Here is a 132,318-nt window from a genome sequence, read left to right on the forward strand (position 1 = left end):
GCTCGGCCGGGATTTGAACCGTGGACCTCTCGCATTGTCAGCTAACTGGAAAGAAGCACAATCTTAATTCACTATATATGTTAACGGTTTTTGACACAGGCTTTATGCAGCTGGGGAACTGGCTAAAGAAAAAGAAAAACTGGCGTCAGCTCCGTTGTTAACTGTTGTTAGTTCACCTTTTCAAGCAAAATTATATATATACAAATATATATACACACACACACACACACATATATATATATATATATATATATATATATATATATATATATATATATATATATATATGTATGTATATATATGTATATATACACATCAGTTGGGATGTTAAACAACTTCATTCCGGCTGACGACACATTCGGAATAATCTAACCCTAACTTTTATCCCTAACCCTTACCACATGCCATGTGTTATGTTCTGTTACATAACTTCAGTAACCCAACAACAAGTGTTGTTCTGCTTCAGTAAGAGTGAATGGAGATACAGTTTAAAAGGCCCAGTTCCCATAAACAGTATACTGCATGTTCTCCTTTTTCACAATTGAGAATGACTTCCGGATGGGAGCCGAAACGTCTTGATTCTGAAAACAGTGTCCAGATGACTACGACTGAAACCTTTTCTACGATTCTCCTAGCAAGCTTTAAGTTTGATATACAGTACATATGTAGCTTGGATGTGCTGTAAAATAATCTCTGAACACACACAAAGACATACAGACATGTTGCTGCTGTTTGTGCTGATCCAAAGCATGATACATACTGTACTGTACAAAGAAACAATGAATACAATGAAGGCACTAATTATTGAACAATTAATTGGAGCATGTTTTGAGTAAACAAAAAAGGAGTAAAAACACACGTGTTGCAACATGCTCTTCCAATGCCTTTGTCTCTCACACACACACACACAGTTGCAAAGGGCATACTCACTCACTTGCCTGTTGCAGCTTAATAAAAGTCATTTATAAAATGAAACCTAAATACAATAATTAAAATGGTTAATTCATGATTAAAGAGGGTAAAAAAAATCCTGTGAATACTAGTGTTTAATTGGCAGAAATGGAATATAATATTTATAGGTATGTTTTCATTAGTGTAGGATCACCTGAAAATAAGAATCATTGTGTTTTCGTTATCTTTGAATAAGCCGTTTTCATCTACAGCGTCCGCCATGTTGAACCACCATGTTTCTACAGTAGCCCAGAACGTTTTGAGGCCACCGTAGTTTATCCTACATGCTGGGAAGGCGAGCGGTGATCAGTTTGTTGCAATCTTCAGCGTCACCACTCGATGCCACTAAATCCTATACACTGGTCCTTTAATGATTAGTCCATTAATCCATTAGTTGATTGACATAAAACCAGCCAGCTGGCTACAATTGTGATAATTGATAAATCATTGATAATCAATCATTGGTTCCAGCTTCTTAAATGTGAGGATTTGCTGCTTTTTTTTCTGTTTTTATCACTGTAAAATTTAATAATACAACAACAACTGAAAAAGAGAGGAATCACAAAATAATCATTTGTTGCAGCCATACACCTTGTTAGGATGGAGTATGTCCACAGTATTAATAACATGTCTCTCTGTGTTGGCTTAAATGGAATTCACATTAAGATGTTTAAAAGGTTTAAAGACTTAGAATAATATTTAAGTGTTATACATCAGCCTTAATTATATAATACACTGTATATTAGCAATTTAACTGCAGTAGAGGTTTATAAAGCAGAGAGAGAGCCGTTTAGTGCTGCAGACTCAAACTTCTTAGTGGCTGCTTTTAAAACTGTTGTTTACATGGAGATTTCGATATGCTTGATTTAAAAGCTAATGGTGTGGTAAGGATGTCAGTGTACTAGAATCACTGGACACAACTTGGTTGGTGGTCAGAAGGTTGAACCTATCCAAGCACACACTCATAAAAATACAGACACACACAGAACAACACAGGTTTGTATACAACAGGGCTGTACCAAGCCCTTCTCCCTGTAAGGAAATAGTTTTAGTCAACTTTTAGCATCCAATCTTGTTTTGATTTCAATTTGGGTAATGAGATTCTTAGAATATCAGCATGAAACCATGCAAGAGCAATCTGAGCATTAAAAAGCGTACTCCACCAGTTCAGCATTTCACTCCTATAACGTTGTCGGACTCACAATGTTTAATTTTTAAAAAACGATCAAAATCGATGCATCTTCCTTGTTAAAACCTGGTACGTACATTACCCACAATGCAACTCGACCGCCAACAGTTCAGTCAGAGATTTGGGTGTGTTATGCTAGTAACAGCTAATGTAGCCTCAAGCCGCTTGTCATGGTACAGCTGTACCATTCCTAGTGTTTCTGTCTGTCTGTCCCCTGTTGGTTCTCCTCCTGTGTGTATGTGTGTGTGTGTGTGTGTGTGTGTATGCTGCGGGGCGTGGCCTCCAAGGAACTGCCAATCAGCAGCTGACACACCTGCTACCCATCTGCTGCTGCTCAGCTGTTCTCCATCCACAATCACACCTGACAGTACATCTACCCGGCTCTTCTTACCAGTCTTTGCCAGATCGTCCGTTTACCTCCGTGGTATAACCCCTCGGCTCTTGGCCACCTTTGTGAGTTATTACATGCATGTTATCAGAACACCTGATTAACCCTTTGGCTCCTTGTGCCCAGGTTCGCTCATGTCACCTGCCTCCAAGTTGCCCACCGGCTTTCCAGGAGGACTTCACCACAGCTCTCCTCTGACTTGCCTCGGACCGCTGTTCCTGCCTCAGCCTGCCTCCTCTCCTCAGTCTCGTGTCGGTCCGCTGTCTGCTTCCAGTCTACAGGCTTCCAGCATTACCTCCACACTCCTGGTTCCTCATTGTGTCTCCTCTTAATAAAAGGAACCTACTACTGCACTTCCAGTATCCTAGTCGTGCTTGAAAGTTGTGAAACTGTAGAAGGTACAATAGAAGAGATGAGTTGTGTTAAGAGACATGGAATGTTGTTGCTTAGTAAAGATAAGATGCAGTTTTTACTGCTCGAATCCTCAACACCAGTCATATTTTAGTTGCTATTTTGTGTAAATCTAACATTTTCTCAATAAGAAAATGCTGATAAATCCCCACAGAAGGTCTTAATTTGTTTTTACATAAAGGTAAAGAGAAACCGCTTCCATACAAGCACTTAATTAATGAGGCCTGTTAGTTTAGGAATAGCTTTAGATCTAAACATGACAGAGTAAGGACTTCTTGTACACACACGTCTCATAGCAGCCTATATGATACTATAGGAAGCCCAGGCTAAAAAGCCCCCCTTTCACCATGAGGCCAGGTTTCCTTATTCAAAAACCTTGGCTTTTCCCTCAGAAAATACTGGAGTGGATAAGGGTCAGGACAGTCTCGACCCAAAACAAGCTCTCCTGACACCTCTGACATGAGAAACGGTCATGAGACACCTCTGATGCACTCCCATGACTCTTGTTCAACCGCTGTTTCGTTAATTAGCATCAATTTCGTAACAGCTTACCTTTGGCTCATAAAGCTGTGATCAACCAGGGAAATCTGGAGGAGGGGGAAAGACAACTTTGGTTTCATAACACTCCATAAACCAATTTATATGAATATGACAATTTATAAATCTTTTCACTCATTTGCATTGTGAACACTGGAGATCGTTCAAAGAATTCTAAAATCCTTCAACTATTAAAATTATGATGACCCCTGTTTAATTGTGCAGCCAGTAATGACCTGCAAACATTTTGCAGCAGATTATACTCCATAGTATTACTCGCCCTCTTCGTCTCCCTCTTTTCTTTTCTTTTTTTTTTCTTCTCGCTCTCTGTCTGTTCGGCTTGTAAAAAATGTCGTTTCACAGTAACCAACATCTACAAGACCCGATACTTTCCCCTCGAGCCAGAATCGCTGCTGCTTGTTGTTTTTGTCTTCGCAGGCATGCCCAGCTTTATCGGCACATTCGACTTCATTTGGAAGCTTCAGCATGTCAGGTCTAATCAAGTCAAGTAGATTTTTACTGTCCCATGTATACAATGTACAAGTACAGTGTGTCTGATTTACATGTTGTGCTCTATGAATAGAGCTGTGTGTATACTTGTGTTGTCATATTGTGATGAAATTATATCATGAATACACATTATTCAAGATATGGGTATTCATCTCCCAGTTGGAGACAAATCTGGTCTTCACAAGTTAAAATATCAAGGTCAAATTATTTCTAGAGCACTTTAAAAACAAACCAGGTTTGTACCAAAGTGCTTTACAACAAACATAATTGAGCAGTAAAACATTATCACAAGACATAGGTACTAATACATGCATAAATACATACGTACACACGCATATAGACATTCATGTATATCAATGTAGATTGCAATAAATTGTAGAGTTAAGACCTTTTTGGTAAAGATTAGGTTGGGGCATATAGTCAAGGTGAGGATGGGTCTCTGGGGAATTAATGTAAGTCAATGCAATGTCCTCCTAAGTCTGTGTGATGAAATGCATGTTGACAACATTTAAACTCAGTAACCCTGTGTTGTGTGCCCTTACGCATGCACACAACACAGACAGACAGGGTGAGTGTGGTAACATACAGTATGATCCCTTCATCTTCTTCTTATCTATCTATCTATCTATCTATCTATCTATCTATCTATCTATCTATCTATCTAGTTGGGTTGTTAATAAATCTTGATCACTCATTGATTAGTTTACCCAGTGCTCTGATTTATGGCTTTCAAAAATCAGTATCCAGCCAACAAATGACAATAATAAACTGTGTTTATATAGCAATTTTCAAATACATGCTTACAATGCACTTTACAGATGTAAAACTAAAAATATATATAATTAATAAAATAAATAATTATACAATATTCACTTCAGTTTCAAGAACCCCCCCCCCCCGATTTAATGAATATGTCTGAAAACTGGCTTAGTGTCAATTTTATTAAATTTAAGCTGCAGTTAATTCCAATATACAAACATTGTGTTTTTGTGCACAAACATGCTCAAACAAACACCTACACACAACTTAATCTCTCATACACCCCTTTTGTTGATAAAGTTCTGCTCACACTTTTTAGTTTTTCATGCATTTTCCTTCTCTTTCATCACTGCTTTATGCCACACATATAAACACACACACACAAACCTCTTCCGTTCTGCTATCTTGAATCTTCATTCCTTCATTCATCCCCTCCCTTACTCTAAGTCTTTCCCTTATCCACTGTCATTTTTCTCTTTCCGATGCATGTCTTTATGCACCTTCACACAGGTTTTACTGTTGTTGGCAGTACAATAACAGACTAGATCAGTGATTACATACATCTGTCTGCAAACAGGGCTGCTTCAGGTGAGCTTTGCATGCCTCTTCTCACTCACCTCCAAAAGGGTTGATTTGGTCAGACTTGACAAAGAGGCTGGTGGGCAGGAAATAAAGCATTTTTTCCCCCTTCATTTAACTGAAACAGTTGGCATTTATTACAGGGATATATTTCATAGTTTGACCTAAATTATATGGTAAACTGTGAGGCTACATGTCATGTTTTGACCTAACTTTTGCAGGTAATTATAGGTATATATTTCACAGTTTAACCTAAATACTCCAGTTAATTACAGGGATGCATTTTACAATTTGCTATAACAAGCAGAATATCCATTCAGTGGTCCTCAAATGGCCTCTTGGGCATGCATGTTACAACTATTACAAGAGGGAGAAAATGCCAGTGTTTTATTGTAAAGCCCTGGAGGCAACAAGTAGCTAGATTTTAAATTTTCAAAGGCTTGAAAGTGAGAAAAATGTCAGGGGAAAAATAAATGTTATGACCCTAATAGACTGGCAATGCCTCGTGTCTCAGATTCTGGTTAGAGCAGCAGAAACTTCTGTGAAGTGACTTTTCTACCTCACACAGACATGTTTCAGATTGATTTAATTATCGTGCCGTGGTCTCCCTTGTCCAACAAGATTTTATATCTACATGCAGTATATAATTATCAGATGTAGTTAGATGTATTTGTGCTGGAATGAAGTGAAGGCAGTGCCTGTAATCAATTCGACAAAAGAATAAAGAAAAAAAGACATTTGTCTTGTTGTTTTTGTCTTGCTTTGTTTTAAAGCCCCTGAAAACTTGGCTTCAAATCTAAAGTATTTCTCTAAAACATTAAATATCCATGATTAAGCAGCAATCAAAGTTAAACATCTTTCGGTATTAGAGTTTAACACTCATAAACATATTTAATACTTCATAAGGACTATGTGGGTGTGGATCAGATTCCTTCAAACAAGTTTAATAACATAATGCAGGAGTAAAACACTGTGTAACTTCTTTGCAGAATATTTATTTTACTGTTAGATACAAAACAGCTTCTTAACCTTTCTTTATGTTTTCATTAAGCATGTGTACATTCTTCTTTTTCACCAAGGATGGACAGTTTGAGCAGAAACTACACTATTCCCAGTTTACTTTCTCTGTATAGATTTTCCCAGCCAGTCTGGGGATTTGGAGTGCTCAGAGGGCCGTTTCTGTAACCTCTTGGACTACTGTTTCCCAACTGGGTATGAGGACTCCCAGGGGTCCCTGAGAGCTCTTCATGGAGGAGCATGACTTTAATTTAACTACTAATTAATACAAGAAATTGTAGGTCTCATTTCCAGAACTGGTGCAACTGTATTCCTGTTTACCTGCCTGCACCCACCGTGACACTACCTACAGGAGAGACTCACACCATTCTGTACATTACTTAAATGTTCACAGATGAGAATTTTAGGGGATCTACCAGACAGAAATGTTGGCTAGAAAACATTTGGAAATCTCTGCTGTAGGCTCCACATTACCATGCATGCAGTTGGCAGCCCAGTGGCTCAGTGCTCTAGTAACAGATGGACTTTAGTGTGTTGACTGCTCAGCCAGGAGAGCTTTTTGGCTGTCATCTCCAATACACTCCTGTCATGTGCTGGCAACAACTCTACACTAGCCTATAACCAGAAAATTAAAGCCACAGCAAGGCAGCTTTGTAAATATCTCTACATGTCTCTGCACTGTGTCAACAATCAGTAAAAGTAAGAGAGTAAATACTTTGAAAAAGGCTGTTGCACTCTGGCTTCATTTCCAAGAATATTTCTGTGGAAAGTTCAAAGACACCAGAACATGGCATCTTGTGATATAAAAGAAATACAAATTGTTAGTAAATAATCATATCACAGGGTTTGAATTTAAGTTGTCTCCAGCTGCAGCCCATCGCCGGATTAACCTGTAAGAGGTCCCCAGGGCAAAAGTTTACTGTTGGTCCGCTACTAACTCCTGACCCTATGTGTGCATTTTGTAAATGTACCTTTTATTCTCCAAGTTCCCACTGAATACAATGTACGCAGCTACACTATTCAGAGACCAACCAGTACTGCAGTGGCTGGAATACTACTACCTGGTAACAGGTTTCCTGTGTGTCAATTAGTTTATGGTAATTTGATTTAAGACAACATTATTTAGGAGTATGCACCAAGTGAAGACAATTTATATGTAAATAATTAAGGTCTTATAATCAGATTTTTACACAGGATCCCTCTACAAAATAGTGCCACAAAGTTAGCCAATAATACAGGACCCACCATAGTTAATATTATACTTTAGTGGTGCAAATTCCCAAACACAATGAAATTGGTCAAGTTACCAAAACCTACTGATATGAAGTGAACCTGGGACATTTAGGGCTTTTCACAGCTACTTTTCAACGCTGCGGCATGAGTATTTGATCCTCAAAAGATAGGCTTTCCATGGAGTATTCCTTTAATTATGGCCACTGTCTAGAGGATGACGATAGATTTCAACATTAAGATGTCAACTTGCTCAATGCAGCATTTCCTGTCTTTCCCCACTGGACTGAAAACAAAGCTTCAAAAACTGCCCCAGAATTCTGCTGCATGGATGTACATCCAACCTGTTTTGTTCGAAAGCATCAGGGTGTGTTGTCCAAGTCTTTGTCCAGGCAGGAAGATGAAAGACGATGTGGAGCTGTAGCACATCCTTTTCCAATGAGCTCATTCAGTGACTACAGAGGGGCTGGGCGAACGGAGGGGGAGAGTGTGAGAGGATGGAGAGAATGGTTGTTTTTGGACAACAGGATTGGAGCATCTACTAAAAGGGAGGGAGGTTGAAAATGGCAGCAGGGCCTGAACATTCAGCACCTGTGTGGTTTTCTTGGCCATGCTGATGTCCGGTGGTGAGCAGGGATTTTGTTTGTGTATAAGGATTCATGAGAAGCAGCCAACCACATCATAATTAGTCAAGGAGAGAAATTACAACCAGACACATTATAAAACATTTTTATGTGATGTCTTATTCATCACTTGCATTGAAATTTTTATTTTGCTCTGCTCACACTGCCAAGATGGACACCAGATATGAGACAACCCAAATGCCAACATTTGTCCTCAGTGTGTTGTCAAAAAAGGAATGCCATTACTAATTACTCATTACTTTCCTAAAATTGCAATATTACTTTACCCATTTCTTAAGAAGGAAGGTGTTATACTTTAACACTGATAAACTAATAAAACAGACAAATGCATTCTACAGGCAATTTAGAGTCTCCATTTCACTTAAAGCCAAACAGAAGGACATATAAATTTCACACAGAAAGATTTCAAGAGGTTGATTGATTTGAGCCAGCAACCTTTTTGCCTGCTTTGAGGTAACAAAACTAATCACTGAGCTTCTGACCGACTGGTGAGGATGATGAAGGTTATTTTCGTTTTTAATAATTTTACTATGAAGAGAAAACAATCTTCAACAATCCATCTTACCTGAAGTGAAATCGAGGCCAAGGAGCCCTGCCAAGCGAAACACATTTTTAAGAAAAACAGTTTTGTCTGCCAACTGACCATGCCAGACAGCCACCCATGCATTTATCCGTGTGGTTTGTGTACTGATCAGATACTTTTTAGACATTTAGTCGTCTTTTTTCATTCTCTTATTATTTCATACGTAAAAATCAAGCATATAAAAATATCAGTTGGAAGTAATGCAGAGGAAGAGGAGATAATCTATTACCTCTACCTACATAATATAAAACAATATTCACAATGTCAAAGATATATGCAGATTATCTATTATTTAAAAACAATAATCGAACAGAGATACCCAACCATCAACTGGTGTTCCTGTCCTGCTCTATGGGTGTTAGATAAGTATTATGTAACTCTGGGTGCTGGGGAGTTAGATAACCATTTATAAAACTTTGTGCGTGTTGACAGCACACACAGGCAATCACTGTGTTTATCAAACATGGGACTCCCCCTAAAAAGGATGTCTGTTCCTTGGAGATTCTACACATTACCTAACTGCAGGTGTTTTTACAAAACTTTCCTTGAAGGTAACAACATGACCCTTTCAAGCTAGATCAGTATAAATTAACCTAATGATGACTTCTACTCCAAAATATCCAGCTGCATTTATATTCATTTTGAAAATAATACCTTGAATTCATAATTCATATATTCATATTTCAAGAGATGGCACAGTGTACACTCCTTTAGACCTTAGTGTTTGCCTATAAATGTCTCTAAAGCTGTATAATCACACAGAATACACCTTTGGTCCCCTCTGACCAACAACACTCAATCTCAGGTTTGGTCCTGTGCCCGTGAATATCCCTGAGCCTTGTTTTCCCCTCAGGAGCATGACAGAGACAGGTATGCATCATCATTAATCAGAAGGGGCTGGCATATGGATATGCAATGCTGCACAGATCTCAAAACAAGATTGAGTCTACAGCCAAGCAAGCGGCTCTGTGAGGCTGTACTTTGGCACAGCGGTGCTTTGAGCTAAATGCAAACATTGACAAGTTAATATGGTCACAGTGACAATTCCAGCATGCTAACCTTAAGCAAGTATAATGTTTACCATGTTCGCCATCTTAGGTTAGTATGTTAGCATGCTAACATTAGCTAATTAGAACATGGCACAAAGTGCAGCTTTTGGTTTAGGTATTTTGTCATAAACCAAAGTACTAGACAAGTCAAAATGTTTACCTGATGGTGGCGCTAGCTGAAATGTCAGAGAGAAAGTAACCAAAGTTATTACAATTCATCCTGAGGGGTGCATGAATGTCTACAAATTTCATGGCAGTCCCTCCAATAGTTGTTACGGGATTTCACTCAAAACCATAAATGTCAACCTCATGGTGGCGCTACAGGAAAAGTCAGATGATCACCAAAGTCAGTAGGATTCATCATCTGGTCACCAAAATTTCATGGTAATCCATCCAGTAGTTGTTAAGATATTTCAGGCTGGACCAAAGTGGTGCCAAAGTTGTCCAAACCCATAGAACTTTATTTTACATTCTGGAGATCCCAAATTTTTCAAAGACAGCAAATATGTCAGGCTGAATTTTGGGGAAATGGGTATAAAATACTGCACAAGACATCTAGAATATTTTAATTTGATGGATGCAACCATAAAAAAAGAGTCTTGGGTTTGACTATTTCACTCAGTGTAAACATAGTTTCAACAAAGAGCTAGAACAAGCTGATAGAGAATATGATACTCTCAGACACAGTGGAAGGTGTTTTTACTTACTGAACAACCTTAAAGGTACTAAAAAAAATTGTTTGTTTTTTAAACATGACATTTTCTTGACCTTTTCTCTGTTTTGCCTGCCATTTTACCAATTCCAGGTCATTTGTCGGATCTGTTGTTGCTATCTTACTGTCTTATGTACAGTAAAGCACTTTGAATTACCCTGCATGAAATGTGCTATACAAATAAAGTTGGCTTGCTTCGTTGCATGCTGGGCTCACACACTCAGAGGATTTTTGAACAGGACAATGCCAGCGGTCAGAGCAGACCACGTGAGGGTAACAGAACAGGGACACACTGGGAATTGTCATGTTTGGTTTTAAATTGGAAGTCATGCACAGCAGCAGTGGCTTGGTGGTTGGTTTATATGGGAGAAGGGGGTCTGTGTCTTTCTAAGAAACATAGAAAGAGAGGCTTGTGGATAGGAAAAGAAAAAAGGAGAGCATGTGGGTGGTAAAAAGGTGCAAAAGACAACAGAGAGGGAAAAAAGTGAAAGAAGACAGAAGGAAGTGAGGGAAGGAGAGGGGAAGAAAGGAACAAGAGAATAAGCAAGCAAGCAATGCAAGGAGGTAGAGGAAGGAAGGTAGAATTTTTTTTTTAAAGGCAGAAGGAAAGGGAAAGAGGAACGTGAAAATGATGAAGGTGGGTCGGAATGAAGGCGAAGGGAAGGAGCAGGCCTGGAAAGAGGAAGGGAGTTAAAGGAGGAGGGAGGAAGAAGAAAAGAGCAGAGGCAGGTTTGGAGGGAAGGTAAGACCAAGGGAGGTAGAGAAGGGAGAAAGAGGAGAGACTTGAATGGAAAAGGTAGTCAGGTTCTATTTTGGACAAGACCTGATTTGATCTCAGGTTAATCATCTTCCGTCTGGACGCTGGCCCTCAGAAAGGCCCGGAAGCAATCTGTGCCAGTCCACTGATCCGTCCACCCACAACTCCCCATCTTCTCCCCCCAAAATCTAGGCAGCCGTACCATCCAACCCTCCAGGATGAGTTCATGTCAGAAATATATTTCCACCTCATCTCGAGGTCTACCTCCTGTGGCGTTTGCTATGCCGTCGACTCGCCTTAACATCACAAGGCTCTACTGTTGCTCCGACATGGTGTGATGATTCAGCGGAATCCCCTTTCAGACCGATCTATATCTTTCTATTTACAGCAGAGTTAAGCATTAAACACACATGGGGCTCAGCTCAGGCATGCCTATTGGGTCAGCTCAGGCATGCCTTTTGTCTTCCTGTTGATCAGGTGTGTTGTAATCCCATGCTATCAACAGTCAATTGACCCAGTTCTTGACGGCTGTTATCAACAGAGCTTAAAGCCAAAGTCAACTCCTTTTGTGTGTAAAATTTCTCAATATACAGCATGCATGCAGTCATGGTTGCGTTACTGTACACACACAACAAATATCTTCCAAACAATGAAGTGTGAAAGAAGAAGTCATGTACCATTTCGTCTTTATTTTAAAAGGCATGTAAAATATGCCGAGCATGCATGGGTAAATTACAGTCTGGGGTTTTATTGTCATCTTGAGGTTGAAATGGAGGATTACAGGATCGTGAGGGCTCTGGCATCGAGGAATGTGGTCGCGCAGGCACCGATTGGGGCAAAGTGTTTATAGTACACTCTGAGAATTTGGCAGCCCCCTGACCTAGATTTAGCGAGACGGTACGAAAATCTGACGTTACGTTATACAGGCAGGACTCTCATGTGGCTCCTTGTTCCACACAGTAAAGAAAAGTAAAGACACACCAAGAAAAACCCACACTTTGCTCAAATATTTACAGTCTGATTCTCACAGCGATAGTCTTAGCGCTGGGGAAATTTTATGATAGCAACCACGCAGTGTTTTTTCAAGACTATTCTTTTTTTATGCCTGTTGTCTTTTGTTGGGTAAACATACTTAGCCAGTCCAGTGATGCTGCAATGTTAGTTTGACAGGATCGAGCCTATGGAGCCTTAATATGCATTAATACCTTAGGCTCATTAAATCTTTCTCTAAACAGTTTTCCTGACATGTGCAAGATGATATCTGCAGCATCGCACATTTTGACACAAACAATTACATATAGGCTGGCCAAGACAAACACAATGACTCTATTTCTAGATCATGTGCACATGTGGACACTGATGTCATCCTTACTGTGTTTCTCCAAAGCTCTCCTTGGCCCATACACTCTCTCTGCAGTGATTGGCCACTTATAATCAACTCCTGCTCCTGGTTAAATTATGGATGTCTCCAACACCACCTGTTGCCTTAGTAACAGATTGTTTTACAGGATGATGCTGGTGAAGAGATCCGGCAGGCGGTCTTGGTGTTGTGCACAGATAGAATTAGTTCCATGTGTGGATGGCTGTGGCGGAGCTGGAGTGAGGGACAAGTCATTAGTGTCAGTGTAAACAGGGAGGGTGTGGGCCCGATCTGACTGCCTCATGCTTATTCTCAGACTAATAGACAATGAAGGTTCTGGAAGAAAATGAAGGAGAATTCATAATGGATTAACTAATGCAAGAATTCCAGCTGATTCTGCATGCTGGATTCCATTAATCCAAAAACAACACAACGCTTCTATCAAGGCTCCCTATTGTGTGCAAATTCAACAACTGTATTCATCAAGAATCAAGTGGTTTTTAAGTAAACAGTGTTTAACTGCAACTTCATGGCAAACCATGGTGCTCAATGACTCACAGATGACTTTCTAAGGAACAATATCATCTCTTAAAAGCTGTCTTTGATTGTAGCATTAGGCCTGTGTAACATGACAGGAATCATTCTGATGCAATGGAGGTTTTTACAGTAGGCGATGGATTGCCTTATCATTAGGCCTTATCATTAGTGTCAGATTATAATAAAGGAATGGAAGTGGCTTTCATCACCTTCTGAATGATGCCATTAATTTTAATTTACAAGAACAAGAAAATGTGTATTGGAGTCACAAGAAAAAGAGAAATCTCTTCACTGTTTTATTCTTATTGATATTCTACCTCTGTTCAACTAATTTGTGTTGCCCTTCATTCCTGCCATTGTTTTGTTATTATTGCAACGTATATTTTGTTTGTACACCATGTAACCGTGGACTTGAGTCAATGAGTCAAAAAAATGTGAAATGCAGTCTCTAAATATGTCAACAGAATAAACATGTGGGGCTTTTCTTAGAAATTAAAAATCCAACAATCCAACTTTCTTTTAGGACTACTGTGTTGGACTATCAAACTCACCAATGTTAAATTGTGCCTGTGAATGAAAAATACAAATGGTCACTTTGGTCAGTAGGAAACACTATCACTAACACAAACCATTACAGCAGTACAATCCACTTGTCTGCTGTGTATTTTTATTCTCGGTGGGTTCCAAACATTCATATTCATGATTCACTATTTTGATCAAAATATGGCTGAATGCACATCTTGCATTTGTGGCTTGAATGGTTAGCTGTTTATCTTTGTTACATGCAACTAAATTTGCTTATATTGGTCTTGAAAAAAATATGATAGTCTAGAACATACTGAGCATATTGCAGAGCCCCCTAAAGGTCACAACAAGAATTTTTTGAGAACTACTTTTGCATTCCCTAGCAATATGTTTTGCGTTACCTCGCAATACTTTTTTTCTTCCATTCCTTCAGAGCCATATGTCTATTTCCACTCAACAGTATATTAGCTCATTGAATTTTACTTTGAACTTAGCATTAAATATGCTGATATAGTAATATGGCTCAATAGGCATGCATAGTTATGTAATTAGTTAAACGACTTCTTGGATAAAGAGGTCTCTCCAGAAGAAAAAAAAAGCACGGTAACCTGCAGGATGCTGTCGGTTTCATTCGTGATCAGTTACTGTACTCTGTACTGTATTGTACTGTACTGTACTGTACTGTATCCCAGAGGGGTTTCACTGAGGAAAAGGAGACGTCTCCAGAGGCAAAATTACAGATGTGCAGTTGAATCTACCTCATAAAGCTACAGGGTCCTTTGCACAAAACAAATTAAAGTAATTTTCAATGGTAACGCAAAACATAATGCGAGGGAATGCAAAAGTAGTCCTCAAAACAATTCTCCCCGTGAACTTTAGGGGGCTCCGTAGCATAGAGATGGATAGTGGAGTAGTTTTTTGCCAAAATATTGCTAAATACACAGCTTCCATATGTGACAGTTAGCTGTTCGGTTGTCATCCGCGGCCGACATAAGCAAGTGTCCAGTAGTTGTGTGTGAGACAGACACATACTAGATAACTGTGCTAGTGACAAACTGAAGCTGTTCACTTCACTTATTTGAGGAGAAATATGAGTATTTGGAACATACTTTGGAGCACACAGGCAGTGGAGAAGTTGATAATGCAACAGGACTTGTTTTAAGAGGTTTCTATGGACGTTTTGATGCATGTGTTTGATGCTCAAAATATGGAATTTCAGTGGAGTATTCCTTTAAGTGTTCATTTTAGAGGTCACACGTTTTTCCAGATCCACCTCTTTTCATGCAGCGCTGTCCTGTGAAGCAACACGCTCTCAGCATGATGTCAGTGATATATGAATGGCTGTGTCCTGACAGGCATTTTATCAAACAGACAGCAGCGTCTGTTTACCTCGTCAAGTATCCTGGTGTCGATCATTAGACTGGCATCCATTCCTCTGAGTCAAATATACAAGTACACACACGCTTGATTATGTGTGTGTGTGCACGTGTGCATCAGTGCTTGCATTTTTGTCACACAGCAAAGCAATGTGCCTCCTCGCCTGTGTGCTTTAGCACTAATGTAGCTAACGTAGGAAACAAGTGTAGAGCCAGAAGCTGGCAACCTAAGAACTGTACACTGAAATTAACATGAGGGGACGTCTAGTGGAGTCATGTTAGCCATGTTAGCGATTACACCAGTGCCAGTGGGTGATGAAGGCCATTTTATGGGAACATATGAAACGTGACTGGCAGAGAGCAGCTCTAGGAGAGGAGAGACAGACAGAGGGGGCAGCAAGGTCAACTGAGAGCCTGGAGAAATCAGAGGCAAAGGAAAAAAAGATGGAAAAGAACAGAAAAAGATGCAGAGACGTCTTGAGAAAGAAATGTGAGTGCCAATGTGAGGGCTGGTAAGCAGGCACAGGGAAGATAGAGGAAGGTGAGGGAAGGTGAGAGAAACAGAGAGAAAAATACCTAGATGATAAAAAAAGTACCATTAAAGTATACATTAAATCCTATCTATGTTAAATACTATACTATCTACATTGAATAATGGTGATATCCTGTATGCTCAGCTGCTGCTATCACCCATAAACCACTGTTTATTTGGAGTCATATGATGTTATATGAATAACGTCACAGGGTCATCACTGACATAGAAGACGTACCTGTGTTTTTCATTTATAAGGCCTATCCAAGCTGACAAGATATTTAACTTACTCATTTGCATTTAAGCTAAGCTAACCATGATACCAGATTACAGCACAGGTTTGTTTTTAAAGTTCCTTGTACCATTTCTGAACTGGGGAAATTTGAAGTCTAATATTTGTGATTATTTTAATAAGTGTGTCTGTGTGTGCTGATTGTTTTAGGTGACTGACTTGTCTTGCTTGGATTTTGTGTTTATGTATGTAATTTGTTCTCAGGTCTCTCTTCCAAATAGATCTTTATCTCAGTGAGACTTGCTGAATAAAGTAGGTTTTAAGGAAAACTATGGTTTAGGGTTTTATTTTTGTTGCTTGAGCCATCAGTTCCATCCGTTATGATAGCATTGTACTGATCAAAGTAATTGCTGAGATCTGGGAAGGCAGCAACATTGCTAAAAATAACACGAGGAGTGAGTCAATCAGGCAGGTTTTAAACCTCCAGGTTAGTTAAAGTTATTTGGAAGAGAAAAACAATGGTAAAATTATCACCCAAATTGTCAGTGGTAAACAACCACCACAGTTTACAGACCCTCTTCCTGGTTCAGCTTTGACCAGTTGTGCTTGCAATAGTTGTGTAAACTTACTGTTTGCTTGTGCAATTCGGGATTATTAAATAATCCAGTTAAAAGGTTGGCTTGTTTAAAACCAAAAACCACAGGTTAAGGACAAAAAAATAAAATGGGAAAGAACAGAAAAATAAAGAAAAACAAGCTGACATGTTTAACTCTGATGACTGATCCAAGCTTGTGACATCTACAGTATGCTACACTACAAATTGCCCCATGATGCTTTACAGCTCCTCTGGTGTTATGGTACACTGGAAAGAGTTCATTTATTGAAAAGAAGAGAATGAGTCAGGCTGTAAGATCAGTGCAAATATTTTAACAAATGTGGTCAATCTTATTTGCTATATAATTCTGAGTTCTGAATGGAGATTTGTCAAAAATCATACATGGAAGTATGCCATGTTGCTATTCCAAAAAGCAATACAGTTGGACTTCAAATAAGCAACCTTATGAATAGTCATTGTGCATATTTCTCACCACAGTATAGCTACATTGTATTATTCAAGGCCTTTTAAAATAATTAAATCACCAATGTTTTAGAAACATTCACATCCAAAATAATTTTCTCTGAATATGTTCGTACTGTCCGGACTGTAACTGCTGTCTAACGCAGTTTGGCCTTTTAGAGAGGAGACAACACTATTTGTGATTGTGCAACTGCAAATCTAACATTTCAGGAAGTCATTCTGTCAGCCATTTCCTCCAGCTTCCCCAGATTACAAGGCCATGAGTGCGCTCATGGCGCGGCGCCACACTTCAACACCACATTAGCCTTTCGTCACCTCCAAGACATTCACCCAGGTGTTTCTCTACGGTCACTGTCATGGTTTATTGTGGCTCTGACTGACAAGAAGGCGGTCCAGCTCTCTGTTAAGGGTGTAATTATGGCTGTGGGTTTGGCAGCTGATGGCATTGCTGTCATTGTCTGTCTACAGTGACATAGAGCAAGAGAGAGAGAGACACACAGAGAGAGAAGGGTAATAATAGAGACTCACTGTCTGCTGAAGTGAAGAGGGGAGAAAAGAAGGAGAGCTGACAAACAAAAGGATGTTTGAGATGACAACGGAGAACAACAGAATTCCACTTAAATATATGTGCAGATTGTGTGTGTGTGTGTGTCTCTGGGAACACCTCTGTTAGTTCTGTTTTCATAATTTTGTTTTCATAATCTTTTTCAACCCTGCTTCATTCTTTAACAGGTGGCCGTGTTGCTGAAGACCAGACCAGTAGTTGCTGAGCAAGGATGGTCAATTTCCTTATTCACAGTTTCACAGCCAGAGCCAGGTCACATTTTGTGTCAGTCTGTACAATAGCAATTTTGAGCCATATCAGATTGTACTATGTACTCCTGGTGATATACAACAAAATGTTAGCAGACACATGGATTCGTATCACTCATCTGCACCACTCTCATGTTATAAAAATGCAGTGAAACAAAACAAAAAACAAGCTTTGTACAGTTAGTTAGTACAGTTTTTCACAGATTTTTGGTTAAAGAATGGCACTTCCAATGTTGCATCGACCAATGTCGATCAGGGTTGTAGCAGCAGTCACACTGTGAGAATTTGATCCTAAATATCTGACTGTCAGAATGCTGATGCATGCTGCCTCAGCTATGTAGAATAAACTTGTAACACAGCTTTGAAGAAAAAATGTTGAAATGCTGAGTCACTTTATATGGTCAGCATTCAGAGACATGAAAACTTGCAACCTAAAAACTGACTTGGACTGTCCCAGAATGATTTAAAAACAATTCTGACATACATAACATAAATTTTCTAATATACTAGACCACAAGGAACCCCCCCCCAAAAAAAAAACCACAAGCTGTCTAAAAAAAATAAAGCGGCTCATTGTTGCTTCTCACATAACTTCTGGAAATAACCACCCACCACTGAATCACAGATAGTCCAGTAAAAAAAATGATTGATGAATAAGTGGTTGGACAGGGTGTACAATGTGTGTGTGTGTGTGTGTGTGTGTGTGTGTGTGTGTGAGTGTGTGTGTGGTTTAGTTTAATGGACGCACACAACATTCGTTTCTGGACTTAATTAGCCTAACGACTGGAACTCAGAAAAGTCACTCTCATGTAGTCTCCATGTCTTGAACTGCACTGGGGGACACGGGGGGAGGCCCTGACTCTAGAGCATTCACACTCAGGTTAAAGATCTACTTATTGTTTAAAACATTTTCTCTGCCATTATTAACATTATCATCTCCCAAATCAAAAAGGTCTGCTTTCAATGCTTTGTGAAATGGACTCAATGCTGTTAAATGTTTTGGATAAAAGTCTCCACCAAACAGTATTTGCATGTGTCACCATGAAGTTATGACACTGTAGAAAACTCTCTAATGTCATTGGGGAAAAACCAAGTTATTATTAATGTATGAACATGAAAGATCAGTACCGGGAAGCCTGCTTCACAATTCCAACCCAACCGTACAATATATTTCACGTTGCCTACATGGAAGCCAGAAGATAATCAGCTTTAATATCCCTCTTGAGCCTTTGGACTTGCTGCTCATATACGACTCCAACTTTCCTTTCATTTGTCTCCTCAGTCCTGGCTAAAACTGTCACACTCTTGCCCGTGGACCAGGTGTGTGTGTGTCACTGTAAAGTATGTGTGAGTGTTTGCTGTAAATCCAAGGCTATTTAAAACAACTGTTTGATGATTAACAGGGTTTTCGTTCACAGCAAAGCAGAGTGTGAGAGACAAATAGTTAACAGCCTCTTCTACTGAATCTGTCAAGCTTTTGAAATTTCCAGGCAGTGCTTTGAAGCAGCCCACCACTTACCAGGGAAAGAAATAGTAACTGCTGATTCCTGCCAACAAGCCCAGGTGTAGGTCCTATGCCCCAGTTCCCAAGAAAGGCAGGTGAACTTGTGGTTGATTCAGGATTATGATGTGTGAGACTGTTCATAACTCTGGCTGTGGTGAAAGTGCTGGACTTGTCCCCTGTTGTTGGTTTGAAGTGCTGTACTTTGTCACATTTTTGAATTCCAGCAATCAAAGGCCAACAGCACAAATTGGATGGGGTTGAGTTGCTTCTTCATTTTAACTTCACTTAAAATAAATAAAATTTTCACCTCCTTGAAATAAATATTTGGAACAATATTTTGACAGTTGAGGGCTGAGCTTGAAAATCTGTCCACAGTTTGAAAACTAAATAGATTCCAGTACAAGTACAAGTACTTGTACAGCCCCAAAATGTACAGCACCAAATGAAAACGCTTGCGTAGGAATTAAACAATAACTTAATATCTTATTTTTTTATATATATCTTGTTGAGAATATTCATTCTGAATACCTCTTCTCTGTAGTACTGCTGTATTCAGTTATTTTGTCTCGTTTAAAATTATTTCAGAATCAGAATCCGAAATACTTTATTGATCCCAGAGGGGAAACTCTTTTGTTACAGCTGCTCACTATCACGTCAGTGCACACAGGGATAGAAGTACTAAGCAAATCAAAATATAATACACTATAATACAGGCAAGATAAATTAAGTACAAAGTGGATATAAGTATAAAAGCTAAAATAAGTGTAAATACCAATGTGGATTTAGAGGTTGATAAGTATGTATGGTATAATACAATGTAATAATATAAGTACTAAGTAATAGTGCAATAATTATTTAATAAATAATTTAAATATGCTTTAATTAGGCTACATTTATATGAAAGACGAACACAAACATGAAGAACATGATTCCTGAGCCATTGGACTTTTATTTGGATCCCCATTAGCTTCCACAAAGTGGTCGCTGGCTAGATTTTAGTCTTCCGGGGCTCCAGGAAGACTAAAATCAGACATGTGCATAAACCAAAGTCATGTTTCAGCTAAACAACACAGTGATACTTTATCACATGGTGCAAGAAGACCTGAGTCTTGCTCTTTCTTTTTCCAAGGTGTTTTGGTTAGAAATTCCAGTTGAGTCACCCGAGCAGCTGTTCCTCAATCTGATTCATGCAGGAATAATGAAGGTGGGAGAGTGGTTCCTCAGTGTATGCCAAAAACCTGATGGTGGAATGCGTCCAAGCCGAATCATGTCTCCCTCTGGAGTCGCTCCTGGAGTCCCTCTGACATCTCTCACAGATGTCACCTCCTGACAAACAGAAAGCAGCAGTACGTTTTACCATCAGTTAGATGGCAAAGCCTGGGTGGAAATAGACATTCTCCACAGAGCAGAGAGAAGAGAGGAGAGATCTTTTTTCTTTTGTGTCTGCGTCTATCAGTCTTTAGTGCTGCTGGAATATTTGTCTTGTTATTTTCTTTTGAAATTATTGCTGTGTTTAACACCTTAGTTTTGCATTGCTGTCAGGAGTGCTAATATTTAGAATGCAGAGAAGAAAGTTGGAAAAAATTTAAAGGTTAAATGACGGAAGTTAAAATGTCAAATATGGCCAAAAGAGCTGCTCCGCAAGTGGTATCTCTGTATTCTCATTAAAACAAAAGCCATGACCAGCAGCTCCAACAAATTTCTTTTCCCAGTGACAAATAATAGCCCAGTGGACTTGGAGGCTGAATTCTATCTGCACTGCAAACCAGAGGATCTTTGAAAGACCCACAAAATTGTTCTGTTGCTCTTGCATTAAATAGTCAGTTCACCCAAATTCCAATTTTTTTTCACTTACCCCTAGTGTTTTCTAGCTATGCAGGTGGTTTGGGTTTTATTGGTTTTATGATATCTCTGAGAAAGACTGACGTCTCAAAATCTGGACAAATAATACCAAAACTATCTAAATAGATACCACTATATACCACTGGATGTAAGTGAGAAAATATGTTTTTGTTTGTTTGTTTTTAAGGTTTTTTTTTACTATAGCTATAGAAAGCATACCTGACTAAATTTTTGTCATATGGTGTCATCAAAACATTTACCCCAGCAATTGTTTCTGTAAGACAAACTCATGACAAAGGAAATATATTCTTATAAAGTACAAATTAAAGTTCCCATACCAATTCAGCATCTTATATATGTTTCTTAGCAATATCCTGTATGTATTCTTAAAGTATGAGTGTGTATTTTGTCCTACCTCTAAAAGAATGGAGTGTTGTTTTTTTTTTTTGTATTTGGGTCTTGTGATAAGGTAAATCAGCCAACACTAACTTTGCCTTCTTTCCAACCTCTTTACCCCTGACATTGCCCACCCAGGAAGACCGAGGCTCTCACGGCCTCAGTCCCACCACAGGGCAGCTGACAGGTAAAAAAAAAACACACACACACACACATAAACACACTATCACACTTATACATGTTCTTTCTCACACACACGGTCAAAAATATCTCTCTTTCACACACGCACTCCCACGTAGATCGAACCCTCTGTGCCGACCCCCACCTCGCCCTGAGAAATGTGCCATATCGATGCTGAGAAGCAGGTCAAGCATTCTGTAAGTGCAGCAAAGTGAGATAATTGCAACATAGACTGCTCTGGGCTTACTATTAAAACACCCTCCCCCCTCACCCCCCAAAATCAGCCAGTCTCCGCCTCCTTTAGACCCAACCCTTCACACAACATTCAAAACAACCTGCTTTTCCAAAAGCAGCGGCCTCTGGTGTGAAATGCCGAGTGGCAGTGGTGGTAAGCTGATCGTGTTTAGGATGGACAGGTCATGAAATGCTCAGCAACAGATCGATTAGTGAGCCGGGATAACGAGCTGCCTGATTGGTCTGATCTCTCGCTCTCTCCCACCCTCTCCCAATCGTTCTCCTTGATATGGATCCATGTAATGTTCGACGGGTATTAGGTCACAGAGGGGGCAAGACTGGTCTTAAAAATGCACCGGCTTTTCGAGTTAGGCTACTCCCAACGACTGGTACTTCGTCCTCCACCACCCCGCTACCTCCGCCTTCTAACTATGCCTTTGAACCTAAGGGATGAAGGGTTGAGGGTGCAAGGAAGCATGACCAAGTATATGAGTGAATGAGTGCGAGTGATCAAGTACATGTGAATGTATGTGTAGGTATGGGTGGATGTGGGAAAGGTGGGGAGGCAGCAGCAGGGAGGGAGGGTAACTGAGAGCACCAAGAGTTCACAGGCAGTATCCCTGACTTTCGGTTGTATTTAATGAGGGCTTGTTACGGTGGCCTGGTGCCCTCTTTTAAGGTGCGATGTATTCCGCTGGCCCCGGTTTGTTGTAGGATTAACACCACAGACTTTGATGTGCACAGAGTGACCAAAGAAACTGTAGAACAACTGTACACTGTAAAGCAATCCAATACAACAGTCCTGTAATAAATACAACCTGTGTGATGCACCATTTCACACAATTTCCATGTATGTACATAAGGTACACAATATCTTAGAAACATGTTTGATTATAAATATAGTTGGCAAATTGAAGGAAAAGTCTTCAAGTGCCCTAGTAAGGTGTTGGGCCTCCACAAGCCTCTAGAGCAGCTTCAGTGCTCCTTGGCATCATATTCTCCAAGTCTAAGGATCTCTGCTGGAAGGATGAACCCCATTCTTCTAAAAGAGTGTTTTGAAGAAGGTGGTGGAGAGCGCTCTTGGTCAGCTGTCAAATACATTATTCAAAATCTCCTGTTCAGTTGAGGTGAAATCTGGTGAGTGCAAAGCCCATATGATTCATATTATTTTCATACCCATATGCTCACCACATGCTCACCACAACCCCCACTTGTGAATGAAACAACGTAAATATGGCGACCACATGAATCAGTGAAAGAATGTAAACACAGTTACTGTGTGGAATGTAATTAAAGCATGATACAGCCTGATTACGTATCATACACCGTCTAGTGCTGAGGTGGTACCATCAATGTGAGAAACCACTGAACTACAGATTAAAACCTACACTGCACATATCTGTGGCGGGACTCCCGTTAACCCCTTGCATCTGGCTTTAGTAATGACAAGGACTGCTGTACATAGGAAAAAGGGCAAGACCTCAAAAGGCTGCTATTGAAAAGGCCCCCAGCCTTAAAAATCACTCGAGTCTGTCAATTGGAAATCTTTAACCTACTGTATGGATATAATGGGTCCATTTTGAGCATACTGTGAACAAATATGAAACATCCCCCACCCCCAATATGAACATCATTGTGCGCCATGTGTATTAATGTGGTCACTTCACATAAAAAAGAGCAGTTCTGTGTTTGTTTGTGTCACCTGACCTGGATCTAATTATAACCACTACTCTCAGGCAGATATCCGCCAATCAAAAACAAAATTTGACCTCAGAGACGTAAAGCAGACAAAAACAAAGCAAATGTGTGAAACAATGTGTATCAAATTAAATGAACTAGATTGACTTGCCTTACAGCCAGCTGTTACACTGTTTTTCATTGGGCTGAAAGCAATTCCCTCACTCTTGGAGTATGATTCTTCTTTGTGAGATGGCAGGTCTTTCTTTGACCAGACAAAGAGATTAGGGAAGGTATAAAGCGACTGTCATCTGCCATCGCCCCTGCTCTCTTCATGCTGAGACCAAGTGCCCTGCGGGGGGCAACTACTTAAAGCCAATGCATGAGTCTCCTGGGCCTTGCATGTCTGCTGACCTTTATTTGGGGTTTTTTTATTCAGATGGTCAGGACCAACCCAGGACCCAACCTGAAAAGAGGGAAGAGGTTGTTACCACACCATGCTCGCAAAGCTAATGGGTCAATGGGGCTTTTTCAAAGATTCAAAGGAAGATAAAAGAAAGAAAATCCATGATGCTTCCTTGGGGAAGAAATCTCTATATTAGAGGTTTGCTTAATTACCATCAAGGTTAACAAACTTATTTTAAATGGTCTTGTTAATATACCTTATATATTTCATCTGATTTTAATCTGAAGGTTCCCAGAAGACACTTCTAGAGCACATGCTGTCAATGCAATAAATTCAGTACTCCTATACTCCTACTCTGTGACCTGTAGGAGGGAATCAAAGGAATAGGAGGGAGGTTGTTGTTTTTAATAAGACCTTTGAGGTACACACAAATAGACGGCTTCCTATAGACGTCATCTCCTGTCACAAGAGATGACCCACAATAATTGATTCAGGAAATAGCTGGATAATAACAATTAATGTATGGATGGTTGTACAAGGCCTATGTGAGACATCAGGAGAGAGCTAATGAGACAACACAGCTTAATTAAGAGCATCATTAATGATTAAGTGGTTTGATAAGGGTTTTGGGGGGTGCAGGAGGGTTATTGTTCCTACGGAAACACAAGGGAAATCACCCAAGGATGGGAAGTGACCCACATTCGGGAAGAGGAAAGATGGGGGACAACCCCCATTCCCCTAACTGGCCCCCCTGGGCGGCCCGCTGATTGGTTCATTACCCATAGTAAACATATCTACTACCCCCCTCCCTGGTACACACACACACACACACATATACACCCTGCCCCCCTTCCAGTCTGTCTATGATCATCCTGCCTTGGTGAAGACCAATGGCCAGATTCCTTCAGTGCCCTAATCAGATTCATATAACGCCACACTCTCCCCATCTGCAGGAGTCCAGGATGGAGAAAATATTCTTTTGTTTGACAGAAAGTTTACAAAACCTGTTCACAGACAAGGAAAAAACATATCTCTAGAGGCAATGTATCTATCTAAAACAAGTTTTACAGATTGTTTTACATTGATTAGATTATTTTACACATGCTGTAAAATTGCCCCCATTAAAAAGAAACGGGTTAAAAAGGGATTTCGTTTTTTCTTCAGCCTGTCTTATCAAATAAAAGAAAAGCCAGAGGTGAAGTACAAATGATTACATAGGAAAACCTAAATTATTGCAAATACCATCCACAAAATACACTACACAACTTACACCATTATATGAAAATCCATAACTGAACATACATAACTCCACGATTTCTATCTTACCCATCCAATTGGACTGCAACTGGAAGCCTCTCAAACACCCAGTTACACAAAGTAGCCAATTAATGAAGATGGAAATTTGGATGTGAACTTAATTTAGCAGGGTTTTTGGCTCCATAGGTTTCTTTTTGCAGACTTCTATATGAGAGTTATTGGTAACATTAGTAATTGTTTGTGTTGTATATACCGAGGGTATGTCCGATACAGTGTTGAACATCCTTGGGCCAATTTGTTAGCTGATCTTGGATTTTTTCCTGCCTCCTGTTAGCAGACAGGTGTACTTTATACCTGCAGGCGTTTTGACACCCAACACCAAGGTGGTCTCCTTTCACTTCAGATCAACGCCAGGAGCTGTATTCATTTGGACATTTATGCAGAGGTGGAAGCTGTACTGTTAAAACACATGTATTTCAAGTTGTTCTTTGGGGCTGCATCCTGCCATCTTTAAACGGAAAGACCCTGTCGATGCGCTGCACTTTCATTCCCCCCTCCAGGGATTTGGCTGAACGCTCTCTGAAGGTTAAAGTTTTGGCCATGTTGCATACTAGATGATTTACCTTTACCATCTGATGTCTGTGCCTCTCTGCTCTCCATTGGCTGTCACTCCACGTTACTGCTGCTTCGCTGGGTGGCTGGCCATTGTCCTCAGGCAGCAGTGCTGCTAGCAGCTGCGCTCAGATGGAAGAGAGGACCGACATGCTGACGTTAGGTCTGCTGTGGAGCCTTGCAGTTGGTTCAAAAGGAAACAAAAGAATATATCACACAACGCAACATACAAGAGGAACGTATATTGTGAAAGATGATAAAACAATAAAGAACTACAAAAAGTAAAAACACAACAGGTTAAAAACATAGTTAAAATGATGCGAGCTCATACTGTTTCAGCCTATAGCTACAGTTTATACAGTCAGACACCATCACCTGTAATGCTCAACCCAGAGATCCAAAGACAAAGGGATGTCAAACTGGATATAAGTGGAGATGTTCAGTTGGGTGAAATGTGATGCCAGAGATGTATATTTACTCTTTTCAGACTGTCTTGCATAGTATCTATCAAACTTTAAAGTGAATATGTGCACATTTGAAGAGCTCTAGGGTATATTTTTCCACCTGGCTGGCCTTTGTGAACCCACACCACCTGTGTGTCTGCCTTAGTCTTTGGCGCCCCCAAGTGTCCACAGAAAGGAGTACATAATTAGGACTGAAATGATTAACTGTTTTTACTCACTGATCTTAAACTTCATAACAGGTGCTGATGAAATAAGTGTATGATTGGTGTTTTTAATTTGTATTTGATATTTAAATATGGGACAGCTGCCATGGCTGAGAATACTTTCACTGAGTGTTCAGCAGATTATGTCTTAGCTACAGTTTTTTATTAGAGTATTAGACAAAATTATATCATTGTTGTTGTTTTTTTCACTGAACAGGTTTTTTGGGTGGTTGTGCTACACATTATTTATATATATATTTATGAATTTGAACAGTGTTCAGTATTATGTGAGCTGATCATGGCTGAGCAACATGAGGGTCAAGTAGGTTATATTTTTCTACACATGGTCAATATTTTTATTACAATAAACACATTCAAACATGTGTACCTGTTTCTCAATTTATTCATTAATCATTTAACAATGTCTGTAAGAATACTGGTTCTTGCAGGCCGAGCTTACTGATAGCTCTGAAAGTTTGTGGATACTTAACAAGGTATTAAGATGTACACTAGTTAATGATATTGTCTATTGCTGTGGTTCCCAACCTTTTTTGTCTGACATTTCCCCACAGCCCTGTCGGATGAGCTCAAGCAACCCTTCATCAACACCACTGATCATGCTCCAAATGTCTTTTGAATGGATTTTAAACTGGATATCATTTAACACCATCAATTATATAAAAGTGGATGTTGTTACTATAAGCTTTTCACACAAGGCACAGTAAATGTGCAATTGTCAAAGTTTAGCTTGGTGTCTTTTATCAGTAGGTTTTTGTAAAGTTTGTATTTATTCTACTATCACTTAAGAGTGGCAGGAGATGGAGGTTTCAACTAATTATCCATTACTTTTATCTATTCATTTCACCTTTTTCTGCCCGCTTTCTGACTAGTTCTCGCCCACTCTCAATCACTTTTTTCATATATTTTTTTCTCAGTAACTCCACAACCTTTCCACGGCAACTGCAGAAGCAAACTGGTTGGAAATCACTGGTCTACTGTGTCCAGATCTGGTTTTAAATAATGTAAACACATCAGGGCTTAGTGGTTAAAAAACCCACAATGTTTAGAGTTTCGTGGGCAGACCTACAAAAACCTAAGATCTATTGGCACAATGCATGCCCATTCTCATGAACACATCAGCACTTCAATCAAGCTACAAGACTGTCTACAGGGGAAATATCACCTGAAGCAATATGGCAAGACACATTAAAGCGCAGAGTAAACGACGGAGCTATCAAAGGCAACGTAAAAGCGAATTAATAAGAGTTTGGTAGTTAAAACACATTGTTCTTCATTGTTTAAAGATAACTCCTTGGGCATGTGTACGTCCCTACGTGGTCACGTGACAAAGAAAACCGACCGCACTTTCTCGTTCGTGAAGAAAAAGGGGCATTTTCATAAAGATTAACATTAATGATGGACAGAGGCGACAACCCCAGCGCTGCAATTTGCAAATTATGTGGAGAGGCATCCACTCTGCCTGGTAGGATATTTACATCCCCTTTCTTGCAGTTTAACCATCCGTTATACCGTGTTTTATGGTAAATTAAGTTATCGTTAGCTACAATAAGTTCGTCTGCTAGCTAGCAAGGCAGTGGCCGTAGCTAGCTAATGTACAGGTGTGCTAGCAGGTTCTTGAAAGTCTTAAAATTGGTATAATTATCTATACGCAAGACTTAAACATGTTAAATACAACTAATCATATAATCCATTGATTTTTTTTCCCCAGGGTCTCTTAGGGGTGGTTGTTTCTTCTGGGAAGCTAACGTTAGCTAACCTAAATCGATTGCACTGATCAGAAGGGGCTCAAAATGTCGCGCCAACTCGATGGCAGAAATGTTTTGCTGATAAATATTTTAGTTAACCACATAAACGCTCAGTCCAACAAGAAACCAGGTGTTTAAGCACTGATTTAAATATGTTGACTCCTTTATTATTTTTAAGCAGAACTAGGGGGCGAAAGTTTCTCAAAAGTTTAATTAATTAGCTGTCAGACAGGGTCAAGGGGCTACTAATAATAAAGTTGTTAAAAAAACAATATGTATTTTTATTGTCTTGTTTGTAACGAGAAGTGATTGTTTTGTCACTATTAAGTTTGCTGTCAGACCAACACATTACATGTGGTTTATTTTAATACATTGAGGAAATCAGCAGTATGGTAAAAAATATATATATATATTTACAAAACAAAAACATGTAATTCACTTGTAAAACTACTTTTGTAAACATTGAAAGAGGTATGTAACCATCAACATCTTGAGTTAATGCCTTTTAGCCTATGGGATATTTCACATGACTGTTTGTTGAGAAAGATAAAAGTAAGAGCTGGTTCAGGGATAAGACACTGAGTTAGCAGAGCAGCTGAATCAAATTGTATAGAGTCAGGTTTGAAGATAGAAATGGGCATACAGCTAAAAACAAGGACAACAAAGCAGAACAAATGTAGGTTAAACTAAACTCTAAACACATATCAAATCGTCACAGATACACACCACTACAATGCAGCACTAATAATAACTGGCAACTTGTCACGTATACTGTTATTATACTGAATTCAAAAATCTTTTCTTGCATCTGCGATCAGTGACCACACAGCTGAATTTAAATACAAACATGCTTGGAGTTGCAACTGATGGTTCCCAACCACCAACTGATATAATTGATCATTATTGATTATTCATTGTAAACAAAAAAACTTTTACTTAACTTATTAGCTTATAATCAGAATCAGAAATACTTTAAACTTTTATAAACAAAATTGATCAAGAAGGAGTTGCTGTAGTAATTACAAATGGCAAAACACGTGATGCATTGATAGAAAAAAACACACCAGCATTTTGATTACACAACTTTAAGTGAAACAATATTAATAATTAGCAAACAGTTTGTTTGAAAATGAGTAAACCTAATATTTTAATTAAATCAGACTATTTGTGTACCACCTGTGACAAAATGGCAGCAAAGTAAATCTTACATTTTTTAAAAACCCTTGTCATTTAACTAGGGCTGCAGCTATCGATCATTTTAGTAATTGAGTATTCTACCGATTAATCCTTCAATTAATCGAGTAATCGGATAAGAAATACTTTTGCTTTATTAAAGAGCAATAGTATATGGAAAAGAGAAAAAAAAGACAGGTCTCTTAAAATGAACAACTGATTGGTTTCCTTTTTAGAAAAATCTACTTTTTTATTGCTAAAATTACATACAATAATATCATCTGTCAAAACTAAACCCATTTAGTGTATTTAAGTGCTGAATTACATTCTGGGTTTTAAAGAAAAATGCAAAACCAAACACCTTCTGCTTTAAAAAAAAAGGTATATATACTTAAGTTTCAGAACTACAAGTTTCAGCCTAACCAGTGATGTTGAGCACAGGACACAGTAAACTCACTGTTGATTATATAGTTTTTTCCCTGATAATGCTACATTGTGAACAACAAATTCGTGTTGAAATCACAGAAATAAACAAAAGAAACCTCGCTGTCAAAAAACCTCTTTCTTACCATCTGCGCATATACTGTATCTCTCCAGCACTAAACGGGAAGCAGTAAACCAGGTAGCTACTTTGGTAATGCCCGAAAACACTCCTCAAATACTGTCTCTCACACACACTATAGACGGTTAATTAACAGTGTTATGAGCAAATTTTTGGGGGGACCCACTCATGACTACCTGTGGGTACTGGGGACTCACTACATTGAAAACTTATCAACATCACTGCCTAACTACAGCTCAGGCATAATGTAAGCCTTTACTGTCTTCTTTGTGGCATTTGTAGGAGGCAGAAATGAGTGGTTAATATCTTGAACAAAACCTAGCATATCATATATCTATCATAACTAGCCACCACACGCTCTGAACCATCTCTGATCACACACAGCGACAGCGCGTTGTGCAACAGTAATAATTATCTATGCAAAACACAGTGCGCTGTAAATAGTTATATGGATTAGATTAAGCTTTGATGCAAATAATTTGAATCGATGATTTTTAGTAAGGTCGTTGCAGCCCTACATTTAACAGTTGATGCTGTGCAGGGATCCTTAATGTGGGATTGCACTGTTCTTTTTAAATACATGGGGAGAAGCAGTGACCATTCACTTTGATAACAGAAATGTACAAGACATCCTCTTGCATTCATCATTTGCACTGACATTGCATTATTCCTGCTTGTCTTTGTATTTTTGTTTATTTTCTTTTTCAGAGGATGAAGTTGACGGCAACCTCCCTCGTGTGCTTTTATGTGGCCACATCTACTGCACATGTTGTCTGCTGTCCATTCAATGTGACAGTGTCATCAAATGTCCAGAGTGTGAGGTAAAATTACCAGTGAACTTAATCTTGCAACTAGAGAGTGGCATAACTCAAGAAGAAAGTACATTTAACAGGTTGCCACTGAGGGTTTAGTTCATTCAGGGTCATTCCCCTTTTCTCATAATTTGGAAAAAATTTGTCACACAAAGCTATATTGTGAATTATGGCATGTTCTCCTAATAATCTGGCTATTGTAACTGGATGATATTCATCAGAAATCATTTGATTGATGAGTGAAAGTGTTAAAGTCCCCCTCCAGTCAATATGTTTTTCTTCTCATTCCTACAGTTGGATGTTTGAGCTTCACTGTGCAGAACGATGTGTGTGCAGAGTTTGACACTAGAAAGCTGTTTTCACATTAATCCACTGAAAGTGGAAGGTTTCTCTGTGCTCATTGAAAATCTGGTTTTAAGGGGTGGAGCCAGCGAGCATGATATGTGACATCACAAATAGTTTGGAAGCCAATCCTGGTCCGATTTGCAACTTATACAAGTGTGATGTAGAAACTTGAACCCACCAGTACACATACACTGAGAACGGACTTTACAGTGAAGTAGGAGACATCTTGTGTCCGGCAGGAAAACTTAACAAATGAGCAAAATTTGCATATTTGTAGATTTGGAATTTTTAATGAGCAAGACGGAATAGATGTCTTTAAGGATTTTAATGTGCAAATTTTATACTTTTTTGTGGAAAAAACATACCAGACACACATTATTGTTGCAAGCAGACTAGTGTATAGGTTTTAATACATGTCTGGAGGGGATCTTTAAACTCAAACTTGAGAAGCAGCCTCTTGCTGCATGGCATTTTATCCAGTTTTGTGATTGCAGTAGGAACAGATCACAGCGGGGCAAGAGATACAACATGCTGCATGGGCTGTGGTACTGTCATAAGGCTGCTGAAGCATTGTCCCAATGCTTAAGTGGCTTTATGTATCAGACGTGAGCCTATTCCTTTGTGTGATGCCTTGGTTGGTAACCAGCCAGCCATTTGTTTAATCTGTTGATTTTGTGATCTGCATCAAGTTCAAGGCTGCAAATGTTCAAGTGGTAGGATGACAATGAAAAAACAAAGCTCACTCTCTGCAGGTTGAGTCGTCTCTTCCTGAAGGTGGGGTGAATGGGCTGCCGGAAGATAGCAGAATCATTGGCCTCATCTACACTGCTAAAATGAACAGGATGAAAAGGTAAAATGTTGTTCTGAATGTTAAACTGAACCACAATACTGACAGATGTGTAGTTTAACAAATCTTTTGAACAACATTTGCCTCCTTGTTGTGAAATCCAATTGTATAATACATTTTTAATAATTTTGACAATTACTTTGGTGTTGCAATCTCCTGAAGCCTCTGTTGTGACAGATCAAAGAATCGCAGAAGGAACAAATTATCAACGTTCACAGATATTAACGCCAATACCGAGGATATGGAGCAGGTATGTTTGGGTGATCACAGGGGAATGAAAGCTGTCATGTCAGCCCCTACTTTTAATGTTTAAACTGCCCGTCTAAATGAATTTGATAGTTTGCAAACTTCAAATTACACAACACTATGGCTGCTTCTGATCGCCTAGTAGTTCCCTGCTAAGTGGACTGCACAGGGTGTTCAGCCATGTTAAGTAAGATTCCAAACCGTAGGGAGCAAAAAATGCTCAGTTCTAAGGGAACTGTGAACTGTGTAGGGATGAAGTGTACAACGGTTCATCAGTTTGCCAAAAGTTGAGAAGCAAGGAGTTTATGTATGTCTGCAAGCATTGTCATTGTAACTATGTAACTATGCTCAAATAATCTATAAATCAAATATTCCAATATCTCTAGGGAAATGAGCTGTTGTTGACCTTAAAACTGCTTGCAAGTTAAACTTTCATTGGTGGCTAGCATAGCTGTGTTAATATTACACCAAACGTTTAGTACTAATGTTAGCTGCCGTTAGACACATAAGTAACCTAACCAACAGCTGAGTATTCAGTCATTATGCATTCCGCAGCTGATGTTGTGCTCTGGAGACATCGCTGGCATTTTTGCTAGTTTTACCTTAGAAGTATAAGGTTGACAACAACAGAGTGCACGAGACCTGGCATTAATTCTGAGCACCATTCATGATTATCAAGGACGACATAATATACATATTACATAATAATAATCTGTAAATAATCAACACATAATATTACATAATAATCTATAAATAATTTGCAAAATATTAATCTCCTTGGGAATGACACCGTATATCTTGTAAATGAATCAAATCACATTTATTCACAAGTTACATACATTTCAATAGAATAAGTTTTGTAATGGTATCAGTTTTTGTTTCAATGTTTTATTTCAGTAGTGTAAAATTTCCACAGTAGCAGCAGGTATCCGAGGTGTTTACGTTACCAGGGTAACACTCGGAGGAAGTGATGTCTGCGGTAGTGACGTTGCAGGGTGTTTTGTCGAGAGAAGTTCCCTTAACCGACATTCCCTGAGCAGGGAGTACTGTTTATGTACACTGTGGAACAGAACGCAGCCTATGCTGTTACCCCTATTCCCGATGATATGGATTTTTATCGTAGTCTTGAGATGGTATTAAAGTACAGTACTACAAGTGTCAAGCGATTGGGATAAAAAAAACAGTGCTTGCAATTCTAAGAGAAAAGGGCAAATTGCCCCCCGCCCTCCTCTTGAGTGACTTCCTTTTGAAATATTGTGGACATGTCCAGCTGGGAAGCCACCCTTGGGACAGACCTAGTACACCCTGAAAGATTTATATATATCCTGGCTCTTTTGGGAATGCCTTGGGTTCACTAGAGGAGCCAGATATGTAGCTGGGGAACAGGTTGCCTGGGATACCAAGGTGTATTAGTGTTCAATGTCTTGTCTGATCAGAGTTCAAGCTGCTTCTAAAGCTCAAATTATACTTTGAGCATCCACGTTGCTACACGGTGACAGAAATTTGTCATCAGTCCTTAACTTAAACTCAATTAATTGAAAGGGAGGGTGTAGTGGCTTAAAGGTTACAATGAACATAAGTGATTCAGATTAAAATGGTTAAAATTCTGTTTGTTTCATTCAGCCAGCTGATATCGAGAAGATTGAGAAGGTGGTGGATGAGGCGTTGGTCCGGGCAGCAGAAAATCTTGCCCTTTTGGAACACATCCATGAGGTGAAAGCTGCACTAGATCCAAAAAACTGTACACACCTTATAGAACATGATTGTTGACATTATTTATTTACTAAGAGGGGACAAAATCATCGGTTTTACACATCAGAAAGAAAAAGGCAAATCATAAAACTTTGTTCAGTTTGTGTGTTGCTCATGAGTGTGTCTCATCTGTGCAGACTCTGACAACTGGTCTGACAGAACAGGTGAAGAGAGAGAGAGCTCGGCTGGAGATGGAGCTCAAGCAAGCTGCAGACAAGGCTTTACATGCTATTCAAAAGTGGTATGAATATAAACTGCAAAAATGTACTTAAATAGTAAAAGCTGTATAATGAGATCCCGTGTTCTCTTTAGGAAAAATGTCTTATCTATTGATATGAAACCAGTGATTGCACACAGATCTTTCTTTTCAGAATGTTTTATTTTCTTGAAAATCAAACAGGGGCAAGGGTAAGGTTTTCTGAAGAAAGTCTGTAAAGCGACATTTATCTGATGCATGTAAATTCTTGTCTTCGTGTCAACAGGAAGGATGTGCAGTTGAGTCAGCTGACAAAACTGGAGACACGATTCTCCGCCAGCCAAGCAGAGGTGTGCTGTGTCCAGGAGAGGATAAAGGCCCTGGGGATTGCAATGCAGATGGCCAGAGAAGTACGCCGTGTCCCCTTTTTGGAGCAGTACTGCACCTTGGATAAGGTATGAAACTATATGCTTATATACACCCCAACAGATACTTCTTAGTGAGCACACAATGCACGGCCAGATACTATAAAACTCACACTAAGTATGTGCTGGTAAACTCTGGCTGCAGCTGTTACATTTATTTTCCAACAATTTCCCCATTAAAAGAATTTGGTCAGACAAAACGGTTTAATATACAGTGGCTGCAGAATTATGCTGTGTGTGTGTGTGTGATAGGTTCTGGAGACGTTGCAGGCTCCTGTGGATAACCAGTCCTTCGATATGAAATGCATTACTATGGGCTCTGGAATGAGGTTTGTCACTTTAAGACTGATGTTTGCTTGCAGTGTTTTATGTTAGACCTTGTGTTCTATTCTGACAAGTGTTATTTCACCACTGCAAAAGTATTAGCATGACACAAATAAACAACAATAAAAAGTAGAATATTCTGTATACAACCGTTTTCCTGCTGTATCAGCTGCTGTAGCAGGTAACCAAATTGTGTTAAATATCAAAGTAACTGCCAGAATAGAAGAGACATTTTAAATATTCATGTACTTGCCACTGTTCATTTTCCCTGCACTGTAATTACATTTGTGCTGTAGTTGCATGAAGCATGGGAGCCTGACAAACATTAGTGACGGGCTTTGACTTATACTATTGATTTTGAATTTGGTTATATATGCTTGTGTGTGTGTGTGTGTGTGTGTGTGTGTGTGTGTATGTTTGTGTTCTAGCTGTGTTTTCCAGTCAGAAGGCCTGAACCAGAGTCTGTCATTGTCTCTGACGATGGAAGTCAGCAACCCAAAGCAGTGAGTCCTTAAATATCTTCCAATATGTTATTTGGATTGATTTGGGCCTGAGGATGAAAACTGCTACTTCTACTTCTTTGTTTTCCTTTTTTTTTTCCAGCAAAGGAATTTTAAACCTCAACAAAGAACATCATTACACAACAAATTTGATGTTTTTTGCAACTCCACTTATGACTACTGTATGAGGAGAGTTTCTTTCATCTGTGCCATTTCAGATATCTCTAGGTTTTGTACTATATCTGTTACTATTAGGTTTAAGTATATTTAAAGTTAATGTTGTTGTGCCAAAACATTATTGATGAGCAGGAAAATACTACACCAAAATACAAGTGATACCATCCTCTGTAATTGCCTCAAATCTTTTAATTTTGCATCTGCTGCCCTTAGCGTTTGTCAAGTAAATTCATGTCATGTTTTGAGTATATTACATACATATTGTGTGTTAATAATTTTAAATTACATTCTGCTTCTTTTATATGGCTCCTAACTCATGTGGCATCTGTGTTTTGAAACCAAGTCCTCTCGCGTTTAATTTTTAGCTTGTCTGAGTCTCCACCCAAAGGCCACCAACTGGGCAACTCAAACAGAAAGTCCCCCTGGGAACATGTAGAGGGCAGGAACAGCAGCATGCTTTCCACCCCACAAAAACAGGACCAGGAGAGCCCAGGAGCTAACAGGTCATCATCACGAGGCTCCTCTCCAAGCCCAAGACCTCGTCGCAGGTCTAACCTTTCTCGCCACAGCTCAGCCTCAGACCTTGAAACTCCAGACGTAATTATTGAAGAACTTTTTGACGAGGGACCGGAACACAGTGAGTGTGTGGCTTTGTCACATGTTCCTGTTTGACTTTAATTTCACTTAGATAATGTCAGATCCAGTCAGAACACTAAATTGCTTATGAAGGAGGCAGAAGAGACGCCTTAATCTGTTTTTGTTAAATGCTTTGTATCTTTCTGCAGCTCCCCCACCCACTGGCCCTGAGCTGGCTAATGACAAATGGAGAATCCACAGGAGAAGGAAAAATCTTGACAATAAGAGAAATGGTAGGGAGAGGCAACTGTATAATCGTGTAGTTATATTGACGTTATATATAAGACTTTTTGAAGATAAACATCTTTGATAAACCAATGTAGGCAGATACACTCTCTTTGAAATCTTCAAAATGTGTTGTCACATTTAATTAGAAATTAAAAAATTATACAAAAAATATAGTCATCACATTTTTAAATGGACTTATTTACTGGTAGATAAAATTAACTAATGAACTTAAACTGGTCTTTGTAGCTCATTCGTACGTTTGTTGATTTCCAAAGTTTTCAGCTTCAAATCTTCTCACCTGACATTTTGTGACACTGTTTATCTCGACAACTCGACAGATTAATTTGTCTGGTCTGTTTCTACTGTAAAAAAGTCAGCGTACACCTTCAACTAGTAAATGTAATGTACTTTATCCATGGCGGCAAAGTGAGCAGAAAACACTTACTTGTTGCACACTAAACACTAACACATTATAGACAGATGGGTGGAAAAATGCTGGCCTAGCTACTATACAGCCAGGCAACAACCCATAATACAACACTCTAGGCTCACTCTGTAACACAAATGACATTACTGCCCTATCCTCCATCCTCTCCATCTGTCCTCCCCCTCCCTTCCACACTGTCTACTTTCAAAACTTTTGTCTCCTTGTCCTTATTTTCCTCTTCATCTTCTCTCACTCTTCCTTCTTTCCTCCTTACTCTTCCTCTGCTCCTCCCCTGCTTCTTCCCTCCTTCCTTTTGTCTGTCATCCAACTTGGAAACCTTGCTATATTCTTTTCTCTTGCCTTGCCTACGTTATTAACCCTTGCCTCCTTTCTCCCTTCATCCCCTCTCTCCTCCCTTCTCCTGGTTCCTTTCCCCCTCATTTTCTTTCTTATTCCCTTCCACCTTCCCTGCCATCGCTCCTCACTCCCTTGTGACACAATTTTCCTATTTTCTCATCCTCTTTCTCTCTTATCTCTCTCCTCCATTAATTCCTCTTGCCCCTACTACCACCATTCCTCCCGCTCTCATTCTCCTTGCTCCTCTCTCCTAGTCACCCAGTGGGTGGTGGTAACCCATGTTGTGAATCCAAGTCACTTCTACGTCCGCTACGTGGCAGAGAAGAGGGAAAGCGAGATCCTATCTAAGAAGATCAACTACTTCTGCAGCAGAGATAGTTGTCGCTTCACTTCCAGTGACACAGTGGAGACCGGTGTGTGCATGTGTGTGTGTCCTCAAAATGATGGAGAAATAAGGAGAATTTTAGTTTTCAACTTTGAGTTTAAGTGCATTCTATGTAGCAATGAATGTTAATGTTATTGTTAGTTTATGGCAAAGTTTTCACCAAATTAATGTTGAGCAAATTAGACAAAAAGTTTATTAGTTTTGTTAGTGCTGCACCTGCCGACGGTGGTCAGGACCAATTAGTTGGTCAGTGTGTACTTATTTGATTAAGAATTCTGTTATTGGTTGACTAATTGCTGCTGGCTTTATGTTGTAATAGAATTTTAAAAAATGGTTTGATATATTACAAAAATGATTTAATTTTCTTCTCAATGATAATGAAATTATCTGTTGATCTATTATGTGTTTATTAAGTTTGCCACCAAATAATATTGAGAATGCATTACACACCACTCATCCTCTGAGTGGTGTGAAACATTCTTGGCCTGTGATTCAGCCATTTTTCTCTGCTCCTCTCCAGGCTCCATGATCTTTGTTACGTTGAAGGAAGGACTCTGGTGCCGGGGTAGTGTGGTTGAAATCTTGCAGAAAGGATGTGTGGAGGCTGTGAAATCCTGCCCAGTCACCCAGCTGGCCAGTATCCGAGTCTTCTTTGTTGACTATGGCCTCATCAAAAGCCTCACCATAGAGAGGTACGCACTCACAAATGGACAGAAGGTATACATATCAGTGTCCCATACCATCCAGCACCAGATTGTTTAACTTTCTGTACTGAATGACTGAAAGATGCAAATCATTATATCATGTTATTAGAATATATCAACAAAATATCTCAGTCTCTGGCTTCAGAAATGCTTAACTGACCCATTTTAAATGTCTTGATTGTGAAGCATTTTTCTCAGTTATTCAGTAGAATGCTGTACAAAGTTATATTATTACATCCTCCACTCTTCTCTGACACCTTTTTCAGTGAGGAAGGGACCACTGAGTCTTCACTGAAAGCTGTGAACAACCACCTGAGGAAGGTGGGTGAAGCAGTGAATGCGGCACTGGGTCATTTTGCTCGTCAGGCCATCAGATGTTCACTCAAGGACCTTGTCCCCTATGACCTGGTAAGACCACTGAGATTTAAATAGATACAATATCTGTTTTTACCAAAATAATTACATTTTCCTTCTCTGGGACATAAAAGAAAAGCTATCATATGGTGGCCCTCAAGTTTCAGAAAACACATTAACAAAAGTAGAACTTGGGACTTGCCCACGTTCTGCCATTTGTGGTGATAAGCATGGAGGCCTAGCCTTTCCCTGCTGATCGAAAAGGGTTGCCATTTAATCAAACGAAAGAGTTTCCCCTCGGGGATCAATAAAGTATTTCTGATTCTGAAACATTTGCAGCAAGATACACAAAATTCTGCCTGCACTCGGTTGGACAACAGGTAATCCACTAAAAGAGAATGCTGAATTATTGATGTTGGGAGAAAGACATGACCAGCGTGAGCTTGTTTTCCTCACCAGGCTGTGCAACACTGTAAAGGCTGCACAGAAATGTCCACCTTCATCTAGCTACAGTATCAGAGAGTGATGTTGTAGACAAACAATCAGAAGTAAGACTGAGAAAGACGGAAGGTACCTAGAGTACCTTTTTGAAGTGGAAATGTTTTTTGTTTTTGTTGTTTCTTCAAATTTTGGATTTTTGTTTTTATGTTGCAGTGTTTTTGCTTTGTTTTGTGAAATGTAGTTATTTTTAATCTGTTTTTTGCAAACAGCAGCAATAGTAGGAGGTGTGTTTACTGTGTGTGTGTTTGTTCAGACAAAGGGCTGGAGTAAAGAGGCGCAGGTTGAGTTCTGCAGTGTGGTTGGCTCTGCTGCAGTGGAGATGCGGCCTTTGGGTCAGGACAGAGACTCTTTATTGGTGGACCTGAGGAAAGCTCCCATGGACCAGTCCAGTGATGTGCCCATCTCTGTCAGAGAGTACCTTGTTTTCATTGAAGTGGCCAGGTACACATGTGCAAGTTACCAGGAAAAATTCTAATGAGCAAATTATTTATCTGATGTAATTGAACAATTGAGTCATATCAAATTAAATTGATTCAAAATTAAATTTGGACTTTCTGAATATCAAGCCCTACAACTGAAGTGGCCCTAACTTTGGATGTGCTCTTCCAAAAAAAGGTTTTATTCTCCAGTGACATTGGGCACGAGTCCCCTGCTGTACTACCCTCCTGTCTATCCCAAGATCAACACAGAGCTCAATGCTGTGGTGTCCCACATCAACAACCCTGCTGACTTCTACATCCAACTGGTAATAAATAAACACATGCACTATATATTTATATTATGCCAAATGAGGCTTAGATGCTGACTACCTTTTTTATTGGTCTCTTTATTCTTTTTCATTTCCCCATCTTTCTCTTGCACTCCACCCCCCCACCAGGTTGATAACATGGAGTCCTTGTTGCTCTCAGCCAAGCTCCAGGAATGTTACAATGAGACTGCAGTGACTGCAGCAGATGACCTCAACGTCTACTGCCCTGTGATAGGACAGGCCTGTGTTGCCCGCTATGATGACAAGTTGTGGTACAGAGCTCAAGTCATAGGTGAGGGTGTGCATGTCACAGTTTGAATAAATGTTTGTTTTACCAGCAGGTACTGCTTGTTAGTGTAATGTAATAATGATTCAACCTATATTCAGTTCATCAAAGTTTTATCAGAATGTCCAATGGATATGGCGGAAATCAGAGGTGGTGTGTATCTCTCTCACTCTGTCTGTCTCTTTAATATATATGGAAAGACACTTAAGGTATGTTGCCTTGTGTCATTTACACAAATTTGGCTGCAGGACCATCTTTATTCACACCAAACGTCCAATGTACCAGCTGCACGTTAGCTGTTAGCTAGCCAGCAACGGATGCAGCAACTGTTTGTGTAATAGTGTGCCTGTGTGTCAGATCTCACCAGAAACACTAGTTCTTTCTGTTATTATCCTCTTATCTCTGTACATTTATGAAGCGGATTCATAAAGCCCTAGGATATGCACACATTTTTTGCTGAAGTTGAAAGATCAAATAGCACGGATGCCAAAATTAATTTGCACTACACGTTATAACTATTAGTTTTGTTAGAGACTGGAACCAAAATTTCAGTGGTGTGAATGACTGCCACTGCAGCCCAGAAATAGAGTACACTAAAGTGACCCTGGTGTGTGTGTGTGTAGGTCATCCAGGGGCCAGAAAAGTGGAAGTGCGGTATGTAGACTTTGGCAATAAGAACATCTTGTCAGTCAGCGACTTGAGGAAGATCAAGGATGAGTTCTTTGCCCTTCCTTCTATGGTGAGAAAACAGCATTTGATTGATCAACTGATATTAATTTTGTTTAAGTTGGCCCTGAAGAGTAATATCAGACTTTGACCATCCTGGCTAATAATCCTTAAGGAAAAATTTTGTTTTCTCCCTTCTAATCTAATATCTCAGCTTACACTTTGGACATAATTACACTACACTAATTTTCCATTAGCAGATAATATAAATGATATGTACATTCTATTTACACTCTTGCTAGTGCTGGGTTAATTAAGTCAACAGGAAGTGTCTCTTCTGCTGCCCAGGCAATCCGCTGCTGTTTGTCCGGTGTGATTCCTCTGGATGGAGGAACCTGGAGTGAGGCCTGCACCAACAGATTCATCAGCCTGGCTCACCAGAAACTGGTCACTATTGTGGTTACAGGTAGGGCTGTCACGATCATGAAATTTTAGTTGACGATTAATTGTCATACAAATAATTGTGATTGACCATTTAATTGTCTTTTTCTGTTCATTTTATGCCACTATTATAGTATAAGCCTAGTAATAGTTTAATAATCCATATAAAAAAAATACATAAAAATAAATTGGGCGGGGCAGTATATTTGTCTATTGAAAATATTATATAATATTTGAAAGAATACATTAATACATTACCCTATTTCTTATTTCACCTTTTTAATTCTACATAATTGTCCACCTTATTTTAGTGTTTACTCACAAACTACTTGAATCTGCTCACCTTGCTTTTCCCTTCAGTTCTCTTTTCCACACACGCACACACCTACACCTCTGTCTCTTACTGCACACACACACCAGCTTGCCCCACCTCTTTCTGTTTCTCTCTCCCTGTATGTGTCTGCTCTGTTGACTTTCTTCGCAGTACGTTTTATGTAGTCGCTCAAAAAACACAGCTTTTACTAAACAGTGGAACAAGTAGGCCTACATTAAACAGGAGACTTTCTCTGTAGAGCATATGCAGTTGTCAGTAGACCGCACAGAAGGGGTAGAGCGAGGGTAGATTGTCAACTAGTTAATCGATCGTGGATGGCGTCGTTCCCTAACGGATACAAAAATGTACATTTAAAATGCTAAAATGGGTCGCCAAATATAATGATGTATGTAATGTAATATATGTAATAATTGAGACAGCCATAGCTACATAGCTGCATGGGTGTGTGTGGATTAGTTTTTTTCTTCTTCCTGATTTCTTTGTGTGTGTGTCAGATACTAAGCTTGTGTTTTTAATATTGCACTCTTTTGTCAACAAAACCCATTTTTTGGTCTGTGCATTTTCTCACCATTTTTATTTCCTTCACTGTGCCCCTCCAGCAACAGTCCCTAAGACTGAGCCTCTGCCAGTCAAACTGTTTGAGAGCGGCCTCAACGGGCCACTAGCCAACATTGCTGAGCTGCTGGTCAAAGAGGAGCAGGCCTGCTTCAAAACGGGGTGAGACTTGTCTGGAGTGTCTTCCACAACCTGTATTTCTAAGGGTGAATGAGAAAATGCCAACTTAAGTTATTTAATCTAAGAATTTAAAATAGATTTTTCTACACCATTAAAGAAATAGTTGTTGCACTCTAATGTTGTATATGTACAACACCACTGTTGTTGCAGTAAGATGTGAGGAACCGCATCTAAGGGCCAGTACTTTAAATGGTGTAGTAAGAGCTTAATAGTTATTAAAGAGGGAGAAAAATGAATATCTGATTGGTAATGTAATCTGCAGATAGTGATGGGGCAAAGGTATCAAAATGGATAAAATGGTATCAAGTCTTCCCTAACTTATTTTAGTATTTTTCAGTTCATCTTTCAGTTTGTGTACTTCTGTACTATTATATTTTCATCTTTATTCTTATCTTTATTCTTTGTTGTACACTATCTCCATCGCTTTTTCTTCTCTCACTGCCCTCGACTATTTTCTCCTCCAATTCCTCCGTCCCTCCTGCAGACTTAAGTCCAAGGATGTCAGTCCCCCTTATGATGAGTCTGCCACATGGGACCCTCCACTAGATCTTGATTTGGCCATGGACCAAAAAATCCCCGGAGAGCAGAATGAGGAGCCGCTGGAGTTTCAGCCTCACCTGAAGCTCCCTGCCCAACTCAAAGACTTGAAAGTCAGAGTCAGCCACGTGAATTCACCGAGTAGCTTCTACGTCCATCTCACCCAGTACGACTCTCAGCTCAAAAGGTCAGCAGCAAAACCATTATTTAAAAATCCTTTAATAAACCAAATATTGGTACAGAAAAAATATTTTTCTTCCAGTCAACGGCCAGATTTGTCTGTACTGTACTGTAGAATACCCCATATTTACTATGAATACTACTTTCACAAATGCAATCCCAACATGAAGCAACCAAGGAAAGGTCCTGCTGGCCATATGATGTTGGAAGCATATAGTGTTAGTTCTATTATATCTTGCCGTGTTTTTCAGAATGTGTGAACTGGTGAAGCAGGAGTGTGCAACTATGGAGCCCGAAGATGTGGCGTGGAAGGCAGACATGTACTGTGCTGCTCACATTAACGGGGTTTGGGAGAGAGGACGGATCTGTTCTGACGTCTCATCCGACAACATTGCAGAGGTATAAAAACTGTTGCTCCAAAAGAGCAGCCTGAAAGTGTCTTGTCTTCTATCACATCTTTTTACAGCCATTTTATTGTAACACAAGAAATTTTGAGTCAATAAGTCAGGGTCCTTGTTTAATTATGATATGCTTGATCATGACTGCATTGTGCAAAGCGCAGTCTGATTGGCTGGATTATTTACAGTTATGTACCATCGAACTGTGGAGGAAATTAGTTTAAAGCATTCATTAAACATTATTATGGCTTAAAGCTTGTTTGAATTGATAACGGTGACTGTTTCTCTCTGCTGGCTGGTACATTATCAGGTGATGCGCTGTGACCATGGCAACACAGTGAAGCTCCACGTCAGCAACTTGCGGCCACTACCATCCTCCTTGATGGGCTCTCTGGCACTGGAGTGCACTCTCACTAACATCAGGTTACACACACACTGTATTTAGTCAGTATTTAGACACATACAGTATGTCTTCATCCATAAAAAAACACACACCCTCAGAGTATGGTTGGGTGGTTTCACTGTGTGTTTTTGAATTTTGGACAGCAATGATGTACTGTATATCACAATGTCTAACTGTTCTCATCATCTCAAAAGAATGTGATTTTAAATGCAGCACATGGTGCTGGAATAGTAGCTATTTATTGTCTGAAATTAAAAAAGTTTTGAGTCAGTTAATGTGCTTCACAGCAGTTGTGGAGACAGAGTTTCATACATGGAGTGTGTGCCTGCTTTCTTATGACCGCTGCTTTACAATTTTCTGTATTTTGTTTTGGGTGAAATTTGTTTTTATGTGTATCTTAATTGGTCACTTTTACTCCTTTCTCTCTTTCAGGCCAGCAGGAGGCCGATCCACCTGGACGGCTACAGCCTGCGACCTATTCTCCTACTATCTGACCGGAGCCTCGGCTGTTATGACCATCAAGGTCTTTCTCTCCTCTCCTCTCCTCTCCTCATGCCCCCATTTCTTTCTCCTTTTCCTTTTGCACAAGGTTTTTGCTCAAGTTTCCTTTATCTACATAGAGTAGTTGATAAAGATAAATAATTTCCTCAAGTCAATGGCTTCAGAAGTGCTCTGCGTTTTTTTTAATTTATTATTAGTTACTTCACTCATTATACTCTTTGCTTTTTGGCATTTAAGGAACCTCTTTTCTTTGTTGCTGTAATGACCTAGTTTCAATGTGTATCTCCCTCTCCTCTGTTGTCCAGGAGTTGACAGATGAGCGTCCAATACCCGTCACTCTGTTCTGCTCCAACAAGATGGGACAGTTTGTCAGCATTGCAGACTTTCTGGCCAGCGAGGGCCTCGCCCTCAGGGACAGAAAACCAAGGTCTGTGTGTGTATGTGTCCCACATGCATGGAAGTGTGTGTGTGTGTGTGTGTGTGTGATTATTATGATTTACAGGTCTTAAATAACTAAGCAACCTTTCTTTTCTCTTCTCCATATATGTCTTTCTGACTATCTCTCTTTCCGGTAGACAGATGCAACAATTTCTTAAATTCTTTACATGTTATTTACTTTTCACTGTCATTATAATCTTCAATTATACTGTTTTTGCTAACTGCTTCTGCAGTCACAGGGGTCTGATTTATATGACATTTTCTAACCTTATTACTGTATTTTTAATGGCCAGTACTTTGTGCCGGTAGTCAGTGGCTAATATTCAGTTTTTAATTTTAAGCCAGTGTCTGTCTAATGTTAGAGGGCACCTGTTTTTTTCCTAAGTGTGTGTTTCTGTTGTCTTACAGAGATGCTGTCGTTCAAAAACCCAAAGAAACTGATGCACAGTCTCCAGTGAGCGAGACACAAGCGGATGGCGAGAAGAAAAACACTCACCCAGCTTCTTCACCCATTTCTTCTCTTTCCCCCTTATCTGCTGTGTCCACTCCCACCATTCCAAAACCAGCCCCCCGCACCATTATGTCTGCTGAGAAGGTGATCTCACACACAAACAAGAAACCATTTCTATCCACCTGGATTCCGTGGAAATACAATAATACATAAAATAATCAGCCACTTAGGCAAACTTGGTGACAACGTATAGCAGTATCGGCATTTAGCTAAGTTCAGAACAATATTTAGTGTGTGCAATAGCTTAAAATATGCCAATGCCTATATCACAAATACTGTAATACCTTATGAACTGTCCAGACCTCTTATATCATCTTGGACAGGTCTGCTTACTGTCCCCAGAGTCAAAACTAAACATGGAGTATTTCAGTTTTTATGTAGCACATAACTGGAACAAACTCCCAGAAAACTTGAGGTCTTAAGACTTTTCTGTTTGCCACTGTCTTTTATTTAACAAAAATTGGGACTATTTATTCATATCCTGCACTGTAAATGCGCTGTAATTTGTATTCTCCTGTTTTATCTGTCTTGTTCTGTTTTAGCTCATTTTTATCTCATATTTTATTTTAAATCCTATTTATCTGTGTCTTTATATTTACTTGGGTGTCTTTTTATAACTCATCCTAATGCCTTTTATGTCTTATGTAAAGCACTTTGAATTGACTTGTTGTTCAAAGGTTGCCTTGCCTTGTAAAAGATGAGCATTTGAGGGGCATCGTAAAGAGATTGTTTTTCAGAATCTACTGTATATAACTAAAACATCTGGAAAAGTGTGTGTGAATAAATGTGGTTTATAAAAAAACAACTGCCCAAGCTATTATAATCCATAGTTCTGGTTATATTCTGTGTGTTGTTTTTTGTGTGTGTGTACAGGTGAAGACTCAGTTGTACCACCCCCCAGAGCTGCCATGCCTTGGTCACATCCAGATAAGTGTTTCTGCCATTGGAGAGGACGGACTCATTTACGCCAGAACACAGAATGCAGGTGCACGTAAGAGCACATTGTCACTGAGCTAATGCTGAGATTAACTGTTTGTTTGTTTTTTTATAGTACATACTTTTATTTATACTATTCATACTTTTTATTATAGAAACATAAATTTGACTAAAAACATAATCTGTCCATCATGCAATCCTTGTAATAATTGCACTTTACACAGCAGCTGTTTAAAAACGGATATAAAACATGAGGAGCAGTTAAGTTAGTGTGTAAAACAAAAGCAACAACCACAGAAAATGAGGTGTGCAAGATAATGTGTCTTCACAACACTTATTGTATTCATTTGGACTGCAAATGTATTAAACCAACAACTGAGAAATCAGACAGTGTCAGACAAAGTTTCAACTGAAACTGAACTCCCCCAGGATTGAGCACCAAGTTCTGTTATTGATACAAGTTTATGTATTAGATTGAAAGGGGCCAAACAGCCTTGTATCTGCTCTAAAATCATAGTCGTCATAGTCATAGTTTCTTTTTTTGGCTCTGGTGTTTCAATTCAGAGAGGAAAATTGCAGATGAAATTAGGATCTAAATAAATGTTTGCTAAATATACAGTATATCTGTGTGTGTGTGTGTGTGTCAGAGTGTCAGCTGGAGCAGCTTAGGGAGAGGATTCAGCAGAGCATGAAGACATTGCCCAGACAGAAGCCTTACACCTGGAAGTCAGTCCTGGGCTGTGCCGTCATCGGACCTGACATGTTGTGGTATCGAGGACAGCTGCTGGAGGTGCTGGGAGGACACGTTAAGGTCAGAAAGACACACACAAAAATCCTTTCCTTGTAATTTGGGAGAGACCTTTCAAGAACCATTTAAAGTAGATTCAACAACCAATGACAATTTCTCACACTCATCTATTAATATTTTTCGGTTTTATAAACTCAACATTATTACTGATGTCTTTTCTTCATTACACCTAACCTTCAAATATGAAAAATATACCATTCACTCCCCTGCCCAGTTAGTGTCAGTTCAGCGCACCTGCAGAGCAGCCGCTACAGCCTAAACTTCTATATCAGCCTATATATCATTTTTAAAACTGCTGGCTAAGGATAAGCAGTAAGTAAATACAGTAAGATTGTTATTCACGTTGGCGGTCACGACTCCCGATTACGCCAATCAGAGGTCATTAAAATTAATGTCGGTGTGTGCATATGCAAAGACAATGTCGTACTCCGTAGTTTTCTCTGGGCCCCTGCCAAACCTGACCAGTGACATGTTTAGCCACGTCTTCATTCCGCTGCTGGCTGTCGAGGTGGTGTCCAGCAAACGATGTGGGCTTTGTAGATAATTGGCGGACTTTCTAGGGAAAACCTGGTCTGATTGGGAGAGATGGCATTCATTCCACTTTGGATGAAGCAGTTTATTAGTGGACCTAAACCATGATAAGACCAGAGTTGCAGTCCTACACGCTTCTCTGCGCTTCCAGAGCAGTTACCCACCCAAAACTCCTTAGTGACGGTGTCTGCCCCCCGACCACTTAAATTAGTTAAATCAAAAGTTAACAGAAGAGGAGTTATACATAAAAATCTAAACAAAATTACCACAGCTGAAATAGCACAACAAAATAGGAGAATCTCTGTCATCTAAAGCTGTACTAGTGAACGATTTAATATCAGAGTATCATATTGACTTCTTTTGTCTTACTCAAACCTGGCTGGGTCATGAAGAACATGTTAGCCTAAATTAATCCACTCCGCCCTGTCATATTAATACTCTCATTCCTCGAAGCACCGGCCAAGGAGGTGGAGTTGCAGCCTTCTTCAACTCAAGCATGTTAATCACCCCTAAACCTCGCGTCTTTCACACCCAACCTGGAAAACACTACAGCTAATTCTATTTGTTATAGTGTTCCGCGCCCCTGGTCCCCCATGGGTGCCAAAATGAAAAGGGGGGTGTTTTTCTGCTCTGTGTCTGGTGTAAACCCGGCGTCATGAGGGTGACCATCTGCTCTCAGAATGCGTACCCGTCCTCTGACCTTTGACATTGTGCATTCATGCACATTGAAGGTTGCTGGCTAACAATTGTACCTGCTCATCAGCTACTAGAGAACAGGTGGATTTTGTTATCGCTTTAGCAACATGACAGGCTGTCGACTTAATGATAACTTGCTGGCTAACGAAAAATATAAAAAATTGCTTCGGAGAGGAGCCAAATTCATTCATAGCTAGATAAGTCCGCTGTTGATCCCTTGCTCTGGAAATCAGCAAGCATTAAATAATCATGATTTAAAACATACAATCAAAGAATATGAACAGCTGGTAAAATTAACAAAGTGACAATACATTGATTACTGTGGATATAAAGGAATTCTATAAAGTTTATTTTTTTAAGATTTTTGGTTTAGGTACCTTGAAAGTGCTTTAATTTTGAATCCTGTGATGTTAAAGTAATATATAACTTTTATTGAGTAGTAACACCAATCAACTTAAAGTGCAAAAACCAAGATGTAATTATCTTCAATATGGTACAACTTAGAGATGTTGTTACCTAACACAGTACATGCTAAACTACAGATGCATGAAGCAAATTAAAAGCTTTTCCTTGCTGGTACAGTAATACATCACTAATATGTCTTTTTGGTAATGTTCGTGTGTGTGTTTGTGTGTTACCAGGTACAATATGTAGACTATGGCCTGGTGGAGAACATCCCAGTGGTCCATGTGTACCCCATGCTGTTGTGTGACGATGTTCCTCAGCTTTGTCTGCCCTGCCAGCTGCACAATATTAACCCTGTAAGAGTTTTGTGTGTGTGGTGGTATATCTATGAGTTCTTAAGAAATCTTTAAACAAAACCTACATTCAGAGGTCCACTTAATATCTTTTCAGAGCTGTCTGCTTCAGCGAATGGAGCTGAAGCTCTAAGAAAACGTTTGATATTCTCTTAATATAGATCTTACAAAATGTTTATAAAAATACTTATTTTTGTTTTATTGCACTGTGCATTGTATGCATTGTAATTCATTAATATTTTAAAATCCATAATTATTAAAATGATCAGAATCAACCACTAATAAGGTCTATTATTGTTCCAGACTCCACACTCTGTGTCATAATTACGTATGTAATTTCAGAAAAATACTACATTGGGCGTCTGCATAAAAAGATGTGTTTGCACATAGTAAACCTCTTCACATGTTCACCTCATCTTTTTTCTCATTTATTCTTTCTCTGTCTCTTCAGGTTGGTGGTAAGTGGCAGCGAGATGCGGTGGCCTTGCTGAGGGAGATGTTGCTGAACCGCTGTGTGGACATGCAAGTCATGGTATAATTACACCCAATACCTTGTTATGGAATCACACCTGAATGAATGTGAATGGCATTGGTGTTTTGTGGATGTTGACTATAATCATATTGTCCATGGTCGACTCCTGTCCACAGCACTGAATAGTGGTTTTAGTGGTCAACTACTACGACTAGTAAAGTAGTTGGTGACCCTTGTGTATATTTGTGTGTGTGTGTGGTAGGAGCTGCCAACTGACCCGAGGGGACCCCTCACAGTTGAGCTCTTCCTGGACGGGCTGAGCCTCAGCAGGATCCTGTGTCACCACGAACACGCCTCCATGGACCAGACTGTCGCAGCACAGAAGGTCTGTGTGTGTGTGTGTGTGTGTGTGTGTGTTGTTTTCTGTTACCCAAGATGACGCAGTGCTGCCATAATTTACTCAGGAATGTCTGTGTTTCTCTGCAGGGACACTCAGTGATGTCTCCTGCCCCCTTCCTGGATGATTGGGACATCGACATTGAGGTATTGCAGTTAGAATGAAGATTGGCCGACTATCCCATATACTTGTGTTGCTACCTGCCCAGTGTAAAATGGCAGAGAACTGAAGTAAACAAGTAGCTGGTGAAGGAAGTGGAATATCTAGCAGCTCAAGACACAGATATTTTTCTCAGGCGCTGGAGACCAAACCAGAGCTAAAAGTAGAATTGCTAACACATTGGCAATAGCCACCTTGGTAGTTAGGCTGTTTATGTTGGTGTCCTTCTGCCTTAATAGCCAAAAATCACTTTTTTCCAAAAATCGTTTTGGTTTTCTTTTTTGTAGAACATCACACTGGTAGGTAAACATGAGCAAGCTATGTGCAGATTATTGCTTGAAGCACTTTACAGGATTCCTGGGTACGTCTAAAAACAGTTGCCCTTTGGGCGTTGGTTTTGCTAAAAGGAGATTTAAGCAGTTAAAGCATTTCCAAGATAACAAAATGATCATCACAAATTCAAAAGTCAATGAAGTACAACATAAAAGTCACTTGACGCGCATCATATGCCGCACCACGGCGCTGCAGCGGCAGTGTGTTTTCCACTTAAGACCTCAGTTACTTTTTATGGCTACGGTTTTAAATAGTTTGCATGACTTTGCTGCAGGTGACAGTAATTTAAAGTCCCCAGGCTGAAACATTTCAGGCTGTGAGTCTTGTCTTTGCCAGACATGCACACATCACAGGGTGAGTAAATCTAAGACTGATGCAGATGCTGTGTCTCCAGGATCTGAAGGGCCCAGAGGAGCCGATGCTGGGGCCCTATATCTACCCAAAACTACCCAAGGAGGGAGAGCAGTTTCAAGTCAGGGTCAAGCACCTGTGGACCCCCAACGAGGTAACTACTAACCACAAGAAAACATCTATTTAAAAATTTCGGATGTACATGCAGTTGTACCATTGAACTAACCAAGTAAGTACTGATAACAGGATACTGTTTAAATGATTTGAGGTGAACTTGATCCTTGAAAAGAAAACTCAGTTTAGTAAATGATATATGTGTATTGGAAAAAGTACTCAGGCATGAATGAGAAAAGGTCCAAAAACACTGTCATCTTCTTTTAAACTGTAACTGTAGTTCCTTTTGAGCCTGCCAGGATACTTTTGGACTCTATAATGGAGTAAAGAGTGAATTTCACCAGGTTTAGTCAAAATCAGATCATCTGAGAACAAATTGCACACTGCCCTTTCATTATTCATTATTGTTGATGTTTTCTATAGTCAGTCATTAATCTTAAGAGATCAGAGATAAGTGATCTATCTTTATCTGCTGTCTGTCCTGCAGCTGTTCCTGTGGCCTTTGGAGGGAACAGCTGATGCGGAGGTGGATGGAGAGAGTCTGGATGAGGCTCTGACCAGAATCAATGCAAACATCAACAGTCTGCCACGACTCACCAACTTCCCTCATGGTAACATTTCACTGCCTATATTTCCAGGCACAGATGGGGCTTTTAACAAAATTAAGGCTTAGTTAGCATCATGTCTTCACATTTTATTTTTAAAAAAGGAACAAGTGACAAATTTTTAATTTATTGGAAATGCGGGATCTCTGATGATCCTACTGTGATTGAAACATTGCCTAGTATTAAATACATTTCTGGATTGGCGCACTACTTGAGTGCACTGGTGTTAAGCTTTCCGTCTTTTTGTTCCAGCGGCCTTGCACTTTTTAAGTGATCCTTTCTCTGCACATATTGAAATATCTGTTGCAGGGAAAAAAACATTCCCCTTCCTCAGGATTACTCTTCACAAGTGCATGAATACATTTCAAACCTGAGCAGCTGCTGCTACTGTGTCGCAGACATTTCTGTGCAGAGTTCATTAAATTGAACATTGAGCTGGAATTGGACTTGTGGTTTCCAGGTGGTCCGTGTCTGGCAGAGTACAGTGATGGAAAGTACTACCGGGCCAAGCTGATCAAGTTCAGCAGCGTGGAGCCCGTCATGATCCTGGTCCAACACGTCGACTTTGGCTCTGATGACACTCTGCCCCCCAGCAAGTATGAACTTCACACACTGCAGGAGTTCAGTTTTATCTACACTTAACACACAACACTCAGTCTACAGCCATGCTAGCAGCTCTGTGAGGCTGTACTTAGGCACAGCTTGTGCTTGTGAGACACAAACCAAACAGAGGGTTAAAGAGATGCAGTGGTTTTCAGAAAGTTTACAGTATTCTCACACATGGGATCCATCATGAGATCCTGCAAGGTGCCTTCTGAGTGTGCCGAATAGTAGGCAGTCAGACGAGGTTGTACACTTGATGTTACTCCGCTCGTCTGTTGTGCCTCCGCTGCCTCACTTGGGTGGCAAGCTATCAGGTGAGTCCGCAGACCTTAGTCGTTGTAGAGTAAGACAGCTGTTAGCCTTATCTTTGTTAGTTACTTTGACATCTGCGGTGTAGACTCCAAAATACTTCCACACGCTGCTTCTCAGATGCTTTGGTGTCGTGATATTCCGCTCAGGACGGTTTTGCTCACTAGTGTCCTCCATTTTCGTAGCAAATGACATAACATTACTAGCTTAGTTTACTATTAGGTCAAGCTGATTGAATTTTTAGAGCACCCTCTGCTGGATCACAAGGCAAACTACTTCAAATGGTCTGTCCGCTTATAGACTAAATTCTGAATTCAAACAGGTCATTACAGTTTGAATATTAACTTTTTCCCACGTTTGAACGAATGTTCGAATTTCAAATAAAAAGGGACAGCCCTAAATGCTATATCCACAGTATGATAGAAGCAAAAACTTACTCCACTCTCTTGAACCTGCAGTAACTCATTTTTTAGCCACTTGGGGGCAGCGGAAACAAGTTGCGAACGCAAGACTGATATATGACCTTTTTAAATTGGTTAGATTAGATTTTTTTATCATTGCACACAGTACAAGTACTGAGACAACGACATGCAGTTGATATGGTGAACTTTTTAGCAAACAGTTGCTTATTTGCACATCCAGCAGTTATGGAGCAACATTATCATTCATTTGGAGTCGTATTTCTTAGTATAAAAATATATTATAGTTGCTTTAACTTGTTATCTGTAACCTTGCTTCCGTCACTTCTTGTCAGGTTGCGTCAGATGCCGGCCGAGCTGCTGCGGTTTCAGTCACGGGCGCTCAAGGTCAAAGTCGCCGGCTTCAAGGCTCCGAGTGCCGACAAGAAGGAAGACGTGCTGCCCTACAGCCCCAGGTGGAGTGTGAAGGCTGCAATGAAAATGATCGACCTGTTACACAGCAACATCACAGCCTCTGTTGTGGTAAGAAACTGACAACGCATTTAAAATAAAGAAACAAATATAAAGAGCCATCATTATGTTTAACTGATTTTTCATTTGGATTGGACCTAGAGCGATAGTTATTTAAAAGGTACCCTGTGGAATAAATAAACAAAAGTTATATTTACATTTAGTGTTACTCACCAAAACGCATTATATGTATCTTTGAGGTCTAAGAAATGTGACCAAATTATTTCCTTCCTCATAAACATGAGGGTTTGAAACCTGTATTGGTTACGTCCCTGTTTACTAGCTTGGAGTCTTCTTCTTTCCTGCCTTTTCTGGTGCATTGCTGCGTTTCTTGGCGCATTATTGCCACCTGCAGATTAGTGGAATAGTGTGAAACAATTGGCAGGATTGTGAATCACGTCACCCACAAGACAAGCAAAACAATCTGCACCATAGCGCTACTAGAGGTCAAAAACTCTACAGGATACCTTTAATAAAGTGTTAATATAAAAATGTTATAATGGCACCATCAGTTTTATTGTTATTAGTACTATTATTAGTACTTTTATTATCAGGTGCATACACTTTCTTTGCTGAGCCTCTAGTTCATTTGAAGGATCCACAACTGTGACCAAAACAATACCAGTTATTTAACTACTATATGATGTGGCTTTTAATTATATTTACACTTGTACTTTTTTACTTTTAATTATATTATTTAATTAGAGCTCTCAATGTGATTGTGAAGTTAAACAAGACTCAACATGAAGAAAACTCAACTTCAGTCTAAATTTTTTACATTTAAAGAGCTACAGCATATCTCTATTGCGAACACAGTTCATCGTCTAACCTTTGGCCTCACAGACGTTTGTCAGAGCACAAGACATGACTTCTTTCCAGTCAGTATCTTACCGCCTGTCTGTTCAGGCCCGGGAACCAGAGCTCACAGTGCTGCTGTACAACGAGGACGGAGAGTTGGTCCATCTGCCTCTGGTGAGCAGTGGACTGGCTGAGCTCGAGTGACACAGAGCGGAGACAGCCTCCTCAACAAACAGGGTACAGTTCGTGTAAGTTTTCATTTCAAACGCGATAAAACAAATTTAGACAGAGTGCTTTTTGAAATTTGGATATCTCTTTTGTTATTTTACCGAGTCTGATTTGTAAAGCTCAGGTTTTAACATCACATTACTTTGTCCTCAGATTTGTCACTTCTCATATATACTGCATGCGCTCTTACTGTTTGGATGGCATCATGATTATATATAGTTGCTGAGAAATAATTATTATAATTTGTTGAAAAAAGCTATTTGTAGAACTCACCTTGGATTCTGGGTAATTGTGATGGACTTTTTTCACTACTTTCTGAATATTTATACTCAACAATTTATCAGTTAACAAAATATAAACAGAATTAAGATTAATTCATAATGTTGTAGCCCTAGAGCCAAATTGGATCAGATACTAAATGTTGCAAAGAAACAGGTGTAACCAGCTGAATCTTAAAGACATTATTTGAGCTGCTGTTATTAAATCCCCCATCTCGTCTTTCCCCAGGTTTACTCCCGGACGTGCTAACATCTTGATTTCATTCTGTTGTGCTGTTTGACTGCTGTTCTTAATTTTTACATGTTGCAGAAAATTTGCAGTAGTTTTTACTTTGACAGTAACCCTAAAGAGCAGTTATTTATTTTATGTTTGGCTGTTGTGTTTGAGTAAGCTGTGTTGACTTAGCACTTTGTTTTCTAGTCATTTGACTCATGTGAGACAGACTTGTCCGTATGAAGGTACAAATTAAAATCTTAATGCTGTCTAACTTTTCTGCAGTGTTTTCTTTGTGATTAAATACTTAAAGCTCTTGAGATGTCCACACCAGTCCTGCTGCAGAGTTACACCTCGACAGCAATTATCAAAACAAATACTCAAGAATCTAAAAACAACAAAAAAAGATCAAATTTATTTTACAAAAGAATAGTCAGCTAAGAAAATAAATATGTATTTAACAGTTTTACAAATTAAAATAGTTGTAAACAAACACTTAAAACCACTTCACTCACACCACACTGAGGCAGTTCTGCTTGAATCTGCTGCACAGGCGACATTTTGTTTCTGTATTTATTTCATTACTCCCAGGCTTTACCAAAAATGTAAACAACATGAGTTATTAAAATATTCAGATTTATAAAAGACTGTGAATGAAGTAGATCATAAGCCAAAAAATATCCTGGCACAAACAAACGATGGTCTTGCAAGACCCAAAACATATTCTTTGCATCACTGAAGATGCCCTGTGGAGTTTGCAAACAAAGTTTCTGTTTAAAAAAAAAAAAAACTGTATTGTGTGTATCCTTGAGGTCAATATGTTGAATGCATAAATAAATTAAAATAATGATAATTAAAATGCTATTAAAAAGGCTTATGACTTCCTCAAACTCACTGTGGACTATCAGCTGTAGCTTTGCCTCAGATTTTGGCAGCACCTGGAGGTCAAATAAGTCTGATTTGTTGGAGACTTATTGCAATTTGTCTCTGGGAATCATAGTTGTATGAATAAAGCCTTGGGACCCAAAAACGTTTAGTGTTTTCTTTGAGACACCGTGTTTCTACGCCTTGTTGTCCAGGATGACGTTGCCATCTTTGTCTTTGATCCTGAGCCTTCCGGTGGGGTAGCGGGTTTCCTGCCTGCCGTCAGTGTAGACCGTCTTCACGGTGCCGTCTGGATACTCCCTCCTCTTGTAGTCGGCCGTGTGAATCTCCTTCTGGCCTGTGTTGAAATGGATCTCTTTGGTGCCGTCCCTGAGAGAGGCAGCACGCATTCACACAGTTAGTGTTCATTTAAAGATGGAAGCAGGTGAGAGTTAAACTAAAATGGAAACAAACTCATGTCAATCAGCCTGTATTAGAAACTACAGCTCAAACAGAGTATCAAGAGTGGAAGAAATACTCCAGTCCTTTATAGAGCTGCAATGATTAATTGATTATTCAATTGACAGAAAAATAATCGTCAAATATTTCGTATAATAATCGTTTGTTGTTTTTTGAGCAAAAATACCAAACATTTGCTGGTTCCACTTTCTCCATTGTGCACATTTAATGTTTGTCTGTCAGACATGACCGTAAACTGAATATCATTGGGTTTTTGACCATTGGTCGGACAAAACAAGACATTTGAGGATGTCAACTTGGGCTGTGAGAAATTGTAACAGGCATTTTTCTATTTTCTGACATTTTATAGACAAAATGATTAGTTTCCTCAGCACTTGGTGTACAGTTTTCACCACAGACGTTTGGTTGAATTAGAACTCGTCACAATAGAAGCAGTAAGACAAGCTGTGGTCTTTGCTTACGGGTTGACTTGTATGATGGTCCCGTCTGTCAGCACGCTCTCCTCCCTGCCGTTGGGGAACAGGTTCTTGACCGTCTGGTCTGGGAAGGTGATTTCCTTACGACCATCTGGGAAATGCTTTTCTGGAAATAGAACAACGTATAATGTGTAGTGTAATCATAACCATGCTGGTTTCAGTCTCTGATTTTTTTTTTTATCTGCCAGCTGGATTAAAATTATTTTAATAAATACAGATAAATTGTTTTGAGTCATTTTTTAAGAAAAAGTGAGTGAATGAGGGAGTGATTTCAGACACAGTCCTAGTTATGCATCTTCCAGTATCATCAGCACAACCAAATGTACCAGAAGGACATTTATAAAAATGGACTCCAGTTAAACTGATCCTATGTAGACAAAATTGAGCAGCTTTTGTCAGTCTGCTCTCACCAGTCTGGTTGTTGGGGAAGTGCAGGACCTCCATGCCATCTGGGTAGGTGATGTGTGTAGTCTGGGCGTCAGCGTAGTAGTAGATCTGAGCACAAGGAGCAGAGCCGTGATAAGAGAGTTACCAGTAGATGAATTCAGATGGGTAACAGGGCAATGGTGCTTCTTATGTTTAGCTTATTTCACTCCTCAAGTTTTGAACTGTGAGCTCTCAAGGTACACAAAGAAAAATCTATTTTCACATAACTTTTTGAGCTTAGGGGATAAAAACTGAATTTACTGTTCATCAGACCACAAATGAGACAAGAATTAGCCAGCTAGCATGTATGTATATGTAAGACAATATAATCTCCTTTCCAAAACATAAGATACCTGCTATCATTTACAAAGTACAACAGTTTATTTTAATGAGGTGCCTTCAATCACTTAACAAGAACAGATTTACCCTCTTTTGCTAAAGACGACTACAAAGAACTTTTTTAACTAAACTGGTATGAAAAATAACTAATGATTTGCTTAGTTTAAGTATTTTACATAAGGAACATATGTGTTCAAATCTCCACAAAGAAGGTAGATGGTGTGCACATTTAACCCCAGCTGGGTACAGGTGCAGGAGAAAACAACAAAGACCTTTGAAGGAGGTTGAATCATTACATCATACATTTTTATGAGCTTGCAATTTACAGTGTGTGCAGACTGCCTCTTGTTTTCCTGCGTTCAAATCTCAACCAGGAAAATCTGACTCCTTCAACAGTTACTGCCCTTGAGCAAGGAGCATAATGTCCAGCAGCTCTCACAGCATGGCTTAGCATCCAGGAGGTCAGAGTGAATGTTTTTACTGTAACAAAACTGGCTTAGCAAACTTTCCATGGCTTACTGTAGCACTTAACACACAATCTATCTCTTTCCTATGGAGGTTGAATCCGGTTATTGCAAGTCGCTTTGGACAAAACCGTCTGCCACATTATAAATTTAATGTAATGTAAGGTAAACGTCTCACCACTCTCTGGTCGGCTGTGATCTGTTTGGTGTCTCCGTTGAAAAAGGTGACTTTGACCGTTTGTCCGTCTGCTGAAACCTCCTTCCTGGTCCCGTTGGGGAAGGAAATAAGGCGATCGCCTCCGGCCAGAACCTTCTCTATCTGAAAGGATCACAACCAGAGCTTGTCAGGGCATACAAAGAAACAAGTACAAACCACATTTTTTACATTGGTCATATTGAACTAATACAATTTTGTAAATATCTATATCTAGCAAATATTTCTGATTTTATTAACTGTGGCAGGACACAGTTTTACTTTTTTTTTTCCTTCATACACTCAACTACAGTAGCTGTTCTGTATCTTAAGTCTTTGCAGTGTGCAACAAAACAATGTCATTTTTATTATCCAAGTACTTTGGTTTGAGATTACTTGTTAGTGGAAACGTTACATCCAAACTTATTCTCTATTTTTTCATTGTCAACAAATCCCATGAAAAGACCAAAACCAACACTGAACTGATCCGACTAAAGAGTTTTGTCTGTGTAGCCAGCAAAAACTATTAAAAACACATTAATGAGCCACACTTGCACTGGGTGACATGTTCCTTCATTACAATGAACACACACTAGTTTATTTTGAATCATTCCACATACACCGTCCTGCTGCTGTAAATACTCACTAGCACACCAAATTCTCAGCTGAAAATACAGATTTATTTCTGTTTGAGTAACGTTTGCTAAAAACTTCAGGGCCCAGCTGTTTCAAGAAATTATTCTGCTTTTTTTTTCTTTCTTTTTTAAGAAACTATACATTTGTGAGCCATATTGAAAGATTTACATCTTTCAATGTAGGAACATATGGTCTTGGGGCTAAGAGCAACAGACAGGCTGGGGAAGTCAGACAACACATTGTTGTTTTTGGTCTTTTCATGGGATTTGTTGACAAGAAAAACTATAAAATATTGGCAGCCTTATCCTTTACCATCCAAATTAAGGTCAACTGATTAAACCAGCCATTTCCTGCAATTTTCCTCTTTGGAGTCTCTGAATGCCTGGTGGCTCCCATCAAGACACGAGATTTCTGTTGTGTTGTACAAAATGAAACATCTTTCCACTTTCTCACCTTCCCATCAGGGTGTGTGATAACCTCCTGAGTTGATTCTGGCTCTTCGGCCTCACTGCACTCTGGTTCTATTGGCAGAGAATCTCCTTTCTACAATGAGAAGATGTCAAAAACCAAATTATTAAACATGGGCGTAGTGTCTGAGCCCTGAGGGACAGCAGCATGTCCAGATAGGCGCCAACAGCCCACGACCCTGAACAGGATAAGAAGATTAAAAAAATAAATTAAACAATAAATAAATGGACGAGTGGATGGATTTGTGAATGAACTTGATTTATGGAATAAAAAAACAAGAGTTTGTTGTTGCTATTGTGCTGACCTGAATCTTTTCTTTTATTTCAATCGAATTCAACTTTGCTCCTTTTTTATTTGTTGCTCCCCCAGTATTGTTAATGATAAGAATTAAATCCGTTTACGTGTGGTGGGGGGGCATGACATTTTTTCGGCTTCTGAAGGGGGGCATGACAGAAAAGGTTTGAACCACTGGACTACACTATCAACAGTCTCTCAACAGGGTCAGAGGCTATAAAGTAGCTTTAGCTAGACGCCCAATATACACTACATTTGTTTCCAGTCCTTTAAAACCAGTAATACGTTCTCTTCTTCTGGTATTTGTCATTAACGTGCCGCAGCATTTTGAAGAACCTGCGGTGTTTGTATAGATTTGTTATACCAGAGACTAGAGAACAGCACTACTGCCGTGTCTTACCGGAGAGCAGTTGTGCGAGTGTTCTTGGTTTGGTGGTTTGTCCTGGCTCTTGCTGGCGGGTGTTGACCTCTGCTCTGTCCTCCTGCCAGGCAATGAGGAGGTAGAGGAAGAGGAGGATGGGGACGAGGAGCCTGGCCCTGATGGCCTCCTCAGGCTGCTCTTTATCCCTGCTGACAAAGAAAAATTTAAAACAAATCTTGACCATTCTTAACTATTAAAACTGGTTCAGTCATCAAACCTTTATATATTGATTGTTGATTAAATTAATTGTGGAGACTAAAATTGGGGATGTAGGATTACCACCAGTTAATTTTGCAGCCTGCAGGGTTCAGGGTTTTTGTGAGTATATCTGTCAGTATATCTGATTAAACGTCCATTCTGCAATGGAAGATAAACTGTAATAAAGGAAACCCAATCTTTCTGACTGGCTTGTCGGACAAATTTAAACCTGCAGTAACTGATTTTTTTTGGCTACTTGGGGGCAGTGGAAACATGCAGTGAACACAACACTGGCATATTATATCACCATTTAAGTTGATGTATTTACATTTCCATCAATTACAGTGTAACATTATTATTCATTTGGATTCTGATTCTGAGTTGTGTTTATGTCCACCTGGCGAATGTAAGTCCAATCACTCTCCTTTTACTTCTTTTCTGGTCTCAAACCAACTCCAGAGGGAAATATCTGGCTCTTTGGCTGTCAGATGCTCCACTATGTTCACCAGCTAGTCATTCACTTTGTCTGCCGTTTGGTGCTGAGCAGCAGTGTACAGTGAGTTTATAAAGCTCCATCAAGCTGAGGGGAACTGCAACAAGTAGCCATGTGATACCTTAAATATTGATTAAAGCTGCTATAAAGTCAAACCCTGGGTGCAAAACAACCAAATGTGAGTCTGGTTATGTATCTGGTGGATTGAAGAGCCCCACAGTAACAACACTTTGATGAATTTAATCCAAGGCAAAGTACTGTGTATCAGTTTTGAAAAAACATTGCTGCTTGAAATACATCCATTATACAGTATATTTCCATTAATACTTAATTTCATCCTCAAAACGAAGCGCCCTTATGAAGCTACAGGTCTGCAAAAACCTGTAACTCCAAAACCCATGTGCCAGAAATCTTTGTCTAGAAACAGTTGATGATTTTTTTCCAGTGGTAGAAATCTCCCTGTGAATGGGAACAATTCACTGTACCTGTAGCACCCTGACTGCTCTCCCTGGGGCTCCTTCTAGTGGCTGCAGCTGTGCAGCTCAGTGGAGGGCTGCTGCTTCCTCTGGAGTCAAGAGGACTCTGAAAACAAAGAGAGAGAACCACTTATGCCAACATGAGAAAAAATCTGAAGCGATCATCAGAGCTCCTAGACAGGTCTGGAAATTGAAATGGAAATGGAATTTGGTCAATTAAAGATTTGGGGACCTGATGCCAACCACGTAAGGTTGTTAACTGTCTGTCACTATGTGTGAAGATAACAAAAATCATAAATCCGTATTATGGACCCATAATTTCTACAGCATTGTTCTAGTCACACATTTAAAATATTTAATTCAATATCAGTCAAATCAAGAAGACAGACTTGTATTGACACAGCATTCCAGAGAACATGAATATAACTAATAACAAATAGTACAAACACGCTTACAGCAAATTTCACTCCTTTGGTCACAGATAACACATTGTTTTCAAATATTTTGGGACCGTCTTTTGTTCCTTTGTCCTTCCAGGCACAGAGGCGCAGCTTTTCCAACATACGGATCTTAAATAAAAGAGAAAGAGTACTTAAAACAAACAAGAAAGAAAAAAAACACAACATGGCTGCAACTATAACAAAATCACGATGTGTATATTTATTTATTTATTTATTTATACACACACACACACACACACACACACACAGTTTATAATAAAAGATCACATCGGAGTTTTATTATACTTAAAATGATTATTAAACTATTCAGGAGGACTACCACTTTAGCCACAAGCATTCAGCAAAGATAAACAACTTTTTAAAAAACAAAAATTCATAGGTGTTTTTCTCACTGATACACTAAGGCCCCATTCACACCTGGTATTGTGATCGGATCTCAATATGCAAATTAGTTAGGGGGGACTGGTGGACTTGTCATGGCATGTCCCAGGTCAAGAGAAGCAATGCCATGAAAGGATATTCATTTCTAAAATAAATAAATCATCTAATAAGCTACACTTAACTTGACAGTACTTGATCCCCGAGAGTTTCCTCTCGGGGATCAATAAAGTATTTCTGATTCTGATTTAAATCACTTTTGCAAGGGAAGACTCTGGGCTTGCCTAAGCTAGCAGGAAGAGGCAAAATTTAGGTGACCTTTCAACTTGCTGGGCGGATTTTTTTCTTAAGAATGTGGTCATGTCGCTGATTACATTTACACCTGGCTGATGTGGTCTGGCTGATCCGATCGCATTCCAATCCCAATGCGTTCTGCATGCATTCACACCTGGCATTGACATGTGTTTTTCCTTTTGCGGATAACGTATCCAGGTGCAGGTCACATTTTAATGCCAGGTGTAAATGGGGTAAAAGGGTCAGAGGTCAGGTGGGTACCTCGTCCTGGAGAGAACTGTTCTCCTGGCTGAGGGAGTCGATCTGTTGCCGCAGCCGGCCGTGTGTGGAGGCCCAGCGACTCTCCCGCCGCCTCAGCTCCTCCTGCAGGGAGCTTAGCTGCTGCTTCAACACCTGGCAGCGAGGAAAAGGACAGATTTAAGGGGAGTTTCACCTATTTCTTCTTGTGCTGCTGAGGCAGGTCAGTTACTTTTTATGTGATCATTGTTTTTCATTGCTTTTGATTTTGAAACACAACATGGACACGCATATAATAAAGTACGTTCTTAAAAAAAAAACTTGAATCACTGAGAACACTGAATCAACTTATCATCAAATGGCTCCACACTGCATGTGTACATGAAAATTTAAAAAAAAAAAAGAAATCACTGATTTGATTCTTCCAGTCTGTCTTAAACCCGAAATAACTAATTTTTTGGCCACTTGGGGGCAGCAGAAAGAAGCTGTTAACACAACATCACCTTTTAAGTTGTTTACCAAACAGTTGCTTATTTACACATCAAGCAGATACGTAGCAACATTAGTATGTATTTGAAGTAACGTCTTAAGGAATGTGCATGTAAAGTATACACAAGTCAATTTAACTATCCTGGGGCCAGAAATTATTATCATGTGAATCTGGTACAAGTTATCACCTGGATTTCCTCTCGTTCCTTCTTGTCGGGTATGGCTCTGGCAGCCGCTGCATGCTTCTCAAACAATTTGCGCTCCTTCTGCAATTTCCTGTTCTCCTCTTTCTTGTGCTCCTCAAACTTGGCCACCTCCTCTGCTTTCATCTGCTCAAACTCCAAACGCTCTTTCCTACAAAAACAACAACAAAGCAGACATAAATCACACAGGCAAGGAGAGACAAACCCATCATTCATCTAAATATTTCCACCATGATTGCCACGACAAGAACTTGACAACATTTTGACTTTGATCTGTAAGTCATCATTCATCCACAAGTAAAATTAATAAAACAGCATGACAGGAAGATACAGATTAGAACAGGAAATCAAAAAACTAACTCTGACTAGGAACTTCTGTTTTGGAAGGTTAATTTAAACGGTATTAAAACAACATTATGTACAGACAGATTTAGCACCTGAGATTTTCCTGGTTTTTCTCATTCTCCTGTCTGAGTTTGGTGAGGGCAGCATTCTCCTTCTTAAATCTCTCGATCTCAATCTCCAGCTCAACCAGTCTCTCCCTCAGCAGTCTAGACTGGACCTGTTGGCCTGGGGATGAGGACACACAGACACGGGGACACACAAAACTGAAAATAATACCCACTGCACACCAACTGAATATCTGATCCTTTGTGATCAAAATCAGGTTTAAAACTAGGACTGCTGATCTGTGACCATTTTTATTAGAGATGCGCCAATATGGAATTTCAGGACTCATAACCAATAAGTTGCTGTGGCTGATACAGGTACAATGACCAATAATATTAATCTTACAAATGCAAAAATGTGAAGAGGACAATATATATATATATTTTTATGTTTATTTTTCTAATACAACACCAATATTTAGAGAGCCTTCAACATCCCTAGAATAAAGAGTACGTTGCAAAACTTAATTGTAATAACCTTAGTTTTTTTTTTATATGTAGACTAATTAATACCAGACCTTATCTCCTTTTTGACAAGCATGTATAGGCTACATAAACTATTAGAATAACTTTACTGCTTTTACATAATTACATAATAATAAAGTCGTTGACTCCACTGTTTAGAAGGCTGCAAACCTTTTACAATAAACTGACTAACAGTCCTCTGTCATCTTCCCTCTGCTGCTGATGTAAAGAGAGTAACTAACTGCAGACAGGTATAGCTGACAGAGAGGAGAGGCTAGTTGGTTTCAGCCTCAAAGTCTAAAAGAATTCAACACATTTTCAAGCTCAATCGTTACAGAATTACTGTGGGCATAGTGGTCGAAAACGTCGCATTTCTGCAAGTTTGTGTTCTGCTTGTTCACCAAGTGTTTGATAAATTGCTCGTACTGTCTCCCTTACTGTATTGGCCACCAATATATCATGCATACCTAATTTTTATGTTTTGATTTTATGACCAAATTAAATCAAACTATCCGTCACAGAAAAGTGGTTATTATTATAATCCTTTGAGGTTTTACAGATGTGACCTCTGGGCTCAAAACGCCTCTCTACAATTGTTTCATGGAATTTAATTTTTTTTACATGACGCAATAAAGTGACAGCCAATCAGCCAAAATAAAAATACTGATAACAGGTTATGTTGTTTAAAAGACTACACGTGTTTGTCTCACCTGTCTCCTCTGGCTTTTTGGACTCAGGAGCAACAGAAGCAGCAGGAGGAGGAGGAGGGAGAGGTGCATTCTGGGCCTTTGGCTTCAGCGAGGGGAACAACCTCGTCATGAGCTGGGAGGCAGGAGGAGGAGGAGGAGGAGGAGGAGGATCTGGCTCCTGATTAGAACCAATGACCGTGCCCTTATCCAGCTCCATAACTTTGCTCACTGCCACCTTCCTCAACAGAGTCCGCTCCGGTGGTGAGATTCCATTGGCTGTTGCCTTGGAAACTGGACAAACTCCTCTACTGTCGTTGGCTGTGCAGACTGCAGTGTCCTCCAGGTCGTTCCACGTGTCATTGTCGTCAAACACAACTCTACCCTGCTGCCGGTCTTTGTCCTCTATCAGAGTGGACTCGTCAGCATTGCTTAAGACGCTGTCACTGTCCCCATCATCAACTTGTGTCACATCTGAATCCCTGCAACTGTCCTCGTCCTGATACGACCGCTTGTCATATGGCGGGTTAGACTGTGCAGGAAAGCAAAGGGTGCTGGGAAACAAAGGTGGTTTGACCGCCACTTCCTGGTCTTCAAATTCAGAGCCGCCACAGGATGAAACATCAGAGTTCTCGTGCTTGTCTTCTCTCCCACTGTCCAGTTCCTCCTTATCCTCAATGCTCACTTTGTCCTGGAGTGTATCGTCTCTTATCTTCAACACAAATGCATCGGAGTTCATGGAACTGCTTTTACGTGCCAAACCACCACTTTTACCCACACTATTGCACCTCTGAAGTGCACCTTGGGGGGGTGACTTGATGGGGGTGGAAGAAAGCCGTCGTGGGTGGAGCCCCCTAGCAGCCTGCAGCTGATCCAGCTGAAGAACCTGCAAGTACAGAACAGAGTCAGAGAATCATACAGCTTACAGTCAACGAGTTTAGTATAATAGGATGACATAGGGAAGAAATCCACACAATCAAGTCTGTAACTACTGAAAAATGTATTACATTTGCATTAATTCCTGCAGTGTTCTTTACACTATCATAGTCCAAGTGGTTGTTTTCTGCCATCATATGAGGTAGCTGCTGTATTAAATGGCATGCTATTACATTTTAGTTTAAACGGTCATTTCATTTTTTTTTTTTTTTTAGGAGGGATTTTTTTATGCCTATATTGGACAGCCGACAGTAGAAGGATAACAGGAAATGAGGGGGGAATAGAGATGGGGAATGACATGCAACAAAGTTCCCCAGCCGGACACAAACCGGGGACATTACGGCTCATGGTCAGCACCTTAACCTTAAGGCCACACGGGCGACCCACCGTGGTGATTTCTTAAACTACAATAATGGACGTTTGGCCACTTGGGCAGCGGAAACGAGCTGCAAACACAGCTGAAAACAGCTGCCTACTGTGACCATAAAGAATGCTGATGAGAGCGGTGAGAGTGAATCAAAACAGTAAAGTTGCGAGCCTGAACACCAAAACAAGCAGCTGAAAGATGCTATCAAGCTCAGTAGACTACCAGTAACCCCATTCACATACAAATAGTCCATTGATCCATTGTCATTAACAAAATATTGATCATAGCCGCTTTAAAAGCATGGATCAGGCATCCAAGACATTTCATGCAATCAGGCACAGAAAAAAAAGTCAAATGAAGCTTCAGGCTACATCGTAGTGTAGTGCAAGCGTAAGAGCAGAAATTCACAAATAATCTAACTTAAAACACAGCAATCACTAGTGAGTTGAATAAAGCACCTTCATGACAAAGGAGGAGTTGGACGAAAATGACAGCTCCTCGGCCGCTTGCTCCAGCAGCTCAAACTCTCCCAGCTCCATGCTTTCCAACTGCCGGTCACACTCCCAGCGCTGGAGCTTCTCCTGGAACGACAACTCAAACGAATCCTGTGGAACTCCGTCTCCTCCTCCTTCTGCTGCTGATTCCACTCTTGAACCACAAGTGCCATCATTTTCAGCTTTCTCTGGCCCTCTTAACATGCCCACCTGTTTGGTAACAGGGTTTGGCTGCGTGTTGTGACCAGGGTTCCTCACGGCCTGAGCTGACAGACCCGCTTTCCTATTATTCTGCTCCATTACTTGCCCCAGTTGACGTTGTTTGGTTTGTCTACCCGCTGGATCAGTTTGAATAGACTCTGATCCTTCTGTGTTTTGTCTTTGATGACTAACCAAAACCTTCGTCCGTGCTGCCTTACTCTCAACTCTGATGTCCAACTGTGGCGAACTGACATCTCTAAGTCGGTTTTCCTTGTTGAGTGTGGCGGTTTTACGCTGGACAGGAAGCCGCTGGATGCCATTTGTGCCACCTCTCTGGATAGCTGCAGGCTCTGAGTTGCTGCGAGAGATTACTCTGGCCTGGAGTTGTGGTTTGGGGTTCTTCTTCACCTCCATATTTGGTAAAGAGGCTTTGCGATTGTTGGTAAATCTTGAGAGGCCCTCGCCTCGCTTCAGAAAGGTCCTCTTCGGAGGGGCTTGTACAGCTTCAGCTCCATCTTGGCTCTGTTAAGGTGAGAAGACACAGTGTGAATGTAATGTGAATTTGGATGTTTGTTGCATTTAAATACACTAACTCTAAAGCCTAAGATGTCAGAGCTTCCTTGAATGCACCAATACGGAGAGGCTCTGCTTGTAACAATATTACCATGTGACAATAACACAGTCAGTCTAGACTGAGATTGTCACCAACTTTGCGCTATAAATCAAATGTATGGCTCATAATTAAATGATTACCGATCTTAAGAGCTTTGCGAACAAACCTCTCCTGCTTTTAAGAACATGGTCTATTGTGTTTTAGTACTGACTGATGATTTACTTTTAACTGTTTGTAAGGAGACCCTTGTTATATTCTCTGACCTGCTGTTGCCGGGCAGACTTCAGCCTCTGCTCCTCCAGCCTCAGTTGCTCCTCCAACAACTCCTCAAACTTCTTCTGACCCCCGATACCCGGCTTTATAGGTCTGGAAAAGGGCACATACAGGCACACACAAGGCAAATGTATGCATTAAGACAAGTTTGTCAACAAATACAATCATACAGAACAGTAAACATAAGACTGACTGACTGGTTTATCTCTTCATGAGAGTCTCATTTTGACACTGAGCACAATATTGGAATATAGTATTTACCTGTCAGGGAAGACTTTATCTTCTTTTCTGCTGTTGTCTTCAGTCAAAGCCACACCATCACTTGGTATCAACATGTCATTGTGCTTATTATCATGGCTAGTATCCACACTCTGTTCCTGATCGTCTTCTCTGGAGTTCCACGTGCCTGTGGGAAACACACACTGTTAGAATTTCACACTGAAGTGATTTATCTCCACAATCATGTCAACAATCTCATGAAAGTAAGGGTAGGCTTGTGCCGGCTGCTGTATTCCAAATGCAAATACAAAAACTTCTGTTGTCACCTTATGCTTAAAAAAATTTTTTGTTACCCTCTTCGTCCTTGTCCACCTCCTCATAATCTTGACCTCTTGGTAGCGGCTCCTTTCTCCCCGCTGGTGAGAGGTCGTGTTCCTGTCGGAGGCCACAGGTGGAGCCCTGTGGGACCCCATGACAGTTTATAGAGGGGCTGTATAGGGTCTCTCTGTAATGATAGGCTCCCTGGAGTGAGTTCTCACCCCATCCTGCTCCTGACAGCCCTGAATCGGCAAGATACATTACAGTCACTTCACACAGTATGTAAAGGAAAATACACACAAAAAGAAGCTACGACTAAGTGGGAGGAAGCAGGGCAAATACATTCACATTACTTACCAACCTACATATATCTTAAGTGAAACAAATGACAACATTTGCAGTTATTCTGGTCATTTCTCTTTTTTTTTTTTACCTCCTGTGCAGTCCTCGGATCCATTCATCATTCCCAGCAGCCTCTGCTGCTCCTCCTGGAGGCGAACCAGCTCCTCCAACTGATGGGCTTTTAGCTGCTCCTGCATGTGCTGCTGCCATTTCCTCAACTGCACAAACACACATTATTATATTTTAATTAGCCATGTAGCTAATGCTCTTATCCAAAGTGTCTCACGTTGTTTTTCAGTAGGTTTAAAGACATTTCAACTAGACACTTGGCTTTTGATTACCACACTGGTCACAGTGTGTATTGAACCTGTGACATCATACTGCCACTAATTCCACCTCAGTGTTTTCCAACATGCAAATATATTTGTGGCTGGCCACTACAATTGTACACTGCACATACTGATAAGTTAACAAACTAAAAGTGCTAACTGACTTGCAGACACCTCCGTCACTATTTGAGTCTTTGCTGACATAAATAGCCTTAGGGGGAAAATACTTATAATACCAGGGAGAGGTAAAGAGTGTGTGTGGGAGTGTGTGTGATGGAGGTGGGGGTATTAACTAAACAGGAAGCAGTGACATAATCAACACTGAAGTCCACACAAAGTGCCAGAAATTCCCATTTTCAGGACATCAACAGATTACAGATAACATTAGTAATGAATATGTAGTTGCAGGCCTATTTCCATTTGGTTTGATATGATGAACTGTGTATGCACCAAAATAAGGTGTTCATTCAGCCTCAGTCTTGTCACTGAAGACCACTATAACTAAAGGACTTTCTCCCAGTATCAATAGAATATAGCACATCAGTTTAGGTATGAAAAATCAATAGTTAAATTGTCACGCTCAATTTCAGCTGGCATGGTCAGGTATTCCAGATATTATTCTGGGAGAAGTCTGACTAACTGACTGAATTAGAAAAATCTTTGTCGTGTTAATTTTGACAACCACCAGATTGTGTATTCTGATTCAGAATATATATAAAAAATAAAAAAAAACTCATGATATTATTACAATGACAATTATTATTTGTCCCCGCCCTGGCAATAACACTATCAGTTGTAAGAGACACCAGATCCTGAAACGCAATGATGTCCTTACCTGGTCTAGCTTCATCATTAGGGGCAGATCCTGTGATTTTCTTGCCATCTCATCCAAACTGTCCAACTCTCCATCTGAATTTCTCGGAGGCACAGAGGACAGACCGTTCACTGGCCTGTCGGTCCCAGCCCTCTCTCCTCCAGGTGACCGGGCAAATCCATGCACACCGAGGCAGCTGCTGTCTGCGGAGGCGGGCAGAGGGGCGAAGTCGGAGGCAAAGGAGTCGTCTGGCTCCAGGGGCGGGGATCCCACGGCAGAGATGTGGCTCAAGGAGCCAGCCAAGTCCGGGCACGGGTTGAGGATCACCCCGGCTCTGGTGCTACTTGGCATCCACCGGGCTAAGAAGTCTGCCTGGGAGTACTGAAGCCCGGCTGGAGATGACATGATGACCGCGTTGTCTCAGGTACGGCTCGCTAATCCGGGATTTGAACGGCAGATTATGGTGACAAGTTAAGGGTTAATCACACCATGAATAAACACTGTCCAGATGATGCCCAGATCCAAGGAAACTATATATAGTAACCGATTTACGTTGAAATAACATTAAGTATCTGGCTTCGGCCTGTTAACTTAAACGTTAGACACACAAGCATGTCATGACAGCAGAGTGTCGGTTTTAAATGAGCGTTTGTTTGGTTAGCAACAGCGAACGAACAAATCACAGCTGTTTATGAAAACGGAACGGTTGAATCATTGACAGGGTGACACCATTCATGACATGTAGCTCGTAATTCAGCTAATAGTTTGATGGTGCTCTTACTACGTGTTCATTTTCGGTGCATTTAAAAGGCTTGGCTTCCTTGGTGATACTTGCCTGTTGTTAGCAGGCAACGTTTTACTTGAGATCCAAAAAGTTGTTTTTTTTTACTGGTGTTACATTGTAGTGACAAGGCAAAGGAATTCGCAACATTAATAAAAGTGTCAAAACATATGTGATTTACCTGTAACATAGGCGAAAAGCGGTGTTACTGGATGGGAAATCGTGCGTTATAAAAACATAACAAATAGAAGTTTCGAAACCTGCCGCCATCTCAAAACAAAGCCCGCGAGAGAAAAAAAAAAAAAAAAAAAAAAAAAACGACGACAAACCAGTTGTTGCATTGTGGGTAATGTAGTTCAGCTGCAGCTTTAAACCGTCGGTTTCGCTATTTAAATTTGGCTTTTTGTTTCATATAAACTACTATTATAGTTAAATACGCATAATATATACGTTTTTAGAATTTTAAAATTTGTGTCGAATAACATTTTTGGAAAAACTAACTTCGAATTACATCCGGTTTAAGGGCGCTTCGCAACAATATTTCACAATAAAGGTCATCGAGCGAATAAAGTCTGGCGTGAAGTTGAGTCTTAATTTTGCATACTGACGTTCTTATGTATTATACACCATATTACTATATCTATTATTATATCTTTATTTTTATGGGAAAAATACGTGAGTTTTATTAACAAATTTGGACGTTAACTTTAATACTGATATCTTCATACCGGATATGATTTCTGACAGCTGCGATTGGTCGATCCGAAAATACTGAATTTCACCTTCTAGCAACAGAAAGTGAACTAAACGAGTCGAAACAATGGAAAAGATTTTATGCAGTGCCCACGGTATGTTGCTAGTTAATTGTTTGTTATAAAATAGAAAGTTAGATATTGTGTTGAGTTTCCAAAAGTCATATTTATGTTTTATTCCCTGAAATACTGTGTGTTATGTGCATGACAAGGCAGTTTCTGTTAATGCTCTGTGTAACTTTTGCAACCTATTTTTTCTGCGCATTTCCCTTGCTAACTGGCAGTGAGTAGAAAGTTCATATGATTTGCTTAATAACTTGTTCTCCATGTCCCCCATACAGGCAGCGTGTGTATGTTAAAAACGGGCGTAAAAGATGGACCAAATAAAGGCAAAAGCTTCTACGTCTGCGTTGACAAGCAAGGCTGTGATTTCAGTCATTTGGCCAGGTATTCAAATCACTTTCATTTCCTCACTGATGCCCTGTGTCTAACACTGTGAGACGACTTTAGAGAGGATGTCAGTGGCGAGGGTGGATCCTAGTACCCACCACCGCAGTCACATGGATTATAAATCTCTATTTATGTCGACAAATCTACAGGTTCCCCAATAAAGAAGCCTTAGGAATACTGTAGTCCAACCCAGAGTGTCTAAAAGTCACCTCAAAGTAGAGATGCATGACACCACTCTCCTATACCTAAACATCTAAAGCATATGTTTTGATTGTCACTTTTCTGTGTTTTGCTTATAGAATAAAATAGATACAGTTTTATACATTTGGTTTGCCCAAGTCTTAACTATCTCTTACTGATTTGGCTTTTGTGATATTCATACCGGTATCCAGTTTATTCCACTCATACATGCTGGGTCTGAGTCTAACCATTGCCATTGTGAAAACATTTGAGGTTATAACTGGTTGTTATTTAATGGCATAATAGTTGGCGTAATTGTTTTGATTCCATTTTCCACTTTTGTGGATAGGAGAGAAAAGAAGTTGTCTGGGTTTTTTTGCACAGATAGATAATTTATTTGTCCTCAAGGCGGAAATTATTTTCCACAGTTGGTGCATACATAGCACAAACAAGTTAAGATATACAGAATTATACATTATACACATAATTTAATGTTTCTGTTTTTGATCTGCATTATCATTATCATCTCCTCCAGCATCTCACCATCCCACTGCCTCCATCATGAAGATGCAATGGTGGAACTCCAAGCTCTCACCTACAGTCAACAACAGCAGAGCCACAGGTGGGTGTGCAGGTGGATTGTTTTCTGTTCCAAAACAGGAAGAATTTTCTTTTGTAAGTAATACAACTTACAATACAAGTTACGAAACATCATTATTGTTGCAGCTTTACATTTAAATTAGGCATTTGAACAAGATACCCGTCTCTAAGTGACCGCACACCTGGTTGGTTGGACTGGACCTCTGACTCCAAATTTGTTCTCCTTTTCCAGGTTGTTCTACCGGTGTATTATGGGTAAAAAAGCAGGCCAGAGGTGGTGTGGAAACGTGCCTTGGACTGCAGTAAGACAGCACCTGTCACAGATTTCACCATAGACACCCTTATTTATATACTTCAAATACCTTTGTCACCAACCGTATCTGGGACTCATTAGTTATAGACAACACTTTTATCTCTTCAACCCTGTTTCCAACCGTTAATCATCACACGCTCGTGTTCAGAGCTTTATGTTGAATTCATGGCCTGATCCAAATGTTTCCATAGAGACCAAATATGTTAGTGTCAGGCTAAGATTTGTGAAGTTACTATAGTGGTATAACTGGATGTATAGAAAATTTACATGTGGGGTTTAAGTCACTGACCATTCAATCATCTATTTTGATGTAACGGTGCAGCCATAAAAATGACTTTTTCAATCCATATCAACATGTAGTAATTTACATAAAGAGGTGAACACACATAAATACAGAATATCCAAATATGATTACAGCTGCAACAATTAGTCGATTAATCAATTAGTTGATCAAAAGAAAAATAATTGCCAACTGTTCTGATAATTGATTAATCATTTATGTCATTTTTCAAGCAAAAATTTAGACAAACATTTAGTAGTACGTTTATTTAAAGTGTAAAATCACAAGTGCGTGGTACACATTACAAATAAATAGATTGTAGCACATAAAAAAAATGCTTTTCTTGGTCTTACACTATCGTAAATAGAATATTTTGAGGGTTTTTTTGACGATTGTTCAAGCAAAACAATACAGGCGTCACCTTTTCACAGTTTTTTTTAATGTTTTGTAGACCAAATGGTTAATCAAGAAAATAATTAGCAGATTAATCAATTATGAATATAGTTGTTTGATGCAGCCCTACATAAGATGTTGTCAAACAGTGTGAAAAGAAATTTCTAACTTTTCTTAACTTTTACAAATAAATATGACTTTAGTCTCCACCTCGCAGAGATTGATTGATTGTTTTTAATCATTTTTCACACATTTTTTAAACTGTATGTTGTCGTCCATCATTGCAGCCAGAGAAAGAAAAGAGAACCCCTCTATTTGACACACAGCTTCCACCCTCTTGCCTGCCGCCTGTCCGAAACCCCTTTAAAGCCTCTGGCAAGACGGACAAGGACTCTGAGTGGAGAAGGATGCAGTGTGGTCGAGGTGAAGAGAAAAGATGCGAGGAGAAAGACAGTGAGGCAAGGCACAAGACTGAAAGAAGAGGAAGTTACCAGAAAGAAAATGTGGAGTGTATAGGTGCAAGAGTGGAAGAAGAGAAGGAAGAGAAGCTGAATTCATCGGATACTTACCAAGGTAAACAACTTCCACAGGGGATGAAGTTAAAGAAGAGAGTTTCAGATGAGGAGAGAAACAGTCCCAAAGCTAACAATGTGGGAAAAATGACAGATAAGGTGCAAGACAAGACTAAAGAGAACCACACCGAGCAGGGAGAAGCAGAAAAAACGATTTCTACCTCCAGTGTCAAGGCTGTTCATCCTGAGAAAATAAATCAAACCTCACAGCAGCCTCACAAGGACTCACTCCAGCAACCAACCGATGGTGAAACCTGTCTGGTGGAACAAACTGACCGTGCTGTCTCTAAATCTGCACCCCGTTGTAGCACCCAGGCTTCCAGAGACTCGGATAACACCAGGAAACCCACATCCAACAAACCAACACAATCAGAGTCCAGTCAAACCAAAAACTACCAAGACGACGACAATGATGATGATGTGGTGTTGGTGTCAGCGAAGCCTGCTACTCAGAAAACTCTTCCTGTTTCCGCTGTCCAAAAGACCCTGACCACCTTCCCTGGGTTCCAGTCAGCTTATAAGGTCAAAGGTCAGCAGGAAGATCCCAAAGGGCTGCACAACCTGCTCTCTGCTCAACTCCAACAGAAAAAGGTGAGTAAGTGACTGACATGATTGGCCATTTTTATTTTTATTTTTTTTAAGTTTTTGAAAGTCATACAAGTCATAGATTAGCCTTTATGGTACAGATTAGAGTTGGACAAATACTGGATTTTTGAGGCTAATACCAATATTGTTATAAAGAATTCTGACCAAAATATGCACCTGAAACATATCTTCAGCATTTCTTTACTGCAATTTCTTGTGACTTGTCAGAACGTATACACCAAAATATATTTGTGATAAGAAGAAATCAGCTGATAAGATTGACCATGCCGATGTAACGGTTGGGCTTTATTACAGATCTACCACAGTCCTGTTCCCTCTCTACTGCAATCTGATAGAAACCTGGGAGTAATCAGTGCAGCAGCCGCATAGAGAATATTTTCCTTACATTTAATTAAAGGCAGAATAAGTAGGATTTGTCGGTTGCTGTTTGTAAACACACACCTCAAAGTTGGCCCCTCCTCCCCTATTTGTGCCTTCTATTTGTGCCTCTAAAAAGATGCAAAGCTTCGGAGCTTCAAGTGCAGGAAGCACAGTGATATCTGGTGGATTGCAAAACTTATAGCAGCCTTTCAAGACAGGCCAAAGCACTACAACACCTCGCTGATTTTAATATTTTTAGTCTCATGTGTGCACTAAAAGTAGCCGTAGTAGAAGTAGAAGCCTGCATGTTATCATTAAATCTGTAACACTTTTGATCATAAGTGCTGCATTAAATGTAGATGGTATTATGCAATGTGTAAATTTAATTCATTGTCCAAAAAGCCTAGATATAAAATATTTTTACTGACAAGACCTATAAATGTGGGCTCATATGTTTTAACTTCATGGTTGATATTTATCTAACATTTCTCATATGATTACATCTTTCTAGTGTACATCGCTATATTTCTGATTTATTCTGCTCTCCACGTATTCCACTAATATGTTTATGTACATTGTGACATTATGCTGACACATCAGTATACAGTACATCATGATGTACAAACCACAACAGCAAAAAATATGGGTCAAATCTGATTCTTTGACTTTCAAATGAATGAAACAGAGGTTCTCCTTAAGGTTATGTTATCTTTTCTATGTATTCATTTTTATCTGTCTATCCTCTCACCCCTTTTTTCTCTCTCCTGTTAAGGCCACTCTGTCTGTGGTGAATGTGGCAGCTCTGCCAGATAAAGGGGAGAGGTTGAGGATTCAGGTCAAAGAGCTGGAGGACACACTGGAATCTCTGAGCCTCACCGCTGCTTCTCAGCCTGGTAACTCACTCACTGTACAGTAGGAATAATATATAATCGTTTTTAAAGATTCCACTCCATTCTACTACTGTTGTAGAAATGAATGCATGTTTTTAATTACAAATCTCAAGTTTCTAGGTCATTCTGCCAAGGCTTCCGTTTTTTTTAAATGTCAAATCAAAGCTGGCCCGACACATTGTAGCACAAAGTTTGGGTGTCAGCCAGTTGTTTGTCATTTAATTCGTTGCCTTCTTAAAACAGATAAAAAATGATATTTGAAATTTTCAAAATCATTCTTTTCCCTGGATGAAATAACAGTGAAATAAGAATTTGTTGTGCTTTACATACAATGAAACACAACAATACAGGCAGGCAAAAGAACCTAGAAATAATAGCTAAAAGTACAGAGATGAAGAATGACAAATGTCTATAAGTGAAAAGAGTGTAAGTGCAAGAGATAAGAAAAAGCTCTATAATGTCATAAATATGGTGAAACAATTGAATTTACATTAACGTCAGTGTCTGACCACTGCAACTTTAATGTACAAATCACTCTCAGGGTCCCAGGGTGGGCGTAACAGCGGTGATGCTAGTCCGGGTAGTAGCCAGGTTAACCCATTCAGCCGGCAGGGCGGCACCATCCTGCTCCCCGCCCTTCCAGCCCCGGGCCCCTCCCAACACCAAGCCTCCAGCAGCTCCCTAGGGCTCCAGCTGAGCCAGGGGTACACCCAGATGTATGGAGGTAGGCCAAACGGAGAGGTTGAAGACATTTCTGTAATTTTTTGGTTTCTTTTAAGGAGTTCTGTCAGGCCATAACAGTTTTATTTGGAGCATTAAAACTTGTGTATTTGAATATGAAAAGCTAGCTTGTGGCAGGAGATGTCTCCAACATTTGATATCATTTGCATTTCTAATTTTCACCTTGATTTTGTTTTTCCATCCTAATTATTTTTCTTTGGATTTATTGACTCTTTCACTGCTTTGATTTATCACTCGTGCAAACACCCTGACTCTCAGTCCTTCATGTTTCCAGCGAACCCACAGGTCCAGGCCTTTTACGGTGGCAGGATGACTGAGGACCGTCTGCTGGCGGTGAAAAATGCCACCTGCGAGGCCATCGACCATCTCCACAAGTCCATGGAGTCCTGCCCCGACGCTGAGGCCGAGGCTCCAGACCCCAAGGGCATCAAGGTAACATACTCCTTCAGTTTTTCATCGGTCCTTCACTCAGAATATCAGACCCCACTTATGAGATTTTGACAAAACTTCAGGGAATGATGCATTTGTTGCATTTTGATATGTTTTAAAATAAAAAATTATTCACCAAGTATGTGGACACCCATGTCCACGTGTGTGTCCTTATCTGGCCCTTTCCTGTTTCAAAATGACAATGCCCCACAGCAACAAGCCAGGTCCATAGAGAAGTGGTTTCCCCAGTTTGGTGACTGGCCTGCACAGAGCTCTCAACCCCATCCATCACCTTTCGGATGAAATGGACGACCGATTGTAAGCCAGGCCTTCACCCAACATCAGTGTTAGACCTCACTGATGCTCTTGGTGCTGAATGGGACAATCACAACAACAACAATCACATGGTTGTAATCTTTGGGTGTCCACATACTTTTAGCAATAGTGTAATTTTCTGTTCTTTTTTTTTTTCATTCTTTTGTTTTTAAGAATTTCTAAGAAATTTTTGCTGAAATTTGACAATTGGCTATGGAAACAGAGCCTTTATCTCCTCTTTTGATCGGTCCATTATGTTGCTAACATTGCCCTCTTGTGCTTGGTTGGTCAGGTGTCGCTCCTGGCCCATCAGAGGAGAGCATTGGCCTGGCTTCTCTGGAGAGAAACCCAGAATCCCTGTGGAGGAATTCTGGGTATGTTTTTTTTGTTTGTTTGTTTGTTATTGTTTGGGTTTTTTATTTTTTTTTTTACCTGATCTTTAAGAGGTTACAATGAAGACTGATAAGAAATCTTGATAAAAGATGTGAGATAAAGATGATATAATAATTTTTCAGGAGTGAAAATAAGCCAGTGAGATGTATTCGTTCTCAAAACCTCCATGGGACACAAAGACAAAATAACTGCAAAGTGCTTTGTTTCTACAAGATACTATTTCTCCCCTCAAAAATAAAATCTCTTTCTCTCTCAAAAAACAAATTAAGCCAAGTAGTTTGGTAAGCCAGGAATTAGCAAGGAAATAGTTTGTGAAAAAAGACATTTGTGTTAAGGTTTTTTAAATGTAATGTGATCTGAGCATGACAAACCAAGTGCCATTTACCTCCAGTGAACAGAGAACTTCTATACATGGTGTCAGAGAAGCTTCAAATTGTAATTGTTTTTTCTTTATCATTTCGTCTTGTTCTTCTCACTCTTTTTGGATTCAGCGGACGACATGGGTCTGGGGAAAACCCTGACCATGATTTCTCTCATGCTGGCCAAGAAGATCAAGGCAAAACAGGAAGATGAAAAGAAGGAAGAGAAGAAGCTGGAGAGCTGGATCTCCAAAACCGGTAACTACAACATTTTCTCACTCTTTCAGTTGGTATGATAGAATACAGCAAAGAAATAATGTCCATGCAATTCATATTTAAATTAGATAATACTTCCTTTTTTTGTCTGAATTCTGGAGGTTCTGATCTTAGGTTGACTATTTAAAGTATGCAAGATTTGATTAGTTTGTTTTTTGATCATCCAGACTCCAGCGTCGTGGTTTCTAAAGGCACTCTGATCATCTGTCCTGCCTCCCTGGTCCACCACTGGAAGAGGGAGATTGACAGACATGTCAAGACAGCCAAGCTGACTGTGTACCTGTACCACGGCCCCACCCGCGAGAAAAGTGCCAAAGTGTGAGGGAACCATGCACACATTCACACGTACAAACCACTTTTGTTTTCTCTTTCTGCACTCTGTTTCTATAACTAAAGGTGCAGACAAACCCTGTTTTCTTTGGTCTGAGCCAGGAACAAATGAAAGCTTCCTGTGTTGTAGTTTTGTATTGGCTTCATTTACCTTTATGCCTACCAATTACAAATTAAAATGTAGCTGTAAAGAGGCCACGGAACACACATCAGGAACACAATTACATTGCACACAGGTACATTGTTGACTTGTCTGCCCGCTGAGCAATTTTGAACATGAGTGGAGAAAGCATTGCAAAGACCACTTCCTGTTTGTGTTCTGACAAAACTTTTCAGACATCAGATAAACACTTCAAAAACAAATTTCGTTAGTTTTTACTCAGAATTTGCTTGGAATCGTTGTTGTATTAATTACAGAATTTTGTAAAACGATAACACCGCATGATCATATAATCACAATATGATTTAACTGAATGTCAAACACTGATATCGAACTATTACCCTAATTGGCAGTTGATTTCATGGTCTCAAACTGAACTCAATTCAACCAGAACTCAAGGAAAACAATATTTGTTGATATGTTAAAGGCTTAAACACTTAAACATCAACTTCCATTCCCTTTTAGAGGATTGTTTAAAAACATAGTCAAACTGAATTACGTGTTCTCTGTCCGTCCCTCAGGCTGGCAGATTATGATGTGGTGGTGACCACATACAGTTTGGTCTCTAAGGAGATCCCAGCCCAGAAGGAGGATGCTGAGAAACCCAGCAAAGATGCTGATTATGTGGTGAGTAATATATATTTATGACGTAAAGCAACATTTTTGACTCTGCTTCAATGCTGTAACTTGTGATTCTGCTGAATGATTACACTGAAGATGCTGGCAGCTGATACTTGATTCTGTGTGTTCAATTTTGGTGCCAGTAATCTTTTGCACCAAAACTAAAAAACTCAGACACATGTACACTTCATCCAATGTTGTTTTCCTCAGCCATCACACTCAGCTCCTCTTCTGCGAGTGACCTGGGCACGGGTGGTTCTGGACGAAGCCCACAACATCAAAAACCCAAAAGTGCAGACCTCCATGGCCGTCTGTCAGCTGAGGGCTCGTGCCCGCTGGGCTGTCACTGGTACACCCATACAGAACAACCTGCTGGACATGTACTCACTGCTTAAGTAAGACTAAAACACAGTAAATACAAGAGTTTTAAAAATCATACATGGTAGAAATGCTTACTCTGTTTTGTCTGCATGATGGACATGTGGGGTTGTCAATGGGAGGCACTTTATTTCCAGTGAGACTGGTGTGTTTAGCATTGGGATTAGCAAAACACTATTTTTATTTACCTTAAAGTAAATAAAGGTTAAATGATTACAAGTTTTTGTGATCCCTTAATTTACATAGCAAATTATTATTAAAAAAAAGAAGGTTTTCCTCACAGTTCTGGAGTTATGAATGAAAAGCTTTAGAAATGTCCACAAGGTGGCGCTATAGGTTAACCTCAACTTTACAAATTCCATTGAAATATGTTAAATACTTTTTGAGATATTGAACAAACAAACATATATGAGCAAAATCATCAAGGTGGCGGTAACAAAATTATCAGTTGGAGATAGAAAAGGCTCAACTTTAAAGATATTTATTTATTAACCAGCACTATGAACAACCTTTAGACTATTCTGAGTCGATATTTTCTCACATTGCACTAAGAAACATTGATGAGTGAAATCTTGCTTTTCCCCTGATAATACACTTAAAATGATTCTGAAGTGGTTTTCGAAAGTACTAACAAGTGCATCTTCACTGCAGTCAAGTGAAGTAAAGATGGTTAACTGGAATGAGATTCTGTTCATTCACTGTCTCAGGTTTCTGCGTTGTTCTCCGTTTGATGAGTACAAACTCTGGAAAGCTCAGGTGGACAACGGTTCGAAGAGAGGCAGAGAGAGACTCAACATCCTGACGAGGACTCTGCTGCTCCGACGAACCAAAGACCAGCTGGACTCCACAGGAAAACCACTGGTAGGGACGGGGACACATCTTGGACTTCTATCCTCATGTGAACATTACATTGAGGACACTCATTATGAAGGCCACACCCTTCCAAATATCTGCTTGCCATGGCTGACTAGCTAGCTGCCGGTTTGTTCAGGCAAACACATCAGATTCTTCGCAAGCTACAGCTGAGGTGTTGATTAATTCAAACATCAACACACACTCACTCTTGATCCTGGCTGAAGTGAAATGTTGAATGTTTCAGGTGTCTCTTCCTGATCGGACCTGCGAGGTGCATCGACTCAAACTGTCGCAGGATGAACAGGCTGTGTATGATGTAATCTTTGCCCAGTCCAGGTAACGCAACAACTTGTTTTATTTTTTAATTTAACAATTTGGTTAGGAAGGTATCAAACTGAGCAGCCATGATAAGAGTTAGTCTAATTCTGAAAATGCAAGGAAATGGTGGTATACTGCTTCTTTTCCTTTAGCTTAGGAAACACGGAGCCATTCTTAAAGGAAGGAAGGAAAGAAGATTGCACCATCCTCCAGTTACTTGTTTCATTAATATTTTAAAGACAAAACACGATTTGGGCATTTACAATAAACGGTTATTACGTAGTGTTTTGTAAGTTAACTCGGATTTTCTTAGTATTGTATTTGCCTTTTTCTAACAACTTTAGATATTTCCTGCACAACCTTTGACCTCATGATGTTTTCCATTAAGGGCATGGAAAAGTTGCTAAGAATGAAATACAGACTAATCAATGTTCCCCTTTAAACTGCTCTCTGACTACCATCAAGGATGCTTACGACATCTCCAAGGTCTAAATGTGTAACTGCATAAAAAAGAGATAGGATGCCGTTAAGTCTTCCTGGATACAGTAGATGGATCAATTATAAAATTACACTATAATGGTGTTTTGCACTTTTCCTTTAGATCTACTCTGCAGAACTACCTGAAGAGACATGAAGGAAATAATGTGAACAAGGGAAACGCGTCCAGTTCCAATCCCTTTGACAAAGGTGAGATATCACCTGGGTGTTTTATAGTTATCAACAGGCAGTGTGTCATGAATACTGCCCCAATTATTCTGAGAGGTGTGACTGTGGTTATATAGAATTAAATTTGTGCCCCAGTCCTGAGCATGCGATTTGGCATTTTGAGCACAGAAAAAGACAAGCACATAAATTATATTTTGTAGAGAAATGATCACACAAAGAAAAATTTTAGTTGAGCAAGCAGAAATCTATTTTATGCTTAATTAAATAAATATTTGCGCCTTTGCTATCCACATAAGCACACAATAATGACCTCTGTCTCTGTTACTAATTTGCTGCTCTGTGGGCCCTTAAGTTTGTCTGCACGCTTGCTCAAACTGACAGGATGTGACAATGTGCCACAAATACAGCTAATCTGAAACTTGGAGTCGGCAACCTCTGATCTATCTGTTTTGTCTCCAATTGCTAGTAGGATAATGAGAGCAAGATGATAAGTTTTGACATTTTGCAGTGTGTAAATTAAGTATATCATTTGCCTAACTCAAATATTGACCTCACCAAATATGCATTTTTTGTATAGAAGAGTTTTTATTTCAGATTGGTGTTTTTAGAAAGCTGCATGTATAGAATTATGTGTAGATTGTTAAAAAGAAATTAAATAATAGAAATTATATTATCCACTGATATTGCCTTTTATGTCAAACTTGGTTAGTAATCAGTGTTGCTGTTGCTCATGGTGCTGCTTCAAAAGTGTGTGTGTCTTTCCCCCTCAGTGGCCCAAGAGTTTGGTATGTCCCAGGCTGACCCTGCTGTGTCGAGTTCCCAGCAGCCCCAACAGGCGTCCAGCACCGTCCACATCCTGTCCCTGTTGCTGCGCCTCCGACAGTGCTGCTGTCACCTGTCACTTCTGAAGAAGGTACACACACACTCACATGCTCTGACAATGCTTACCCGTTTTGCTCTTAATCAACGTACGCTCACACACATGAATACGCACAAAGACCAACTGCATATTATACGTCAGCATTGATTTCCTTCTTTCTCTCTTCCCCTCTCTGCTCAGACTCTTGACTCGTCGGAGCTACAGGGTGATGGGATCGTCTTGTCTCTGGAGGAGCAGCTCAATGCTCTGTCACTCTCCTACAGCCCCTCACCATCGGGCCCTGACCCCAAAGACACTGTGGCCCTTAATGGCACCCGCTTCCCCTCACAGCTGTTTGAGGACACCAGTGAGAGCACCAAGGTGGGCAACTGTTGAGCTCAGCACCCTAACATCACCTACAGGCTGTTTGATATCTGCTGTAATAAGATAGACTAAGATAGAATATGACCATTGTTTTTGGTCACCAGAGGCCACCAAGATCAGAATAACCAGTGACTTGTATGGCAGGAGAATTTTTTGTGTCATAGGTTAAAATCTGTCTTTGTCAAGAACCCAGGGAAAATATACAACCTGCCTTTGTTTTTCCTTGTTTGACAGGACAAAGTCGATGTTTATTAGTTAAAAAAAAAAAAAACGTACAAATTTTCCTTCTCCTACCACTGGTGTTATTTTTATCAAACTTTAACAACAAATGAACTAATTCTTCTACCTCAATTTTCTAGATTGCTGCTATTGTCTCTGAGCTGAATGCAATCAGACAGAAGAGTGATGATCAGAAAAGGTAAAACATTAAAGTCTCAGTCACCTCAGACTCATCCAGTTATATTCTTAATCTGCTTCAGTTTGAGTCATTTCTTTATTATTATTATTATTATTATTATTATTCTTTCAGCAAAAATTCCAACACATTGTTTTGGAAGCTGTTCTGGAGCTCTCAACTGTGTCACACAATCTTCCTCAGCAGATGGAGTTACCCAGTTTTCATGGAAATGCTGATGTTCAAATTTCCATTTTCTGAGCGCTTTAAGGACTTCTCCATCTGCTGAGGGTCGTGTGATCGTCTGTTCGTTTCATACATATTCACCTTCCTCACGCACGTCTGTGTACATGATCTTTGAAAGGAATATACATTAATTAACCTGTAAGCTACTAAGAGCTATTCACCATAATCATCATATGCGTAATCCACATGGTATCTCCTCTCTGGTAATGTGCAGCGTGATCGTGTCCCAGTGGACCAGCATGCTCCACATTGTAGCAGTTCATCTGCGGCGGATGGGCCTGAGGTACGGCGTTATCGACGGGACCGTCAACCCCAAACGCCGCATGGACCTGGTGGAAGAATTCAACACTAACCCTAAAGGACCACAGGTAAATCTCACCCAAAACTCTCGACCCTAAAAACAATTAAACCTTTGCTGTTAAAGGTTTGTATACATGCCAGTGTAAAATGTAACAAATTATGAGTAAATATATATATATGGATTTATATTTCTGGTTTTCTGCCAAAGGTGATGCTGGTTTCTCTTTGTGCTGGAGGGGTTGGGCTCAATCTCATCGGTGGAAATCACCTCTTTCTCATGGACATGCACTGGTACGCACAAAACCAAAAGAGTATAATTGCTGATGTTTGCCTTCCTCAGCTTGATGTAGCCAGTTGTAAACACAGTATGTTTTTTGTCTGAATTATTGTTGTTTTTTTTATTCCTTTTATACTATTGTTAAAGTGCCTATTGTTATTGCTCTTTATTTGACCTTCAACTGAACTTTACTTGAAAAATGTTATATCAATAAAATTATTACACATCAGCTGACCCTTTAGCTGCTTTTAGTGATTTCAGTTCACCTAAAACTTGAGCTCCTTCCAGTGCTTACACTTCAACTGCCTTTCAGTGGTTCAGTTTCAATTTCTATTCCCATAGAACATTTTACAAGCTAAGAATTTACATTTAAAGACATTCTATACTTTTTACAGTATATTAAAATATTAACCTCTTACATTTTGCATTATTAAATATGGTAAAATACACTTCTTTAAGAATTGAAACAAACACTTGTGCACGCATATGAACACACACGTGGATAAAAAACAATATTACCATTTGATGCTGTTTCACAGTGAGTAGGTCATCACAAACAGATGAATGTGTAATGCTACTATGAAGTGAGAAAATCTTTGACATGTTCAGTATAAGAATGGTTGAGTTTTTAACCTCTGACCCCTGCATACTCTGACAGGAACCCAGCTTTGGAGGATCAGGCCTGTGACCGAATCTACAGAGTTGGACAAACTAAAGATGTCACCATCCACAGGTAACGAATCGATAGGACATTCGATGTGTGTGTGAAGACTGTTATTTATTATTACATCATACAACAATGTTGCAAAAGGACAGTGTTTAAAATAAGTATTAACTAAGATGACAAAGTGACAGAATATACAGTTAAAGTTGCCTAAAACAGATCAGTCATGTACGCAGGAGTGAAACAACAAACCCACAAATTCATGAGGAACATTTTCCTTAGGTTTGTTCAGAGTGAAATGGTTCATAGACAGCTACTAATTGACAAAACTTAATTTGTATGCATCTTCATTTTTAGTTAATTTTACCTGCGGTGTGCCTTGTTTGTCATTAGTGTATTATAATTGTGTGTGTGTGTGTGTGTGTGTGTGTGTGTGTGTGTGTGTGTGTGTGTGTGTGTGTGTGTGTGTGTGTGTTTGCAGGTTTGAGTGTGAAGGCACAGTGGAGGAGAAGATTTCCACACTGCAGGTGAAGAAGAAGGAGCTGGCCCAGAATGTGCTGTCAGGAACAGGAAGCACCTTCTCCAAACTCTCCCTGGCTGATCTCAAAATCATTTTTGGTGTCTGAGAGCCACTGCAGCAGTGTTGTGGAGTTGCAACAAACAGCAGATTCGAGCTTGCTTTACAACATTTTAAGATTAATAAACAACGTGACGTTTCCCGAGACCACGGCTACAACTGTGGATACTGTTACGTACAGCTAGAAATCAAATTCCTCGACTTGAAACGTGTTTTATGCACACTAAAATCATCATGCAACTTCTGTATACACAGCTACAAATGTATTTATTGCTTGTGTCTGAGTGCAAATGCCATAGCTGACACACGCTGACAACTCTTGTACTCCTTGTCTTTTGGTCCAGAATGATGCGTTACGGCACTGTTTTTATGTTTCTCATATGTGGCAAATCATTTCAGAGTATTTTCTTCTTATTTCGTCTTCCAAGTTCTTATTATTTTATTATGTTAAATCACACGGACACTGAAAAGAGGATTTTCCTCTATCAATGTTGTTTTAATTTCTGGTAGCTGATTCATTGGAAGTAAATATTTCCCTCTCTTTGTGTCACCTCATGGAGTTTATTTCTTGTTTTCAAATGCCTTTTTTAAGTGCTTGTATGTGTGTTTAAATAAATTCAGGTTATGGAAGTTAATGTGCCTGCTTGCTCTATAAAAATCCTTTGCATAGTAAATTGAAATTATTTGTCAATTCAAAATGTTAGGAAATGTCAACATGTGCTGCAATTTGCTCAGTCTTATTTGGTTTTGAGGATTAAATGAAACTCAATGCTATCGGAACTAGTCACTGCTGCCAAAAATATGTTGCTCATATTGTACTGTTTAAGATATTAATATTAATATATCGTATTACGATACGATATTCAGAATACATTCTGGCCACACTTTAATCGTTTAATGTCACCTAGCAATAGGAGCACAAAACTGTTAATTTTGAGGTAGTTTTGTGTTTAAACTGTTTAAACATAACAGTATGTGGGAGATGATAACATGTACTATACTTTTATAAATTATAAATATGTACTAATGTTTTGTATCAGATTTATCCCTGGACTTGCTCCGCCTTGAGCAGTCCTCCATGTTTTCATTGCTCGCTTGTAGAGGGTAGCTTTACGTCCATGCTGCCTTTACGAAACATGGGGATTTTGTGCTTCAACGTCTGAAATAACGACACAGTAGAGTGGTAATAGAATTCACACGTCGGGAAATCGTTTATTTTTAAATATTTTTTAAACCCGTGTAGTCCCATAATTCACTTAGTCAAGAAACTTTTAAAAAGGCATATTAAAAATACCGGACACAGTATGTTAAAATAATTTACCAGTGTTTGTTGTCTATAAATTATTAGCATAGTGTATTTCTGCATTCTTTCAGTTAAATTATAAATGCTGCGCATCGCAAAGCACACAATTTGCTGTCCCGCTCACAAGCTCCGACAAAAACAAGTTGAAATTGCTGAACGCCGTGAATGTGATTTGGAAATAGTAGCTTGGGAGGTTGGGAGCAGCATTTGAATGCGGCGCTGTAAGAGCGGGCGGTAGCTGGTCTGCGCTCGATAACCCTCTGAGCTGCAGAGCTAGTGCAGAAACTACGGCCAGGTACGCTAGCCTCCATCCTCTGTGGACACACGGCCTTTACGAGTGCTGAATCAAAAATAGCTACATTTTAGCAAACCCGGCACCGACCCGCAGCCATGGCGGCTGAGACTGACAAGGTAGAGCCTGCGGACAGCGAACAAGATGAAGAAGAAGATGTATACGAAGTGGAGAGGATCATTGACATGCGAGTGGAAGAGGTAAAGCTAGCTAACTGCTACGTAGCCGCCTGGCTAGCTTGCCAAACATGGCTGGCATTGCTTTCACTCCACTCTCACGACGCATAGCCCACCTACAACGCTGCCCAGACACTTTCCGTTAACAAAACACCTGTCTACAGTGTATTTTAAGTGCATTTTGATGCATTTAATTGCCGTTGTGTCACTTAGCTAGTCATATGCGAATACTCTTTTTTTTTTTTTTTTTTTTTTGTCGTGGCTTGTCCACACACATCATCGTTTTTCTGTACAACTTCTCCCATGATGTCCGCTCGCCTCTCCCCAGCTGGGGCCAAGGACGGACGCGTTGCAAGCTTGCAAATATTTTCATCATGGGTGCTCTTGCCTAGCGACATAGCTAGATCAAACAAATCCCGGGCATAATGCTAGTCTCATTGTGCATAAAACAGATAGGATGGTGAGATTTCCTGGCAGGAAAAAGCTGTCAGTTGCTGCTTATGTGAACTACTAACGATACTGTACCATTGTGGCCGCCGTATTTTAAATGGCATCAACTGACAGACTTACCTGTGTTTTTTTTTTTTTACCTCACTTATAATGAACTTGCACTTTTGATTTTTTTCATCAGGACTCCCAAAACTTGAGCGCTGTATCATAGTGTGACACATTGATTACACTGTAGTGCTGATCAGAACAACAGTATGTGCACAATTATATATTTGTGTTGTTAAAGGTGGTTTCTGATTGAATACCTCTATATTTAACATATCAACATATTATTACTAATCATAACCAGAACGAAATCAGACTAAAGACTAGCCTGTATGTTTCAGCTCAGCTTCTTTTGAACAGTTTGTTTATCTTTTTGTAGTAGTGATCCCTCTCATTATTTCTTCTCACATTGTGTTTACAAAGAAAGTCAAGCTTTGTCGCAAGACGGTGCCACATTTTCACACTTAAATATGAACTAGCCCTTCACCTGAGTGATTTTATGTGGGAGTGGTGTTTGTTTTTTCCATGAGTGCCCGGGGTGTTTACGAAGTTTGAAGGATTCTCCACATTCACTGTGTTTGTCTGCATCAATTTAAGTAATCAGATTTTTTTTCCCCCCCCAGCCTTTGAAACATAGCTAAATGTGTATGTTGGATAAACATTGTTATTTGGCCATGATTGCAGATTTCTAAGGGTTTTTTAAATATGTGCATTAGCATGACGAAGACACAGGAATGAGCAAAGTATTGGTGGGGTAGCAACTTGACAAAAGGGAAAGATCACTACTCAAAGTTATGCAGTGTTGTGGCCAAGTGAATAAAATTGTCTTGATCTTCCTGTCAAAAGTAGAACTGTTAATAAGTCAGTTTCCGTAGATGAACAGTAAGCTATTTTTACGACTGAAATACATTCACAGTGGCAAAAAACTGATCTTTAGCTGCAGCTGCAACATTTGTCTTAAAGCAGCATCACTTAACAAATTCTTAGTCGTAACAAATTTCTTATACAAAATATCAATTCAGTTACACGTAAATAATGCCAGTATTGTTTAATAAACAACCCACTTGGTACTTAATTTATTTTCTGACCTGTATTATAGTGTATTATATTTTTTTTGCTTAGTACTTTTATCCCTGTGTGCACTGACGTGATAGTGAGCTGCTGTAGCAAGAGAGTTTCCCCTCGGGGATCAATAAAGTATTTCGGATTCTGATTCCAAACATTGTAGAGGGGAAACCGATTCCTGACCAATAGGGCTCTTCAACTAAATAGTGCCAGAAAGTGAATCAAGAATTTTAAAAGGTCGTATAGCATGCTGTGGTTTGCATTTCCACCAATTCACAAGAACCAGAAAGTTTAGGCAAATTAAATCAATAAATTAAAAAGATTTAAAAAGCAACTGCTTTTTGGGGAGCCTGTGAGGTGCAAGATGAGGGTCACATAGTCACGGAGGTAGCCGAGCTAATACTTGCCCTAGTGAGTTATTAACGCTCTTTGCTTTACACTTACTTGTGCTGCTGGCCTTAGATTACTAAGAGTCTCTTGAGAGTCTCCCAGGGTTTTTACCACCTGTGTAGAAAACCTCAGGAACATCGAGGAGAAAGGAAGTAAGCCTGGTGTGCTGGCACCTTTACAGGAAGATGCAGCCATTGAAACAGAATGTGTTGCAAAACATGTGGAAATCTATATCTATCTGTGAAGTAAGGGGCAGGGGCAGCCTATGCTAATGCATGTCAAAAAAATGAATGAATGGCATATCTAAAGTTAGACCTAAGCTGGATATAATCATTTTGATAACTGCACTAATGTGCTGTATAATAGAAAGACTGTAGTTATCTGTTGTGTCATTGTTGTAGTAATTCCTGTTTTTGTTTCTAAAAAAGACACGTTTGACTTTGAGAAAAATAAGGGTTTACCTATTAGTTTGTTTGCTGTTGTCTCCCAGTGTTGGCCACTTTCAAATACTTGTATGACAGCACTCCTCTTTAAATCCATGAAAGGGGAAACACACTGTTTAACTTAATTACCTTGATTCTGGGTCATTTGGTGTAAGCCCAAGCTTCAGGAATAATTTGCGGCTCTTCAACTAACCAGCACTCTTCTGTGAAAATGCCCTGACTAAAAAAAGCATAAACATTTTTAAAATATAGAGTTAGACCAACTATTCTCATTTGTGAGTCACATTTAGTGACTATCGCTTTGTTCTCTCGATGGCTGCGCTTGATCTTGTAAACTCTGCTTTTTAGGTAAATCAAGTTGATGTCTAGATATATTGTAGCTCCCTTAATAGATGTCAGAGCTGCAAGTCCAAAATTAAGTTCTGGTGTTTGGTAAACCTGCTGACAGTTAAATATTTTCCTAGCTTGTCCCATTTGTTTTCATTTCTATAAACGCTTACAATACAGTCCAGGTCAGTAAATATGTGTATCTGCATTAAGCAATTTTTGATGTTGTCTTTTCTGCGTGTGGATGCTTGTAATTTTCCAGCAGTTGGCTAGTGCAGCTTTACGTGTTTTTGCTTTTTCTCACCAATGAACTGTGAATACAACCAATGAATCAAAGAAAAATGTCCACCATTCAAAATACTATAATTATTAATTTTATCTAGTCTGTCAGCCATATTTGCATGCAGGCAGCCATCATCTGGAAGTCATGCATCACTCTACAGATTCTGTTGACTGGTGAAATAGTCAACAGTTAAGTTCTGACAGCTACCAGCCACTGTGTCAGGTTGGTGTGGAGGTAATGCTTGAGCTTCATGTCTTCTCTCTCTGTTTTCAGGGTGAAGTGCTCTACAGAGTCCGTTGGAAGAATTACTGCTCTGATGATGACACTTGGGAACCAGAGGCCCATTTAGAGGACTGCTGCGAGGTCCTCTTAACTTTTAAGAAGTCCATGGCTGATGCTAAGGCCAAGAAGGAGGCAGAAGCCAAGAAGAGCGTGGTAAGTCTAAGTGACAGGTTGTGTCAGGTATACAGAATACTGTTAATACTGTATTCACCAAAACAATAATACTTAATAATAATACTCCTTTATTTTGGGGGGACAGAGCTTTTGCTATCAGGGCCCCGAGGCTCTGGAACAACTTGCCCGAAGAAATTAGGTTGTCTGAGTCAGTGTCTTCATTTATGTCTCTTCTCAAAACACATTTTTATCTGAAAGCATATCCTGATTTTACCTGAACTGGCTGTTTATTTTATTGCTTTTGTGTATTTTATGTATTTTATTTCTTTATATTTCGTCATTCACTGTGATATTTTATTTCTCTTGTTGTGAAGCACTTTATACTTTCTTTTGATAAGTGCTCTATAAATGAAGTTTTATTATTATTTTATTTTGGTTGGTTCCAAAACTCACAGCTGATCACAGGTGATTTATAAAAACACTTTGTCCAAAAAATGGGAGTTAGGTATAGATTGTTAAACTCCCCACTGCCGAACGTACAAGGTAGTAGTCCAAGATCATAATTCATTCTGTAGATATCTGCAGTGGACCGAATATTTACTGAGCAAAATTAGATATATCTGTCTCCTCAAGTTAGGTTTTATTTTGCTGTTGCACATGACGCGCAAACTAACTTGTTTCTAAATCAGTTACCTCACAATTAACAATGCTTTTCTTGGTGGGGTTATTACAATATATGAACACAGTCAGTGTCTCTTTGGATATGAGTGTGGTAGGAATAAAAATAGGCTAACCATAATTTGGAGTTTCTGTTGAAACTCTGCTGAAGTGTAAATGATCCAATCCATAGTGGTCAGTGTTTGCTGCTGCCCTGTACTATGAGACAGATGTGCAAGTTTGCCATCAGGTTAATTTTAAACAAATGCTGTCTATATTACTGATGTTGTAGTTGTATCTGTCTGGATGTAGTTAGTAGAATGAGCAGGGAAAATTTGTTTGAGAACAGCACTGGGTGTTTTAAGTTCACTAACGTGCTTATGAAAAATTATCAGAGAATTGACCATCAGACTTAAAGGGATGTGTAAGTATTTTAAATCCAGCATTGTTTACATCCATGTTTACTGGCTTGCAGCCTTATTCTTCCCTGTCTTTGTTGCCACATTCCTGCATATCTTGTCGTGTTTTCACCTGTAGATCAGTGGAATAGTGTGACACCATTGGTAGGACTGTGTATTGTGTCCTCGTGCGTGAGCACGTGATAAACAGAACGGGAACCCACTCATAGAAAAACAGCTCCATAGTGCTACTATAGGTATTTAGACCTTAAAGTCAAAAACAACAATATAAATCTTAAAATCTGACATTGCTTGTCCCCGTTCTCCTATTAGAAACTGCTGCCTACAAAGAGCGAGGTGTTTGATGCCGACTCAGAGAGTGACAGTGACAAAGACCATCCAACTGAGACACCCACCAAGAAGAAGAAAAAGACAAAGATCCGAGAAGAAGAAGAAGAGGAACCACTTCCAAAGGAGAAAAAGAAGAAGAAGAAGAAGAAAGACAAACGGAAGGAGGAGTTCAGGCCTCTACCGGCACCAGAGACAGATGAAGAAGAAGAAGAAGAAGAGAGAGCCCCAATTCCAGCCTCTCCTCCCAAGGAGAAAAAGACTGAATCAAAAAAGCGGCTGGTTGACTCTGAAGATGAGGACGATGAGCCTGTTCCCTCCAAAAAACACAAGAAGGGGAAGGAGGAAGGAAAGCATAAGAAAGAAAGGGGAGAGGAGGGGAAGAAAAAGAAAGGGAAGAAGGAACGGAAGATTGAAACCTCTGAAGACGAGGCCGCTGCACCTCTGGAAGACGACCTGAGCGAGGGCCTGTCAGAGTCCCAAGTGGACGATACTACATCAACGGATACTGCGGCAAAGTCAGCCGAAAAGGTACGTTTGGACGACAAGTCCAAACAAAAGAAGGGGAAGTGGGAAGTAAAGCTGCAGGGCATTAAGGACCTCATCCATGACAAAAAGAGCAAAAAGCCAGACGCCACCCTGAAAGAAAGCAGCCTCCAAAAACTAAAGAGCCTCACCTCTAAAGGCAAGGACGATACTGCCCCACACTCAGACTCCAGTGATAGCTCCACCCTAAATAAGAAAGCTAAGAGCAAAGGGCAGGAGAGCATGTCAGCACCACCCAAAGTCCCATCTTCCTCCACATCCTCATCTTCCTCCTCGTCCTCTGTCACAGCAGCTAGCAGCACCAAGGGAAAGGAGGACGAGGTGCCTAAAGAGGAGGTATTGGGACAGAAGGATGCCACAGGCTCCACTAACCTGTTTGAGAAGTTCCTGTTAAACTGCGAGGCCAAAGACCGCGCCCCCCGCAGGCAGCCAGTGCATCAACCCACCCCAGAAAAGAGCAGCAGCAAACCCACAAAGGTACAGTAATAGTGCTATTTATATTTGTCCAGTGTTTTGCATCATATGACGTAAAATGTTGGAGTTGAAAAGGGGATACATGTTGAACTTGCCAAAAGTGCAAGTGCTTTGGTTTGCCTGGCTGGAGCTCTGCCCATTCTGTCTTTTATGCACATCTGGCTAATACATTTGTTTTTGTAGCAGAATTTGTCTTAGTCTATAGTAGGGATGCACTTTTTTCCTCTGATACAGTTCCAATAGCCAAACTCAGGGTCTCAGCCGGTGCAAAATGAAAAATCTGAGAACCTCTCTGTGTTGAACTGTTTAAGATGTGTATAAGGTAACTTGAGGCTACACTTATTACTTTTTAACCTTAAGTGAAGACATTTATATACAAACGTGCTTTTTAGGCTTATAGAAAATGTATAAAACATTACAATGCACCAACACATCAGACACACCATCATGTTCTTGTCTAATACATGTAACTAAGTTCTTAAGATTACTGGTGTTGTGTACAGATACAGAACTTACAAACAGCACTGAGTTGCTGTGATAAACAGTGATCAGATATGCTGCACTGCTGTCCTCTGTGTGTCCACATAGAAAAGGTTTCCCTCAGCGTAATTACATGCTTTTACATCTCTTGACCAAACCACTTCACCTGTACTCCAGCTGCTAAGAGTTTGTTGTCAATAAGATATAACATCAGTCCTCACTTCCTGGGCATTTATCAAGCTTAGTTAAACATTTAATAATGTGTATTCCATCCATGCAAAGTTTCACAGACCTCTAGGCAAAAAGTACAGAAAATGCCCAAATCTACTATATGGAGTAAATCATTGATAATGTCAGGCGAAAACCAATCTGGTTTCACAGTAGTAGAAGTAGGCCTTCTTCTACCTTCACATTAAAATGCATTTATTGTGAAGCACACGCAGGTAGTGGAGAAGTTGTTTCTGATTCAGATGTTTCTGCAATTAATACAATTTTAGAGTGAATACTTAATTTCCATTTCAACATATTTGATAGGAGTTTGCCAAACAAAATAAAGAAGTGAGAACATGACATGTCCACTTTGACGACTTGTGTCAAATGATGAACATCTCATTTCCCGTAATGTTTGCCCTGTTTGATGGACCCTGCTGCTCAGTGGTTTGTCTGGAAGACTGCAAGGTGTTAACATTGTATGTTTTTTTGTTTTTTTTCCCCCAACATTAGCTAATAGGAAAGATTGAGAAGATGTCCAAGCCAAACAAAGAGTCTCCAGCTCAGAAACCAGAGCCTGAGAAGACGGAGAGGACCAAGCAATCAGATGGTATGCATGACACACAGGCACAGAAAAATCACATCCTTTAGTTACTGATGTTCTTAGTTTAAACATGTACATAGTCACATCAACCCAAACTGACTTCACGCAAAAAGCAACCAGGTGAACACCAGGTGAAAACATGCCAAATACAGAAAAGAAAGGCTAGGTGTGATTGCACCTTTAGCCTCTTTGTTGTGCAGTGCCCCCAAGCGCGTGGATGCCGGCGTCTACAATTTGTTCACATGTAAAACAAGTCGCTCATCAGTCAAAACGAAGGACTTTTCAACGTTATGTGGTATGCCTGATAAGTTGGTTTGTTCACCAGTCACAGATGTGTGCGTAGTCCAAACTGGTATTTCATTCATCAACAGAGCATCTGTAGCGAGTTCAGAGCGAGAGCGGTTACGTACAGCGAGAGTTGAGTTATTAGCAGTTTCAAGCATGTGTTTTGGTTGTTTTTATATATATATATAGTTTTTAGCTTTTTGTTCACCATAAAGTGTGGGAAAGAAAAGTTTGTTTTTGTCGGAGGTGTTGAAGGAGAATTTTTAGTGTATCTAAGGGAGGGAGCAACAGAGGTTCTGATGCTGGGAGGATTGCCTCTTTTGAGAACGCATTTCTGTAGGGAAAAGATACCCTCCTCGACATTCAAGTAATCATGTTTCTATACTTTTAGTCTCTTTTTCTGTTGTGTGTTAGGTATTAGTACTGTTGTGTTAGCAGTATTAGCACTCATCTTTTCCTCGTCCTCATTGTGTGTAGTAAACCGTACTGTGTTGTAGCTGTAAGCTTACTGTTAGCACTGGTAGCACTTTGTGCTCTGTCCTGTCAGATGGCAAGGCACAATCTATATAGTAAGGCGGCCTCATAGTGCACCGTGAAAGTGCTTGTACTTAAAAGGGCGGTGTAGTCCCTCATTCGTCCAGGAGTGTTCCATCGTAGAAAAGGTTTCAGTCGTAGTCATCTGGACACTGTTTTCAGAATCAAGACATTTTGGCTCCCATCTGGAAGTCATTCTCAATTGTGAAAATGGTCTGAGAACTTGAGTTCAGTGTCCAGATGACTACGACTGAAACCTTTTCTATGATGTACTTAAAAGGGCACACAAGAAACCACATGCCTGTGCGATTTCTTGTCTAGGTTGTGGTGCTGCGATGTCACTGAAATTGCTGTGTCGTTCAGTGCCACAGGTGGAGGCCATTGAAAAGAGGCCTGGTGGATGTTTTCCTGTAACTGTCACTGATGTGAGCTCCTCAAATCGTCGGGACAAGGCAACAACAGGCAGGAAGTACTGCATTCTCTGCTTTGCCCTGAAGAAGAAAAACAAAACAATCTTCAAGTGCCGGTCTTGTAATGTCCCTCTATGCATTATCCCAGATCGTCTCTGCTTCACGGACTGGCATGACCTGCAGACGGCCAGAGGACTGGAGAATGGAATTTCAGCCATGCCAGGCAGATGATGTAAATAGTTGTAAAGTTACCCAAACAATGGACAATACTGCTTCATTTTTTGGTTTTGGATACATTTTGGAAAGGTCTTTGGACACATAAATATCCACCCATCCAATTTTTATACCAAATAGAAATTCCCTCATTTTGTGGTTGTTAATACTTGTAAATTTGTAATTTTCTCCAAGAGATACAGATAGGTGACAAAGGAAAAACCAACGAGAAGTGTCTTAGTATGGAGTCAGTCCACCACGAGCCTCCAGAACAGCTTCAGTGCTCCTTGCCAAGGAGAGATGAACAGGATTCCTCCACAAGATTTTCCCTCATTAATATATACAACCTTTATTTTATTATGTCATTGAGATCAAGATCTCTTTTGCAAGAGAGACCTGAGTACAGCAGATAGAAAGGGAAAAAAAACATAGCCAGAAATAACAAAAGGATATATATATGACACCTAAACACACTGTTGCCTTGTAAAACCTTAGTTTTACTAAGTTTTTACTTTGTTTTTTACTAACATTTAGTAATGTTTGTACAATTTGGTACACTTGTGAACAACAAGTGTGGGAACCACAAAATGTTTTAGTTTTATAATTCATATTTTAGTAGGTTCAAGTGTGTTTTTTCCAATTAAATTATGTATTCAGTGTCCTATATTTTCATGGAGATTATTAAATTCAGTCATTTGTATTAATACATTTAATGGTATAAGTGTTTTCTTCAATTTAAGCCGTTAACTATGGTTCTGTGATGTTTACGTGAGAAGTTATATAGAGGTATGTAAAATTGCCACTGCAGAAAGAGGTGAAATGAGTTTGCCAGTAAGATGGTCCAGTATCTTACTCAAGTACAAGACGACATGAGAAGTGGCTGTTGATATTTTGTCAGTCAAAGCAAAAATGGTAGAATCCCACTATAATTTTTTTTATTCACTGTTGTGCAATAACTCGATTGGTTACAGATCTTAATCAGGCCCAAAACATTTCCACAAGCATCACATTAATGTACATATCTCATAACAATTAACTATGATCATTAATTGAGGGAGCACAGAAACAATTTGTAGATTCATAGGATACAGTATGTGTTGTGGAACAGTCCGTTTTAACACAACGCGTTTAGATCATGATCACATATGAGGTAATGCGAGAACAGATGACAAATTCACCAGCCGCACATCTCCCCTCCACCACCCAAAATAATTTCCAAGCTTTTTTTTTTTTAATTCTGTGAGTGATATCACTACTTAATGAACATGCCAGTGAGAAACAAGTCTTCATTGAGCAGGAATTGGGAATGGCAACCATGAAGATATAACAAGCTGTTGTTTTCTATAGGTTTGATTGACAGCTGTGATGGAGGATGAAAGGCCATCTAGGCTGTTTATAACAAATCTCCCAAGAAATATGACGACTTGTCTGCTCCCCCTTTAGTCTCCAGACCTGGCCAGAGTTACGGCTTCAGCCTGGACAGTGATGAGAGGGAAGGGGAGGAATCTACAGCAAAGCAGAGGCCTGGAGAGGATTCCCGGGAGCGGAGGGACAGGCCAGAGGAGGGCAAGCGGCCCAGCTGGGAGAAGAGAACCCCAACAGACGACAAGAGGAAAAGGAGAGAGGACAGTGAGCCCAGACTCTTCATGGCATGTGATGACAATCAGGACACCCAGGACCCACCAGAGGGTGCTGACAAATCCGGTATGTTTCTGATTGGCCAATGAGCACACGTTGATATTGTTGTTTTCCACATCAAATTATACAATTCCCTCTGCACTGTTGAGATGTCAATTTTGTTGATTTTTGACCAACTTAACATGTGACCTCAGTGTTCCTACAAACACTAACTGAGGTTTGAAACATACATTTGAGCAAGATTTTTGGAGAGAATAACAGGTAATTTGAATTGCAATATGCCAGGTTTCAGCCTGGCAACTGATAAAGTATCTCTCTCTGCATTGTGTGTTGAACAGACAAGGGCCAAGCCACATTGAGTCTAGGAATGGACCTCAACCTGGACTGGATGACTCTGGACGACTTCCAGAAACATCTGAACGGGGAGGATGAGATCTTATCAGGTCCACCATTATCACCCAGTGAGTATTTCCATTTACATCTTAGACAATTAGCTGACTACTGTTTTCTGACTGACTATTACTGCTATCTAAAAGATTTCACTGAGTGATTTCCTGACTTAGTCAAGGATACTTAAAAAGGCACATGATTGGTAATCAACACGCTGGTAGTATTTTGAACTACTAATTTTGGATTTAAACTCTGACCTCACAGCAACAACAGTTTTTCTAAACATTACCTTACTGTATTTCAAATGTATCTCCTTGTCTTTAAAGTCCTAATGAAACAACCGCTTCAGCGTCTTTAGCTTCTTTAATGTGGCATATTTCCAAGTGAAACGAGATATGTGGGTGGGGTATATTTACGAGAGAGAGTTAAATTAAATGGTGGGTGTGACTAACAAATATGGAGCTGTAGTAGGCTGTTAACCTCCACCCACACCTCCTTCACCCATGTTGTTAAATCAGGAGGAGGAGGAAACAAGGGAGAAATTGATAAATTGGAGCACAACCACACTCTTTTGGAAATGTAAACAAAGGGTAAATGTAGGAGTAATGACCAATGCATAGTGCACAACTGTTAAGAGTCACTGTTTCATGTAGGCTTGATACACCCCAGATTGTTTGTGTAGTCACATGGACATCCAAAACTGCAACAGCTCTGCCTGCCATTGGCAAATACTCGTGGATATGAGCTGTGGGTGTAGCCAAAGTTTGCTTGTCAACAAGAAAGTAATGCAACCATTGCCGGTAATATGTTACTGTGCTAACAGCTGTATCAGAGCAATGTTGTCATTAAAAGTATACAATACATACACGCTCTGCACTTGCCCCACTGGGAGGCCCTCTGGCTGTCAGCTGGCTGCCATTCAGTTTACAACTATTTTGTAAGTGGTTAATGTAATGAATGTTTCAGTTATAATCAGGTTGTTTTAACTTGTAATCCTCCAGGTCTTAGACTTTGTCCAGAATAGGCCCATACTCTTAAATTAGATCTGTATTAAGTTTTTAGTATTTTTTATTGTTAAAGGGAGGTTATATTGTTTGAGTAATGTGTTAAGTGTTTTCTCTTTTTCAATATCTTGTTAAGTATGTTTGATTGTGAGATCTATAATGTAAATTTTCTTTAGACTTCATTTGGCTCTACCCTGTTCTTGTCAGGTGAGTTACGGGATGCTGTGAAAAGTGGAGATTACATGGCTGTAAAATTGGCACTTAATTCTAAAGAGGACTACAATCTGGACCAAGAGGTATGTTCTATCCCCTAAAAAATATTTTGTTTTTAGTAAATTTTATAAAACCATTCACCCAAACCATCTTATTTTTATCTGCTGACTAACTGGCGCCTTATTTTATTGTTTTTAATTTATTTTTAATTTACATATATCAAGGCTTCTTGAGCCTTCAATTCCAAGACAAAAGCACATTTTATAAATTTTACAGCTCGCACCTTGGTTGTCCCCAGTGTGTATGTGTGAGAGTGTTTGGGCCGTTTGGCATGAAAAAATGTGAAATTTGTGTATGACCAGTTATAACAGAGTGTCATAAGGTTGAATACTTGCTTGGCCAGGTCCTCTGGATTATAAATGTATGAACTGACATTGCGCTAAAATTACACTTCATTTTGCGGAAGGAGAAGCAACATGGTTGGAAATATTTGAAAAGCATTTGACATAAACAACGATGGTCCAGGAATTGTTTTTGTCCTTTGTGGAACTTCTTACAAAGATGTCACGGTGGTATTTGTTATGACACATAACAGGTGCTTGTAGACAATTTTTCTGTCTCAGATTCAATCATCTGTTTGTGATTTCACCAAATTTAGTGCTTATGAAACCTCTTTGAAATATCTTAGGAAACCCTCTAATAAATTAGCAAGTTACACAATAGTATCAGCAGGAATGTAAATAATGAACAGTAAGCAGGGAAATCACTCACTAGGGCTATATAATGTAGCAGAGATGACTCCATTCCATCACATTCAAAGGATCTTAATAATTAACCCATACAGCGCTTGCAAATGGGGGGGTGTTTTTTTTTCCAAAACTGTGCACCACGGAATCTGTCTCTTCAAGATCTACATCCACAGACTTTACTGTTTCATGTCTACTAATAATTCAACGCCTCAAGATGTTTTTCACATCTCCAAAGCACCTTTGCTTCTTCAACAAACCCAGGTAAGAACGTGGCCTCAAATTCTTTTATTTTTCTAAGGAAATAAAAAATATATTTAAGCAATGTTGTAATAGTGTAAATATTTTATAGTGTAGTCATTTAGTTTGATTACAACTTTTGTTTGTTTGTATTTTATGAAGTTGGAACAACTGTGTGGTAATTAGTAGATTTTAAAGCTAAATTATGCCTATAATGTATTGAGAATTAAAGGGCCATGTTGCTTACTTACAACCTGAGCTGTATTGTTCTAATGTGGGCAGAATATGTAAATATCTCCACTGAGCTCTGTGTTATGAGATCTTACTGCCTCTCTCTGTTGTCAATTGGATGACATAAAATGCTCTTTGTTCTAATTACTTGTTGCTGTTAGCAGCATAAGTTAGGCTAGTTTATTGTATCAACCACAAATTGTTTAAAATGACTCTTTAATGTATGTGTAATTGTACATTGGTAACTTGGACCTAATGTTATTCGTTCATCATTATATATTCATCACATTGTGTGCACATTAGATACTGTGGTGTCATCTTTCCTTGCAGTGAACAAACCAATGGAAGAAGACACTGAACACATGAAGTGTTAGGACAAGATGAACCCTTTGAAGCAGGTACATACTGTATATGCTTTCAGAACATGTATCATCATCATCATGATCATAGCACATATGCAGCCAGCATGCACCAATAACTATCATGTATTCAGGATCTTTTTTTTTTTTTTAAATTTATCTTATCAAAAATTTAAAAACATAGATGACATCTAAATAAAAAAAACTTAATGTTTTTATGTGAATGGCTGAACACAATTAAAGTGTTCCCATGTTTTGCATCTGTACCCGGCCTGGTCCTGGACCCTGTTTATGTTTTTTGGAGTTTTTTTGTTTGTTTTGGCCACATTGAAGACATGTCGTGTCAAATCACAAGTTTCATAGATTTTACTGTAAAAAAAAAAAAAACAAAAAAAAAAAAAAAACACAGCTATGTTAAGCCAAACTTTTTGTATATGACCTCAAAAGTAAGCAAGTGTTTTGATTGCAAGCCATGAATGTAGGTCTAGTGTCAGTGCATAATCTGTTCTCTCCATGTAGCATTTCATCCAACACCCCATGACTACATATACTTGGTTAGACATTTACAATGTCAAAACGCTGCTTGATCCAATAAAGCCATTAACTGTTCTCGAATGGGTCACATGTGGTTTTTGTACTGGAGATTTGAGAGGTGTCAGGGTTTTACCGATGTTGGGCTAAAAAGTGATGTGTGGCCATCACATTGACTTCTGTTTGAATGAGCCTGGATCTTGGTGGGGCATTGCCAAGGTGCTGATGCATTGAACAGCAATTGAGAAATGTGCAAAGGATTTTGAAAAGGCAATCCCAAAAATAATCCCTTATCACCACCGCTTAACCAAAATTGAAACCCAATTTTAGCTTATTTCCCCCCCCCCCACATTTATTTCCTAATGGGTCTGTGTTTTAAGTTCACTCAATCAAATTATTCATGAGGTCTGATTTGGTGATGAGTCTTACATATACTTGTTCTTTTACAGGCTTGTACTATTGGTGAGACGAGGTCAATTGAAGGAGAGGGGAGCTTGATTGAAGAGAGAAGTTCGAGTGATGCTCTTAGGTTGACTTCTAACCTTGACAGTGCAAGAAATGAAGAGGGTACTCCAAGAGTAAGAGAGAATTTCCCACAAGATTTGGATGGTCCAAAAGATGGCGAAAAAAAGACAAGCTGCCTTGCCAGTACAAACACTGAGCAAGTGACAGTAAGGGAACATGAAAAGATCCAAAAAGGTGGGAAGGATATAACTGAATCCAAAAACACTGCATGTGATTCAGCTACCAAGCAGGAAAGTCAAGGAAAGGAAGACCAGAAGAAAGCACAGGAAGACAAGATGTCAGATGACACAAAAGTTGGTTTATTAAGTAAAATGAGTTTGAACTTTGATAATTCAAATCCAACCAAAAATGCAGAATGGATGCTGACAAGGGACAATGACCAAACAGAACAAAAGGCTGTAGCTAACGAACACAGTTCCCCAGAGCAAGCAAATGACTCAAGTGATGAGGCAGAGGATGTGGTGGCAGGTCAGTCAGATAGTACAGATCAAGTTCTGTTTGAGTTGGGCACAAAGGAGATTGCTAAAACGCGATCACGGCGCCGCAGGAAAACTGTGGAGATGAAACAACCAACACGATCCAGTTTAAGGACCTGTAAGAAAGTGCTTGAAACAAAACCTAGCACAGCAGAGAAGAAAGAATCATGCAAAAAGCACTTCTGTTTATATTGCAAAATGGCTTTTACCCAACTTGCAAAGCACTTGGAAAGGAAACATGCAGAGGAAACAGATGTTGCCCATGCAATACACTTTCCCAAAGGTTCCAAAGTCAGACAGACTTTGCTTGACCAAATTCGCAATAAAGGAGATTATGAACATAATTGCCAAGTTCTCAAAAGTGGCGAGGGGGAAATTGTGACCAAGAAGCAGGTGAAAAATCCCAGCATATCTGTTCGTGACTTCCTGCCTTGCCAGCACTGCTTTGCTTTTTATCGCAAAACTGATTTATGGAGACATGAGCGGTCATGTAAGGCCAGAAAGGGAGATCAGAAATCCTCCGAAAGGACAAAAAGAAGCGTCCACAGTGCTGCATCTCGGCTCCTTCCAATGTCAGAGTTCTTAACTGGAGGCTGCGAGGAAATCATCCACATTATGCATCAAGATGACATCTCGAGGCGTATCAGAAATGACCCACTTATTTGTAAATATGGCAATGCGTTGTCTGCTAAGTATGACCATGACAAGTCTCAGTTTGCTTATATTGCACAAAAGATGAGGGAACTGGGTAGATTTGTAGTCGCTGTAAATGAGCTTGACAAGAATGTGAAGTACTTGCATGAAATATGTCTACCATCCAGATTTGAATTAGCCGTTGAAGGGGCCAAAAAAGTTAGTGGTTTTGATCCCAGTTCCAGTAAGTTTAAAACCGTTTCCCTTGTCTCAAAGATCGGCTACTCTTTGAAACGAGCTGCAGAAATAGCTTTCGGGGAAAGTCGGATGACAGAGGACAGTGAAACTGAAAGTGAAGTGAAAAAGTTCATACAACTTCTTGATACAAAATGGAATGAGTGTTTTTCACGCAAAGCTCTCGCATTATCTCTAAAGCAAGAAGTCAAGAAAGTGGAAGTAGACAAATCAACTGTGACAGAAGATTTGATAAAACTCCACAGGTTTATCACAGGGGAGGAAGATGAAGCCAGAAAGGAGCTGAAAGAAAGTCCTAGTTTGTCAACATGGAAAAAGCTCAGCGAGGCCACTCTAGCGGATGTGTGTCTGTTTAACAGAGGACGGGTAGGAAATATTGGTAGAATGCTCTTGCAAACTTACACTCTCAAAAAGAGTAGGGGAACATTTGTACCCTCTGCAGATCAAATAAGAAAAAGCACAAAGTTGGAGCTGGACCTTGGTGCCAGTTTCACCAGGTTGGAACTAGAGGGTCAGTATGGAAGGAACATGCTGGTTCTGCTAACAGAAAGGATGGTTTTGTCAATTGACTTACTCATTGAAAATCGAGAACAAGCGGGTGTGTCAAAAACTAACCCATACCTGTTTGCACGGACTGAAGGTCCATCCTTCATCAGAGGATTGGATTGTTTCCGAAGGGCTGCAATGGAATGTGGAGTTAAAAACCCAGAAGCACTTCTGTCCTCATCATTAAGAGAGCAAATTGCCGGCTGCTGGCAGCTAATGAGTCTCAGTGAACGTGAATTGGATCAAGTGGCCATGTTAGTGGGAAGGAGCAGCCAGGAATGTTACAGGCTCTCAAAAAATGCATTACAGCTGGAGGAAGTGAGCAAAGAACTTCTCAAGATGGATCGAACACTGCCATCAAGTCCACCCGGCACTGCAGGAGATGGTGAGTACCTTTTGCTCCTTTGGATCCTTTTGCATTAATGTGTTCTTTCATTACAAATGTTGGATGGTAAATAGCCAGTGCTCTCAAAGTATAGTAACATTTGACAAAACAATCAACACTCAAAGTTCACTTATTTGCTTGTTCTGGAACTTTCAACTGTCACACAGCAGATTAAGTTTTCTCAGTTGTCATGAAACATAGTAGATGTTCAAACTTCCCATTTTTCAGATCCCTTTTAGGACTTGACAGTTCATTCTTGACCTTTAGAAACAGCAGTTGACAAAATAGTCTCAACTCAAGGTCCACTTACTTGTTTGTTCTGGAGCTTTTGACAATATCAAACAGTCTTGGAAACAACATAAAATCTTGCTTTTTCCAAAGGTCAGGAATGAATTGTCAAGCTCTACAGATTACTGCATTTTTATTTGGATAAATATTTTATTTCTCTTTATATAATCATGGTTCTCTACACTCTTTATCTTTTTAGGAACTGTACAGAAGCCTGCTTTAAAGAGAAGACCTTGGAGTGAGAGGGAGCAGGCTGCAGTGAAGCGTTACTTGAGTGAATTTATCACAGGGATGAAGGTTCCAGGCAAAAAGGAGTGCAATGCTTGCATAGCTGCTGAACCAGATCTTGGTGGAAGATCTTGGACAGATGTCAAAAACTATGTACACAACACACTACAGACAATACGGAGGAGAAATAACCAGCAAAAGTCTGAAGGGAATGTAAATGAGAGTCCAAAAACTAGAGTCCAAACCACAAAGAAAGATTTGGAAGACGCAAATGTTGTCTGTACGATGACAACAGTGCATCCAGATCACCTGAGAGAAAGTTCAAATTGTTGTATGACAATGGCACCACTAACCAACTTGAGAGAATCAACACCATTCCCCCAAGAGATGACAAGTTATGCATCCTTGTGTTCTACTACTACAGATATGGTCCATACGAGTCAACCATTGATTTCTACTTTCACACCATTGAATGCTACTGATACACAAGTGGTTCCTACATTTACTCCACACAACACTACAAATGCACTAATGCCTCCTACATACACATCAGAGAACAACATAATTATGCCAATGTCTTCTTCTTATTCACAGAATACCACAAGTATGTCTGTGTATACACCACAGGACACTACGAATTCACCAATGATTCCCAATTTTAGCACCCTTAATGCTCCAAGCACCTCAATGGTTCCTACATTCACGCCATTGAATACTCCAAGTGCACCAATGATCCCTGCATTCTCACCACTAAATGACAGAAGTAGGCCTATCGTTTCTTCATTCACTCCTCTGAACCATTCAAGTACAGCAGTTTACCCTACAAGCCCACCACCTAGGGCCCCTACAACTGCACAGGTTGTCCCAACAATCCATAGGCCGAGTGTTCCTGACAGAACACCAATTGTACAGGAAAGTATACCCATGTCTACTGCAGAAAGACAAGTCACTCCAGCTGTCAAGCCTCAAAAGAGAAACAAGAGGTTGTGGAGTGAGGAGGAACAGGCAGCAGTGAGGCGTCAGCTTGGAGACTTCTGTAAACTGGTGAAAGTGCCAGGCAAAAAGGATTGTGATGCATGTTTAGCTGCTGAACCTGCCTTGAACAGCAGAACATGGAGGGAAGTCAAATATTTTGTACATAACTCAATTCAGTCAATGAAAAGAAGAGGGCATATAGTCGCCGCCAAACAAAGTGGAGAACAGGAACCAGAGACTCATAATCAAAACATGGAGTGGGACGGTCCCGTTTATCTGTCCCTGTGAATATGTGTAATGGACTTGCTAGAAAACAGTAAGTGATCAGTGAGATTTTAGAGGTTTGTGAGGCTGTGGCTTTAACCTCAAATTATATGAGTGAATTGTTGTAAAATGTACTGTCAGTGAACCTCGGTCTGAGTAGCCATACGGATCTTGACAACTTTGACAGACTGCCCTGCCATTCTTCTAGTCACTTTTCAAGTTCCTGAGCTCTTTGGAATCAGGTACAATGGAACAAGCTATTGGTGTACTGTTGCATGAATATACACTAAATAGGTGGAACTAAGGATGTTTGTACTGTAGCTTTGGCTCAGAAAAAGCAGATATTAATGTTTAATATGGTTAGATTGCATATACATATGTAACAGTCAAATATGTAACACTGTCACTTTGTCAGATCATCACAGGTTATCTCTAGAAAGTGTTCTAACTTAGATGTGTGATCATTTAGTAAATGTGAACCTCATTTTGCCAGGATTTGCAACTTGCCACCAGTCATTGGCTGTGGCAAGTAGCCCATGTGGCACCCAAACACACTTTCACAATTTAAAACACTATTTGTGAAAATGGGGAAAGCAATGGCTGAATTGTTTGGGACTCTCCAGCTACCGTGACCAGGGCATTTCCCAACCTGCACTGAGCAAAGGTAGCCTCAGTGACTGTACATTTCAAGAGGGATTTTTACTCCTCTTTACTTCATAACCTACTTAGACTTCTTTCTGCCTGTACTGTTTTCAGTAGCATTTTTATGAATTTTGATGATCAAAAAAGAAATGGAAAGCCTACCAGCAAATCTTTGCAGCTAGTCCCTCCAACATGATAGATGTGCGTTGACTTGCTTTACATAATTCCCAAATGCCTGCCCAAAGTGTACGATATTCTTGCTTTAGCCAGTAGCCTATATTGTAGATGGCCCCTGATAGCCTGCAGAAGTAATGGCATACCTTAGTTGCTGATGTTAGAGAACTAGGAGCTCCGTGTGTATACCTCTCACTTAAATATTAAAAACATATTTTTTTCTTGTTTGAATCCTGTTGATAAATGTTCATTATCTTCATGTATATGTCTTGTTTTTTTTTTTTTCATGTGTATTAAGCTCCCAAAAGGTTGTATTTTTGTATCACTATACAGCAACTGTGTAGATTATTTTAGTATTTTATTGTATTTCATGTACTCTCATTTGAGGTCAGAAACACTGCATTGGTCTCATTTGTATTACTTCGTTTTAAGCTTTTATTATCTGGATGTTTGTGACATTAATATCCAGTTGCCAAGATCACATTGCCTTTATTATGTTGATTATTTGCTGTACTACATTTTTTTCCTATTCATGTTGATTGCATCAAACCAGCATAGTAAGTACGATCCTGATAAATTTTGTGAGCTATTAATCACAGCTAACCACCTCGGCCGGTAAACCCACAATTTAGGATTTTATTTGGGGTGGGTTTATTTCTTTCTGTTTTTAGAAATGTGAAGCGTTGTTACAAAAGTTAATACATGACATCAAAAATGAAAATTACATCCCTTTATAGTTTTTAAAATAAAGGGATTGGCATAGATTGGTGAAATCTCGAGTATACCAGACATTAGACAGAATGAAAAGGTTATTTTCTGACTCAACAGAGTCGTCACATTTTCGTTTCAGAAACTGGTCACAGCAGTGTTTATTTTGCACTGGATATTCAACAAGAAGTGTGGACCATCTGTTGTTTGGTCGGGTCAGTCGACTCTGTAGATGTCTTAATTAGGACACCTGAAAAGAATTCAACAACATGCAGTCTAAAGTAATTTTCACCATTTTCTTTGTGATCAAAAGGAGCGGAAGTTATTGTTAAGAGTTCCAGATATCACTACAGCTATTTGTCACGGACAAAGATTTTATTATCCTCAGTAGCACCTGTAATGAACTTGTGTAGAGAAACCAGTGTCCACCCTTTTTGTACCAAATCCATTGCTGTCAGACATACATAAAACCCTAACTCTGAGCACGGTTGCAGACCTGGGTCAGATAACTCATATTAACTCAATCACACTAATGGCCAACAGGTTTTTTGCACGTCGTTGCTTCCTTGTGAAAGGGGTATATCTGCGTTGCAGTATACAGTAGTAAGTGTTACACCCCAGATACAGTTGTGTTTGGAAAATAAATCTGTTCAAGGTCTACAAATGGTATATGACATCCAAACACTACCATTGCTGTTTTCTTTCCTGTATAGTAGTTAACTTTCATTGCTATCGTAAAAGCACACATTGCGTGTTACTCTATCCTGTTGTAATTATGTTGCCTTCAGTTTAATGCTTCTTATCAAGTATTGTAAGGAACTTGTAACTTCTGCTTGTACAATAAAATGCTTCTTGGCTTAAAATTCGAAGACTTTGTTCTGAAAATGAACATTGTGCATTTGTTTTTACAGGGTTGAATGTTAAAGTTCCCCTGCAGACACGATTTAAAGTATGTAAAAATACTCTATGATTTAATATTTTGTTTAACATGGTTATCCCACATAAAAAGTAAAAGAAAAAAACCCTACTCTTTCTCCCTCATTGACTATAAACTGTAGACGTGTGTGTGTGTGTGTGTGTGTGTGTGTGTGTGTGAGAATGGTTGTCTTTTTGTAAACTTTTTTACAAAACTTGTAAACTATTTTACGCAATTTATGCAGTAAGTTCAACACATTGTATCACACGTTAGTATCTGCTGATAGCCTGGGAGCCAGACGAATCTGCCGAGCTCATGTTTCATTTGGTCTGGCATGTACGTCTGGCCCCTCTCCCATTCAGACAGATTTCCACCTGTCCTGGATCTGGTCAGGCCACGCTTATCTAATATGGGGTGGGTTTGATATGATGACGTTACTGGCCCAGATTTGAAAAGTCACATGTCACGTTTTGCTGCTCTGATTGGTTGTAGGTCTCGACTTGCATCCAGTCTGCAGGTTCGTCCAGTGCAACACACCAGGCTCACAAAACTCTGATCAAACGGTCAAACTAGGCAGTACTGATCAAATATGAATCAAGATTATGTTACTGCATTGCCTATTTCCTGCCTCAAATGTTTTCAGAAACACATTTTAGTGTACTGTTTAGCTGTAATTTGAGAAAGTTTATGACCAGGCTGCCATTTTTTTCCTGATTGAAAATGGACCAAGCACCCCCCCTTAGTGGGAGAAATATTTAGTATTTAATGCCATCCCTCCCCTTTTCCATGTGTGGGTTAGGTTAAATAATTGAATGAAAATTGTGTTAAGCCGCATCTTTTGTTTTGCTAATGGCCGTTCTGCTGCTGCTTGGTTCAAATAGGAGGCTAAAAGCTTATATAAAGACCTCTCCTAAAAACTCAACAAAACACTCAAAAAATAATTTGCTTTATTTGAATTGAGTTTTAAGGATTCCCCCTCTTCAGTTGTAATACACTACAAATTGCAAAATAACAATCCACAGTAGGTCGTGAGAAGCTGGTAATTTTATCCCTTTCATCTGTGACATTGTAGCTTTGTATCTGTCTGTCCACAGGATGTCAGTGGTATGTCCCTGAGCATGCTGGCAGCAGCGGGGGGGCAGGACGACATCCTCAGGTTGCTGATAAAGAAGGGGGTGAAGGTGAATGGACGACAGAAGAACGGCACCACAGCCCTGATGCACGCTGCTGAAAAGGTAACACAGTCTCCACTTTTTCTATGACGTTGTACACTGTATTTCATTTAGAATAGATATCTCAGACGTTTCCCTCAGGAGTTGGTGGAGACAAAAATAGCCAAAAGGAGAGTAAATATTGACCAGAAACAAGATTCCAAATAAGTGCTAATGTTGCCGCAGGTTGGCTCAATGTTTAAATAAGCCACGGTTTGCTAACACGTTAGCCATAAAATCTGTAAACACAGCTTGTTGCACTCCCCCAAAGTAGCCAAAAATGTTTAAGTTTAAACTATATAAACCACTGGTGGTGCACTATCATACTCTACTGTAGCACCATCATTTCACTTCCAAAATAAGGTTTCATTTCTTTTTCTCATGCAGTTTTCACAAATACACACAATGTGTTAGTAATACACTTTTTGAAATTGGTAGCACCATCATACCTCAGTTTCAGACGCAAACGCAGACAGTCACCACTTTTGTGTATTTTCTCACACCTTTATTTTTATTTCCATCCTCTGTCAGAATTTCTTGACAACTGTTGCTATCTTGCTGGAGGCGGGCTCCTATGTCAACGCTCAGACACTAGGTGGGGAGACGGCACTGATGAAGGTAATGCCGCATTTTACACACAATTCTTTGTATTTGACACAGAATAATGAATGCAGAACAATGAAACCAACCAAGTTTGACCATTTACACCAGACACAGGTCCTGTGAGAGGTTAATCTCTTGTCACACAAGACTGCTCCTCCAACTGCAGTTCTATGCACAGCTCTGTTAAACCATGAAATAATATCACATCGTATGCAGGCTATTTGTCAGAGTTGTCAATTTCATTTAAATAAAAATAGGCACTAATATATTTACACAAGCGAAGTAGTGTGACTTTATACTCTTGTTCAACAATCATGTTGACTTATTGCATCTTTGAAATTCAACCACCAATATTTACTGTAGGGTTATAGTAATACTTAAATGAATAGAAATTATTTAATATACTTAAAGTCATAGAAGCTATAGCTGGACAATAATATTGTTGGTAATTATCATTTAGCAACTTGGAATCATATCGTGATGATATTATTGTATTGTGTTGACTAAATTAACAATTTCAAGCGAATTGTTAAAGGAATAGTTCAACATTTAGGGAAATACGCTTATTTGCTTTCTTGCTGAGAGTTAGATGAGAAGATAAATTCCACTCTTGTGTCTGTCCGTTAAATATGGAGCTACAGCTAGAATATTGTTAGAATAGCTTTGCCCAAAGACTAGAAACACAGGCAAACAGGTAGCCTGGCTCTCAAACAAAGGTTAAAAACATCCGCCTACTAGCACCTCTAAAGCTCAAGCCAAGCTGTGACTTCATAGTTATCTTACAGACATGAAAATAATGGTGTCACACTATTCCACCAATCTTGGCAGGAATGCTCCAAGACATGCAGCAATGCACCAACAAAGGCAGGAAAGAAGACTGCTTGCTAATACACATGTAAACAATGCAGGATTCAGACTTTTAAGAAAAACTGTCTTTGCAAATGTTTTATGAGAAAGGAAATGCATTCATCACGTTTGTTAAGCCTCAAGGATACACAAAATGTGTTTCTGTGAGTAACACTGAATGTAAACATAACTTTTGTTTGTTTGTAAGAAAGCTCAGTTGATTCCAATCATATCACCCAGCCCCAATAGAAACTTCTGTTTACCATTTCAGGCCTAAATGATGTCAGAAATCTGTTAAACATAGATTGCAATCAGAGTCTCAAAACCAGGTTGGATGAGAATGCATTTACCATTCAGACTGGTGGCAAACATGATTTATTCAAGGTCACTGTATCGTCTGAAAAGTGTTTAAGTGTTAGGGGGATAAAAAGTGATTGGGTGGCCACACACATACCCATTAGTCTGCACACATTTATCCAAACAGCCTTGAAGATTTAGCAATGTAGCCAAAGTAAAAAGCTTTTTTTTTTTTTTGCTTCAGTAAAGTCAGGTGAAGAGACAGGCATTGATGGAAAGAAAGAACATATAATGTTCCTTTAGGCTTCTTATCCAGAGTGATTTACAGTGGTAGGATCTGTACATGGGACACAGGTTGTGTTGATAAATGTTTCCTGTCCTTCACTTCAGGCATGCAAAAGAGGGAACGCTGACGTAGTGCGCCTCCTGCTGGAGTATGGCGCTGACTGCAACATCCAGTCCAAACACAAGACCACGGCCACGTACTTCGCCAAGCTCAGCAACAACCTGGTGGTGTGTGACCTCATCAAGGACCACATCAGCATGTGAGTGCTAACCACAGCTTCCAGTCTCACTCAACACTGATAACGGGGAACGGGTGGAGTCTGCAGCTGGATTTGACAGACAATGTGTGTTGGAGGAGAGACAAAAATTTAAATACTTTATTGATGCCAGAGTGTGGTGTTTTGCACACAGTAAAATATTACTAACACTGACCAATATACAGCAGGTACATTTGGTTACACCGCCGTTTAAAATCGACTCCTTGAATTTTGGTCTGTTTGTGTTCTTGTCCATTTATCCATCCTCTATTCTCATGCATTATGCTCATAAAGTCATTCTGACTGTTTTTCTCTGCCCATCTCTCAGGCTGTCCAGTGTGGCAGAGGACACCATCCGAGCGTACTTTGAGTCTCGTCTAGTGCTGCTAGAGCCCGTCTTCCCTCTTGCCTGCCACAGGCTTTGTGAGGGACCGGACTTCTCCATGGAGTTTGGCTTCAAGTCACAGCCACAACCAGAGGGTAAAACACAAACTTTCAATTTGGAGATCGACGACACTGTTAACAGCTGGTTGCATTTCTAAATACACATTCCCCTGAATCATCTCACACAACTTAAGAGATGTGGGGGTTATTGAAATGATTGCATTGTCATTGATCCATCTGAGTTTGAATTTCAGAGTTGGGACCCCATTAAGGGTCACTTGATATGCAGACAACATTGTGGGAGACTTCTAAGGCTCTCTTTACCTTTTTATTCTTCCTTCTTCTCCTCTCCCACAATACCTCTGTCCCTCCCTCCTATTCCAGGCTCGGGCATCCTCCTCTTCATCTTCCATGCTAACTTTCTGAGTGAAATCACAGCCAGGCTCTGCGGACCCTGCAGCGTTCACGCCGTAGTGCTCAACGACAAGTTTCAGCTGCCCATCTTTCTGGTTGGTTCTTAACAAAAACAGCAGACAGCACTGTTCAATTACACAGCACTTAGCTAAAAGCAAAATTTACCAAGTGGTTTATCAGAAGAAATAAAAAACAAGGTTGGTAAAATACAAATAGATAAAATTACATTTGAAAACAGTGAAAAAGTGAAAAGGATTTTCATTATATCAAACCCCACTTTGATACTGCTCACAGTGGCTATTTTTTCTGTAATAGCTATTCAGTGTATTCACATTCAGTAATTACCTCTATATAGTAGCTTTCATTGTTACTGAAGGAGTTTGCCATTCTCGCACACACATTACACTTGCACAAGCGATTCACAGGAAACTGTACGTGCATGTACTTCGTTACTGTTAATTTAATTTATTTTATTTTATTAAATCTATTATATTAAGTGGCAATATGCTTATTTTTCCTAATTTATTCCTTTTTGTCTTCAAACGTTCAGGACAGTCACTTCATCTACTCCTTCAGCCCGGTTCCTGGCATCAACAGACTCTTCATTCGTCTAGCAGAGGCACCGACAGCCAAGGTGACACACATACAGTAATGCACAAACACTGACACATGCACAATTTTAAACATACACATAAAAGCCTCTGCTGCCAATCAGGCCATCATACTGTTGGACTAAAAGTTGATATTAGGATTGAGAATTTCAGTCGTAGTCATCTGGACACTGTTTTCAGAATCAAGACGTTTCGGCTCCCATCCGGAAGTCATTCTCAATTGTGAAAAAATTGGACGGGAACTGGAAATTTAAACTACTCTGAGTTACATAAGCCCTGCCCTCAGGAAGGAATCTGCCTGAGTATCTGTTAATAGCTAGTTTCACCTGAAACTGACCTAATAGTTTCAAGATGGCCCAGTAATCAGGCCTATTGTTCTCTGGCTGCATCTACTTCATCACTGCTAAGTGCCTGATTAGCATGTGATAGGCGTGACCAAGGTGATAATACACTCTGATAGACTTTGGGCAGATTAAATCTCAGACCACCATTTCTGTTCAAAGAGGGTTCTCTTTCTTCACAAAAATGGCTTCCTTGGCGCCCGTTCAAACCAACTCTTCTCTCTACTAAGAATCTTCACCTCGCTGTCTTCAAATGTGTGGTTTGTAGCTTTTAAATGCAAATGCACGGCGCTCTGTAATCCTGAGTTAGCGTGTCGTCTGTGCTGATAAAGTCTTTTGTGAAGTGGCTGTTTGGTTTCGCCTATGTACCGTTCTTTGCAGTTTTCCTCACTGCACTGAATGGAGTAGACAACATTGCTCTGTTTCTGTGTGGGTAACCTGTCCTTAGGGTGAACGAGTTTCTGTCTTAAAGTGTTGCCTGGTTTAAAGAAGACAGGAACATCGTGCTGTCTAAAGATCCTTTGTAGTTTTTCAGACAGTCCAGACACATAAGGAATGGAGACACCGTTCCTTCTTGGTTCAGTTACACTTTTGTCCTGTTTTTTGGCTCTTTTAACTTTGTTGATAGCCCAAGTAGGATGCACTCTCAGCCTGTGGTTATCCTACTTGGGCTATCAACAAAGTTTAAAGAGCCAAAAACAGGACAAAAGTGTAACTGAACCAAGAAGGAACGGTGTCTCCATTCCTTATGTGTCTGGACTGTCTGAAAACTACAAAGGATCTTTAGACAGCACGATGTTCCTGTCTTCTTTAAACCAGGCAACACTTTAAGACAGAAACTCGTTCACCCTAAGGACAGGTTACCCACACAGAAACAGAGCAATGTTGTCTACTCCATTCAGTGCAGTGAGGAAAACTGCAAAGAACGGTACATAGGCGAAACCAAACAGCCACTTCACAAAAGACTTTATCAGCACAGACGACACGCTAACTCAGGATTACAGAGCGCCGTGCATTTGCATTTAAAAGCTACAAACCACACATTTGAAGACAGCGAGGTGAAGATTCTTAGTAGAGAGAAGAGTTGGTTTGAACGGGCGCCAAGGAAGCCATTTTTGTGAAGAAAGAGAACCCTCTTTGAACAGAAATGGTGGTCTGAGATTTAATCTGCCCAAAGTCTATCAGAGTGTATTATCACCTTGGTCACGCCTATCACATGCTAATCAGGCACTTAGCAGTGATGAAGTAGATGCAGCCAGAGAACAATAGGCCTGATTACTGGGCCATCTTGAAACTATTAGGTCAGTTTCAGGTGAAACTAGCTATTAACAGATACTCAGGCAGATTCCTTCCTGAGGGCAGGGCTTATGTAACTCAGAGTAGTTTAAATTTCCAGTTCCCGTCCAATTTTTTCACAATTGAGAATGACTTCCGGATGGGAGCCGAAACGTCTTGATTCTGAAAACAGTGTCCAGATGACTACGACTGAAACCTTTTCTACGATAGAACACTCCTGGACGAATGAGGGACTACACCGTCTTAGGATTGAGAATTGTCATTTTTAGCCATTTAAAGGAAGAATAACAGTCAGCAGGTTTAGAGACACAGCTATGTGGTAATGGTAATGTCAAGATTTTGATGTACTCTTGAAAGTTGCACTAGAGGAAACAATGTGCTTAAACAAATCCAAATTGTAGAGAGAGAAGTGTCCGAATGAGTGAGCCAGGATAGAGTAGCACTCTTGACCAATGAAAGGGCAGGAGACGTGCTGCGAGGACAGAGACGTAGGCTGTGTATGTAGTCAACTTTAGTGAAAACATAAGTGTTATGTAATAAAAGCAGAGTATACAGATGGACAGTGGAGAAGTGAATTGTGCTACAGCTCTTGTTTGAGATTTGTTTTATGGACGTTTTGATAAAAACTTCAAACAATCCCTTTTGAAATGTTACTGACATGAATCCAAGTCTCAAACTCAATACATTTCTTCAGTTTTCACTATAGGGTTAGCTAGCTATCACGAATAACATAGCTTGAACGCTGCCGTCAAAGTTCATGTTGACGAGCGTCCAGAATCATGTAACACTGTCTGAGCTAATGTTCTGTTGGAAACATTGTTCAGGAGCCACAGTTTAGCTGCAACTTCCCAGTGATAAAGAGATGTCCTGAAAGGGAAAAGCAAGCTGAGACAACATCAGTTCATCTGGACTGAAATGTACTCAAAATCTTGATGAACCAAATCAATGGTTTTATGCTCAGCTTATCTGGGCTTGAAGTAATTCTTAGTAACTAGTCATTGAAAAGGAAGTTGTATGCAGCAAGTGAGGTTCTACTCTAATTTCATCTTTTTGCTGTTCAGGGATGGTGGCTGTCACTTCATGTTAAACGGTAAAGCTGGCATCATTCTATATGTTTTTTCTTTCTTGTCAAAAAAACCCATGAAAAGACCAAAATCAACAATATGTTAGTTCATTAGTGTTTCAACTTCCCTACTCGCCCATTCGTTCCTAGAAGATGCAAGTCAAGTCAAAAACAGGTTACAAATATATAGTTTAATTTTTTTTAAAAGACTCACAAATTTCCTAACACAGCTAGGCACTGTAGTTTTTAGCAGACATTACTCAAACAGGAGTAAAGTGCATTTGCTGGGGACTATTTTCAGTCGTGGATTAATACAAATTTGGACACACAAGTGAGTACTTCCAGCAGCAGGACTATGTATGTGGGATTGAGTCAAAATATACCACAGTGTGCATGTTCATAGTAACGAGGTCATGTCACGCAGTGCAACAGTGGGTCATTGATGTGTTTTTAATAATCTTTGGACAACAATGGAGCTCTATGGCACAGAGGAATAACATATCAGGCTTTGCACAGGCAGTACTTATTAGTACAGTAGGATCAATTCATTTTTGGTTTTGGTCTTTTCATGGGATTTGTTAACAATAAGAAAAATATAGAATATAACCAGCCTTACTCCTTAGCTCTCCAGTTTTTCTTATGTTTATTCCAAACAAAAATGTAACACATACAATTTTCTCTGTTTGGTACCGCCAATGTAAAAGCTTTCTCAAAAAAAATATATTTAAGAGGCTAAAAGGTCAATCTAATATTGTACTGAGGCAGTTGGTGATTTTTTTTAAGTGTGCTAACGGTTTCTTTTTTTTCTCTGATGTTCCTCTTTCCTCAGGTCAAGCTCCTCATCTGTGCATACAGAGTCCAGCTGCAATGATGCCCCCTCTGATCATGTCAAAGATCACACCAAGCCTGGCCAACACAGCAAAATGCACAAATAAACACTCCACCACACATACACATATATTCTTGAAATATTCTGCCAAGCTCATTGTCCTCTAAGAGAGGAAGAGTTTATTGGATCTTTGTCACCGTGCAGTGAAATTAAAAGCTGGCTTCCTCTGACTTCAGTGCAAATTCTCAAAGACGGAAGCTCATTGATGATATTAGAATCCTGTCCAGTTCACTGCTCTGCGTTGGTCTACATATGTGCAGCACGAATCAGAGTATCTCGCAAGGTCAATTAAACCTTGAGAAACCCTCGAGCAGCCCGTCCATTCGTTGGTGATACCATCGCTTTGCAGCTTCCGGGTGGAAGGAGGCAGTCAGAAACTCCCTCCTCTCGCACTGGAGTAACTTCCAATACTGAAACCCTCCTGCGTCGTGCCTTTCTCCGAGTTCCACCTTCTGTCAGCGTGGATATGATACGTGTGTTGTTTTTAAACCTAGCTTGTGTGTACGTGTGTGTAGATTGACAAAGTCTTTAGGGTGCATTTGAGGAACATAATGAGAGATTTTCCATCACTGTTTTTTTTTTTTTTTTTTTTTTTTTTTTTTTCTATTTTTAGCATTTTTCTTGGACCAAGCTAATGCTTTCCCACTCGTGTTGTTTTTGGTAACACATTACTTTATAATGGACTTGTTTCAGTGTATTAACCTGTGTATCAGTGTTGCCCCCCGATTTTATTCTTGTTATGAAAAGTCAGTCAAAACCTGTGAAAACTTTACTAAAGCTATGATGTGTTTTGGATGTCAAATCTCACACTGCTCCATTGACCACGAATGGGAAATTGTGCAAATTTCTACAAAATTAGATTTAATCTTTGTGTCAGATTTGCTTGCCAACCTAGATTGATAACATCTTTTGGTTTCGCAAAGTCAGAGACCAGTTTACAACACTTCTCCACAAGTTAATACACCAGAATGAGGTGATTGCAAAGTAAGATGCTGAAAGTTTTAATGAATGAAGAAAAGTTCCTTTTGCCTTCCATGCACAGAGTTGCTGTTTATATTTTCTGGTCTGTACATACTCACATACTATATATAAATATATACATACATATATACAAGTGTCATCTGATGACTGTTAATGTTTTGTTGCTTTTTTGCCACAGTAGTTAAGTTATTTAGTGTGTACAGTAAAAAAGCTCTGATGTTAATTTACTTCTAAGGGCTAAAATGTCTCACCTTAGATCGACCGCCCTACTAGTAAAGTTTAGGGTTTTCTAATTGAAAAGCTTCTTAGTCGCCTACTTATCGTTGCAGAATTCCGACATTTTCCCACGGACGCTGTCCCGAGCCTGTCAGTGCCGGACTGCCAATCAAAACTCACCCACCGCTCCCCTTCGCTCTTTTTTTGTCGTTTGAAAAGTGTAGTTGATATTAAAAGGAGCCCCTCTACAGCAAGACATAAATACCAAACCCAAATGTTGTGAGAACATGCCTAGATTTTAGCTGTTGATATTGCCTATGAATTCAGCTCAGGGCAGCAATATGTCTTTAAAGCAACGCTGGTGAAATGTTTTTTGTGTTTTTGGCCGTTTGCAGTGTTAGATGAACCACTGCTGCTGTCAGAAACTCCAAATTGATGGGGCTTCTCCGTGCTGCCTTAATAATCCACAGTTTTCACTTGGTGTTTTTCTTTCTCATTCCTGTCAATGTTATTAGTTGAAGGAGGAATACACCCAGTTGTACACTATTTTTGAGTGTTAACGAACATTACAACCAACAGCTCAATGGCACATGTGTAAATCTGACTCCAGTTATTGCTTTTAATCCATAGATTTAAACAGTTTGCTTCCTGTTTTGTGATTTTTGTCTTAACATACAAAATGTTAGAAAAAGAGCCGGACTAATTGGGTTGTAGTAAGCAAAGACAATATGGTATTCAGTGCTGTTCGCATTAAAACGTAATCATCTCTCTTCAGCGCCTCATCCGGCTGGCTAAAGTTTGATTCTCCCAACGACCCTCCCTTTAAGAAAACTGTTTTTCTGTCACTTTCTGACCATATTCTTGTCAGTCATTTCACTATAAAGCTGCTTACCTCGTGTTTGCTTGATGTCACAGCTCTTGGACTCAGTTTAGTCTTAACAGGCATATCGACTCTCCAGAAATCTAACCCACTTTCCATCATACTGACATTCTGTAACAAGACTTTGATTTTCAGTTTATCCCTGACCTAACTATTTTTCACTTAGTTTACTTCGCTCAGCTGAGGCGTACAATACATTTTATTGTACCATGTTAAGTGGCAGGGGAACGTAAACATGCTGCCAAAGCAACATCAGAACTGGCTTTAGTGTTACCCTGCATGTCTCGTTACACAGAGAGGAATCAGTGTGTGGAAATGGTTGTGTTTTGGGACACAAGCAAGATCTGGGTAGCTCTATAGTTAAGTGATTATTGGGACTGTGATCAGAAACAATCAGTGTGATTGAAAAAGATGGGAAAATTAGTGTTGGCAGTGTTAGACTTTAAACAACAAAGATTTGAAACTGGTATGTCCAGCCTTTGGAATTGGGAGGGCTGTTTGAAGATTACTTGCCCTGTCCCATCCACGGATTATCTGAAAAACCAAAGATGATTTACTACAATTACAACTAAACATTTTGCAAATCACTGAGCTGTGTTTAATAGTTTTAATGTACTTTTCCTACTTTCCACACAGTGACTGGTTCCCATTTATTGCTAAATGGGATTAAATCAACAATAGACTCTCAAAACTTGCTCAGTGAACATTAAATCTGCCATTGATTTTTGTTTAAAGTCATATTATCATTATGATATTACAGACTTTGCAAATCAGTCTGGACTTAAAACTGCTTTCCTCCACCTCAATAATGATATTTGAACAAAAATGTATTATCATACCACAGTAATGGAACATTAACAAAAAGCTCTGTTATTGAACTTGATGTTGACTGTGATGGATTACACGTGTGTAGCAAGTTTCAAGAGTCTGTTAATTGATTTTCACAACACATGGAAATAATTAGAAGTCTACCTGGAAGGAAGGAAGGAAAAATCAATGAAGAAATATGAAAGTTTCAAGCATGCATTCAAAACTAGTCGGTATGAACAATATATAAAATTTTGTGGTTGAGATAAAACTTGTTTTATTATTGAGAAGAAGCGGTGACCCACAGTTTGTCTTGATTCTTTGTGTTTGCTGATAGTTTTAACCCTCGTGGTTCTCTGGCTACTTTGCTAATCCCCATCTCTCCTGAAGCTACTACAGTTCTTCTCTCACCTCTAGAATCTCCCGTATACACCTTTACTTTGAGGGCTCTGATTGTTCCTGCAGGTAGACAATACTGTATGTGTGAGAAAGCGTGATCTCAATGTTGTTTGTATAGATGCTGCAGCCAGTCACTGCATACCCTGAGACTGTGTCTCTGTCCTAAATAAAAATGTGTACATATATTTCCACACTGGTTTCTCTGCCTGTTTTCATTCATCACATGGGAAGTATAGGTCCCCATCATCATTACATGTGGACACATGATGACCTATAGATTTTAATTTGCCCAAATAAAAACATGGAGTTTGGTGTGGTCACTGCTTTACAGAAAGACTGAAAAGATGATCTTTTAAAATTCTAGGCACCTTGTAGAAAAGTTATTCCCTGTTCTTGTGTTGTTGTTCTTGTGTCTGTGATCTCAGTAAAAGCTGTAAAAACAACTTTTACAGCCTAATTATTTGTGACAAGTCCTAATTATTTCACTCTATCAATGAAAAAAGCTTGGTAACATCACAAGAAAAAGTACACACATCGTCCCTGGCCTTCCTTACTTGTTTTACTATCCTGCTATAGTTGTTATTTCAGCTTTGTTTTATCTTGATAATCTTCTAGTGATCATTACATAAAAATGCAAAATGATAATCAGCAGAGGTGAGTCAGTCTGACAGAGATTGTTTGCTGGCTATTAAGGTAGAAATGCCATGAGAGTAGTGCATTATTATATTTACTTTAAATAATGAACATGTCAGATACTTACAGAAAAAACACTTTAATGTCAAAGTGAAAACAAACCTCTACAAATTGATCCAAATTACGTACGAATACAAAACAAAAGATTGTGTAACTAAGTATTTACTCCCTTTCCTATGATGCACCTAAATTATCATTATTGCAGCCAATTGTTTTTAGAAGGCATGTAATGTTTTGAATTGTATTCATAATTTTTGGTTGAATACACCTGGATGTGAAAGGCCTAGAACGGTTAGTCAATTTCCTGTAAAAGATGGCAACAAGAATGTTTCCCTTCGGAGTACAGTAAGGTCAGTCATTTAAAGAAAATAATACGGCATAAAACTAAACCTGCCTTGAGAAGACAATCTTCAAAAGGTGTCTGTGTGAGAAAGACAGGCCACCAGGAGACTTATGACAATGTTTAACTGGTACTTCAACGGTTGAAGCTTTATGGCAGAGAGGCAAAGAGAAAGCCACTCTAAAACAAGAAGGCATGGGGGCGACTCTGAAACAAAGTGGAGGAAGGATCTGTTTTTAGCCATCATACTTAAGCTATGTTTGGTGTAATCCAACCACTGCACATCACTAGACACACTGCCCCCACCACAGCGTCCTGCTGTGGGGATGCTTCTCTGCAAAAGGCCCTGGAAGGCTTGTGAAGGTAGAGGGTCAAATTCAGTCAGTAAAACAGAGAAATCTGCTGCAGTCTGCAATGGAACAACTGAACAAAAAGCCAAAGCTACACGGGAATGGCTTCAAACAAACAATGTCACTGAGCTGAAGAGTCCAGACCTCAACCCAATCCAGATTTTGTGGCAGGACTGCGCGTTATGAAAGAAAACATGTTCCCTTGCAACACTATGGGCTCTCCTCCTTTCACACTCCTCATCTTACTACAAAATCCATTCAGTAGCTGTTCTGGAGCTTTGTTGTATCACTGGATCTTCCTCTGCAGATGGAGTTGCCCAGTTGCAGATCTTGTGATGTGATCAAAAGCTCAAGATCAGTTACTAAATGGACATTGCAGGGAGATGTAACCGCCCAAGGTCAAGAATGAACTTTGAAGCTCAGCTTTTACATAGACGACATGGATGAGAAGTCCTTAAAGTGCTCAAAAAAAAAAATAATTTAACATTTGCAAATTCCATGACAAGTGGGCAAACTCCATCTGCTGATGAAGATCATGTGATATGATCGAAAACGTACTAAAGTTACTAAATGGACCTTGAGGTGAGATTGTTTTGTTAACTGGTTTAGTTTAGTTGCACACAAGCATGCTACTGTGCTTGATGAGGTCATAAAAACCCTCACAAATCTCACCTTCCCCAGAAAACAGTAACCAGATGCCAACTGAACTCAGCTCAGACTAATATGGTGCAAAAACAAAACGTATTATCGATGAGGAAGAGGAATAAAATGACTTTATAAACAGGTATTATCAGCAACATGTACTTAAAGTGTCAAAAGTAAAAGTACTCACACATGCAGAAGGGCACCTGTCAGTGTTAAATTGTTAGGCTACATATTATAATAGGTTATTATGATTTTAATGTTTAAAACTATATTTATATTTATATATTAATCCATAATAATGCATGATGATATATTTTGTATGTAAAATCTTACATCTTGTAAACATAATGTAGAAACAATGTCTCACCTATTTTTTTAATGGTGAAATAAACATTTTGGACAGATCTAGAGTCTCACTTTGAAGCTGCTAACTCTGTCTACTCTTGTAATCTTAAAGATATTATTTGTTACTCTACTAATCAAGATGATGGTGCTCTTGAATATCTGATTAATTTCATTATTCTATATGCAGACGGTTTTTTTATTCACCAACAGAATTTTTCTAAATCACTACCTAAAATCTCACATTTTGAATTCTCTACTTAAATCACTCAGTTTAGTAAACAACAAAAAAGCAATAACTTTTGAAACATTATGGAAATTGACTTAATATGTTTATATCTGTGTATGTGTACTCCTGTTTTTTTTAATGCCATTGTCTTTTAATATTTTATGTTCTCCATATTTGTGTCATTTAAATGTTATGCTTGTATTGTTTACCTGAATGTTTGTATATGATCCCTTGTTAATAATAAAAAAAAAAAAGCCCAAATAAATACTGTAGTCTAACAGAAAGCCTAGTGTGGCAGTGGAGTTTGAAAGACATGGGCATGTTGAATTCTGGGAAATGTAGGATCCAGTGTTTTTGGAGCTTTACCCATACCAGGACCCAAAAGTCAGAAAACCTTGGCCTGCTTTGATTTTGATCATTGTTTCTTAAAGATGTCTCTCACGAGTCCCCCCAACTTTATGGAAGTGCAACACTAAATCACTGCAATGCCCCTTTAAGTAGCCTAGAGAAGATTGAGTAAATGTACTTTTCCCCACTGCAAACGTCTAGTAATATCTATGCACAGTGGCTGTGTTGATGTCAAATTGTCCTACCAGTCACATCAGTGATTAAGAGAAATATTAACATATTCGTGGCGAAAATGCATTGAAAAATATGGAGCAGATGTATAAAGGTGCAAAAAATAGGCAGATGGGTGGATAGCCTACATTTGGGCTGTTTTGTGCTCATCAGAGCACCAAAATGGACATGAAATCAGCATATGCCTGCTAAAGGATCAGTCTGCATTTCTTTTTAAATCTGTATCCAGGGTCACGTTTTAATATAGGCCATGTCAGGAGAATTTGCGCGTGTCGGATCGGAACATGGAAATCTCCGACATTTTGCTCAGCAGCTGACAGACAGAAGATGTGGCAAACCCCGACTGTTCACTTTTATCAGACTGACTTAGAAATAAGACCGTCCTGTCCTCTATTCATTGCTGCCTTTAATCTGGTGAGTTTAGAGATGCGTGGTGGGCTAGAGGTGGAAATAATTTCTCTGCACCGCCGACCGTGAATCCGATCTGCACATTTCAGTGGTGTCGGTCACTACTTTGAACGCACCTGATCCGCCATATTAAAAAACATGATCATCAGTTCATGCGACTTTTTTTTTTGCCTCGCAAATGCAAACCACCACCAGATTAGCCCACTGATATTTCTTCTTGTGAGTCAGAATTAGTCTGTTGTACTCAGCAGCGAGTTTACAGTGATCTTATCGCACTTAAAGGTTGTTGGTTTTTTTTTTTTTAGCTCATCTGACATCAACCATCCTACTGTCTTATAGGGACTTCTGATGTTGTTTTTCTAACACTCTTATGGGATTATTAGTTATTTTCTGCACCGTTTGGTTTCTCCTGCATGTCTGGGTGAAATTACTGTTAGGAAACCTGATGTTGCACCGACAGAGCTGAGAACATGAACTCTCTCAACCCGGATCCTTTCTCCTGATTGGACCCGAGCTGTGTACTTCAATGCAGCTTGTTTTAGCGCTTCGACAAAAGCCTTTCATGGTCAAAGTATATAATTTATACATAACTCCAGCTGAACTGGAATCAGTTTACACGGGAGGTATGATTTGTATCGGTAAGGTTAAATCAGATTAATGGAGCAATTTAATTGCCAACCATGCAACCCCTGATTGCTCCTCTTGCGCTTGCGCGGCGAAAAAAAATAAAAAATAAGAAATAGCCTACGAATGAATGCCGTCAGAGAGGATAATACATGAAAGAGGTCTCACTCTGCTTCTACTTCCGGTTACAATAAACGTGAGCATATATGCAAAAGGCACGTCCGAATTAAAGGACCGTACTACGGTAGCCGACAAGGGCAAACGCACTGCAACTTAAGAAGACATATGCAAATAGACAAAACACAAGCAAATGAACAAAACATCTTCATCAATTTGACAACACGTGTGCTGCAAATACACACAACACAACCAAATACAGAAAAGTGGAATTCCATCAGTAATTATAATGATTTGTGAGGAGATTTTGTGTTTATGACAGATATTAACCTAGGAAAGACTATTTATGTGCACTTGGTCACTCCAATTTTCATAACAGGCTACAGTCAGTCTGTCATCACTAATGAATCTGGTTATTATCTCTGAAGAGTAGTTTTCCAACTTTCTTTCCCCCAATTCCTTCAAATTTACCTTCATTTTCAGTTTTAAAAATGCTTTACAAATTTTTTCTTTGAATCTGCGTGCCATACCAGTGCTTTTGGGAGGTTTTAGCTAATTGCCTGTATATTAGGCTACTGATAGGCTAACCACTTCCAACACACGCTGTAGACTATAATTTCCGATATTTCATGTATTTGTTTCTCACTTTTCGGAAAGCCTTTGGTTTCCATTCATTTCTGCACGGTGGAAAAAAAAACTATTTAGACTTTTAAAAACTTGAAATCTGTTACAGTGAACATCAAAGTTGCTTTGGAAAGTCTGCACAGCATCACCTCGCAAACATAACTTAAAAGACTTCATATTCTTTTGAGATGCAGACCAAATTATGTGCACTTTGTACAGGCCTATAGCCATAAAGGCTGTGCAGTTACATCAGCAATCTTCTGCTGGAGCCCATGGTGTTTGTGTTCATCTGAGTGGTGTAAAATGAAGAAAACAAACCAAATTGTTTGTCATAAAAAAAAGATCAAGGGAGGTAAATGGCAACCATTTCTGACAGCTGCTCACAAGCACATCGTGTAACTCAACTTCCCACAAGTTCAGTTTGAATGCAGCTTTAGAAGCGTGAGCACCTTTTACCCAAAACTGTATGTAAACATGTCTGCTAGCAGCTAAAGGTCATCATATTCACATTTTGCCATTTTAAACACAAAATGATTGAAAATGTAATCAGAGTTATAATTCATAAATAAAAAACTAATTACAAAAAAATGGAGGAATATAACTTTACATAAAAGTTTTGTCCCATTATCGCAGTAGTTCCTTACCTTTTTTTGGTTTAAAACAAAGCAACACTGGTTGCTTATGTCTACTGGCTGTGACCAGTACAACCAGTGATTTAATTTCTTTCTGTATTTGAACAATTTTTAGTTACAAATAAATAAAATGATCCACAGGAAACTTTGTGTAGCAAAAATAGTTTTTTTTCTGCTTTCCTCTCTTTTCCTATTTCCTCTAATCAATTCTCGACCCCTCAGATTTATCTTGGTCTCCAACCCCTAAAGACTAGGAACCACAGCAGAATGGTTGTCTTTGCCTACTGTTTATCCTAATCAATAAGTAGTCTATAAACCTATATAACATACTTATATCAGTTTGTTCAGTCTCCCAACCTGAATGTTCAAAATGGCTGCTGTGCAAAGAAAGCTAATTTGAGATCATAGTGAGCTGACCACATACATTAGCTAATAATCATCCAAAACTAAAATTACTCTGATGTGCCTATGTAATGCAGCTAGACCAATCAATCAATATCAATCTATGTCTTCTCAATAATGAAACATAAAAGGTAAATGCCCTCATCAGGCGCCCCCCCTACGGGCGCCACGTGAAACGCCGTCCGTGCGGAGTGAGTCATCTGCTCAACAGACGATCTTTGGACGGAAAGTGGCAAGTTCTACGTTGTGCGCACGCGCTCCCCGGGATTAATGTCAAGGCACAAAAGTGGCGCTACACCGTTCCGAGCTCTACTCCGGTAAGCGAATTTCACAGACGTTTTTTATATTCCAGTTTTACGCCTAATTAGTCAAAGTTTCGGGAACTTGTGCGGGCCGCCAGGCTGATGTCCAGGGACTCTCCCAGGAGTCACGCCGGGGCGAGAAGACACATTTAGTGAACAATAAACAGTTAATTTTAACATATTTTCTCCCCTGCTCTTGTGTGTGCTGTGGCTGCTGCCGCCTCTAGTCTCCAGTATTGTTCAGTTGGCTCCCTAATGGCGGACGGCAGGCATTGCTGTTTTCCGCTGGGGGAGGAGGGAGGGGGGGGGGGGCAAATTTTATCTGGTTGTGAAAATAATGGGTTTATACCTGGCTTTGTGTCACGGAAACTCCCGAGAGACCCCTGTATATACGATGCGGGTATGCCTTTGAGCCTCGTTGTTTACCACCGCATGACACAAATGAAGACAGTTCATGTGATACGTAACGCTAGGGCGCCCCTTGCGGTGGCCGGGTATATTTGCCACTGATTGCGCCAGGGTGGACTCCGTGCAGGGTAACTTTCCAATTAAAACCCCGGCGTCACAGGTATCATACAAATCGGGCTTTTTATTCGGATTCCGGGTCTGGTTTGGTGGCACTGGCATGTGCACGACTTGAAAAAATAAACTGGACCAGAAGGGGGTAGGAGGGAGGGAGGGGGTTGTGTAGTTAAAACCACACGTTGCCAGCCGTTAGGGGTTGTGTTTTTGAGTGTCACACTGTGTATTCTGTGCAGAATTTGGTCTTATTTGAATTTATCTGATGCGAATAAGTTGTGATCATTTTTAGTGGTATTTTAACAATGGCGCAGTCTGTGTCTGCTCTCCTCCCCTCGATCCGCCGCTAATCCAATGGCTGTTTGCGCCAGGAAGGGCAGGGGTGGGAACGGAACGGAACACCCTGAACCACGTTTCTGCTGGATCCCAACTTGGAAGCCAACCCCCCCCCTCTCCACCTCCTCTCATTTACCTGGGTTATTTATGGAAGAGTTGCGCAGCTCAGGTAGTCCTGGTTCTGCTTATTGTTCTTGATTAAAGTTTAGGACCTGCTCTCCATAGCCAAGTTTGTTAAATATTACCGCTGGAAAAATGGAAAGGGAAGCTCGGATCAGGTCGAGTGATAGTCACCGCGGTACCGGGTGCCTGGACCGGATTCGGTGCTGTGGTGGTCCTCGTCGTGGAGCTGAGCTCCTAGCCGGTGTTAATAATCAAGGGCACGACCAGGGGGACTTTAGCGACCCCTGAAAGCTTGGTGCAGGCTGCCCTTCTGTGCTGATTTTCTAACATTTCAGAGGAGAGCTCATCAGCTGTGTTAGAGCTCAGAATAGTCCGGGTTTAGTTTTGTATTCAGCTGCCAGGTAACCGGAATGGACTGCATTTTAGCCCATCAGCTGGCTTGGGGGATGTTCTGGTGGCTGCGCATTACGCATCACTTCTCAGTGACATAAGCCTTATATAATAATCTCAGGCGTTTGATTTGAATTTGTTATTAGTCGGTTATTATCTGCTGCAAACAGCTGCATGTCTCCACCTTGTGACCTGCTGGAAAAAAATGATGTCAACTTGGCTTCATGCGCAAACTGATGGTGTTGGAAAGGTAGAGGAGCACCTATGCAAGGTGATGATGATGTGGCTTGGGTTTGGTCTGGCGCAGCCGTTGATTTTTAACTGCTTGTCTGCTGAGTGTTTTGTTGCAGGGAGGCAGCCTCACCCCAGCCTAGCCCACCCCACCTCTCTGTCCACCTGGTGTTGACGTTGGGAGCAAGGTTGCGTGTCAGAGCTCATTAATGCTGGACCCTCGTTTCCCTCTCATCCACGTGAATGCAGGCTGGCTCATGGCTCTGCATTGCAGTCTGAACTAGAGTTTAGACCAGGCTATTTTTTCCCCTCAGAGCGCTACTGAGTTGCTTTGCACATAGATTCCCTCTGTTAGTGTAAAGGCCAAAAATATGTGATGCATTTTTTATTTTTTTATTGCAGCTCAGCTTGGCTTTGGGGAGGTGTTGCACATGGAGAAGGGTGCCTTTTGGTCCTCTCTCAATATTTTGACACCAATTAACTCCACGGTCACAGACTGTGGTATAACCCTAACACATGTGGTCTCTATAGACATAGTGTTGTGTTATATCCTCTAAAATACAAGCTTGAGTTAGATTACACAGCTCCGTCACTGGCTTTGGAGAATTGTTTGGAACCCCATCCTGTTGTTGAACAGTCAAGAACAACTTGTTGGTCTTGAATGTTGTGCTGTTTTAGTTTATGCTTCGCTTCCTGTCACATGGTCACCGTGAGCAATTCTTCCCTTTCCAGCTTCAGTGTTTTACAGTCAAGTAGATCTTAACAATCATCATACATATACTGTATGCAGCTCTGCTACGGTGTCCTTCCTGAGTTTGCAGTAATGTATGCAGTGTTTTCAATCAAAAGTACAAACTTGGATGAACTTTCCACAAGCAATTGACATTTTAAATCAGTTTAAGTCCACCACATTTCTGAACAAAAACATGAATTTATGAAATAATTTGTTTCTACTTTGATTGAAAAAAGGCAAATTTATAAAACATGTTAGCATATTGACATCTTTCAAACATGTATTCTAGCTTCTTTTGCTCTAAATTGCCTTGAAACAAATAACATTTACCTGTTAATGATGTTGAATGTTGTTTTTTATCAGTAGACCACATTTCAGGAAGTCCATATCTTTTAACAGTCTTAAAACTGACTATAACTGTCACTTGAGGACTGTTTGTTTGTATTTTAAATGTATGGGCCTGGTCCAAGTGTCTTATTGCTGTTTACATGAGAGCGAAACCTGTAACTGAAACATCAGATAATACAATACCTGTGTTTAATGTTGATTTTTGGGTGAGTCAGTCAGAGGTGCTGGTTCAACTCAATATTTGTCTTTGAGGGTCTAGTTTGTAGCATTGCTGTGCAAATATCCCATTAAATGTCTTCCAGTCAGTGTCACCACAGTGTTTAATACATTTTTCACTGTTTTGCATAAGTGTTGGCGTAAATTTTCTAGTAGGGCTTGGTATCGAACATAAATACTTTTTTGGTACTGACCAAAATACGTCTGTAGCACTGTGTATAGGACATTGTGCACCAAAGCTGACATTGAATTTGTGGTCATACTCGGTAAATATTTGCCAATTTTTGCCAAGTTTTTATTTAGGTAAAGTTCTCGTACATCTGCTTGTGTTAAGGTAACAATTAACATTTGAGAATTTTGGCTTCTTGGCTATTTTTTTTTTTTTTTTGTTACCACTTGGCAATTAGCTAACTATTGCATTGGATTTGAGGTTTTTGTTATCTTGTCCACCCCCTTTTTCTTGCCAAGTAGCTGTCTTGACGTAAGTGTCAAGTAAATTTCAGTCAAAATGCCAACTGCAAGTAGCAGATCAACTTCCTATTTTTTGAAAAGTAGGCAATAAACAAAGACGTCTCACAGAGTCTGCTTTTTATACTTGAAGCAAACTTGTGGAAAATTAATATAGTTTTCATGTCTTGAAGTTTTGGAACTGCACATTCTGGAAAATATGGGGAAATAAGCAGTGCAAGTCTCAGTTATACATGAATGTAGACAGCTGTGAGGCTTTACATCTGGAGATACGTCCAGTCATAGAAAGATGCATCCCACTTTGTAACCTCGTGAGGTTTCGTTGAGCCCAGGGTCACCTGCCAGATAGCACAGCACCATTGGGACTGACTAGGAGTCAGGCACTGGGCTTGAATCAGGAAAGTCTGGGTAAAAGATGGACTTTCTAGCCAACATGTCACCTATTTGCAATTAACTAAAAATATCAATAATATTTGACATCTACCATACTGAAATTTAGCAAAATCTCAACTCTGTCATAAAGCTAACATGTGGGGAAATTGAAAGTTGTAAAATATGAAGAAAACCCCAATACCCCTCCTCTCAAAGGCCTACCTGTTTCCTCTAAGATACCGTAGCTGTAGCACTGTGATTTCTATTGGATGCACCCATAGACTTTATTTGCACCCCACAGTGCTGGGGCCAAAATGGCCGCCACAATGATGTCAAAACAGTGACCTGGCTTCCTCTGTAGTGTAGACTGTGCTCTGTCATAGCTCTAAAGGCTATATTCAGGTGCTCTCAGGCTCTTCCTGTTCAGGGTGACGGTTGGGGTGAAAAACATAGAGCTACAAAGACCATTGTCTACACAAGAGTGTATCTGTGAGGTTGTGTGTGTGTGTGTTTCTGTGCTGCAGCTGTCAGCAGTGGTGTGATGTGTGGCTTACAGCCACCCTCATTGCTGTGTAACATGAAAAGGAGATTTTGACAGAAACAGATCAACATAGAGAGTGCAGACATCCCCAAAAGTGCTTTAAATAATATTTGATCTTGAGTGTGGCACCAAATCAGCCTACAACATATTTTATTGTATTTGTTCTCTTTTGGATTTATAGAGAGACTTCAGAAGCCCACATTTAGTAACACTTCACTGTTACATGCATTTTTACCTTGAGCGCTGCATACATTGCTGAATAGCCATTTATTATTTCAGCATCACATAGGGTGATATCTAAACCATTTAAATATTGTGTTGGCCAACTTAACAGCACCCAGATGTAGAGCACAGAGAACAAGTCCCCGTCCCCCGGCCTTACCGTCACCACGGCAACCAAGGTGTAGCTTCACTAGTTGCCGGGGGCAACAAGAGAGAAGCTGTGTAGAGCGACACGCAGGGGTGGGGAGCAGGGAGGGAGGGACGTGGAAGACAGCAGGTGAGAGGAGGAGTAGAGTGCTGGGTAGTTTGGTAAGGAGGTGCAGAGAAGAGGAGAAGAGAAAAAGGAGGATGAGAGGAAGAGACATGATGGTGAGGAGGAGGAGGAGGAGGAGCAAAGTTGCCCCCGTTGCTGGGCAGGCACGTAGCAGTTCTTGAGAGTCTGTGTTCAGCCATGAAGACATCGCCTCTACTGTTGCATCTCTTGAGCCTTAGCTGCCGGAAAAAGCATTTTAATAAGACAGAATGCCAAGGTTTTGGCGCTGATTTTGCAATAATTGTCAAGATTTCAGAGCTGTGTACTCAGTGAGGAGCTGGCTAATCTGTACAGGTTGCAATAAAAATGCATGAACATGTACCACTTGGTTCCACCAATGATTTTAATAATTTTGTTAAGAATACTGAGAGTGCTCAACAAAGTCATTGGTGTTATCAGGTTTTATGTCTCAGAAAGGACTTGCAACATCATAAACTGCTACTGTTATTTGCTATTATTAACTTGATAAAAGAAGTACGTTTTGAGTCTCTTCGTCAAGTACAGATGAAAACAAAGTGGCCTGAAATGTACTACTTGTCCTACAGCGAACATATTGGGGGATCCTTGTGTTGTCTTTCTCTTGCTTATATTTTTTGTAGCACCGCCCTTGTTTCCTTCTTGGTAGCATGTGTGCTCATTGTAAGCCACCTTTTTAAAAAGAAAAGTTTGAATGGACCTCAATAACCTAAGTGAAGTAACACAGCAGAAGTGGTCACATCATTGCCCCAGCATCACCACGGCATCCATTTAGGCTCCAATCGTAAGCAAAGCGTCCAGGTACATGAGGGTTCTAGCTGCGTCTTGGAGGAAACAGGTTGTAGTTTGAAATGAAAGACTCGTATCTGGGACAAGCTTGGTTAAAAATTAGGTGGACGTTTTTAAAGGGTCAGTTCAACCAAATTGGAAAGAAACACCTATCTAGTGTTTTCTAGCTATCCAAATGTATTTTGGGAAACCTGTGAGCTCCACAAACAAAATTCCCTTCACCCTCCATTGTACTGGGGTGGCGTCAAATATAGACGAATATCTAAAACCCTGGGCAAATAAAACCCAAACTACTTGCATGGCTATATAGGCTAGAGGTATGATTTTTGGTGATTTTTGACCATTAAATATGACTACCAAAAATCAGCCAAAGATGACATAGACACGGAAGAGGTGGTAGCTAACAATAGCAATGAGTCTTCACCAGGCATGAGGAGGCTATATGGGGGAAGCTTGTCTCTGGGGATACCTGTGCTACCTGTACAGCTGTCAGACATCATGAAAC

General features: G+C 39.8%; 5 protein-coding genes and 1 long non-coding RNA gene across 13 annotated transcripts in view; 4 read left to right on the forward strand and 2 right to left on the reverse strand.

The window, feature by feature from the left end:
- Positions 1–20,419: 20,419 nt before the first annotated feature.
- Positions 20,420–27,825, reverse strand: LOC122885579. Its single transcript, XR_006380141.1, has 3 exons — positions 27,728–27,825; positions 25,889–26,054; positions 20,420–20,599 (listed from the first exon to the last, which is right to left on the reverse strand). It is a non-coding gene; the product is annotated as an uncharacterized LOC122885579 (long non-coding RNA).
- On the forward strand, positions 27,801–55,236 carry rnf17 (ring finger protein 17). Of its 4 annotated transcripts, none has more exons than XM_044216841.1 (38): positions 27,801–28,027; positions 30,754–30,866; positions 31,955–32,052; positions 32,212–32,299; positions 33,919–34,008; positions 34,185–34,288; positions 34,530–34,698; positions 34,921–34,997; positions 35,421–35,495; positions 36,035–36,306; positions 36,455–36,538; positions 37,572–37,730; positions 38,223–38,394; positions 38,673–38,814; positions 39,515–39,702; positions 39,877–40,006; positions 40,139–40,301; positions 40,919–41,034; positions 41,310–41,427; positions 42,336–42,453; positions 42,956–43,195; positions 43,440–43,587; positions 43,897–44,009; positions 44,422–44,512; positions 44,796–44,917; positions 45,337–45,523; positions 46,313–46,430; positions 47,023–47,186; positions 49,052–49,171; positions 49,620–49,700; positions 49,903–50,025; positions 50,127–50,183; positions 50,924–51,034; positions 51,482–51,605; positions 52,060–52,195; positions 53,266–53,452; positions 54,347–54,486; positions 54,974–55,236. In XM_044216841.1, exons 1-37 carry the CDS (start codon positions 27,958–27,960, stop codon positions 54,440–54,442), a joined length of 4,764 nt encoding a protein of 1,587 aa, XP_044072776.1. In that variant the 5' UTR covers positions 27,801–27,957; the 3' UTR covers positions 54,443–54,486; positions 54,974–55,236. The 4 variants fall into 4 exon arrangements, with proteins under 4 accessions (XP_044072776.1, XP_044072777.1, XP_044072779.1 ...); XM_044216842.1 differs by having other exon boundaries at positions 54,347–54,475; XM_044216844.1 differs by having other exon boundaries at positions 46,313–46,424.
- A 111-nt stretch (positions 55,237–55,347) lies between these two features.
- On the reverse strand, positions 55,348–70,844 carry cenpj (centromere protein J). 2 transcript variants are annotated; one of them, XM_044216847.1, is made up of 19 exons: positions 70,717–70,844; positions 69,776–70,188; positions 68,703–68,829; positions 68,305–68,511; positions 67,994–68,138; positions 67,723–67,825; positions 66,610–67,368; positions 64,873–65,734; positions 63,686–63,818; positions 63,234–63,399; positions 62,581–62,712; positions 61,642–61,755; positions 61,196–61,292; positions 59,999–60,165; positions 59,290–59,379; positions 58,186–58,326; positions 57,189–57,273; positions 56,764–56,884; positions 55,348–56,212 (listed from the first exon to the last, which is right to left on the reverse strand). In XM_044216847.1, exons 2-19 carry the CDS (start codon positions 70,157–70,159, stop codon positions 56,020–56,022), a joined length of 4,026 nt encoding a protein of 1,341 aa, XP_044072782.1. In that variant the 5' UTR covers positions 70,160–70,188; positions 70,717–70,844; the 3' UTR covers positions 55,348–56,019. The 2 variants fall into 2 exon arrangements, with proteins under 2 accessions (XP_044072782.1, XP_044072781.1); XM_044216846.1 differs by having other exon boundaries at positions 59,999–60,168.
- A 362-nt stretch (positions 70,845–71,206) lies between these two features.
- Positions 71,207–86,108, forward strand: ttf2 (transcription termination factor, RNA polymerase II). Its single transcript, XM_044216848.1, has 23 exons — positions 71,207–71,383; positions 71,629–71,734; positions 72,453–72,539; positions 72,750–72,819; positions 73,791–74,666; positions 75,814–75,934; positions 76,473–76,655; positions 76,947–77,104; positions 77,709–77,790; positions 78,301–78,426; positions 78,612–78,762; positions 79,456–79,561; positions 79,766–79,950; positions 80,641–80,794; positions 81,033–81,124; positions 81,708–81,793; positions 82,543–82,685; positions 82,833–83,012; positions 83,375–83,433; positions 83,870–84,023; positions 84,164–84,246; positions 84,891–84,965; positions 85,378–86,108. The coding sequence occupies exons 1-23, from the start codon at positions 71,356–71,358 to the stop codon at positions 85,520–85,522; spliced, it is 3,450 nt and encodes a 1,149-aa protein (XP_044072783.1). The 5' UTR covers positions 71,207–71,355; the 3' UTR covers positions 85,523–86,108.
- Positions 86,109–86,898: 790 nt separating this feature from the next.
- mphosph8 (M-phase phosphoprotein 8) lies at positions 86,899–120,140 on the forward strand. Of its 3 annotated transcripts, XM_044215946.1 has the most exons (14): positions 86,950–87,268; positions 90,521–90,682; positions 92,032–93,069; positions 94,270–94,366; positions 97,246–97,506; positions 97,779–97,901; positions 99,042–99,130; positions 109,264–109,404; positions 109,912–109,998; positions 111,517–111,671; positions 111,997–112,148; positions 112,437–112,561; positions 113,017–113,100; positions 116,607–120,140. In XM_044215946.1, the coding sequence occupies exons 1-14, from the start codon at positions 87,167–87,169 to the stop codon at positions 116,646–116,648; spliced, it is 2,658 nt and encodes an 885-aa protein (XP_044071881.1). In that variant the 5' UTR covers positions 86,950–87,166; the 3' UTR covers positions 116,649–120,140. The 3 variants fall into 3 exon arrangements, with proteins under 3 accessions (XP_044071879.1, XP_044071881.1, XP_044071880.1); XM_044215944.1 differs by lacking the exons at positions 109,264–109,404; positions 109,912–109,998; positions 111,517–111,671; ... (2 more) ...; positions 113,017–113,100; positions 116,607–120,140 and adding exons at positions 101,604–103,974; positions 104,462–108,122 and having other exon boundaries at positions 86,899–87,268; XM_044215945.1 differs by lacking the exons at positions 86,950–87,268; positions 90,521–90,682; positions 92,032–93,069; ... (9 more) ...; positions 113,017–113,100; positions 116,607–120,140 and adding exons at positions 99,909–100,057; positions 100,595–100,662; positions 101,604–103,974; positions 104,462–108,122.
- Positions 120,141–126,090: 5,950 nt separating this feature from the next.
- zmym2 (zinc finger, MYM-type 2) overlaps positions 126,091–132,318 on the forward strand; it is a 38,155-nt gene continuing 31,927 nt past the window's right edge. Inside the window, exon 1 of one of the 2 annotated variants that reach the window (XM_044215909.1) lies at positions 126,091–126,251. The gene's annotated coding sequence lies outside the window, so the exon portion shown is untranslated. Of the gene's footprint in view, positions 126,252–127,237; positions 127,261–132,318 lie in introns of those variants that run through there. The other variant, XM_044215910.1, reaches the window with a different exon arrangement.

The sequence above is a fragment of the Siniperca chuatsi genome, linkage group LG12, assembly GCF_020085105.1.
Source record: "Siniperca chuatsi isolate FFG_IHB_CAS linkage group LG12, ASM2008510v1, whole genome shotgun sequence".
NCBI lineage: Eukaryota > Metazoa > Chordata > Actinopteri > Centrarchiformes > Sinipercidae > Siniperca > Siniperca chuatsi.

Bases quoted from the DNA above. Each gene is read 5' to 3' on its own strand.
- rnf17 (XM_044216841.1), top strand. From the start codon at position 27,958: ATGATGGACAGAGGCGACAACCCCAGCGCTGCAATTTGCAAATTATGT. The intron at 38,815-39,514 runs GTAAGACCACTG...GTGTTTGTTCAG, and splicing joins ACCTTGTCCCCTATGACCTG to ACAAAGGGCTGGAGTAAAGA. The intron at 44,010-44,421 runs GTTACACACACA...TCTCTCTTTCAG, and splicing joins TGCACTCTCACTAACATCAG to GCCAGCAGGAGGCCGATCCA.
- cenpj (XM_044216846.1), bottom strand. From the start codon at position 70,159: ATGTCATCTCCAGCCGGGCTTCAGTACTCCCAGGCAGACTTCTTAGCC. The intron at 61,756-62,580 runs GTACCCACCTGA...CTTTTATTTAAG, and splicing joins ACAGTTCTCTCCAGGACGAG to ATCCGTATGTTGGAAAAGCT. The intron at 56,213-56,763 runs GTAAGCAAAGAC...TGCCTCTCTCAG, and splicing joins ACCATCATACAAGTCAACCC to GGACGGCACCAAAGAGATCC.
- ttf2 (XM_044216848.1), top strand. From the start codon at position 71,356: ATGGAAAAGATTTTATGCAGTGCCCACG. The intron at 72,540-72,749 runs GTGGGTGTGCAG...CTCCTTTTCCAG, and splicing joins CAACAACAGCAGAGCCACAG to GTTGTTCTACCGGTGTATTA. The intron at 78,763-79,455 runs GTGAGGGAACCA...TCCGTCCCTCAG, and splicing joins CGCGAGAAAAGTGCCAAAGT to GCTGGCAGATTATGATGTGG.
- mphosph8 (XM_044215944.1), top strand. From the start codon at position 87,167: ATGGCGGCTGAGACTGACAAGGTAGAGCCTGCGGACAGCGAACAAGAT. The intron at 87,269-90,520 runs GTAAAGCTAGCT...CTCTGTTTTCAG, and splicing joins TTGACATGCGAGTGGAAGAG to GGTGAAGTGCTCTACAGAGT. The intron at 97,902-99,041 runs GTGAGTATTTCC...TGTTCTTGTCAG, and splicing joins AGGTCCACCATTATCACCCA to GTGAGTTACGGGATGCTGTG.